The sequence below is a fragment of the Mustela lutreola genome, chromosome 17 (genome assembly GCF_030435805.1).
Source record: "Mustela lutreola isolate mMusLut2 chromosome 17, mMusLut2.pri, whole genome shotgun sequence".
Classification (NCBI taxonomy): domain Eukaryota; kingdom Metazoa; phylum Chordata; class Mammalia; order Carnivora; family Mustelidae; genus Mustela; species Mustela lutreola.
The window spans coordinates 33,530,639-33,674,817 of record NC_081306.1 but is presented as its reverse complement, the minus strand read 5'-3'; the positions used below and the strand labels follow the sequence as shown (position 1 = coordinate 33,674,817).

Genomic DNA, 144,179 nt, shown 5'->3' with positions numbered 1-144,179 from the left:
GGCAACCATCACTTTGTTGTCTGTCGTGAAAAGTCTGGAAAAAAGACCTGAGACTGAGGCAGAAATCCATCAAAATCCTAGAGAAGTACACAGGCAGCAATCCCTTTGACTTCATCCACAGAAACTCCTTATTACACACACCTACAAAGGCAAGGGAAACAAAAGCGAAAATGAACTTTTGGGACTTCATCAAAATCAAAAGCTTCTGCGCAGCAAAGGAAAACCATCAACAATCAAAGAGGCAACCCACAGAATGGGAAAAGGTATATGCAAATGACACTACAGACAAAGGTCTGTTATCCAAGATCTATAAAGAACTTCTCAAACTCAACACCCAAAAGACAAATAGTCGAGTCACAAAATGGGCCAAAGATGTGACGATACAGTTCTGCAAAGAAGACATACAAATGGCTAACAGATGCATGAAAAACTGTTCATCATCATTAGCCATCAGGGAGATTCAAATCAAAACCACACAGATACCACCTTCCACCACGTAGAATGGCAAAAACTGACCAGGCAAGAAACAGCAAGTGTTGAAGAAGTTGGGAGAAAGGAGAACCCTCTCAACTGTTGGTGGGAATGGAAGTTGGTACAGCCCATTTGGAGGTTCCTCAAAAAATGAAAAATAGAGGATATGATATTTCACACCAGGGCTGAACCTGTTCGAAAAATTGTATGTGGCCAAGTGATTCATGTTGGCTGGCTCACTTGTTCTCAGGATACCTCATTTTTCTCTCCCTCCCCTTCATCCTCTTTAGCAGTAATAAGATAATGAGATAATAATAAGATAATGGAGCAACTGCATTCGAATATTTCAAATTTAAAAAGACATTCTAGCCGGGAAGAATGTAGAGTGAGTTCAATGAGTTTCAGGCTGAAGGAAAAAGATGTGACCATGAGGTGGCACTAACATGCAACCCCCTTTCCGGGGGGACTGACAGGATTGCAAGAGTAATAATCCTTCCAATACTGGGGATATTGAACAGGATACACATGTGCCTAAGTAATGCCTTTCTGCAGCCTGGCTGGGGGAGCGGGGTCTCTGCATCAGGGATTTAGAAAGCCAACAGTTGTTCAGGGTCTTTTAGAGCTGAAGGACTAATCTGGATTGCTTCATTGGCTCACTGACTTTATTTATGATAAGAAAATATTGGTCACAGTTTCACGACATAAAGAATTGAGGGAGGCAGTCAATAACTAAACATCTGATCTCCAGGGTTATGTTTTTAAAAGTCTGCATGTGTAGAAAACAAATCTGACTTAGACACCAACCACAGGTCTTTAGCTCATGGGTTGCAGCTGCCAATACACAGGGGCCATCTCTGGATCACTGATATCACAGAACAGAAACAGAATCTGTTACAATGATGATGTAATATTTCATCATGAAGGTTTTTTTCAGAACAAAGTTCACAAATTACTCAAACTCATAATTTATTCCATTATGCTTTGTAGCAAATGAAAAAAATATTTTTAAATGAAAGATTATTTTGGGAGTGATTTAGATGTTACGTTTTGTGCAATAAACAATTTACATCTTAGGGGATCACAAGAAAATATTGAAAACACAAACTCTGGAAGGATTCTAAATTTAGAGTATTATAGATTATTATAATGTCTATATGCCTAAACATATAGTGATAATAAGATCTAGTCTTATATGTATAAAAAATTCAAAAAATTTGTAATGCTATTACAACATTATGTTAGACCTGAACCACTATTGAGAATATTCAAAGAAAAATGCTATCCCCTGGTTATTGATGGGAAAAAAGATAAAGCCCATCAGTGAGGAAAAGCTTCAGTTATAAAAGATGTCATATTAAGAATGTCATAAGGCGGCACCTGGGTGGCTCAGAGGGTTAAGCACCTGCCTTCTGCTCTGGTTATCTCTCAGGGTCCTGGGATCTAGCCATGTAGCAGGCTCCCTGCTCAGCAGAGTCTGCTTCTCCCTCTGCCTAACCCCCTCCATGCATTCTCTCTATTTCTCTATATGTCAGATTAATAAAATCCTAAAAACAAAGATTTGGGTCATAAAAACAAATGATACCTTTGCTGATTTTCTTAGCATGGAGAAGAAAAAAGGGTATATTAATTTATGAAATCAAAAAATGGTTAAAAAAAGGATACCATCATAAGATTGCTTATATCCATACACTGCATGTTAACTAAGTAGAACTTAAATAAAAATTTGAAAAGAAAAAGTAATTGCCCATATCCAGACATAAGTTAATGGAGCAACTGCATCATGTTTGGAAAAGAATGGAAGACATTTTTTTCTTCTCCCACAATGATTACGTCCACTTGCACCTTGCTCAGCAAATAACCTTAACTTAAGAGGGACGTCATCTCCATTTGGAGATACAAACATTCATCTTTCATATTTCATATTCCAATATGCAAACTTTCAAAATTTAATACTTAGGAGATATGATTTTTCCAAATTCAATGAACTTGAGAGATATTCTCAGGCCTTAGTCATGAACAGAGAATCTCGAATAAAGAAATACACTATAATTAAATGAAATCATATGATGCATATAGATTACACTTCTTTTGTGAGATGTCAAGGTGGCATGATAATTTCAAATGGGTTGGAAACGTTAACAGAGATGTAAACAACAAATCCTGAAGGGACACAAAGCTGCATGCTCAACAGAAGGTCTGCTTTCTTTACAAGTCACAAAGGAACCTTGAAAGTATGTGTGAGGCATGGAAAACTCAGGAAGGGCTATGAATATGATATCTGAATTAGAAATAAGCAACAAAGGAAAAGAAAAAAGTGGGAAGTGCATGAATCAGTGGAGCTAAGCAACTATTTTAATATCTTCAACAAACAGGAGCAGCTTTTCTGTAATCACTGATTCACAAATTTTGCTTAGTACAATCTTCCGCATAATGAGAAGTAGTCTTGACACTTGTGAGCGAAGAGGGAAGTGGGGGGAGGGGAGGGAGAGAGAGAATCCCAGATAGGCTCCACACTCAGCACCGAGCCCAACTTGGGGCTCAATCTCAAAAGCTCGAGATCATGACCTGAGCAGGAATCAAGATTCTGCTGCTTAACCCACTGAGTCACCCAGGAGCCCTTGTAGGTTCTTTATGTACTTCAACTCCTATTGCTCTAGTGACCTCAGAATCCAATATGCTCTCTCTATGACAGATTAAAATAAAAGCTGAGGCCCTGAGAAGGCCCCACTGATAGCTGGTATTTGGACTGAGAAATCTGGAATGCAGGCAAATCTGGACACTGAGACTGAAGTCCCAGAGAAGTGCACAGCTATAGGCAGGGTGGTGACGCAGATGCGGAGGCCTGGTGACAGGGCTCCAGCTAGGGCTGCTCCTGGCCAACCCTGACTCTCCCACTAACAGTCTGACTCGGGCTGAGGCCAGGGCGGCCACCCTTCATTGGTTCTTCATCTTGTCTTCATGTTTTCTCACTGGGGGACTTAAAATCCTGTTAGAAATATTACCCCTCCCAGGGAAGCCCTCTTGAGCTATACACAGTGACCAGGAAACCCATTCTACTATGCAGGCTCTCCGCCAATTTGCGATGTTTCACTAGTTTTACAATTTCCTTGTACATTACTGTCCTCTATCTTCAAAGTTAGTCTCACACAGTGACCACGTATTGTGGGGACTCATTTGGAAAAATCTACATAGACTTTTCAGCTCCCTGGGTCAAAGGGATTGCTATCCTCCAAAATCTCAAGTCCACCCCTTTTTGGAAATCAGAGTCCCTAGTTGCAGATAGTCACTGGACACTGCGTTCGACCACTGCCTCTCTGGACCCACAGTGGGATGTATTTCAATAAAGCAAAGATTGAGTTGCCTCTATTCAACCTAACCACACTGCAGTAGATCAGACTTTTTCATAGTGCACTCCCAGGGGACACTTACGTTGACCGCCACACCTTGCAACCTGGAGATTCTGTTGGGAAGGATCTCCACAAAGATTCTCTCCAACATCCCCCGAGAAGTCTCTCTCCAATACTGCTAATAAAACCTTGCACTCCTAAACTCCAGGGAATGGACGCTTGGGTCCAGGGACACCTTTAAAGGAAGAACCAAAGCCTGATTTGACTTATACATCATCTGGTCACAAGAAGGTTAATACTGCACCAATTGAAATACAAATCATCTGGGGAGACAGACTTCCCCACATGTCTGGACCAGGCCTGCATTCCTCTCCTCACTATTGCTCCTTCTCCATATTCTGTGCAAAGAACACGTCATTTTCTGCATCTCTGAGTCTCTTGAAAAAGGAAGAAACTTCTTTGGATTATGGCCTTTCCAGATAAAGTTTTTTAGTTTACTAATCTTTAATTGTTGGAGGCTTGTTTTTCTTTTCTTTTTAATTCTTTACAAAACACCTGGATGATCATTCTTTAATATAAAATTTTTCTGTACCAATATCAGAAATGAAAAGAGAGTTATCACTACAGAGGCAACTGGGTGGCCCAGTGGGTTGAAGCCTCTGCCTTCGGCTCGGGTCATGATCCCAGGGTCCTGGGATTGAGCCCTGCATTGGACTCTCTGCTCAGCGGGGAGCCTGCTTTCTCCTCTCTCTCTCACCCTGCCTCTCTGCCTACTTGTGATCTCTGCCTGTCAAATAAATAAATAAAATTTTTTAAAAAAGAGTTATCACTACATATCTTACACTTAAAAAAGTTAGGGGTGCCTGGGTGGCTCAGTTGATTAAGTGTTTGCCTCAGCAGTTTTGGCTTAGGTCATGGTCTCAGGGTCATGGAATAGGGCCCCAAGTTGGGCTCTGTGCTCAGGAAGGAACCTGCTCAAGATTCTCTCTCTCCCTCTACGCCTGTACCAATTTCTCACAATTTCTCTCTAACATACATAAATCAATCTTCTTAAAAAAAAAAAAGATAACAAGACAAAACTATGAGCAGTTTTATGTCAACAGATTCAACAATGTAGACGAAATGGAAAGATGCCTTGAAAAATATACCTTAGTGGTGCCCGCGTGGCCCAGTGGGTTAATCCTCTGCCTTCAGCTTTGGTCATGATTTCAGGGTCTTGGGATTGTGCCCAGATTGGGCTCCCTGCTTCCCCCTCCACTGCCTGCCTGTTGACTTGTGATCTCTCTCTCTCTGTGTATCAAATAAGTAAAATCTTTAAAAAAAATATATAACACCACAAAACAAAACAAAATCTGAATGATTCAATATCTATTTTAATAATTGCAATAATTATTAACAACTTTACCAAAAAGAAAGTCCTAGATCTAAGTAGTTTTACTGGCAAATCCTATCAAACATTTATAGAAGAAATAACACCAAAATTACAAAAACCCTTTCAGACAGTAAAGGAGCAAGTAACACTGGGTGTTATGAGGTTTTAAGCCTTTGCCAATGTGAAAAGTGTAATCACTTTAATCTTATTTGTCCTTTCATCACTAATAAGATTGGATATTTTCTTAAAGATTTTTGTTTGTTTTTTCAGAGAGAGACAGTGAGAGCGGGAACACAAGCAGGGGCAGTGGGAAAGGGAGAATCAGGCTTCCCACTGAGCAAGAAGCCTGATATGGGGTGTGATCTAGCCATGACCTGAGCCAAACGGAGATGCTTAACAACTGAACCACCCAGGGGCTCCAAAATGTTTCCTTTTTAAAAGGAAATGTATTTATTTGAGAGAGAGAGAGATACCACAAGTAGGCAGAGGGGCTGGCAGAGAGAGAGCAGGGGTAGCAGGCTCCCTGTTGAGCAAAGAGCCTGATGTGGGTCTCCATCCCAGGACTCTGAGATCATGACCCAAGCTGAAGGCAGAGGCTTAACCCACTGAGCCACCCATGTGCCCCAGATTGAAGTTTTTTTGTATATTTGCTGTCCTTTTCCCATTTTAAAATCTTTGAGAGAGGGAGAGAGAACTAGGGAGAGAGAACACGCGTTTGGAGGGGAAGGCAGAGGAAGAGAAAGAGTCAGAGAAGAGAGAATCTCAAGCAGGTTCCCCACTGCATGGGGAGCCTGGCACTGACATGGGGCTCAGTCTGACAACTTAAAGTTCATGACCTGAGCCAAAATCCATCAAGAGTTGGACCCCTAACTGAGTGCGAATGAGCAGAGGGTGGTGTACTCATTATGAAAGTAAAAGCCCTCAGTTCACAGTCCCTCTACCTCCACGCTATGGTCTAAAATACCTGCTTGTCATTAGAGCACTTTTGACCTAAGGTATCATTCAAAGACTGCAACTGTGGAGAGACGGATCATGAATTCAGTCACTCCTCATTTACTAGAATTTCAGTAGTGCACTAAGGCACAAGGAGACAAGGTAGTTTGGTTTTCATGGAGAAAGGAGACAGGTCGTGAAAAACCAGAATATAAAAACGATAAAAGACAGTCCTGAAGGAGGCCCCATGCAGCCTGATAAGTGGAGTTAAAGAAGCAAAACAAGCCCTCTGGCGAAATATTTCATTACGGACCAAGGCCTGTACCATATTTATCTGGGGGATAATCTGTTCAGGGAACCAGAAATGTAATAAGACAAAGAAAAGTGCAGGATTATAATTCTTCTTGGAGAGACTGAGAGTGTGTGGCTGGAAGTAATTTGGGATATTGTCTAAGAAACCCATAAAGGACACATGAGTCAAAGGAGGAAGTTGCTAACCACCTACCTGAGCAAAGTAGATCAGACCAGCTGCAGGGCTTTGCTTCTGACTGAGAAGGGCATGTGAGTTTAGGGCCAGAAGTGCTTTGCTTGGCACTCTAGGGATGAGACTGCATACTGTCGCCTCTATCTTTCTTTTTCATCCTTCCCCACACAGCAAACAGATTTTCCTCCAAACAGATGTTGAACAAGTGTCTAAAGGATGTTGGTTAAATTTTCGTTATGAAGAATATCAGGGTCCATGAAGGGTTGCCCATCTCAGTCTCACCCTGGCTGCAGGAAGGTGGAGAGAAGAGAAGTGGAGAGATGCTGCACTTTTCCTGGTACTCACATGAATCCTCAAGCTCTCCAGCTTGCTCCCTCCTCCATTCCTGACAAAACAAAGAGATAAAGAAGAAAAGGGTAAAAGTCAGAGGATGTATTTGGTTATAAAATACCAGAACTCCTTTCCCCTGCCTATAATGTAAGGGTGATAGAGCTCCGACATCTCCAATCCCCCATTCCAAAATTGGAGAAGCTCTGAAAAATAAAACTGCTTCTCATATCTCATTTGATGCAAAACCTGACCTATCAGGAAGAGAAACTCTCTGAGGTCTTTATCCTAGTCAATAGACATATTCATATATTTCAATGCAGAAATATTTACTGGTATGATTTCAAGATGTAGCTCCATGGTTTTATGTACCATATCACCTTTATAAAAGCTGAGAAACAATGAAATCTAAAACACGTTAGCCCTATGGTTTTCAGGTGAGAAATAATATTGAAAGATATTTCAGAAGCGATAAGTGAGAGAATGTTCACAAAGCACCCAGAACGTGCCTGACACCCAAGAAACAGGAATTTCATTTCCTTCTGCCCATGTTTGGCTTGTTTGGAGAAGGAGCCCTTCTTCAGAAATTAGCTCCAGGCTGGATAACGGCGATCAGATATTACCAATGAGGTACAGAGTGAAAATATTTGCAACTTCTACAACAGAGATCTAATATCTCTAACATATCCAGAACTCTTAAAGAAGAAAAAGATCAAACTTGGTAGGAAAATAGGAAAACTACACGAATAGATAATTTACAGGAAATGATAAGCAAATGTTCCTTAAACATTTAAAAAAAAAAACCACAGAGGGTTACAAAAGGGAAGGGATGGGGTGAAAGGGTAATTGGGTGATCGGTCCTGAGGAGGGCAGCTGTGGAGATAAACACTGGGTGTTAGATGCAACTAATGAATCTTTGAACACTACATCAGAAATTAATGATGTAGTATATGTTGGTTAATGGGACATAATAACAACAATGATGATAATAATAATAATAAATAAGCCACCCTTGGAAGACTTCTTGTTTTCTTCTCCCTTCAACCCAGGTCCCTGTTCCCTCTTCTGGGTGCTCTCTCCTTCCGTTTCAAACTCCTGTCTGAGAACCACGAGGTGAACGATGTAGAAAGCAAAGCAGGACCAAACTGCAACACAATCAAATACACAACCAGAGTAGGAGGTTCCAGCCCTCTGTCAGCAACTCAGCGCAGTCTACAGAGCATACATAAAATACAGATCTTGATGGCAAACCATCTGAATCCCACAGCTGTCTCCATACATCTGTCCACATCCACTGTGGAGGACACGTTGCTTTTAGGCACAGAAACCATTAGAAAAATGTTCCCTGAGACCTTTCTTGTTTCTTGAGAAAGGCTTGTACCGCTATATATTTTCCTCTCAGGACTGCCTTTGTTGTATCCCACAGATTTTGAACCGTTGTATTTTCATTATCATATGTTTCCATGATTTTTTTCAATTCTTCTTTAATTTCCCGGTTGGCCCATTCATTCGTTAGAAGGATGCTGTTTAGTCTCCATGTATTTGGGTTCTTTTCAAACTTCCTTTTGTGGTTGAGTTCTAGCTTTAGAGCATTGTGGTCTGAAAATATGCAGGGAATGATCCCAATCTTTTGATACCGGTTGAGTTCTGATTTAGGACAGAGGATGTGATCTATTCTGGAGAATGTTCCATGTGCACTAGAGAAGAATGTGTATTCTGTTGCTTTGGGATGAAATGTTCTGAATATATCTGTGATGTCCATCTGGTCCAGTGTGTCGTTTAAGGCCTTTATTTCCTTGCTGATCTTTTGCTTGGATGATCTGTCCATTTCAGTGAGGGGAGTGTTAAAGTCCCCTACTATTATTGTATTATTGTTGATGTGTTTCTTTGATTTTGTTATTAATTGGTTTATATAGTTGGCTGCTGCCACGTTGGGGGCATAGATATTTAAAATTGTTAGATCTTCTTGTTGGACAGACCCTTTGAGTTGATATAGTGTCCTTCCTCATCTCTTATTATGGTCTTTGGCTTAAAATCTAATTGATCTGATTTAAGGATTGCCACTCCTGCTTTCTTCTGATGTCCATTAGCATGGTAAATTCTTTTCCACCCCCTCACTTTAAATCTGGAGGTGTCTTCGGGCTTAAAATGAGTTTCTTGGAGGCAACATATAGACGGGTTTTGTTTTTTTATCCATTCTGATACCCTGTGTCTTTTGACAGGGGCATTTAGCCCATTAACATTCAGGGTAACTATTGAGAGATATGAATTTAGTGCCATTGTATTGCCTGTAAGTTGACTGTTACTGTATATGGTCTCTGTTCCTTTCTGATCTACCACTTGTAGGCTCTCTCTTTGCTTAAAGGACCCCTTTCAATATTTCCTGTAGAACTTGTTTGGTGTTTGCAAATTCTTTCAGTTTTTGTTTGTCCTGGAAGCTTTTAATCTCTCCTTCTATTTTCAATGATAGCCTAGCTGGATATAGTATTCTTGGCTGCATGTTTTTCTCATTTAGTGCTCTGAAAATATCATGCCAGCTCTTTCTGGCCTGCCAGGTCTCTGTGGATAAGTCAGCTGCCAATCTAATATTTTTACCATTGTATGTTACAGACTTCTTTTCCCGGGCTGCTTTCAGGATTTTGTCTTTGTCACTGAGACTTGTAAATTTTACTATTAGGTGACGGGGTGTGGGCCTATTCTTATTGATTTTGAGGGGCGTTCTCTGAACCTCCTGAATTTCGATGCTCGTTCCCTTTGCCATATTGGGGAAATTCTCCCCAGTAATTCTCTCCAGTATACCTTCTGCTCCCCTCTCTCTTTCTTCTTGTCTGGAATCCCAATTATTCTAATGTTGTTTCGTCTTATGGTGTCACTTATCTCTCAAATACTCCCCTCGTGGTCCAGTAGCTGTTTGTCCCTCTTTTGCTCAGCTTCTTTATTCTCTGTCATTTGGTCTTCTATATCACTAATTCTTTCTTCTGCCTCATTTATCCTAGCAGTGAGAGCCTCCATTTTTGATTGCACCTCATTAATAGCTTTTTTGATTTCAACTTGGTTAGATTTTAGTTCTTTTATTTCTCCAGAAATGGCTTTTATATCTCTCGAGAGGGTTTCTCTAGTATCTTCCATGCCTTTTTCGAGCCCGGCTAGAACCTTGAGAATTGTCATTCTGAACTCTAGATCTGACATATTACCAATGTCTGTATTGATTAGGTCCCTAGCCTTTGGTACTGCCTCTTGTTCTTTTTTTTGAGTTGAATTTTTCCGTCTTGTCATTTTGTCCAGATAAGAGTATATGAAGGAGCAAGTAAAATACTAAAAGGGTGGCAACAACCCCAGGAAAATATGCTTTAACCAAATTAGAAGAGATCCCAAATCGTGAGCGGGGAGAAAGGGGATAAAAAGAGGTTCAAAAAGGAAGAAAGAAGAAAAAAAAAAAGAAAAGTATTTAAAAAAGAAAATAAGAAAAATATAAAAAAAGAAAAAATATATATATATTAGATAAACTAGTTAAAAATGTTAATAAAGAAAAAAGTAAAAGTTAAAAGAAAATTAACCAGAAGGTGAGAAAAAAAACAAAAAATGAAAAGGAAAAAAATTAAATTAACTGCAAGACTAAAAAAAATCACAGGGAAAAAGCCATGAGTTCCGTGCTTTGCTTTCTCCTCTTCTGGAATTCTGCTGCTCTCCTTGGTATTAAAACGCAGTCCTTGGTAGGTGAACTTGGTCTCTGCTAGATTTCTTGTTGATCTTCTGGGGGAGGAGCCTGTTGTAGTGATTCTCAAGTGTCTTTGCCCCAGGCGGAATTGCACCGCCCTTAGCAGGGGCCGGGGTGAGTAATCCGCTCGGGTTTGCTTTCAGGAGCTTTTTTCCCTGAGCGCTTTCCGTAGAGTTCCGGAGGACGGGAACACAAATGGCGGCCTCCTGGTTCCGGCCTGGAGGAGCCGGGAGCCCAGGGCCCCCTCCTCAGTGCGCCCTCAGAGAACAGCGCCCAGTTACTCCCATCTGCCTGACCTCCAGCCGTGCTCCGAGCTCACCGAGCCTGCGACCAGTTCAAGGTAACCCCGAGCTGAGAGCTTACTGTCGGCTCTGCCTCTGTAGCCGGCTTTCCCGTTCCAATACCCGCAAGCTCTGTGACACTCAGACACCCCCGATCCTTCTGTGACCCTGCGGAACCAGAGGCCACGCTGACCCCACGTGGGCTTCGCCCCGGTTTAGCCTCTAGAGCGATGTCCCTCAGCGGAACAGACTTTTAAAAGTCCTGATTTTGTGCGCCGTTGCTCCGCCACTTGCCGGGAGCCGGCCCCTCCCCCCGGGGTCTGTCTTCCCGTCGCTTTGGATTCACTTCTCCGCCGGTCCAACCTTTCAGAAAGTGCTTGTTTTTCTGTTTCCAAAATTGCTGTTCTTCTTCTCTTCGATCTGCCGATGGATTTTCAGGTGTTTGCAATCTTTAGATAAGCTATCTAGTTGATCTCCGGCTAGCTGAAGCAGTCTCAGCCTGCTACTTCTCCGCCATCTTGACTCCTCCCCCTAGTGGGTGCTCTTTTATACTTGTCCCACGAAGACTGTTTTGACATGTGGCAGGTGCTAGAAACAGACTTCCCTAATAGAAGCCTCTAAATCACAGGGCTACAGGTTACTCACAGTAACATCTGGCCCTTCCTAACTGGCACGCATCCTCCAGTCTTCTCTCTGTGAGGCAGCACAGCCTTAAAGGCGAAGCATGAACTCTGTTGTCTGAGACACTGGGTTTGACCTCCACTTCTGCCCATGTCTTCACTCCAACCTCAGGCAATTTACTGTGAGTCTCTGAGCCTCCATTTCTACTCTAGAAGGTGGTTGGTTATACCATCTCAGGTTTGGAGGGATTAAGGAAATAATAATACATGTAAAGTTTGAGTCAGCAACTGGCACAGACAGCAAATGCTCAATAAATTGTTGCTGTATACCTTTATGTCTCGATTGTAAACCTTCTGAAAGCTCAGAAATGTATTGTGACAAAGGAAGGACTTGTTCAATTTTTGGCTTGTGCATCCTTTTGAACTATGTTTTTCAACAAACAGTGTAATATTTACATTCATTGACAGTATTTCTTCTTTTTAACAAGGTACTGTGCACTTTTAAAGTTCCAAATTGGGGCACCTGGGGGGCTCAGTGGGTTAAAGCCTCTGCCTTCGGCTTGGGTCATGATCCCAGGGTCCTGGGATCGAGCCCCATATCGGGCTCTCTGTTCAGCGGGGAGCCTGCTTCCCCCTCTCTCTCTGCCTGCCTCTCTTCTTACTTGTGATCTCTGTCAAATAAATAAAATCTTAAAAAAAAATAAAGTTCCAAATTATAGCTCTGCCTTGGCTTTTTTAATTATTTAATGTTAAATATTGCCAATAATTTAATCATTTTTCCATTGTGGGGCATTTTCATGGGCTGCACATGGCATCAAAAACAAATGAAGTAGATTAAAGTATATCATGTATTACAGGCTAGAATAAAATGTTTGCTCACTTTTGTTTTTCATGTATCTATATATGTCTACATATATGTATATATGTATACAATTTAAGATATACTCCCAGAGAATCTAAGATGGTGGAGAAATAGGAGACCTTCATTTCATCTGGTCACAGGAATTCAGTTAGACAGTTATCAAATCATTCTGAACGCCTGTGAACTCACCCAGAGATGTAAGAAAAGAGTAGCTGCAACTCTAGAAATATAAAACCGACCTCTTTCTACAAGGTAGGACCTGTGGAGAAGTGAATTCGCGTTGATATATGGGAAGATAAACTGCAGGGAGGTACCAGAAAATGATATAGTAGAGGACTGCAAAGTAAGGACTTTTAGAAGTTTGCTCTGATGAGGGCCATTCCTGCCTGAATGGTACCCAGGTGGTGAAGCAGGGCAGAATCCTAGGTGGGACAGTGTCATCACGATTTGCCCAAGGGCACAGAAATAACAGGGTTATTAGGGCCATGTAGTAGTTCCTTCTGTCAAGAAGGCCTTTCCAGAAAACAAGTTGTGTTTTCAGCTCCCTACTACATGCTGCTCCTGTTCCTCTTGAATCGGGATTTCTCCCAAGAAACAAGCCTGCTTCTGTAACAAACCAACCATGGCATCTCCGGTATGGCATCCCCGTGACCCCTCCATCCAGGGATCCTTGAGTAAAATAGGTCTTGTTCAAATATCCTCGAGGAAAATGAGGACCAAACCGTGGGAACAACACCAAAAATGTAACAATGAGGCGGCTTACCTACCAGCAGGTTTCGGGAAGCCGCCCAGTGCCCCCTCCTCAGCTCTCAGCCAAAAGGGCCGCTTCTGCATCGCACCACAGGAGGCACCAACCTGCTGCAAAGCCCCGAGGGTCTCTCCAGGGTAGCATCAGAACTGGCTGCAAATGCAGCCCTGGCCCTCTGAGGGGCCCTGGGCCCTCAGCTGGTGGCAGAAACCCTTCTGACTGTGAGGAACGCAGCGTCAGATGATGCCATGGCGAACCTTCTGCTCCCTAAGTCTGCCATGGTGCATGTGCAGATAGATAAAGCGCCTCTGCTGGCTTGAGGCGCTTGGGCGCCCTCTGCCCGCTTCCCTGGGAATCCCTGCAATGCTCTAAGCTGGGGCTGCTCAGTGGGAGGCACTGAGGCTACTCTGGTTCCAGGGAGCCTGTTCTCTACACCAGGGCAGGCCTCTGTGTCAGCGCCTCAGACACAAACAAATCACTTCCTTCTTTCTGTGTGAGTGAAGAATGAACCGAACTTGACAATGTCACTACATAATGTGTAGTGCTTGCACCACTCCGTTCAATAATAAAGACTACTGACATACAAAATGGAAAGTTACAGGGGCACCTGGTTGGCTCAGTGGGTGATGCCTCCACCTTTGGTTCAGGAAATGATTTCAGGGTCCTGGGAATGAGACCTGCATCAGGCTCTTGGCTCAACAGGGAACCTGCTTCCCCCTCTCTCTCTGCCTGCCCATGCCTACTTGGGCTCTCTGTCAAATATATAAATAATAAAATATTTTTTTTAAATGTAAAGATAGATGCGTTTGCCCACCAAAATTGTCATACTACACAATTACACTACTGTAATTTTTCTTTCCTTCTTTTTCCTCTTAGGAATAATTTCCAGTCAGGTCAGGATATATGAAAGTACACTGATACGAGACATCATCTAGCACCATGATCTTGATAGTTTATTTTGACCATGCCAATAAAGTGTTCAATGACACATAGGTGACAGGGTCAAAATGCAAACCTAGAGGGAGCTTCACATGTGTTATGAATTTACTGCATGTCTCTTTAGATCGTATTTTCAATGAAAGGTGCTTTAGATATGGTAGATGGATGAAATCATTTCCATCAGTCTGGTAAGGAACCAATTTTACCTTCGAGTACTAATTGCCATCTCTTCACAGGCAGAAGAAAGCTTGGTGAAGTATGACATTTCTGCTTGGTTGTAGGAGAAGGCTGCAGAGATTGAAGCCATCCACCTAACATCCTGTGTCAGGATGGGCAGTGAACTTGAGGATAGCAACCCCTCATCCTACTGCACATTGCTAGCTCCAGAGGGAGAAGATGGACCTTATTCTCAATACTCTGGGTTGAGATCAGCTGTGCCTCTGTGTCAGTTCCAGGCTGCAGGACCTGGGGCCTGGTTCTGGAACTTGAGATAGGCCCTGTTGGTGCAGGAGGAATTCAGCAGGGACAGGGGCAGGGAGAGAGATGGCTCAGGGCCACCTCCCCACAGGGCAAGCACTAGACACTACCTGCCAAAGAGCAGCATGCTCTCCCTCAAGCCACCTCTCTCCCTGACAGATCCTGAGGCTGGGTCCCACATTTCCAGGCCAAATGACGGGGACTCACCTTCCCAAGTGAAATGGCCGCTGGAGGGAGATTGGAGCCCTGGGCTCAGAGAACTCTGATGCTCGGGATTCCTGCATTTTCTTGCCCCAACACTGAAAGCCCCTCCTCCGTGGGCCATGGTTCCCCCTCCACACTCCTGGGCCACGTCCCACCTGTCTTCATGCAATTCCCCTTTGTCCCTTCCTCTCGCTATCCCTGTTACCTCTGACTCTTCCTCTCCTACTTTCAGACACCTTGCAGTGCTACACTGTCTGGGTGCTGTCCAGAAGTCCATTGACAGAAAAGCGTATGATGAACCTGTTGACTTAAATTAGTAAGTGTCATGGAGATCCCACACAGAGCAAGCATGAGAATCAGCTTGTCATTTTTCCATGTATGTACATAATGTAAGCTCCACACTGACACCTAGTGAGGTTACAGAGATAAGTGGCGTTTCTAGAGATGTTTTAGGTGTAATACCTTCTCTGTTAATATGGAATGATTTGAACACCATAAATCTTTCTATCCAAAGTTGAATTCCCAGGACTGAAGGAAGTCTATATTTTTAAAACATTTTTTTCCATTTATTTATTTTCAGCATAACAGTATCATTATTTTTTCACCACACCCAGTGCTCCATGCAATCCGTGCCCTCTAGAATACCCACCACCTGGTAGCTTGACCGCCCACCGCCCCGCCACTTCAAACCCCTCAGATTGTTTTTCAGAGTCCATAGTCTCTAATGATTCACCTCCCCTTCCAATTTACCCCAACCCACTTCTAACTCCCCATGTCCTCCATGCTTTTTATTATGCTCCACAAATAAGTGAAACCATATGATAATTGACTCTGTCTGCTTGACTTATTTCACTCAGCATAATCTCTTCCATGTTGCTACAAAAGTTGGGTATTCATCCTTTCTGATGGAGGCATAATACTCCATAGTGTATATGGACCACATCTTACTTATCCATTCATCTGTTGAAGGGCATCTTGGTTCTTTCCACAGTTTGGCGACCGTGGCCATTGCTGCTATAAACATTGGGGTACAAATGGCCATTCTTTTCACTACATCTGTATCTTTGGGGTAAATACCCAGGAGTGCAATGGCAGGGTCATAGGGAAGTTGTATTTTTAATTTCTTGAGGAATCTCCACACCGATCTCCAAAGAGGCTGCGCCAACTTGCATTCCCACCAACAGTGTAAGAGGGTTCCCCTTTCTCCTCATCCTCTCCAATACATGTTGTTTCCTGTCTTACTAATTTTGGCCATTCTAACTGGTGTAAGGCGATATCTCAATGTAGTTTTAATTGGAATCTCCCTGACGGCTAGTGATGATGAATATTTTTTCATGTGTCTGATAGTCATTTGTATGTCTTTATTGGAGAAGTGTATGTCCATATCTTCTGCCCATTTTTTGATATGATTGTCTGTTTTGTGTGTGTCGAGTTTGAGGAGTTCATTATAGATCCTGGATATCAACCTTATGTCTGTACTGTCATTTGCAAATATCTTCTCCCATTCCGTGGGTTGCCTCTTTGTTTTCCTGACTGTTTCCTTTGCTGTGCAGAAGCTTTTGATTTTGATGAAGTCCCAAAAGTTCATCTTTGCTTTTCTTTCCTTTGCCTTTGGAGACATATCTTGAAAGAAGTTCCTGTGGCTGATATCGAAGAGATTACTGCCTATGTTCTCCTCTAGGATTTGGATGGATTCCTGTCTCACATTTAGGTCTTTTATACATTTTGAGTTTATCTATGTGTACGGTATAAGAGAATGGTCAAGTTTCATTCTTCTACTTATAGCTGTCCAGTTTTCCCAGCACCATTTATTGAAGAGACTGTCTTTTTTCCACTGTATATTTTTTTCCTGTTTTGTCGAAGATTATTTGACCATAGAGTTGAGGGTCCATATGGCTCTCTACTCTGTTCTACTGGTCCATGTGTCTGTTTTTATGCCAGTACCATTCTGTCTTGGTGATCACAGCTTTGTAGTAAAGCTTGAAATCAGGTAACATGATGCTCCCCCATTTAATTTTTGTTTTTCAACATTTCCTTAGCAACTCGGGGTCTCTTCTGATTCCACACAAATTTAAGGATTATTTGCTCCAGCTTTTTGAAGAATACCGGTGGAATTTTGATCAGAATAGCAATAAAAGTATAGATTGCTCTAGGCAGTATAGACATTTTAACAATGTTTATTCTTCCGATCAAAGAGCATGAAATGGTCTTCCATCTTTTTGTGTCTTCTTCAATTTCTTTCATGAGTGTTCTGTAGTTCCTTGAGTACAGATCCAAAGAGGTAATTTGGTTAGGTTTATTTCCAGGTATCTTATGGTTCTTGGTGTTATTGTAGATAGAATCAGATCTCTAATTTCCCTTTCTGTATTTTCATTGTTAGTGTATAAGGAATCCACTGATTTCTGTACATTGACTTTGTATCCTGCCACATTGCTGAATGGCTGTATGAGTTCTAGTAGTTTGGGGGTGGGGTCTTTTGGGTTTTCCATATAAAGAATCATGTCATCTGCAAAGAGAGAGAGTTTGATTTCTTCATTACCAATTTGGATACCTTTTATTTCCCTTTGTTGTTTGATTGCTGTTGCTAGGACTTCTAATACTATGTTGAATAAGAGTGGTGAGAGTGGACATCCTTGTCGTGTTCCTGATCTCAACAGGAAGAACACAAGCTTTTTCCCATTGAAGATGATATTTGCTGTGGGTCTTTCATAGATAGATTTGATGAAGTTCAGGAATGTTCCCTCTATCCCTACACTTTGAAGCATTTTAATCAGGAACAGATGCTGACTTTGTCAAATGCTTTTTCTGCATCAATTGAGAGGACCATGTGGTTCATATCTCTTCTCTTATTAATTTGTTCTATCACATTGATTGATTTGCGAATGTTGAACCATCCTTGGAGCCCAGGGATGAATTCCCCCTGGTCATGGTGGATAATCTTGTTAATGTGCTGTTTGGTACTGTTTGCTAGGGTCTTGTTGAGAATCGTAGCATCCATATTCATCAGTGATATTGGTCTGAAATTCTCCTTTTTGGTAGGGTCTTTGCCTGGTTTGGAGATCAGGGTAATGCTGGCTTCAAAGAAAGAGTCTGGAAGTTTTCCTTCTGCTTCAATTTTTTGAAACAGCTTCTGGAGAATAAGTGTTATTTATTCTTTGAAAGTTTGGTAGAATTCTCTGGAGAATCCATCAGGTCCTGGGCTCTTTTTTTTTTCTGAGGGTTTTGAACACCACTTCAATCTCGTTACTAGATATTGGTCTATTCAGGTTGTCAATTTATTCCTGGTTCAATTTTTCTAGTTTATAGTTTTCCAGGAATGCATCCATTTCATCTAGGTTGCTAAGTTTATTGGCTATAACTGTTGATAAGAACTTCTGATTATTGTTTCAACTTCTTTGGTGTTTGTTGTGATCTCTCCCTTTTCATTCATAATATTATGTATTTGAGCTTTCTCTGTTTTCTTTTGGATTAGTGTCGCCAATGGTTTATCGATCTTATTGATTCTTTCAAAAAACCAGCTTCTAGTTTCATTGATACGTTCTACTGTATCTATGGTTTCTACCTCATCGATCTCAGCTCTAATCTTGATTATTTCCCTTCTTATGTGTAAAGTTGGTTTGATTTGTTGTTGATTCTCAAGTTCTTTAAGGTGTAATGAGAGCTGCTGTGTTCTGGATTTTTCAGTTTTTTTGAGGGAGGCTTGGATGGCTATGTATTTCCCCCTTCGGGCCGCCTTTGCTCTATCCCATAGGTTTTGGATGGTAGTATCTTCATTGTCATTGGTTTCCATGAATTGTTTTAGTTCTTCCTTGATCTCCTGGTTGATCCAAGCATTCTTAAGCAAGGTGGTCTCTAGCGTCCAGGTGTCTGAGTTCCTTCGGAACTTTTACTTGTGATTGAGCTCCAGTTTCAAAGCATTGTGATCTGAGAATGTGCAGGGAATCCTCTCAGTCTTTTGGTATAGGTTGAGTCCTGATTTGTGACCTAGTATGTGGTCTATTCTTGAGAAGGTTCCGTGTGCACTTGAGAAGAATGAGTATTCTGTTGTTTTAGGGTGGAATGTTCTGTATACATCTATGAGGTCCATCTGGTCCAATGTGTCATTCAATGCCCTTGTTTCTTTATTGATTTTCTGCTTGGATGATCTGTCTATTTCTGAGAGAGGTGGGTTAAGATCTCCAATGATTAGTGTATTCATATCAATATGACTCTTTATCTTGATTAACAGTTTTCTTATGTAATTGGCTGCTCCCATATTGGGGGCATAGATATTTACAATTCTTAGATCATCTTGGTGGATAGTCCATTTCAGAATGATGTAGTGTCCTTCTGGATCTCTGACTACAGTCTTTAGTGTTTAAAATCTAATTTGTCTGATATGAGAATTGCTACCCCAGCCTTTTTTTGAAGCCCATTGGCATGAAAGATGCTTCTCCATCCCCTCACTTTCAGTCTACGTGTATCTTTAGGTTCAAAATGGGTCTCTTGTTGACAACATATGGATGGGCCCTGTCGTTTTATCCAGTCTGCAACCCCGTTCCATTTTATGGGCGCATTTAGGCCATTCACATTGAGAGTGATTATTGATAGATACGTTTTTATTGACATCATGTTACCTTTGAAGTCTTTCTTTCTGTAGATCGTCTCTATATTTCTGTTCAATGCTATTCTTGGGCCTTTTCCTCCTTTAAAGAAACCCCCTTAATATTTCCTGTAGTATCGGCTTGGTGGTTGCGTAGTCTTTTAAGCCTTGCCGATCCTGGAAACTCTTTATCTCTCCATCCATTTTGAATGTCAGTCTTGCTGGATAAAGTATTCTTGGATGCATGTTCTTCTCATTTAGTGCCCTGAATATATCTTGCCAGCCCTTTCTGGCTTGCCAGGTCTCTGTGGACAGGTCTCATGTTATTCTGATGGGCTTTCCTCTGTACGTAAGGATCTTCTTTGTCCTAGTGCTTTCAAGAGGTTATGCCTACAATTATAATTCTTCATTCTTACTTTTAGGTGTCTCGAGGACTTTCAAGAATCTGTAATCTTGGGGGGAAACCTTTCGGCCTCTAGTACATAAACTCTGGTTCTATTCATGACATTTGGAAAATTTTCATGAAGAACTTGTTCCACTATATCTTCTAGACTTCTTTCTTTCTCCTCCCCTTCAGGGATTCCAATAATTCTGACGTTGGAATGTTTCATGGCATCATTTATTTCCCTGATTCTGTTTTCGTGGCTTCTAAGCTGTTTGTTCCAGGCTTCCTCCTGATCCTTTCTCTCTGTTTGTCCTCCAGATCACTAATTCTATCTTCTGTCTCAGTTACTCTAGCACTGAGAGAATTTAGATTACATTGGAACTCATTGAGACCATTGTGAAGCTCATCCCTGGTAGCTTTCAGCTCTTCCCTAATATTGAAATCATTGTCTCTGGTCCTTTTCCATTCGGCCCTAATCAATTCCGTTTGGTCACACATGGCTTTCTCCAACCTAGCTATTGCTTGGATAATTGTTAGCCTGAATTCTCTTTCCAACATATTGTTTATGTTGATAGCCGTTAGCTCTGTTGCAGAAGGTCCATCCTCTGTATTTTTCTTCTGTTAGGCATTCCTCCTCCTAGTCATTTTGGTGAGAGATGGCTGAACGGGTGTAGCTGGGTGTATTGACTGTGGTGCAGTCAAGGTGCACCCTGGAATGCTTCTGAGCAATCAGGGTTCCCCACCCAAATGAGAGGAAAAAGAAAAGGAAAAGAAAAAAAGAGAGAGGGAGAGAGACAGGAACGAAAAGTGAGATAAAAGAGAAGGTTTAGCCAAAATGGGTCCTAGGTAAGATTTATGAAGTATACAAACAGACACAGACAAACAAAAAGACTGATAAAAGTATATGACAAGAGAAAAAAAAAATATATATATATTTGCATATATATAAGCAAATAAAGGAAGAACCTCATCAAAAAGAACCCTATATATATACTATCAGGATAAACACAAAATTACAGAAACACTGGTGGAAGAAAAAGATGGGAGAGTGGTTGTAAATTCTCAGTGTGGGTGAGGAAGGTTGTTTTGATTCTTCCTGGATGTATCTTGATATCTTTGTTAAAGGACTCAACTTTCCTAAGATAAGGGGGGATTAGGAATTGGTTTACCTATAGGGGTGCAATTGATTGGGGAAAGGGGCTTACCTTGAAGTTTAACTCTATATGAATATTAGAAAATAAAAATTATAAAAAGGAATAAACTAAACTAAAAATTTTTAAAAAGAAATTTAAAAAATAGAAATGCAAAAGGAAAACACAGGTGTATGTATCAAAAAGTTCAGGTTAGAAGGTTATTATGGAATTTGATGTACTGCACATCTCACTGTGACAGTAAATAGGTTAAAAAATTATCTATATAATAATAATAAATTAACTATATAAAAAAATTAGCCAGAATAGTGGGATCAAATTAATAATAAAAATTGTCCTATGAAGTAGTGGTGGTTGTTCTCTTGTCATCTATTTTTTTTTCCCTTTATGGGTTGGTTTTCTGGGGGAGGGGCCTGCCACGTGGGTTTTCAGTCCCTGAAGTTCTCTCAGCTAAGTCTTCCCGCCCCCCTCAAGGGGGTGGGCTCTGAGGAAACTGTTTTTTTCAGGCTTTTGTTCTCTGGAGGTTTTTATATTTGTTCACTTTTGTTTTTCTCTCTTGCCTTGACTGCTTTTGATGGTTTTTGTAGGTTTAGAAGAAAGCAAACTGCACGCTGACCTCCCTCTCAGAAAGAAGCCTCAGTCTGGCTGCAGAGCCCATATGAATCCCCCCTTGGCCGCTGGCAAAGCAGGTTCCCCGTCGTGGTCCCTAGGGACTCAGGATTTTTCGCTGTTTGGGCAGCTCCAGACTGCCAGAGAAGTTCCAAGCAGTGATCACACACAGATTTTCCTGCTGGCCAGGGCTTGGAGTGCCTATTCTTTCCGGTCCTAGAGCACCTGGCTGGCGTTTGTGTGCACCTCTCTCAGGGGAGGGTGCGGGGCATGACTTGGACTCTGATGTCACAGCAGGGCACTTGCGTGGGGACTGAAAAAGACTGTGCTTCTGTTGGCTGGCGATCCTCCCAGCCCTTCACGGGAGCCGGGCGCACTCTCAGGCCCACTGGTGGTTCAGGGACCGAGACCTGGTTTCTCTGCTGCACTCTCTCTGGCTCTGTGCCAGGGGTAACTGTCCTGGGTCTGGGGACTTAAGCCCTGACCCTAACAACCCAATCCCAGCAATTCCCCCCCCCCCCCCGTGATCCTTTGCTCTTTTTGAGTGCTTTCTACCAGACTCTGGAGTTAATGCTGGTCCCCAGGTGCAGGGCACTCTCGTATTGGGATATTACTTTCCAATGGGTCGCTTCTGGTGGCTCCATTTGTTTATCTTCTGATATCTGTCTGACTTTCCCACTCCGCTTTACCTGCCCACTGGCGTCTTCTGCTCCAGGAGAGATCTAGACGTGTATAATTCTTATCTCAGGCTGATTTGGTGGGTGATTGGAGATCTTTGGAAGGTAATCAGCTCACTTTAGGGTGCAGGTTGAAAGGGCGCCTCCTCCTACTTCCCCGCCATCTTGTCTCCCCCCTGGAAGTCTATGTTAATACCACATATGCAGTATCATTTTCATTCATATCATACCGGTTATTCCTATGAGATTCCCTTTTGCAGTTTTATTCAAAAAGCTATTCAATTTCCAAATATATGGGGAAATCCTAGTTATCCTTTCTTGATTAATCCAGCACATTTGCAATCATGATCAAAGAACAACTCTTGTGGTTTTCATTCTTCTGAAATATATTGAGACTTCCTTTATTTCCAATGTATAATTATAGTTGAATTCAATTCCTTCTTTGAAATAGACTAATATCCAGGCAATCCTGGACTCCAGACTGGGGCCCATTCCCCCTTGGAGGGCCAGGATATAAGGAAAGGTAGAGCAAGATCTTCATTCATACTCACACCCCCTCCTACTAACTAGAGGGGATCAGGAGAGATGGTGGACCCAAGGAACTTCCAACACCTCAAGAGTAGGAGTCTGGAGCCAAGATGGATCTTGGGAAACCTTGGAGAGCAGAAAAGGAGGAAGGGACATGGAAAGTAGGAGCAGGGGATGTAGGGTTGGATGAAAGTGAGCCTAGGGCTGGATCCAAAGATAAGGACTGGACATGAGTTGAGGGTGAGTATATTACCAAGAAGTACCCTTATGGACAAAATGGAAGTCAAAGAAGAACCTTCAAGAGATAGGATGTTTGAACTCAGTAACAGTACCACTGATAATGATACTACAATGTATGTCTCCTTCCAGCCTGAGGATTCCACTTTGTGTGACAAGTTGAATAATCTCACTATTATCTAGGTCACTCTATTGCCTTGCATGCATGGATTTTCAGTTCTCCTACACAAGGGAAAAATGTAAGTTGGTTCTCATGACTGAGCTTTGAGATCTCCCAAGAATGTGTGTGTTTTAAAAGGTAGATCCTCTCCTGGGGCACAGAGAGACAACACCCACCATTGTTGGCAGCACCAGGAGTTATGAGAGTTTGGGTGCCTCAGAAAGTGACTCTAAGAAATTGATGTGAGTATAAGTAGTTTCTCTGGAAGGATCTTTGGTGGGAAGAAATGATGGGAGCTAAGATGTGAAGAAGGAGGGCAGCCAACACAGAAGACAGGGTGTTAGTTTAGAGGTCACTGCTTGGGCAACTCTGTCTCCATCCACTGGGAACGTTTTAAATACATGCAGAACAGCCCTGAGTCATCCCATCCAAGTGCAAAAAGACCTGCACGGGATGAGTGTTGCTCTTATGGACATTGGTTACCTGGCTCCCGAGCTCACTGCCATGGCCAAAGAAGACAAGGAAGCCAATGGACAACCTCGGGTAAAGAGCTGCAGGCAACTGCGGGAGGCAGCCACTGTGTATACAAGACAGGGCTTGTCAGTGAAGACACCAGAGGGCACCAACCCTCTCCTCTCCTCTCCTCTCCTCCCTATCATGACCCATGGGATCTGAAATATTGAGAAGTTAGTGTAGTGCTGCCCATCATACACCAAATGACTGCCAGGATGCCTTACTTTCCTGATCACTTACAGTCCCAACGCTGATACTTCTTAAATAACAAGTAATTTCTGTTCCATGACTCCTCCAACCCCACTCTTTCACTCCAGAAGTTTCAGTTCAAGCAACTCTTCTTGAAAGCACTCTTCAAATCTTGCCAGGAACAAAGACATGCACCTTTAGCAAGGGATGGAGGACTATCGACAGCGTATACCTTGTGCCAAGAATAATGAACACTTTTGTCCTCCAGGAAAAAATTCCTATTCCTTGCAGTCTCGGAAGTCATAGGATCTGAGGCTTAAGAGTGCTCACTATCCTTGAAATCAGTATTAGTAAGTGCAGCTTTATCAGCTGAACAGCAATTGACAGTAGATTGCAGTAGTGACAAAATAAAAAATCTAATTATGGTCCCTTCCTATAAACATTAACAATTAACTGTGTATCTTGAAATCAACCATTTATACATACATACATGCATATACATATACATATATTTTTTTTTGAGAATGAGAGAAAAAAGACTGAATTGGTGGGGTGGGCTAGAAGGCGATAGAGAATCTTTTTTTAACAAGGTTTTATTTATTTATTTGACAGACAAAGAGATCACAAATAGAGAGGCAGGTAGAGAGAAGAGAGAAGCAGGCTCCCCACCAAGCAGAGAACATGATGTGGGGCTCGATCCCAGGACCCTGAGATCAAGACCTGAACTGAGGGCAGAAGATTAACCCACCGAGCCACCCAGACACCCGAGAGGGAGAATCTAAACAGACTCCATGCTCAATGTGGAGCCTGATTTGGGATTAGTTTCATGACCCTGATATAATGACCTGAGGCAAAAATCATGACTCTGATGCTTAACCAATTGAGCCACCAAGGTGGTCCCCCCATATCAACTCTCTTTTAGCCCCTCCAGTAACCTCTAAATAGCCTTTGTTGGTATTAATCATTCTAGTATTACAGCCATGATTTTTCTCTCCATGAGTAATTAGCCCCTGGAATGGCAGGCACCAACTTCATAGAGCGCCATGTAAGGACACACCCATTCTAGATTAGAAAACTACATTATGATAGAATACAAAATGTTATATATGTTTTACCTTAACATAAAACATCTGTAATTGCTCTGTGATTTCTATATTGTGTATTACTCAATTTTGTTAACATAAATGCTATTATTTAAATAAAACAACAGGGGTGCCTGGGTGGCTCAGTGCGTTAAGTCTTTGCCTTTGGCTCGGGTCATGATCTTGGGGTCCTTGGATGGAGACCCACATCGGACTCTCTGCTCAGCGGGGACTTTCTCCCCCCCGCCACCCTGCCTATCTGCCTCCTTGGGATCTCTCTCTCTGTGTCTAATTAATAAATAAAATGTTTAAATAATATAAATGAATAGATAAATAAATAAATAAAACAATAGAAGAGAATAGGTGTCAATTACTAGTAAGTAGTGGTAGGAATAATTATGCTACATTATGCATTTAAACATTAAAAAAAAGATTACTAATAAACTTTTCACTTTGTAATAGGTTTAGACTTACCAACAAAACCAAATAGAAAAGACAGGACTAAACATTTCCATACACCTAACACAGTTTGCAAACTATTTTCCTTTTTTGTAATTCTTTAATTCCAATATGGTTCACATATATTAGTTTCTGGAATACAACAGAGGGATTCAAGACTTTCATGCATTCTCTAGGGTTCATCAGGACAAGCAGCTCCTTCATCCCTATCACCTACTTCACCCATGCTGCCAACCAACAGTTTGTTGTCTGTCGTGAAAAGTCTGGATAAAAGAGCTCAGACTGAGGCAGGAATCCACCAAAATCCTAGAGGAGAACACAGGCAGCAACATCTTTGACCTCAGCCACAGTAACTCCTTACTAGATTCACCTCCAAAGGCAAGGGAAACAAAAGTGAAAATGAACTTTTGGGATTTCATCAAGATCAAAAGCTTCTGCGCCACAAACGAAAACCATCAACAAAACAAAAAGGCAACCCACAAAATGAGAAAACTTATTTGCAAATGACACTACAAAGGGCTGATATCCAAGAACTATAAAGAACTTCTCAAACTCAACACCCAAAAAACAAATAATCGAGTCAATAAATGGGCAGAAGATGGGACCAGACACTTCTGCAAAGAAGACATACAAATGGCTAACAGATGCATGAAAAACTGTTCATCATCATTAGCCATCAGGGAGATTCAAATCAAAACCACACAGATACCACCTTCCACCAGGTAGAACCGCAAAAACTGACAAGGCAAGAAACAACCAGTGTTGGAGAAGTTGGGAGAAAGGAGAACCCTCTCATACTGCTGGTGGGAATGGAAGTTGGTACAGCCACTTTGGAAAATGGTGAAGAGGTTCCTCAAAAAATGAAAAATGAAGGATACGATATTTTACACCAGGGCTGAACCTGTTAAGAAGATTACATGTGGCCAAGTGATTCATGTTGGCTGGCTCAATTGTTCTCATGATACCTCATTTTTCTCTTCATCCCCTTCGTCCTCTTCAGCAGTAACTAGACAATCAAATATTTCATTTTATAAAGACATTCCAAGACTGGAAGGATGTAGATTGAGTTCAATGAGTTTCAGGCGGAAGGAAAAAGATGTGACAGTAACATGGAACCCCCATATCCTGGGGGACTGACAGGTTTGCAAGAGGGGTGGCCCATCACAGTATTAATCCTTCCAATACTGGGGATATTGAAGTGAGTACACATGAGCCTAAGTAATGCCTTTCTGCAGCCTGGATGGGGTGCGTGGTCTCTGCCTCAGGGATTTAGAAGGCCAACAGTTGTTCAGGGTCTTTTAGAACTGAAGGATTAATCTGGATTGCTTGATTGACTCACTGACTTTATTTATAAGAAAATGTTGGTCACAGTTTCACGACATACAGAATTGAGGCAGGCAGTCAATACCTAAACATCTGCTCTCCAGGGTTATGTTTTTAAAAGACTGGATGTGTAGAAAACAAATCTGACTTAGGCACCAGCCACAGGTCTTTAGCTCATGGGTTGCAGCCTGCCAATACACAGGGGCCATCTCTGGCTCACTGATATCACAAAACAGAAACAGAATCTGTTACAATGAAGATGTAATATTTCATCATGAAGGTTTTTTTTTTTTTCCAAGCAAAGGTCACAAATTACTCAAACTCATAATTTATTCTGTTGTGGTTTGTAGCAAATGAAAAAAAATATTTTAAAATGAAAGAATACTTTGGGAGTGATTTAGATGTTAAGTTTTGTGCAATAAACAATTTACATCTTAGGGGATCACAAGAAAATATTGAAAGCCCAAACTCTGGAAGGATTCTGAATTTGAGTATTATAGATTATTATAGTGTTTATATGCCTAATCATATAGTGATAGTAAGTTCTAGTCTTATATGTATAACAAAATTCAAAAATAATTTGTAATGCTACTACAACATTATATTAGACCTGAAACACTATTGAGGATATTCAAAGAAAAATGCTATCCCCTGGTTACTGACGGGAAACAGGTAAAGCCCATCAGTGAGGAAAAGCTTCAATTATAAGAGATGTCATATTAAGAATGTCATAAGGGGGGCGCCTGGGTGGCTCAGTTGTTATGCATCTGCCTTTGGCTCAGGTCATGATCCCAGAGTCCTGAAATCAAGCCCCACATTGGGCTCCCTGCTCTATGGGAAGCCTGCTTCTCCCTCTCCCACTCCCTCTGCCTGTGCTCTCTCTCTCTCTGTAAAACTAATAAATACAATTAAAAAAAAAAAAAGAATGTCATAAGGGGAGCACCTGGGTGGCCTTAGAGCCTCTGCCTTAGGCTCAGGTCATGGGTTAGAGCCTCTGCCTTAGGCTCAGGTCATGATCCCAGGGGTCTGGGATTGAGTCCTGCATCGATCTTTCTGTGGAGCAGGGAGCCTGCTTCCTCCTCTCTCTCTGCCTGCTTCTCTGCCTACTTGGGATCCCTCTCTGTCCAACTAATAAATGGAATCTTAAAAAAAAAAAGTCATAAGGGTGTGCCTGGGTGTTTCAGAGGATTAAGCACCTGCCTTCTGCTATGGGCATTTCTCAAGGTCCTGGGATCTAGTCATGCAGCAGGCTCCCTGCTCAGCAGAGTCTGCTTCTCCCTCTGCCTAACCCCCTCCATAAATGCTCTCTCTTTCTCTGTCTCTCAGATTAATAAATAAAATCCTAAAAACAAAGAATTGGGTCATAAAGATAGATGATACATTAGTTGATTTTCTTAGCATGGAGAAGAAATAAGGATATGTTAATTTATGAAATCAATAAATGGTTAAAAAAAGGATACCATCAAAAGATTGCTTATATCCATATACTGCATGTTAACTAAATAGAACTTAAATAAAAATTTGAAAAGAAAAAATAATTGCCCATATCCAGACATAAGATAATGGAGCAACTGCAGCAAGTTTGGAAAAGAATGGAAGACATTTTATCTTCCCTCACAATGATTACGTCCACTTGCACCTTGCTCAGAAACTAACCTTAAGAGGGACATCATCTCCATTTAGGAGATGCAAACATGAATCTTTCATATTCCATATTTCAATGTGCAAACTTTCAAATTTCATACTTAGGATATATGATTTTTCCAAATTCAATGGACTTGGGAGATATTCTCAGGCCTTAGTCATAAACAGAAAATCTCCAATAAATACACTATAATTAAATGAAATCATATAGATGCATATAGGTTACACTTCTTTTGTAATATATCAAGGTGGCATGATAGTTTTAAATGGGTGAGAAACGTTAATAGAGATGTAAACAACAAATCCTGAAGGGACATAAAGTTGCATGCTCACCAGAAGGTCTGTTTCCTTTACAAGTCACAAAGGAACCTAAAAGTACGTGTGAGGCATGGAAAACTCAGGAAGAGCTATGCATATGATATGTGAATTAGAAATAAGCAACAAAGGAAAAGAAAAAAGTGGGAAGTGCATGAATCGGTCGATCTAAGCATCTATTTTAATATCTTCTACAAATAGCAGCAGCTTTTTTTAAAATGCTGATTCACAGATTTTGCTTAGTACAATCTTTCGCATATTGAGAAGTGGTCTTGACACTTTGAACAGAAGAAATCTAAGTGGAATCCTGCGAAAGACCTCTTCCTGAACTCTTTAACCAATTTAAAACTGCTGGAGATTGTTACCGACTCATGACAAAATTAGAAAACATGGCAAATCTCAGTTGAAAAGAGATAAGCAGGGGCACCTGGGTGGATCAGGTCTTGATGTCAGGATCCTGGGATCGAGTCCCACGTTGGAGTCCCCACTCAGTGTTGAGTCACCTTCTCCCTCTGCCTCTGCCTCCCCCTCCTCACCACTGTACTTGCATAAAATCATTAAAAAAGAAAACAGAGAAAAAGAGATGAGGTAAAAGGCACGTTTTGAAGATATTATTGATGAGTTTCCTTCCAATGATCACGAGAAAGGATCAATAAAACAATTCCTGTTTTCCTTGTAAATTTAACCTTAAAAAAATGAAAGGTTTATGGAATCAGGGACCTGTCAAGTTTGCACTTGTTTTCCAACTACTGTAACATTGTTGGAAAAAAATAAACACTGAAAAGTAATAAAAGCATCAGTGCAGGACAGTCTGTGCTTTTACCTGGGGTACTGGGTCTAGCAGAACTCAGAGAGCGGGATCCCAGCTCCTCCTTCTAGAAGGCCCTGAAGGTCAATGGTTTTTGCATTCCTGGCCCAACCCAATGTAGCTCCAGTTTCTCTGAAGCTGAGTCACGATTTCTCCCCAGAAACAAGTCGGCATTGGTGAAAAACCAACCACAGTATTTCTGTTGCAGTGTCCCGTGACCTCCCAATCCAGAGACCCCTGAGTAAAATAGGGTCTTCAAATGTCCTCAGGGACAATGAGGACCAAACCCTGGGAAGAGCCCCAATATGTCATTGCCTGTACTTTCTCACCTACCAGCATGTTTTGGGGAAGCTCCCAGAGCCCCCTACTCAGCACTCAGCCAACAAGGCCGCTTCTCTGTCACACCTCAGGAGGCAGGAATTTACTGCAAAGGCCCCAGGGTCTCCCCAGGGCATTGGGTGAACCGGCTGGAAATACAGCTCTGGCTCTCTATCCTGGGGCAGTGAGAATGGAGCTGGATCCCATGACCTGGGAAGAAGGAGGGCTCTGCTGCAGAAGGGATTGGGAAAAAAGGGCCTAAAAGGGGACAGAAGCATACACACCCAAATCCTCCTGCTGCTGAAGAAGGGATGGGTCTCCTTTCGGGGACCTCTGCCCTGCCCATCCCTCAACAGGGAAACTGTGGGAGGACTGTGGGGCATCATGGGTCTTACCACAAACACTGCCACTATCAGCTCCACTCAAGGCCCCCCTGTGGTTGGGGGGCAGCTGGTTAGGTGAAAACCCTGCACAAAAGCTGGTTTAATGCAGGGCCTCCTCACCAGGCTCTCAGGGCCTCACAAGACACTTCATTCTCTGCTCACTGTCACAGTAGACCACTGCATAGGGACAGCCACCTGTCCTGCTGATCACTACCCCCCTAAACAAGCAGGTGCCATGTGCTCAAGAGGATCTGTCACCAGAGTTAATAAAAACACCATCAGATCTAAATTCAACCTGGGCCCCCTCCCCAGAAAGGTTCCTGGGGTCCCTTGCAGTAGAAGTACCACAAAGGGTAATCTTGCTCTATCCTCCATTCACCACTGCTGCCAGGGTGTTATCTGTCTGAAGGCTTCACCCTGTGCCCTCGAAGGAGAGGGACTGTAGGTCCCCCTGAAGGGAGATGCTGACACAGAGACAGAACCATGAACAGTTTATTGGGGAGATACCAGGAGAGACAAAGCACAGGGTACAGGATGGGCAGGGAAAGCATTCAGACCACCAGGCAGAAACATTCATATCTTGACTAGATATAAAAACTCATTGGAGCCTGGTTGTTGGAGGTCAAGGAAGTCTTCAGATTACAAAATGATTACCCTGTAAGGCAAGAGGATTTGGGTTAGTACAATGGGAACTTATGTTTTCCTAAATGCTCTCTGCCTTCCATACTGTATCTGAGGCCTTGGATGAACACTTGGGTGTGTGGCCACATCTGTGAGTCTGTATGTAATAGACAATAACTGTCTTCACATCTTACGTAGAAATATCTGATTTTACCTGTTCTCTTAAGTATATTTTACTACATTGTGGCTAGGACCTGACTTTTAATAGAAAAAATGGGGCTCTTTGCCTTGTCTTTGAAATGAGAATTGCCACTACCGGGGCTGAGGTATTACACTCTTAGTGTATTTTATGGACTTAAACAAACATTTTTTGATGCTCATTGGCATGGAGCTATTTTCATTTAAACAGTGAGAATGGTGAATGGTCAGAGCCCAGATTCTTTGCCAATTATTATTATTATTTTTTCTTTTTGAGACAGAGACAGAGAAAGCACAAACTTGTGAGCGAAGAGGGATGGGGGAGAAGTGAGGGAGAGAGAGAATCCCAGATAGGCTCCACACTCAGCACCGAGCCCGACTTGGGCCTCAATCTCTAAAGCTCGAGATCATGACCTGAGCAGGAATCAAGATTCTGCTGCTTAACCCACTGAGTCGCCCAGGGGCCCCAGCAGTTTATGTACTTCAACTCCTATTGTTCTAGTGACCTCAGAATCCAATATGTTCTCTATGACAGATTAAAATAAAAGCTGAGGCCCTGAGAAGGCCCCACTGATAGCTGGTATTTGGACTGAGAAATCTGGAATACAGGCAAATCTGGACACTGGGACTGAAGTCCCAGAGAAGTGCACAGCTATAGGCAGGGTGGTGACGCAGATGCGGAGGCCTGGTGACAGGGCTCCAGCTAGGGCTGCTCCTGGCCAAACCTGACTCTCCCACTAACAGTCTGACTCGGGCTGAGGCCAGGGCGGCCACCATTCACTGGTTCTCCGTCTTGTCTTCATGTTTTCTCGCTGCGGGAGTTAAAGTCAGCCAGACAAGAATCCCCAAAGGCCAAGTTAAATTTCCAAATCTCCACGATACTCTTTCACATGGTTCAGAATTTTCAGAAATTCAGGGAAACAATGCTCTTCACAGACTATGAGTGAAGGGATTCATGGCAAAAACGACATTCTGAGACAAATAACGGCGTGATCCACATTGTGTGAGTGAACACATGCTGCAGTCGGTGTGGACGGCATGGTGTCTTCACACTCACTCTCAAGCTGCTGGCCTGCCAGGAACGGCCTCACCCTCCCTGAGAGAAGCCCAGCCTCTCCCTGAGCACCTCAGGCCTTCTGGGCATCCACAAACTCCTGTTTCTGTGTGACTCAGGGCTCCCTCCCTTCTTTCTGGATACATCTCTAGTTCTTCCCTTATACAGAACACACGGTCTATGTCCTGTCATCAGTGTGTCCCTCCCTTCTCTCAGACACACACCTTCAATTCCTCACATTAAGGCCTCAGCCCTCCCGGAGCACAGAGCATCGTCTCCATACCATATGTGTGTGAAACCTGCTGTGCCCAGCATTCGGAGAAGGGCAGGTCTCTGCCACCACAAGGAACCTACAACCCTCTCAGTATGACTGGAAGACAAGGTCCATCAATTCTAAGTACAGAACAACCAGAAGAAAGTTACCATGTCTTTAGCAGTCTTCACTCCCTCATGCCACGAGAGGCCTGTGGGCAGCACCGCTGGTCCTTGTGGAGGACGCTCCAGCATCTGTATCTGACCCACACCATGGAAAAGACAGAAGCTTCTCCACCTGGAAGTGACTGAGCAACATTCCAGCAAACCCTCTACACCTGCCTCCGGCATCTGCCATTTTCTCTTTCATTCTAACCTCCCAGACCAGACAAGAGCTTTATCCACAAGTTTCTAAGCTACAGAGGACAAGGGCAGACCCCTACGCTAATGAACAATGAAGGGACCACTTCCCTGTGTCAGGCGTTTATACAACTAAGGAAATGACAGCTTAAACCCTACACACTGCAGATGAAGTGAGAGGTGTTTCATCCCTCCCAGAACAACGTATGTGGATGCTGGATGTGTACGACGGTAAGAGACAGATGTCTGCCATTGTGCAATGGAGACACTTCCTTCCCAACAATGGCAACTGCCCACTGCTTAGTGTGCGCAAATAGCCAGGCACAAGCACGTGTGTCCCGAAGAACTTCAGAATCATACAGCGTCCCCAGCCTGGTTTCCCCTTGAATGTCAAGCCCTGAACACAAACTCTGCCTTTGCTCCACTGACACAACCAGAAGGTGATGATCTGGAAATAGACGCCTGTAAGCTCTGCATGAAGACTTGCCACTTTGAACGGGAAACGACACCACACACAGACCCCAGGATATACCCAACACACAGAGGTCAGGACACTGTGCTGCCCAGAGAGGAACAGGACTCCAGAAATGGGTACAACTGAAAACGCTCCAGCATTTACTTGGTTCTTCTCTGGGAACTTCTCGGGCATGGTGCTGCTATTGTCCCCTTGAGCTCCACAGGCTTCTGATTGGGACCGAAGTCCGAGAAGGGACAGAGGTGGTTTCAGACTGACGATCACACAGGATTCAAGCCAACTCTCTACCCCTGCCCCAGCCTATTCCCCTCTCTCCTTCCGGAGGGTCCACTGTGTTTCTCACAGGACTCCCTGGACCCCTGTGGACGAAGGCGGGAACTGTCCATCACCCTCGCAGATACAACCACTCTTCGTGGGACATATGTTTCCAGAACTAATCTATAATGCTGGACAACTGGGGGTCTCCACATGTGAGACTGATGTGAAGGTTGTGCTTCGTCCAGCCCAGAGCCCAAAACATTGTGTCTGTGTAGTGCACCTGGGCAATGCTTCTATGTCTGTCCTCTGTGGAATGTCACTTTTCTGCTCCATAGTAGACGCCTGCTGCCCAGTTCTGTATGTTGAACCAGACAGTCCATGAGATGGACGTCAGACAAAGTGGAGGAATGTTACCATGTCCTCACTTGGGCTTATTGCTGCATTGCAAAGCCTTGTGGTACCACCTCTCCATCCTCTCAACCGACAGAAGTGGTTCAACTATGAATAAGCTCTATGACCCATGTCAATTCAGATCATCTCACCTTGTGGTGGAGGAACGAAGTGTGGCCAAGGCCCCCATGTCCACCACTGTGGAGGTGGATGAGGAGGAGGGAAGTCTGGTACATTCCACCCCATGTGGTAGGGCATACGGAGGAGCCCTGGGCAATGAGGGAACTCTCTCACACCTCTAGTGACCTGCAGAACAGACAAGAAAATATTTTAGCAAAACAGACAAAAGTTGCAACACCAAGAAAAGAAACCAAAAGAAAGAGCTCCCAGCATCCGGCTCCTTCTCCAATACCACCTTCCAGGAGAGCTGCATCATGCTAGAAAACTTACATGTCCCTCCCAGCTGGGGCCAGTACAATGAGGGGGGAGACAGCAATGGCTGTTACAGGAATAGCCTGTCACCACACATCACTGCCCATGTCGGCCCACATTATCCAGCAAGAAGTAGTGTCTTCAAGAGAAAAAGGATCATTGCAAACTAAAGCAGCACATTCCAGACACGGAGGCATCGACATTCTGAACAATACTTCCTCTATCCTCCTCAGCCACCAGAGAAGATTTTGCTTTGGGCAGAATAGAGAGAATGTGACGAAACTGAATGCCCTTTCTCCACAAAGTTTCTGAGGCACTTGAGGGTAATCATTGGCGTAGAAGTCCCTGACTCTCCCCACGCTGCCTCGCTCCTGACAAAGGGGTCCTCTACTCTCTACAGTTTCTGTCCATGGCTACAAAGACACTTGAGGAATTAGGGCCTTGTGGTCTGACAGGGGCACTGGAAAAGTGTCGTCTGAGGGACATGATATCAAAAACCTTTATTTACACTGAGCAGCTGTGCTTGCCTTTTTTTTTTTTAAAGATTTTATTTATTTGACAGACAGAGATCAGAAGCAGGCAGAGAGAGAGAGAGGAAGGGAAGCAGGCTCTCTGCTGAGCAGAGAGTCTGATGTGGGGCTTGATCCCAGGACATAGGATCATGACCTGAGCCTAAGGAGAGGCTTTAATGCATTGAGCCACACAGGCATCCCCTGTGTTTGTCTGAAAACACAGTCATTGGGAAATTTCAACCTACTGAGTTCCAGAGTAATTTTGTACAATGGGAAATGAAGATGGGAAGGCCATATAAGAGAATTCACAAAAGGGTATATGCTTCCCAGTGGAAAACTCCACACGTGTGATGAGAAAAGAAATAAACTCTCACAGTAATTTAGGACCAAAGGACCTGTTCCTGGAAACCCAGTTGAAGGGCTGGGAGGCAGTGATCATGCACGTAATCACTGATGTCCCCCTTCAGAACATGTGACCCAGTGTGCGATTATGACAGTGCACATAAGAGCTTTGACACTTCAAAATACTTGTAGAAAGGGTCTTAAGTGGGCTGGTTCTGCAAGGCACGTTTTCCAGCAGAAGTAAAATGGAGATGACTTGTGAAACATGCCCTGAGAACATTGCAGACTGCAAAGGAGACAGTATAAAATGCAGAGAGAGTTTTCCCCAGTCTCCATTTGTGAGGATTACCAGACCCATCTATCCCTAGCATGAGCACACCACCAGTGCACCTGAACGTAACCTAAAGGGAGTCGGGCTGGCCAGAGCACTTCACTGTGAGGGAGGGGCCCTCCTCCCCCAGTTACTTCCCCGGAGTGCACTGTGGGCAGGCAGGGGTACACATCCGCATACACATCTTCCCCACCACCATGTTCCAATACTATAGCATCTGTGCCAGAACACCTATCCGCCCCCTGTGTCTCACCTAGCACCTGGGGTGAAGACATGCCATGGGGAAAACTACTGTCACCACATGTTAATATAGATCTGCACACCTCGACAGAGACAAGAGTGTGACACCAAGGATAATCAACTAAGGAAAAAACTCCATTCACGACAGGCCAGTATCTACAGCTGGGACCACACCTCCCCCATCACATCAAACAGAGCAGCTCCTTCTATACATTGAGAACAAACACAATGATAGGCCCTGGAAAGCCTGTTGTCCACATGTGGAAGTGCATGTGCTTATGGGTCAACTGGAAGCCCACCAGCATCCCCCCTGAACAGCTCTGCTTCCCTCCCTGACAATGGGATCTCCTACACTCCACAAGGGCTGTCCATGGCCACAGACACCGCTGAGGAGATAGGAGTGTCCGGAGTCCTGCAGAGGACCTGGAAGAGTGCTTTCTGAGAGTAACAGGACCCCTTTGAGTGAGCGAGACCAGCTCTGTGGATCTACGTCCCCGACATTCGGACAGTCCTTAGCTCAGGCACAGAGCAAATGCCTAGTCTTTGGTGCTGAGACCCACTGATGGGCCGATTCGATACCCCCAAATGGGAACCAGTGTGTCTGGAGAGCAGAGGCAATGCTCCCAAGATGGGTATGGAGAGACCCTATGAGTTGGCACAGCCATCAGACCCCATCAGAACCCGCTCATGGAAGCACAAGTAAAACACGTGTGAGGTGTGGGCCTTGCAGAGAGTCACTGGGATTCCCTCTTCAGGGCTGCTGCTCCAGGGGGTGTTTTCTATGACACACCTGGCACCTGCCAGAGTTCATCATCATCTCAACCAGGGGCCAACTGGAGGGATTCCAGCTGTCGTCTTCATCCACTCAGATGGGACGCACGGGAGGTCACAGCTCACCTTCTCCACAAACACTCAAGCTGCCCAAAGCAGGTGGGGCAAGTGTGACGCGGTCCTGGCTTTTCCCATTTTCCATCTGAGGACCTCTGCAGATACCCTCCCAGGTTAGTCTCCTGACCCGAATACTAAAAATGCTCCAGCTCCCGCAGGAAAGCAAACCACAAGGAGTCAGCCGGACTAGATGACTTCACTGTGGGGTGAGATGTCACCCTCCTCGAGTTATGTACACACATACATACACGCACGTCCACACACACACACATACACACACAGATGCATGAGGTGAGCATCCTACCATCACGTATCTCAAAGCATCTACAGCTTTGGGAGGAAGCACAAAATTGAAGATCTCTAACGGAGCAGGCGGAGGCTCCTGGGTGAACAGCGTGCACTCTGAAAGGGATGATCGCAGGACACACACCAAGGCCACAGGCTAGGACAGGGACCTGTCCACACTGCAATCCATTTCAGAAACGGACACAACTAAAAATGCCCAAGCACTTACCGTATGCATCTCTGGGTCGCTTTGAGGGCTAGTGCTGCTGTTCATCCTGGGAACCACTCTAGATGCTAGATCAGACAAAGGTCAGAGGTTTATATTGGTTTCGTGCCCTCCATGCCTTCCTCTCCCCATCTTGCACTCTTTCCCACACTTGGGTCCCTTATCAGAGGGTTTCACCCGTGACTCAAGTGAGTCCTTTGCAACGAGAGACACCAGTCTCCTCTTGCCTGAGACACTCCAGGGCCCTGGTTCCAGTGTTTTTGTAAGTAACCCATCACGTGTAAACAGGTTGGGGTACAACTGGCTATCAACACTAAAATTGGGGTGCTCAACACACATCAGGAAAAAATCACTTTATCTTCATAGATTAAACACCTAAGTGAGAATAGCCTTGCGTGGGGACATCCACAAACCCTCAACATGAACAGCCCATGTTCTCTTCTCAGGCCACAGGTGAATGGTTCATTTGTCCATCCTGCATTTGGGACCTAGAATGCGTGACTGGCCAACAAATAAACATTTCAGGGAAGAAACAGACTTTGACATTTGTATAGTCACGAAAAAAGAAATCATAGACAGATTGAGCAATAAAGCAATGGCACTGCACCGATGACATGAGAGGAGTAAAATATATTTCATTGCTCAATATGGTCCTATAGATGACAAATAAAATAAAAATATAGAAGCCTCCATAATGAGTAAATAAATGCCCTTTTTCAAAAATAGTCTTTTATTTTTTTGTCAAAGTTTGACCACTGAGTCAAGGTGGAAAGGGCGCTCGTCTCGCACCTTCTCAGGCTCAGCTCTTCCGAAGGGGGTAGCAGGGGGAAGGTGTGGAGCGGCGTGAGCTCCACCTGTCACGGGGCAAGTGTCCTGCTGCCTGGGGACATATAAGAAAAGCACCCTCCTGTCACCCCTTCAGACAACCTGCAGGCTTGTGATTTTCTCCAGGACACACAGCAATCACCCACAGGAACAGGAAGGACACCGTGTGGTTTCACAACAGAAATCAGGCTGCTTCATTTCACTTCGTGCTCCCTACCTTGCCTCACAGGCTTCTGCGACTCAGGCCTTCTCTGCATCAGTTCCTGCCTCACGGATCCCACAGGCAGCATCTCCCTTTGCATCATGCGCAGTCTTGAACACAGAAAAAGAATGGACATCTCTAAGAATTACAACACCACGTCCTCTCCTAGGCAGTAAACAGCATAGCCGTCACCTCTCCAAACACCCGTAAAAACGCACATCAAAGTCTCACACCTGTATTTCAGGTAGGCGTTCTCCCTGCTCTGCTGCATCATCCTTGTTTCCCAATACCGAGCCTTCATCTGCGGCAGAAAAACACACCCACATTCAGTTGTGCCCAACTCTGCCTCAAACGAAGATGAGGAAAAGGAAAATACTTACCCAGTTAGCTAGAGCGTTCCTCTCTTGAACTGCGATCTGAAAAAGCCAACACACCAGAAACCCATGTTCAGGGCTCTAAGGGCCACGACCATCACCTGCAGGGGGCGCCAAGGGGTCAGTGTGTTGGACACAACTCCCATTACCTTGTGGTTGAAGGTGAGGTTAGACTCCTGCAGCTCTTCCCGCATTTCTTCCACTTCTTTTCTGTGAGGGGGACAATTGTTTTCATCAGACAAAACCCAACACTGGGTGTGATTTTCAATCATCTGCCAATGTGGCCATCCTCCTCTTATCTGTCCCCTCATACAATTGATCCTGACACAGGAAACACTATCACCTGACTATAATTGGACTGTGGGATCAAAGCTGTTCTTAACAGCCTTTCCTTCATCATTTTTCTTTGCCTGCGGGATCAAAACCGACAAAACTTCCTTACCCATTTTCAATCTTTCCCTCAGTTATCACATGACAAATGTCTTTTGTCATGAAGCTCTATTCTCCTTTAACTTCTATCCTCACTATGGTTCCCAGGTTTGCAAAGACCAGCACCATCAGATGCCACTACTGGGCTTATGGGAAAGACTCATCCTAGGACAAACTGTTTTCCTCCAAACACCACCTCAAGGACGCTGGTATGGAGCTAGTTTCCACAGTCAGGCCAACACTGGGGATCCCGATATGTTTAGTAACGTAATTGTGTTGTGCCTTATCTTTCTGTGTCAGTTAATTCGCTCTGGATACATCCTCTGAATTTTAGTGTATATTACTTAATTGAGTCCTCAAAATGTACAAAGATTAACAATCCAAAGGGAGGGAGGAGTCAATATGGTCGAGAAACAGCAAGGTGAGATGATATGAGGTAGCAGGAGACGAGCTAAATAGCTTATCAAAACATTCCAAACACCTACAAATCCAACAGATGATCGAAGAGAAAAAGAGCATCAATTTGAGAAACAGAAAATTGACTACTTTCTGAAAGGTAGGACCCACGGAGAAGTGAATCCAAAGCGACGGGAAGAGAGAGCCTGGGGGGAGGGTCCGGCTTCTGACAAGCAACAGAGCACAAAACCAGGACTTTTAAAAGCGATGCGCACTGAGGGACGTCGCTCCAGAGGCTAAAACAGGCTGAAGCCCGTGCAGGGACAGCATGCCCCCAGGTCCTGCAGGGTCACAGAAGGCCCGGGGGTGTCTGAGTGTCATAGAACACGCAGGTATTAGAGCAGGGAAGCCGGGAACAGAAAGAGAGCCAAGGAGTGACCTCTCAACTCAGAGTTACCTTGAACCGTAATCTATGGCACAGGATCTGGGGAAATCCCCCCAAAAGAGCTCAGCGATCTAAGGGTTTCGGAGACTCCAGGTGGAGCTGTGTGCCAGAGACAGAGACACTTGGTCACAGCCTGGGTGAGATCTGAGCGCAGCCGGAGGCCAGGGAGAGGGAAATGATGAGTGCTTTTCTCTGAGGGCGCACTGAGGAATGGGTCCCTGAGCTCACAGCTCCTCCAGGCCAGAGACTGGGAGGCCGCCACTTTCATTACTGATCTCTGGAACTCTACGGAAAGTGTTCAGGAAACAAATTCTCCTGAAAGCGACCCCAGCGGATTACTTAGCCTCGCCTCTGGAAAGGGTGGTACAATTCCGCCTGGGGCAAAGAGACCTGCGGATCACTACAACAGGCCCCTCCCTGAGAAGACCAACAAGAAATCCAGTCAAGAGCAAGTTCACTTACCAAGGAGAACAGCGGAATACCAGAGGAGGAGAAAGCAAACCATGAATTCACGGCTTTCTCCTCATGATACTTTAGTCTTGCAAAGTTAATTTTTTTAACTTTACTTTTTTATCTTCAGATAATTTTTTTTAACTTTTACCGTTTCTTCTTTTAACATTTTTTAAACTAGTTTATCTTAACAATACTTTTCATTAAAAAAATCTTTTTCGAACCTTCATTATTATTGTTGTATGTTATCCTTCATTGTATCTAACTTCAGTTTCTGTATACACGTAGGGTTTTTTCTTCTAAAAAATTTGGGGTACAACTTCTTCTAATAGATGAAACTACACCCTAAATCTACCACCGGGCTTGTTCTACTCTCCAGCCTGAGCAATTCTTCTCCATTTTCTTTTTCTTTATTCTCCCAACCAACTTACATATCAACTCTTTCTTTAGAAATTAAAAAAAAAATTCTTTTCATCTTAATAGTCATATTCTGTCCTTTCATTGTGTTTACTCTTATATATGTTTTCCATTCTTTAAAATTTTGGGAGGTAAATTCTTGTAAGAGACAAAAATACACCCCAAATTAAGTGAATGACCCTGTTCTAGTCACCAGTCTAATATGTATATATATTTTTCTTCTTATATTATTTCATTATTTGTATTCTTTTAAAATTTTTTTTCCCTGAACTTCCTTTTACCACCTTTCTCTCCCACCATGATTTGGGTCTCTTCTGATTTGGCTCAAGCACACTTTCCTGGGGTCTTTGCCACCCTTTTAGTATTTTATTTGCTCCTTCAAATATTCTTATCTGGACAAAGTGACAAGATGGAAAAACTCACCACAAAAAAAAAGAACAAGAGGCAGTACCGAAGGCTAGGGACCTAATCAATATGGACTTTGGTAATATGTCAGATCTAGAGTTCAAAATGACGATTCCCAAGGTTCTAGCCACGCTCTAAAAAGGCATGGAAGATATTAAAGAAACCCTATCTGGAGATATAAAAGCCCCTTCTGGATAAATAAAAGAACCACAGTTTAACCATGTTCAAATCAAAAAAGCTATTAAAGAGGTGCAATCAAAGATGGAGGCTCTTACTGCTAGGATAAATGAGGCAGAAAAAAGAATTAGTGATATAGAAGACCAACTAACAGAGAATAAAGAAGCTGAGCAAAAGAGAGACAAACAACTACAGGACCACTTGGGGAGTATTCCAGAGATAAGTGATACCATAAGACAAAACAACATTAGAATACCTGGGATTCCAGAAGGAGAAGAAGAGAGAGCAGAGCAGAAGGTCTATTGGAGAGAATTATTGGAGAGAATTTCCCTAATATGGCAAAGGGAGCAAGCATCAAAATCCAGGAGGTGTAGAGAACTCCCCTCGAAATCAATAAGAATAGGTCCACAACCCGTCATCTAATAGTAAAATTTACAAGTCTTAGCAACAAAGAGAAAATCCTGACAGCACCCCGGGACAAGAAGTCTTTAACATACAATGGTAAAAATATTAGATTGGCAGCAAACTTATCCAAAGTGAGCTGGCAGACCAGCAAGGACTGGCAAGATATATTCAGAGCAATAAACGAGAACAATATGCAGACAAGAATACTATATCCAGCTAGACTATCATTGAAAATAGAAGGAGAGGTAAAAATATTCCAGGACAAACAAAATCTGAAAGAATTTGCAAACACCAAACCAGCTCTACAAAAAATACTGAAAGTAGTCCTCTAAGCAAAGAGAGAGCCTAAAAATTGTAGATCAGAAAGGAACACAGACAACATACAGTAACAGTCATCTTACAGGCAATACAAGGGCACTAAATTTATATCTCTCAATAGTTCCCCTGAATGTAAATGGGTTAAATGCCCCAATCAAAAGACACAGGGTATCAGAATGGATAAAAAAACAATACCCAACCATATGCTGCCTACAAGAAACTCATTTTAGACCCTAAGACACATCCAGATTTAAAGTGAGGGTGTGGAAAACAATTTACCATGCTAATGAAAATCAGAAGAAAACTGGAGTGGCAATCCTTCTATCAGATCAATTAGATTTTATGCCAAAGAGTATAATAAAAGAGATGAGGAAGGACACTATATTATACTCAAAGGGTCTCTCCAACAAGAAGATCTAACAATTTTAAATATCTACGCCCCTGACATGGGAGCAGCCAACTATATAAACCAATTAATAACAAAATCAAAGAAAGACATCAACAATAATACAAGAAGAGTAGGGGACTTTAACACTCTCCTCACTGAAATGGACAGATCATGCAAGTGAAAGATGAACAAGGAAATAAAGGCCTTAAATGACACACTGGACCATCACAGATGTATTCAGAACATTCCATCCCAAAGCAACAATACGTATTCTTCTCTAATGCACATGGAACATTCTCCAAAATAGATCACATTCTGGGTCACAAATCAGGCCTCAACCGGTATCAAAAGATTGCGATCATCCCCTGCATATTTTCAGACCACAAAGCTCTGAAGCTAGAACTCAATCACAAGAGGAAAGTTGGAAGGAACTCAAATGACAGAGAAAGGAAGCTAAAGAGCATCCTAATAAAGAATGGATGGGTCAAGCAGGAAAATAAAGAAGAATTGAAAAAAAAATTCATGGAAACAAATGACAATGAAAACACAATGGTTCAAAATCTGTGGGACACAGCAAAGGCAGTGCTGAGAGTAAAATATATAGCGATACAAGCCTTTCTCAAGAAATAAGAAAGGTCTCAAATACACAACCTAACCCTACACCTAAAGGAGCTGGAGAAAGAACACCAAAGAAAACCTAAACTCAGCCGGAGAAGAGAAATCATAAAGATCAGAGCAGAAACCAATGAAATAGAAACAAATAGGGGCGCCTGGGTGGCTCAGTGGGTTGGGCCTCTGCCTTCGGCTCAGGTCATGATCCCAGGGTCCCAGGATCGAGCCCCGCATCGGGCTCTCTGCTCAGCGGGAAGCCTGCTTCCTCCTCCCTCTCTCTGCCTGCCTCTCTGCCTACTGCCTACTTGTGATCTCTCTCTCTGTCATATAAATACTTAAAATCTTTCAAAACAAACAAACAAACAAATAAACAAAACAATAGAACAAATCAATGAAACTAGGAGCTGGTTCTCTGAAAGAATTAATAAGATTGATAAACCCCTGGCCACACCTATCAAAGGAAAAGAAAAAGGACCCAAATTAATAAAATCACAAATGAAAGAGGAGAGATCAAACCAACACCAAAGAAATACAAACAATTATAAAAACATATTATGAGCAACTCTTCGCCAACAAATTTGACAATCTGGAAGAAGTGGGTGTACTAGTAGAGACAATATTATCTACCACAAGTGAGCCAGGAAGAAATAGAAAACCTTAACAGACCCATAAACAGTAGGGAGACTGAAATAGTCATCAAAAATATCCAAACAAATAAAAGCCCAGGGCCAGATTGCTTCCCAGGGGAATTCTATCAAACATTTAAAGAAGAATTAATTCCTATTGTCCCAAAACTGTTCCAAAAAACTGAAATGGTAGTAAAACTTCCAAACTCGTTTTATGAGGCCTGCATCACCTTGATCCCCAAACCAGACAAGGATCCCATCCAAAAAGAGAATTACAGATCAAGATCCTTGATGAACACAGACGCAAGAATTCTCACCAAAATACTAGCCAATAGGATCCAAGAGTACATTAAAACGATTATTCTCCACCACCAAGTGGGATTTATTCCAGGGCTGCAAGGTTGGTTCAACATCCGCAAATCAATTAATGTGATACAATACATTAAGAAAAGAACAAGAACCACATGATACTCTCAATAGATGCTGAAAAAGCACTGGACAAAGTATAGCATTCCTTCCTGATCAGAACACTTCAAAGTGTAGGGATAGAGAGCACATATCTCAATATTATCAAAGCCATCTATGGAAAACCCAATGCAAATATCATTCTCAATGGAGAAAAACTGAAAGCTTTTCCGCTAAGGTCAGGAACACGGCAGGGATGTCCATTATCACCACTGCTATTCAACATAGTACTAGAAGTCCACGCCTCAGCAATCAGACAACAAAGAGATATCAAAAACACCCAAATCGGCAAAAAAAAAAAAAAAAAGTCAAACTCACTCTTTGCAGATGATATGATACTATATGTGGAAACCCCAAAAGACTTCACTCCAAATCTGCTAGAACTTGTACAGGAATTCAGTAAAGTGTCAGCATATAAAACCGATGCACATAAATCAGTTGCATTGCTTTACACAACAACAAGACAAAAGGACGAAAATTAAGGAGTCAACCCCATTTACAACTGCACCAAAAACCACAAGATAATTAGGAATACAACTAAGCAAAGAGGCAAAGAATCTATACTAAGAAAACTCTAAAGTACTCATGAAAGAAATTGAGGAAGACACAAAGAAATGGAAAAAGGTTCCATGCACCTGGATTGGAAAAACCAATATTATGAAAATGTCTTTGCTACCTAAAGAAATTCACACATTTAATGCAATCCCTATCAAAATCCCACCCATTTTTTTTCAAAGAAATGGAACAAATAATCCTAAAATTTATATGGAACCAGAAAAAACCTCGAATAGCCAAAGCAATATTGAAAAAGAAAGCCAAAGTTGGTGGCATCACAATTCTGGAATTCAAGCTCTGCTACAAAGCTGTCATCATCAAGACAGAATGGTACTGGAACAAAAACTGACACATAGATCAATGGACCAGAAGAGAGAACCCAAAAATACACCCTCAACTCTATGGTCAACTAATCTTCAACAAAGCAGGAAAGAACGTCCAATGTCCAAATGACAGTCTCTTCAACAAATGGTGTTGGGAAAATTGGACAGCCACATGCATTAAAATGAAACTGGACCATTTCCTTACACTACACAGGAAAATAGACTCAAAATGGACGAAGGACGTCAATGTGAGAAAGGAATCCATCAAAATCCTTGAGGAGAATACAGGCAACAACATCTTCAACCTCAACCACAGCAAATTCTTCCTAGAATCATCATCAAAAGGGAGGAAATCAAAGGCAAAAACAAACTATTGGAACTTCATCAAGACCAAAAGCTTCTGCACAACAAAGGAAACAGTTAACAAAACCAAAAGACAACTGAAAGAATGGGAGAAGATATTTGCAAACAACATATCAGATAAAGGGGTAGGATCCAAAATCTATAAAGAGCTTCGGAAACTCAACACCCAAAGAACAAATAATCCAGTCAAGAAATGGCAGAGGACATGAACAGACATTTCTGCAAAGACATCCAGATGGCCAACAGACACATGAAAAATTGCTCCACATCACTCGGCATCAGGGAAATTCAAATCAAAACCACAATGAGATACCACCTCACACTAGTCAGAATGGCTAAGATTAACAAGTCAGGAAATGACAGATGCTGGCGAGGATGCATAGAAAAAGGAACACTCTTACAGTTTTGGTGGAAATGTAAGCTGGTGCAACCAACTCTGGAAAACAGCATGGTGGTTTGTCAAAAAGCTGAAAATAGAGCTACCCTATGACCCAGAAATTGCACTACTGGCTATTTACCCTAATGATACAAACGTAGTGATCTGAAGGGCCACGTGTACCTGAATGTTTATAGCAGCAATGTCCACAATAGCCAAACTACGGAAAGGACCTAGATGTCCATCAACAAATGAGTGGATAAAGAAGACGTGGTATATATATATACAGTGGAATACTATGAAGCCATCAAAAGAAATATCTTGCCATTTGCGACGACGTGCATGGAACTAGAGCGAATTATCCTTATTGAAAGAAGTCGACTGGACAAAGACAACTATCATAGGGTCTCCCTGATATGAGGAAGTGGAGATGCAACATGGGGGGTTGTGGGGTAGGAAAAGAATAAATGAAACAAGATGTCACAAAATAAACTGAGGGATGCTGGGGGGAAGGTTGTAGGGAGAGGATGGTGGGGTTATGGACACTGGGGAAGGTATGAGCTATGGTGAGTGCTGTGAAGTGTGTAAGCATGGTGAATAACAGACCTGTACCCCTGGGGCTAAGAATACATCATAGGTTTATAAGAAAATTAAAAAATTAAAAAAAATCCAAAGGGAACTTTTCAGGAGCCAATAGTATGTAGTGTCTGAACTTACCTGTACTTCTCCATTTCTTCTTCAGTTACTTTCAGATATGTATTGGCAGTTAACAGCTCATTCTTAGTTGCATTCAATTCATACAGTTTCTCTTCTAGCTTCCTAAGATGGGAGAGATATATACATTGTCCAGTAGCCACGGTCCTGAATTTTTGCCATTTATTCTTCTAGCACACTTGATGGCCTATGTTGGAATGTCCCCGCTAAAAGCACAGACTGACAACACAACAGGGAAATGAATGAAGGCCCCATTTAGGGTTGAAGAAACATCGAACTTTTGCTGCTGGCCAAGCTCCCTGCAACCATGGCTGTCTTTTTACTTGTCTACTTTAATTCATTCACCATGTCACCAAATAATATTGCACTCTGTGCCCTCTTGGAATGCGTCTTTGGTTTGAGATGGTGAAGGCTCATTTCAATTCAAAGTGAAAAGCCAAGCCTGACGAGCTACACTCATTTGGATGAATAGGGGCCCATCATTAGTCTCTGTGGGGAGCCCTGATCCTCAGACCAAGGCTGTGCCCCCACATTCAGCCCAAAGGAACTTCCAGAATATGGCTTCACTGGTATGGAAACTCACTCCCACACATCTCTAGGCTTTAGAAGTACAACCCCTGGCCCCTTGTGAAAGATCCTGATATAGGAAAAGGCCAATCTTAGTGCCGAAAATATGTCCTCATATAATCCATGTGAACTGTCACATACTCAGGGTGTTATCTCAGTGGAACATAGTTCAGATGTAAACCTGTCAACTCCAGTGACTCTAACTTTATTTTTTAAAAAAAGATTTTATTTATTTATTTGAGAGAGAGATATCTCAAGTATGCAGAGAGGTAGGCAGAGGGTGGGGGGGGAGCAGGCTGTCCACTGAGCAGAGAACCCAATGCTGGGCTCCATCCCAGGGGGACCATGAACTCAGCCGAAAGCAGAGGCTCTAACCTCCTGAACCACCCAGGCCCTCCAAGTCAACCTTCTTGACCAAAACCAGCTTCATGGATGGTGAAGGCAGCAAACGGTGATGCTTAGAAAGTTTGGTCTGCTGGGCTGCCCTCAACTCTTTTGTTCATGGTGTTCATTCACAAGGTTTCAACAGGACACTTGTCAAGAATCTCATGCAGAAAGACTTAGGGACAGACAAAAGCTCTAGAAAGAGAAGGACAGGAGCATCTTCTTCTGGTCTCTCAACCATCCTTCAGCAAATGTCTTCTGGAGCGGCAGTCAGTGTGTGGCTCAGGGATATGGTGTTGAAGAGAGAAAGGTGGTCAGGACATTGGGCCTGCCCCAAGAAGGTCCTGAAGTACGTAAATTAAAAGTAAGACTCCTTTCTTTGCCTGAATTGTTTTCTAACAGCAGAAATAAAAGTAATGAAATATTATTATTATTAAAATTAATATTATTTCAAAGATTGATTTGAGAGAAGGAAAGAGTGAGGGGAGTGGGTCTTTACCAATGAACAGAACCCAAGTGCCTGTGAGAGAGAGTGGCCCCCACCCCCAATGTGGGAAGGAATAACACAAAGCTGAGTCTCCAGGTTAGACAGGGAACAGTTTTGCTTTTCCACATGAATGAGGGACTCCAACGTCCTTATCTCTCCTGAGAAATAAAAGGACACACTGGACAAGAGAGAAAACTTGTGAGTGAATGCACACAATTTCTAAAGAGCACATGAAGAAACATGATAATCAGATGGAGAAGAAGGAAGCCTAGGAGAAAGCCAGCCTGGGAGCCAGTTTCCGGAGGACACATCAGTGAATTCTAGAACAGGCGAGTGAATACAAAGAAAATGAACAAGCAACCTTTGGGGGACAGGTTGGAATGCAACAAGTGAAGCTCTCATCCAGCCAGCAAAGATGAGACTTAGTGAAACTGCAGGCTTTGGTTGGGATCCAAGAGACATACACCTAGAAAATCGTGTGGAGGGGCACCAGGATGGCTCAGTAATTATCTGCTTAAAAGTATTTGGTACAGGTCATGATCCCAGGGTCCTGCAATAGAGCCCCACACTGGACTCCCTGTTCGGCAGGAAGCCTGCTTCTCCCTCTCGCACTCCCCCTGCTTGTGTTCTCTCTCTTGCGGTGTCTCTTTCTGTCAAATAGATAAATAAAATCTCTTAAAGAAAGAAAGAAAGAAAGAAAGAAAGAAAGAAAGAAAGAAAGAAAGAAAGAAAGGTAAAAGAAAATCAGGTGGTCAGGAAATACCCTGGCCTTCTAAGGTATTGGGCTGCAGCAAATGATCTCAGTTGTACACCAGATAAAGGGACCCAGTATTGCTGGAGCCCCAGCACACTTTCCACAAAGAAACTTTCCCTGTTTCTGCAGGAAGAGAATTCCATTTTTCTCTCCATGTTCTGGACCCAAGTCTCATACTGAACAAGAAATGGACCTAATGCAGGAGTGGTCAGAGCATGTGATGAGAGTTAAAATGAAAGGGAAATGTAGACTGATCCAGAGGGGATCCACGTATCAAAGTGATTAATGCTGGTACCTTCCCCCTTCTTCCCCAATGAATCACACAATAACATGTGGCAAGTCATTAGAACAGAAAGGAAAATTCAGGTTACACAAATCAAGACAGGAAGGGCAGGCACAATTCTACAGAATGCATTTGGCAAAAGTACACAAAGATCCAATTCCAGAAGATCCAAATACTGGCCGCCACGAAAATTCATACAACAATATCTATGACAACACAGCAATGGCTTACTCTTCTGCAGTCAGTTTTTGGTTTTCAGAGAACTCCACCACCATATCCAATTTTTTCTTTAGCAGGTTCAATTCTGCTTCTTTAGAACTCAGGGCATTACACTGGTCTTCCAGGAATGTTTTCCTTTCTGTAAAGGATGAGTTTAATTTTCTATGTTTGTGCCATGACCTGAGAACTTGGTTTCAATGGGGAAAGGAGAAGGGCAAGGCTGTGAAGGCAGAAAGGCATTCTCTCCCTGCCCGATGCAAACTCATTGCCACCATATGGAGATTTCATCCCCCAAAACAAGGTACCTTTCAGTTCTTGGTTTTTTGATGTCAAGGCTCTCAACTCTTGATCCACCAGTGCATCTTGGGCCTTTAAGACAGATTTGAGAAAAGACATATGAGGGCACCTAACAGGACAGGATCATGGAGGGCAACAAAGAAAGCCCTTGAGGCATAAATGGAATAAGGGGCAAGTAAAGAAACTAGTTCATGTCAAAAACCGCACAAATGGCTTTCTTAGAGGAACTGATATAAAATAATATTCTACTATACATATTGGGCTTGCTATCATCCTTCACTGCTCACATATTTTGTGGGATTTTCTATGTAACTTGGAGGGCAGCGCTGAATGATGTGATGATTACCCAGCTGTGAAATAAACCATACTTCCTAGGCCTTGAAATTGCAAATCTCATCGGGGTGGTCCTATGTGAAATCACAGTTCACGGTTCAGTAGAGGTTGCTGTTCCCAGATTCCCACGCTCTACTGCGCAAACAGCAGAGGAGTACACTGCACTCACCTCACCAAAATAAACCAAAAGCCTCCGAAGCCACATTATAGTACAACTAACACCTAACTTTTACCACATCCACATTTTTAATATTCTTTTCTCTCTGAGCTTGTAAGAGAGCCTGTTTACAATGAAGGGAGTCCTTCAAATTTTCATTAATCTCTTCCACCTTTTTGATGTTCTCCTTCAAGAAAACATATTGAATGAGTAACAGTGATTCATTCCTTGGGGCACCTGGGTTGCACCTGGGTGGCCCAGTCTGTGGAGTGTCTGACTCCTGCTTTCGTTTGCCTCAAGTCCTGATCTCAGGGTCATGGGATTGATCCCCGCATCAGGCGAAACACTCGGCACGGTGTCAGCTTGGCATTCTCTCTCTGTCTCCTTCAGACCCCCTCCCCTCACTCTTTCCTTCTCTCAAATCAATCTTTGAAATAATAATAATTTTAATAATAATAATAATATTTTATTACTTTTATTTATGCTGTTAGAACACAATTCAGACAAAGAAAGGAGTCTTACTTTTAATTTACGTACTCCAGCAAGGGAACGCTTATGTTCTCTCTTCGTTTCTGCTTGCTTCTTTGCTTCCCTGGCCTACAAAAAATATGAAAAAGAATCAGAAGTCCAAAATAGCATGTTAAAGAAACCTATATTTGTGCCTCTCCTTTTGTGACAAAGAAAGAGGCAGTACTCTACATTTGTGAAGCTTCTCTTACTCAAGGACCATTTCTGGGTTGCATGATATAGATCGATAGAATGAACTACCAGAGGGTAAGTAATCAATATGAAATCACAAAAAAATATTTGAAAGGGCACACATACCTTCTCCTCCCAACTCGCTATGTTTTTTTCAAGATCCCTGTTTTCGTTTTTAAGGTTATTAATCTTCATCTTGATTTGGTCTAAAGTAACTGAAAGGAGAAAAAAGAATTTTAAGATAATTAGCAAAAACAGCGACATTGAATAATTCAAATATATTAGCACCAGAGTCCATTCTCTGACATTTGGGTGTCACTAACTTGCTAGCATTCCCATTGTGCCTGAAGGAAGCATGTTATAGCAGCATTTGAAACCTAAGACATTCTATATCAGTGAGATTCCTACTTAAAATGTTTTTCAAACATAAAAAAAAAAAAACAATCAAAAGCTTTCTCATTTTTCTCCCACCTGTAAGCACCATTCTTGGAAAATTCAAACCTTGCATATGCTAATGTCATCGCCAGAGATGTGACCAAAAAATCAAGCATCCTAGCAACTAACATCTCTCTCCTCCAGTCATTCAGATACAAAAGCAGGTCCCTGCAAACAACACATAATGAGCAAAACTATACATTGTTCCTGCTCAGTGGATCGTCCACTTCCAGGTCCTACTTGGAATTCCACACAAGGAAAGCTCAAGATGTCAGGTGAGTGACAACTCACAGGCCTTCAGAAACTTTCTGCTGCTCCCAGATCGCCTTTCATGGACCCCAGGCTGGGGGCTCTGGAGGACCAGTTCTCTGCTATAAACACATTTGGGTACAATCTCCACGTTACAGAGAGTCTTCGGAGGCCCTGGATAATGCACAAGCCTGAGAAGACAAGATTTTTCATCACAACAGGAGAATGTTACCCTCCACCCTTAAAGGAAAACAACACTCATGAGGAGACTGATGGCAGCTGCATAACACTTGTAAGGTCTAGAACACAGACTCCTCTAAGAGCCACTTAATTTTCTCATCGTGGGGCACCTGGGTGGCTCAGTTGGTTAAGGGTCTGCCTTCTGCTGGGATCAGGATCCTGGGTCCTGGGATCACATCCCACATCCAACTCTCTGCTCAGCAAGGACCTGCTTCTCCCTCTCTGTCTGCCTCCCACTCTGCCAGCTTGTGCTCTCTCTATATATATATCTAGTGAATAAACAGAATCTCTTAAAAAATAATTCTCTCAGCTTTCCTCAAAGTGCAAATTTCTCTTCTCCTGACCCACTGTGTGTGCTCTCCTGCTCTGAGACCTCTCTTCTCACCAGAACCACTTCCACACTCACAACAACGAACAATGACATTCAATGGTCTCCTAAGTGCCAGGTGGCCACCCAGGCCATCAACAGCCAGCACTATGGAATCACCACAATCCATGATCCCCACACACTATCCATTATCCCCGCTGGCACAGGCTTTATTCCATTCATTCTCCCCTGGCAGGCAATGACCCCTCCACTTCAGACTTAAAACCACAGTTTACCTATCTCCTGTAACACACGCTCTGCATGGCAATATCTGCCTTCTTCCCTATGTGTAGCCATTTTGCTAGACTCAGAGAGTTTTCTCCTCTTGACATTTCACCAAGAGCCAGCTCATGGTCAAGTACTCACTCCAGACCTCACGCTGTCATCATCACTTGCCTCCTAAACATGTCTCTGCAAAATTACACCTTGTATTCTCCCTAGTCCCACTAGGAGTTCCTTCTCCTGGTCTCTTAAAGATGGCAACTCCCTCCACACTGTCACTTAGACTCCACATGGGGAAGAGAAGCATTTTCAAGACTTAAGTCAGTGAGACATCAGAAGTCACCATATTTATCCCTCATCAAATTAAACATACATCAAATACGGGTACTGAGAATTTTTGGCAAAGAAAACTGAATCCCCCAATCTTACCTTCGTATTGTCGAGGCTTTATCTAAGAGAGGAAGAAAAAAAGATAAGCTGGATGACAAAACATATTATGAGTAATAATCTATAGTACAGATAGTACCACAATTATAATCCAAAGATATGACAACAATCACTTTGCTTAGCAGCATGAATTCACAGGATTAAAAAGGAAGATAAAATTAGAATTTCTGATTAAGTCATCATGGTTTACAATCAATTTATGATAAAGAGCCCAAGTTGTGTTTAACTTATTTTTGCCCCCAAATCCTATTCACATAGTAGTCAATGAATGTTCAACCTCTTCAATTTTGACAAGGGATCATACAGACATTGAAAAGATATCCTTTATTTCATTATTTACCTAGCTATTTTTTATGTTAGTCACCACACAGTCTGTCATTAGTTTTTGTTTTCTTTTTTTTTTAATTTATTTTTTATTTATTTTCAGCCTAACAGTATTCTTTGTTTTTGTACCACACCCAGTGCTCCATGCAATCCATGCCCTCTCTAATACCCACCACCTGGTTTCCCCAACCTCCCTACCCCAAGACTTAAAACCCCTCAGATTGTTTTTCAGAGTCCATAATCTCTCATAGTTTACCTCCCCTTCCAATTTCCCCCAACTCCCTTCTCCTAACTCCCCATGTCCACCATGCTCCACCAATAAGGGAAACCATATGATAACTGACTCAGCATTATTTCACTCAGCATAATCTCCTCCAGTCCCATCCATGTTGCTAAAAAAGCTGGGTATTCGTCCGTTCTGATGGAGGCATAATACTCCATAGTGTATATGGACCACATCTTCCTTATCCATTCATCCGTTGAAGGGCATCTTGGTTCTTTCCACAGTTTGGCAACTGTGGCCATTGCTGCTATAAACACTGGGGTACAGATGGCCCTTCTTATCACTACATCTGTATCTTTGGGGTAAATATCCAGTAGTGCAATGGCAGGTCATAGAGAAGCTCTATTTTTAATTTCTTAAGGAATCTCCACACTGTTCTCTAATGAGGCTGCACCAACTTGCATTCCCACCAACAATGGAAGAGGGTTCCCCTTTCTCGACATGCCCTCCAACACATATTGTTTCCCGTTTGGTTAATTTTGGCCATATCTCAATGAAGTTTTAATTTGAATCTCCTTGAGGGCTAGTGATGATGAACATTTTTTCATGTGTCTGATAGCCATTTGCATGAATTCATTGGAGAAGTGTATGTTCATACCTTCTTCCCATTTTTTGATATGATTATCTATTTTGTGTGTGTTGAGTTTGAGGTGTTCTTTGTAGATCCTGGATATCAACCTTTTGTCTGTACTGTCATTTGCAAATATCTTCTCCCATTCCGTGTGTTGTCTCTGTGTTTTATTGACTGCTTCCTTTGCTCTGCAGAAGCTTTTGATTTTGCTGAAGTCCCAAGTTTATTTTGGCTTTTGTTTCCTTTGCCTTTGGGGACATATCTTGAAAGGAGTTGCTGTGGCTGATATCGAAGAGATTACTGCCTATGTTCTCTTCTAGGATTCGGATGGATTCCTGTCTCACGTTGAGGTCATTTATCCATTTTGAGTTTATATTTGTGTATGGTATAAGAGAATGGTCGAGTTTCATTCTTCTACATATAGCTGCCCAGTTTTCCCAGCACCATTTATTGAAGAGACTGTCTTTTTTCCACCGTATATTTTTTCCTGCTTTGTCAAAGATTATTTGCCCATAGAGTTGAGGGTCAATATCGGGGCTCTCTATTCTGTTCCACTGGTCTATGTGTCTGTTTGTATGACAGTACCATGCTGTCTTGGTGATCACAGCTTTGTAGTAAAGCTTGAAATCAGGTAACGTGATGCCCCGCATTTTATATTTGTTTTTCAACATTTCCTTAGCGATTCAGGGTCTCTTCTGATTCCATATAAATTTTTGGATAATTTGCTCCAGGTATTTGAAGAATACTGGTGAAATTTGGATTGGAATGGCATTAAAAGTATAGAATGCTCTAGGCAGTATAGACATTTTAACAATGTTTATTCTTCTGATCCAAGAGCATGGAATGGTCTTCCATCTTTGTGTGTCTTCTTCAATTTCTTTCATGAGTGTTCTGTAGTTCTCGAGTACAGATCCTTTACCTCTTTGATTAGGTTTATTCCCAGGTATCTTATGGTTCTTGGTGATATTGTAGATAGAATCAGTTCTCTAATTTCCCGTTCTGTATTTTCATTGATAGTGTATAAGAAATCCACTGATTTCTGTACATTGACTTTGTATCCTGCCACATTACTGAATGGCTGTAGGAGTTCTAGTAGTTTGGGGGTGGGGTCTTTTGGGTTTTCCATATAAAGAATCATGTCATCCGCAAAGAGAGAGAGTTTTACTTCTTCATTGCCTAATTGGATACCTTTTATTTCTCTTTGTTGTCTGATTACTGTTACTAGGACTTCTAATACTATGTTGAACAAGAGTGGTGAGAGTGGGCAAAATTGTCGTCTTCCTGATCTCAATGGGAAGGCTGCAAGCTTTCTCCCATTGAGGATGATATTTGCTGTGGGTCTTTCATAGATAGATTTGATGAAGTTCAGGAATGTTCCCTCTATCCCTATACTTTGAAGCGTTTTAATGCATCGGATGCTAGATTTTGTCAAATGCTTTTTCTGCATCAATTGAGAGGACCATGTGGTTCTTCTCTCTTCTCATACTAATTTGTTCTATCACATTGATTGATTTGCAAATGTTGAATAATCCTTGTAGCTAAGGGATGAATCCCACCTGGTCATAGTGGATAATCTTTTTAATAAGCTGTTGGATCCTGTTTGCTAAGATCTTGCTGAGAATCTTAGCATCCATATTCATCAGTGATATTGATCTGAAATTCTCCTTTTTGGTAGCGTCTTTGCCTGGTTTGGGAATCAGGGTAATGCTGGCTTCATGGAAAGAATCTCGAAGTTTTCCTTCTGCTTCAATTGTTTGAAACAGTTTCAGGAGAATAGGTGTTATTTCTTCCTTGAAAGTTTGGTAGAATTCCCTTGGGAATCCGTCAGGACCTGTACTCTTGTTTTTGGGAGATTTTTGATCTCTGCTCCAATCTCATTACTAGACATTGGTCTATTCCGGTTGTTGAATTCTTCCTGGTTCAATTTTGGGAGTTTATAGTTTTCCAGGAATGCATCCATTTCATCTAGGTTGCTAAGCTTATTGGCATATAAACTGTTGATAATAACTTCTGATGATTGTTTCTACTGCCTTGGTGTTTATTGTGATCTCTCCCTTTTCATTCATAATTTTATGAATTTCGGCTTTCTCTCTTTTCTTTTGGGTTAGTGTGACCAATGGTTTATCGATCTTATTGATTCTTCCAAAAACCAGCTTCTAGTTTCATTGATACGTTCTACTGTATCTCTGGTTTCTAGCTCATTGATCTCAGTTCTAATCTTGATGATTTCCGTTCTTATGTGTGGAGTTGGTTTGATTTGTTGTTGATTCTTCAGTTCTTTAAGGTGTAGAGACAGATGCTGTGTTCTGGAATTTTCAATTTTTTTGATGGAGACTTGGGTGGCTATGTATTTCCCCCTTAGGACCACCTTTGCTGTATCCCATAGGTTTTGGACCAATGTGTCTTCATTCTCATTCGTTTCCATGAATTGTTTCAGTTCTTCTTTGATCTCCTGGTTGATCCAAGCATTCTTAAGCAGGGTGGTCTTTAGCTTCCAGTTATTTGAGTTCCTTCGGAACTTTTCCTTGTGATTGAGCTCCAGTTTCAAAGCATTGTGATCTGAGAATATGCAGGGAATCATCTAAGTCTTTTGGTATCAGTTGAGTCCTGATTTGTGACCCAGTATGTGGTTTATTCTTGAGAAGGTTCCACGTGCACTTTAGGAAAATGAGTATTCTGTTGTTTTAGGGTGGAATGTTCTGTATATATCTATGAGGTCCATCTGGTCCAATTTGTCATTCAATGCTCTTGTTTCTTTATTGATTTTCTGTTTCGATGATCTGTCTATTCTGAGAGAGGCGGGTTAAGATCTCCTACTATTAATGTATTCATATCAATATGACTCTTTATCTTGATTAACAGTTTTCTTGTGTAATTGGCTGCTCCCATATTGGGGGCATAGATATTTACAATTGTTAGATCATCTTGGTGGTTAGTTCTTTTAAGGATTATGTAGTGTCCTTATGTATCTCTGATTACAGTCTTTAGTTTAAAATCTCATTTATCTGATATGAGAATTGCTACCCATCCTTCTTTTGAGGCCCATTGGCATGAAAGATGCTTCTCCATCCCTTCACTTTCAGACTGGGTGCATCTTTAGGTTCAAAATGGGTCTCTTGTAGACAACATATGGATGGGTCCTATTGTTTTATCTAATCTGCAACCCTTTGCCATTTTATGGGAGCATTTAGGCCATTTTCATTGCGAGTGATATTGATAGATATGTTTTTATTGACATCGTGCTACCTTTTAAGTCTTTCTTCCTGTAGATTGTCTCTATATTTCTGTTCAATACTATTCTTAGGAATTTTCCTCTTTTATAGAACTCCCCCCTTAAGATTTCCTGCAGCGTTGGCTTGGTGGTTGCATAATCTTTTAAGCCTTGCCGGTTTTGAAATCTCTTTATCTCTCCATCCATTTTGAATGTCAGTCTTGCTGGATAAAGTATTCTTGGCTGCATATTATTCTCATTTAGTGCCCTGAATATCTTGCCAGCCCTTTATGGCTTGCCAGGTCTCTGTGGACAGGTCTAATACTATTCTCATGGGCTTTCCTCTGTAAGTAAGGAGCCTCTTAGTGCTAGCGGCATTCAAGAGATTATACCTACAATTATGATTCCTCAATTTGACTATCAGGTGTCTTGATGTTTTTCTGGAATCTATAATCTTGGGTAGAGAACATTTGGCCTCTAGTACATGAATGCTGGTTCCATTCCCTAGATTGGGAAATTTTCATGAAGGACTTGTTCCACTATATCCTCTAGACTTCTTTCTTTCTCCTCCCCTTCAGGAATTCCAACAATTCTGACGTTGGAACTTTTCATGGCATCATTTATTTCCCTGATTCTGTTTTTGTGGTTTCTATTCTGTTTGTTCCAGGCTTCCTCTTGATATTTCTCTCTATCTGTTTGTTTTCCAGATCACTAATTCCATCTTCTGTCTCAGTTACCCTAGGTTTTAGAAAATTTAGATTAGATTGGAACTCACTGAGAGCATTGTGAACATCAGCCCTGGTAACTTTTAACTCTGCCCTAACATTGTGACCATCCTGTCTGGTCCCTTTCAGCACGGCCCTAATCAATTCCGTTTGGTCATCCATGGCTTTCTCCAACCTATCTATTGCCTGGATAAATGTTAACCTGAATTCTCTTTTCGACATATTGTCTATGTTGATAGCCCTTAGCTCTGTTGTGGAAGGTCCATCCTCTGTATTTTTCTCTGTTGGGATTCCTCTTCCTAGTAATTTTGGTGAGAGATGACTGAACAGATGTAGCTGGATATATCGACCGTGGTGCAGTCAGGGTGCACTCTGTAACACTTCTGAGCAATCAGGATTCCCCACCAAAATGAGAGAAAAAAGACAAGAAAAAGAAAAAAATAGGAGATAGAGAGAGACAGGAAAGAAAGGGAAGATGAAAGAGAAGGTTCAGCCCAAATGCGCCCCAAGGAAAGATTTATGAGGTATACAAACAAAAGACAAACAGAAAGACTGATAAAAGTATATAACAAGAGAAAAATATGTAAATATATGCAAATACAGGAATAACCTTGTTGAAAAGAACCCCAAGTGTAAGATTTATATACTATCAGGACAAACACAAAAACACAGAAACACTGGTGGAAGAAAAAGATGGGAGAGTGGTTATAAATTCTCTGTGTGGGCAAGGAAGGTTGTTTTGATCCTTGCTGGATGTAATTGATATCTTTGTTAAAGGACTCAACTTTCCTAGGATAAAGGGATTAAAAATGGTTTACCTCTAGGGGTAGTATTGATTGGGGAATGGGGATTTCTTTGAAGTTTAACTCTATATGAATATTAGAAAATAAAAATAAAAAAGGAATAAACTCAGCTAAACTAAAAATTTTAAAAATTCAAAAAATAGAAGTGCAAAAAGAAACAGGTGTATGCAACAAAAAGTTTAGGTTGGAAATTTATTATGGAATTTCATGTGCTGGACAGCTCTCTGTGATGGTAAATCGGTTAAACAATTATCTATATACAAAAAATGAGCCAGAATAGTGGGAACAAATTAAAAATAAAAGTTGTCCTATGAAGTAGTGGTGGTGGTTCTCTTGTAGTCTTTTTTTTTTTTTTTTTCTTTCCTGGTTGGTTTTCTTGGGGAGGTGCCTGCCACGTTGGTTTTCAGTCAGTAATATTCCCTGAGTTAAGTCCTCCAGTCCCTGTCTAGGGGGTGGGCTCTGAGGAAACCGTTTTTTTCAGGCTTTTGTTCTCTGGAGCTTTTTATGTTTCTTCACCTTTTACCCCCCTCTAGCCTTAACCTCTTTTGATGGTTTTTGTCCGTTTAGAGGAAAGCAAACTGTACCCTGACCTCCCTCTCAGAGAGAAGCCTCAGTCTGTTCTGTGGGTGTTGCAGAGCCCATATAAACTTCCCCTTGGCTGCTGGCAGAGTAGGTTCTGAGTCATGGTTCCTGGGGACGCAGGATCTTCTGCTTGTACCCAAAAGCATGGCAGCGGCGTCTGTCTGGGATCTCCAGACCGCCAGAGAGGTCCTAAGCATGGATCGCACACTGAGATTTTCCCGCTGGTCCAGGCTGGGAGTGCCTAGTCTTTCTAGGTCTAAGAACACCTGGCTTGCATGCACCTCTTTTGGGGGAGGCTGTGGGTCGCTTGCACGTCTCAGGCCCTGAGAATGGGTGCAGGTCCAAAAGCACCAGGCTGGGCCTTCGCACACCTCTCTCCTGGGAGAGTTTGGGGTGCCTTTGATAGGCTCTGAAACAATGGCGCATATCAAAGAGCGCTGGCTGGGCCTTTGTACCTCTCTCAGGGGAGGATAAGGGACATGCACATTAGAGGCTCTGTAGCAGGGCTCACACATTCTGCCATTCTGTGTGGCTCCCATCCCCTCACAGGAGCCAGAACCCACGCAATCTCGGGTTTGCTGGCGGCTCTGGGACCAAGATCTGGTTTCTTTGTCATACTCTCTCTGGCTCAGATGCAGGGGAGGCTGTCCTGGGACCAAGGACTTAAGCCCCTGTCCCTAGCTGCCCGGATTCCAACAATTTACCCCCCACGTTCCTTTGCTCTTTTGGAGTGCTTTCAACCAGTCTCCAAGTTAATGCTGGTCCCCAGACACTGGGCAGGCTCGCTCGTATTAGGGTATTACTTTCCAACTGGTCAGCTCTGGTGGCTCCCTCCCCCTTTTGTTTATCTTGCAATATCAGTCCGCCTTTCCCACTCCGCTTTACCTGCCCATTGGCGTCTTCTGCCCCTGTTGAGATCCAGATGTGTAAAATTCTGATCTCAGGCTGATTTCATAGGTGATCAGAGTTCTTTGGTAGGTAATCAGCTCGCTCTAGAGTACAGGTTGAAAAGGTGCCTCTTCCTACTTTCCCGCACCATCTTTTCCCTTCTGTCATTAGTTTTTGATGTAGTGTTCCAGGATATACTGTTTGTGTATAACACCCAGTGTTCCATGAAATAGGTACCCTCCTTATTACCCATCACCAGGCTCCTCATACCCCTCTCCTCTAAAACCCTCAGTTTGCTTCCTAGAGTCCATAGTCTCTCATGGTTCATCTCCCCCTCTGACTCTTCCCCCCCCCCCCCGATTCATTTTTCCCTTCCTTCTCCAAATATTCCCTATGCTATTCCTTATGTTCCACAAATAAGTGAAACCAAAGGATAATTGACTTTATCCACTGGACTTATTTCACTTAGTATATTTCCCTCACATTTTTGCAACCTAGTATCTGCACTGAAGTACAGAATTTGGGACTATTTTAAAATACTGAAAGAAAGAAAATGGAAGGAAGGAGGAAAGAATGCAGGCAGGCAGGCAAGGGAGCAAAGGCTGTGTCAAGGATATGCCACCTCTTTCCTTCTCTACAAAGCTATCTTGAAACCTTACAAAGAGTTGGCTGTTTGCTGAATTCACACACAGTTATGACATATCAGGTGCTATGCAGTTTCCCAGACTGTTTAAATGCAGTGTCATCAAAAGAAGTAAAAGCCATCAGATGAGATAAAGAGTGGCCCATTATGAGAAGAAGCATAAGCCATGACAGAAATGACAGCTGATGGTTCCAAAAAGGGAAGTGAGGCAATTCAGATTTGAGTCACCCTCATGTTATTATAGCTCAACAACACCTAGGCAAGACCTCACTTTGACACCATAAACATATTTCCTGTTTTAAAAGGTTTACAGGATGATGAGAGGCTGGGGCCAACCTGCAAATCTTGCCAGGATATTGGAATATCACCATGCTATCAATAAACCAGTCATAGTATGTTGTTGGGGAGAGTGCATCAGAGGAGGGAAATCAGAAAGCCATGGTTATTCCTTTGATTTCACATGTTGATTAGGAACCTCTGAGCTCCTGTGGCCTATGTCACCAGCCCCATGGGCAGGGGAAGTGGAAAGGTCAATGGCTACACCAAATATATAATATTTTTCTTTTCTCTTTGAAGGGAAGTTTTCTCCATTGTGAGGGAGAGGGGGAATAGTCCCACGGAGAAAGAAACTCAAAAGAGTTCTTTCTTCTTACAAAGGTCTGCCCTCAAATGAAACTATGTCTCCAGAGTCTAAATGGGGGTTTCCCAAAGACTCAGCCACAGAGGTGAGGGAAATCATCAACTCCAGTGCCATCTCCTCCCTGTCTCACCGGCGAGGACCTCAATCTAACTCCGAGCCAGAGAAGCAGAAAACCTCACCCTAACTCCCACTTACGTCCCTTCCTTCAGCAGGACACAGTATCTAGCTTTCAACACAACCCTACAAGGCATGCTGCAGGTAAAAACCATGACAGCAAGCACGAGAATCACACTTCCTGTGGCAGAAGTGATGGGGAGAGCAGGCTGGACTTTCAAGTCTCTTTGATGTAAGATACTGGGTCTGAGGGAAAAGTGCACAAGAGGAAGAAGAGATGGTAAATGTGGGCAGAGATAGGAAGCCCTAAGATTGTAACATGTTGTCTAGAAAGAAAACAACACCATTATAAAAATCAAGAGTGCTTGCTCTGGCTTCATGAAGAGACTCAAAATAAACCAGAGGAAAGAATCATTGACAGGAAAGAAACTTCCAAAAGAGAAACACAAAGACAAAAATTACACAGACAACACAGAAAACCCAAGACTGATAGGTCATTACAAAATGTGTAACACACACATAACAGGAATACCTATTCCTATAGGAGAGTGGACGGAGAGCTATTTGAAGGAATAATGACAGAGGATTGTCTGAAATTAATGGAGTTACCTAATCAAGATCCAGGAAAATCAAAACATTGAAAGAAGGATAAATACCAAAACACACACACACACAAACAATAAACCAAAACCACCAATGTTTCCTAATCTAGAATATTCAGCTACAGATCATTAAAAACAAATAAATTGTTCTGGAAATCTGGAGCAGGGATTGGGAGTGGGTGGGGAAGGGGAGAGGTGAGCAGTAACACCTTACTCCAGAGAAAAGGATAAGAACGACATCACACTTCTTTTCAGAAACCATGCCATCAAGAAGGATGAAGTGTTTATACTGTTTAAAGGAACATCAAGCTAGAAATCTTTGGCCAGTGAAATGGTCCTTCAACACACACCACACAGTAAGGAAACCCGTCAGGAATAATGGCGGACATTATTTCAATGATGAAGGGGTCAATTCTCCAAAAAGACACAACAATTTCTAATGCGCATGCATCAACAACAGAGTGTCAGAGCACATGAAGCATAAACTGAAAATACTGCTGGTGGGAACAGATGAATCCATTCCTACAGCTGGAGAATTCAAAATCCTCTTATCCCTCATTGACAGACCCAGAGATGCAGAAGATCCATGAGAACACAGGTGAACTGACCAGCATCACCCATCCACCCTATCCACTATCATCGGCAGAATACTTCATTCAACAATGAGGTATAGACATTCTGCTCGGGCTGACATGAAACAGTCACTAAGAGAGCCAAAATTCGGGGCCATACAACACATGTGAACCACCAAAGGAATTGAAATCACTGGAACTATGCTCTCAGACCCCAGTTGACTTAAACTAGAGATCGAGAACAGAAAGATAGCTGGAGAAATGACCAGAGAGAGAGAGATTCAACAGCCCACTTCTAAAGAAGACATGGGTGGAAGGGCAGGTGGGTGGAGGGATGGGTGAAGGAGGTGAAGGGAAAGAAGAGCGCACTTCTTCTGCTGAGCACTGATAAATGTACAGAATTGCGGAGTCATGTTGTACACCTGAAAGTCACATTACACTGTTTGCCAATTATGCTTGAACTTAAAAAAAGAACATATGGATCAAGAAGGCACTTCAATAGAAATTTAAAACTACATCAATCTAGGTGATAATCAAAATTGACATATTAGAGGGAAATCTGTAGTACTGAATGGACATAAAAATGTCCAGGGACTCTAACATTTTTTGCTTATTTATGAGTGAAAGTACAGCACGTACATTAATATACTTACAGCGAGGATGGTTCTCCAGAGGTATATGAGAAAGGCACAAGTTCCCAAGAAGGCAGTTAAAATGAGAAGCTTCCACAGAACTTCAATCCCATGAGGGCCAAGACAGAAAGGATCAGGCAAGGAAAGGACCAGCTGAAATACCATTTGAGACAATGAGGAATCTCAAAGACTTTTACTGTGTATCTGTCACAAAAAATCAACTTTACAAACCCTCAGTCAGCCTCCAGGAGGTGAGCATACCTCTTAACTAGCTCCTCCTGGAGGAGAAGGAGCACAGAGGCATTTCCAAGGAGCTGGGGCAAACTTTTGGCAGTGATGAGTGTGTTTACCAACTTACCATGATGATGGCTTCCTTGTTGCTTCCCTATGTCTAATATCAACAAAAAGTATTCTTTGAAAAGATGTTGTGATCATATATACATTATGACACACTAAAGCTGCAGGCAAAATCTAATAGACAAATCTTAAGAGATTTTATTTTATCTACAAGCACATTGCAACTGTTTTTTCTATAGCTAACAGAACCTGAGAATTTATAAGCCAACATAAAATAAACAAGGTAAGTCAATGTAAACTTAGAATAGGTAAGGAGTCAGTGACTTCTATTGTATATCCATGGAGGACCTGGAAAAACTCCTTTGGACCATTTCCAAAACTACACCCAAAATTTAAGGACGAATGAGGGAAAGCATGAATAGAATTTGTACTAGAGGTACAAATGAGCACATTATATGGACACATGTTTATAGATCAGGACATAAGTGAGAGAGACAGGAGGCTGCTCGTTAATACGACATGTGATTATTGCCCAATAAAAATAAATCAAAGTTACTGATTAGTTTCTGAAAACATTGATGTTTTCTTTCAATGCTCACTCTGATTCTGAATCGCAAACCCAGATGTCAGATTTCTGAAGTACATAATCAGGTGATCATGTATGTTCTAAGCATATCTGTGAGGGTTAGTATCTCCAAAAAGCCAATGGAAGCAATTCATGTTCCTATTTCTTGGTACTGTAAGTAAATCATGCAAGAGCAACTTAAAATTTAACTTTCTAAACAGGGAAAATATTAACAAATGTATTTATTTATTTGAAAGAGAGATGGGAAAAGGCAGAGGGAGACTGAGTAGCTGAGTGGCAGCTGAGCAGGGAGCCCAACCAATCCCAGCACCCTGGGATCATGACCCAAGCCTAAGGCAGACACTTAACTGCCTGAACCACCCCAGGTGCCTGTGAATTATAATACAAAATTCCTGGATACAAACACATCATTTTACAAAAACTACACTTAGAAGTATTTCAGGAGAAAAGACACTAACAATGCAATTCATACTAATTCACACCAAGCTTGAATTTTGTGCAAACACACCTCTCTAGAAAGGAGCTCCTGAAATCTAAAACATTTTCCTCTTCAGCCCTCACAGCTGAGGTCAGGAAAATGTGTGCTGGTGGGAAACGTACACTGCCTTTAATAGCCACTGTCTGGAAGAGAGCAGTAGCTGTCAGCACAATGGTTGGTCATGGGGATCAAATGCACAAAAGACAGAGGCTGTCTTGTCAGGAATGTAAAACACGCCCAGCTGTGGGCACTCAGTACATCTGGCAGCTGTCTGGATGCTGATATCAGTAGCTGAGTCTTAACTAGAGGACAGCCAGTGGGGCCAAAAACTCTAGGTTCTCCGACAGTGGCCATGAGCAGGTGGAGGTGGGAAATGCAACACCAGTTCATTTAGGCAAGAGTTCAGAGATGAGGAAGGGTGAGAAAGGTGAACTGATCCATGAGATGCAGCCCAGGTAGAGGGGAATGATTCCAATCCAGACGACCAAGAAATTCCCTCTTCTGAAGACTCAAATGAAACAGAATGGGGTCTACTTTGACTAGAGGTCTTCATGTGGGATGGGTCTGCCTCAATACAAGCATCCTTCTTGACTACTGACACTTCCAGATCCCTCTTTCATAATCTGGTGCAAGCGGATCTAAAGTAGTCTACTTATTTCCAGGGGTGTTCCCTAACTGTTGGCTGACTCTCTCTCTTTCTCCTGGGGGTACAGGGTTTACTTTTTCATGACAGAGTGAAATATTCATGCTGGGAACCACGTATTTCTTTATATTTGGACAATCCTAAGGACATCCAGAACTTTCTTATTTTGGGAAAATCAACACACTGCACATACTTGGTCAAAGAAAGGACAACAACTCATTCACTTCCTAATCACATCACTCCTAGTGATTTTCCTGTGACATATATCCCAGCAGGTTGTGGTCTATTAGTGTCTTCTGGGATTCTCAGGTCTCCATGGACCTGGTGGGACACACAGTCCCTGGGGACAGCCTCCAACCAAGAAGCAGAGCAAAAAGGATATTTCACTTCTTAACACTCTAGTCCCAACACCAATGCTTAAGATACCCAGGGATGTCAAACTTTACAAATATAAACAATGCGCTGACACAAAAACAAACTAAACAGAAGCTGGACCCTGAATTTACCAGGCTTGCAGTAGGATCTTCACCAGGATCCCAGGCTACAATCTAACACCCCTAGCTCCTACTAAATTAGAGTTCCTGACATTTTTGAAGAGAATTTTAAAGAGATATAATGTACATATCACACAAGCCCCCTATTTAGGACAAAGAGCTCAATGGCTTTTCCTATCTTCACAAATCCTTCCTCCTGACACTATAAACCTGGTGCCTTCAGGTTTCCATCCTACCAAAGCTGTGCTTCTTGGACCCAGCAGCACAGACAGGACCCGAAATACGAGGGAAATGGCTGTGGCCTCAACACCTTCAGGTTGACCCTGAAACCTGCCCTGTGGTGCCCAGTCATCAGGAAGAACTCTCGTTCTTCTGAAGTTACCTTCAAGAACCCCATGAAAAAGCTGTGATTAAATAACCCAGTTGGAAGGAAGAAACCACTAGCAGCTTATGGACACCCAAGTGGCTCAGTCAGATACGTGACCAAGTCTTGGTTTGGATCAAGTCATGATCTCATGGTCCTGAGGTTGAGGCCCACTTTGGGCTCTGTGCTCACTGCACAGCTGGTTTGGGATTTTCTCTTTCCCACCCTCTCTGCCCCCTACAAATGAGCCCTTTTTCTCTATTCCTCAAATAAATCATATCAGAAGAAGAAGAAGAAGAAGAAGAAGAAGAAGAAGAAGAAGAAGAAGAAGAAGAAGGAGAAGGAGAAGGAGAAGGAGAAGGAGAAGAAGAAAGAAGAAGAAGAAGAAGAAGAAGAAGAAGAAGAAGAAGAAGAAGAAGAAGAAGAAGAAGAAGAAGAAGAAGAAGAAGAAGGAAGACATGAGTGAAGTGTCACATTTACTCACATTTGGGTTGGGGGAACAGGGACACTGGAGCAAGACAAGCCAGAAGAGTAGCTTTTGCACCATCATGTCCTGGTCCTTTTAAGGGGCACTGTGGGCCCAGGGAGGAAGTGGAGATGGTTGGGGGGCAGGGGAGGGTGGGGTGGGGGTGTTTGGAAGGGGTGGGGAGGGGCAGGGTGGTAATTAGGGAGGGGAATAGGGAAGAAATAGAGGGTAGGATGGGGAAGGTGTTGGTCAGGAGGAGGGGTCAGGGACAGTGTCAGGCGGTGTCAGGGTCAGATTAAGTACTCAAGGGGAAGTAGCACGGTTCAGAAAAGTTAGGAGGTCAGCAGGTTAGTAAAGGACAAGGTCAGCAGGACACATTAGCAGGTCAAGTGAACTCTCAGGAGCAGTTGGTGTGGAGAATCCATCCTCCATCAAGCCTTCCCGTGTTTGAACGTTTCCTTAGCAACCTAGAAACATTCTAATCTCTCCACCAATCCCCTGCCTTTGCCCCTAGTAGCTCAACATGGATGCCACAGGTACAAAGCCCCTTCCCACCTGATACCCCAACACATGCCATCACAACGACAGATCCTCTCTGGATCTTTAGCCATCCTTCTTGTTTACTTCCTCCAACCCAGGTCCCTGTTCCCTCTTCTGGGCACTCTCTCCTTCCCTTCCAAACTCCCGTCTGAGAGCCACTGGCTGAACAATGTAGAAAGCAAAGGAGAACCAAACTGCAACAACAAGCAAGTACACAACCAGAGTAGGAGGTTAGAGCCTCTCTCAGCAACTCAACCCAGACAGAACATCCACAAGATGTAAATCTTAATGGCAAACCATCTGAATCCCATAGCTGTCTCCATACATCTGTCCACATCCACATCCACTGATTTTAGGCACATAGGAGACCATTACAAAAATACGCCCGATTTACTTTAGCCATAAGGGAAATTTCAATTTTGTTTCAGATGCATCAATTCAGGCAACTACAGAGCATCTTGTGGTAATATAATGTGCTAGAAATCACTGATAAAAAGTGAACTAGAAATTCCCATATGTTTAGAAATTGAGAAGTACCTCTATCATGGGAACAGGAGTAAAGAAATAGAAAAAACAGGGGCTCCTGGTGGCTCAGGTCATGATCAGGTCCTATAATCAAGCCCCACATCGGGCTCTGTGCTCAGGAGGGAGCCTGCTTTCCCCTCACTCTCTGCCTGCCTCTCTGCCAACTTGTGATCTCTGTGTGTGTGTCAAATAAGTAAATAAAATCTTAAATAAAAAAGAAATAGAAAAGGAAAAGAGCAACACTGGAACTGAATGATACGACGATGATACAATTGAAATCAAATATGTCTTCTGGGCTGGAATATCCTCCGGTATTAGTCTGAGAAGACTTCATGGTCTCAAAATCATCCCCAATTGGCTGAGACATTGGAACACCTCCGACAGAGTAGATCTGTCACTTCTCTTTGTGACCCTCCTACGCACTAGCTTTGGCTTTACATGAGGAAACTTTACAGGGAAACAGTCCAATCAGACTCTCATGTCATCTTCTGGGACCTCCAGGAATGAGAGCATTTTAAGAGAAGACTTTCACCAGCTTCTCCCCTGGCAGATCTAGGATAACACCCAGAGATCTGGCAGCTCCATCTGTGCTGGGTAGGGACAGCCAAGCATGTGGGCAGGGCCAGGGACCCAGGAGACTAGACAAACCCCTTGTTATCCTCTCTCCTGGGGCCTGTCCTGAGCTGAACTTCCTAAACTGTGTCTCTCTAGGACTCTCAAATGCTTCCTCAACTCCTTCTGGCCCAAGACAGCTGATTTTCAGTGCTCTACAAACCACCACTTTATTATTGTGTAAATTTCTTGTAAACAGGAACCACTCTAGTACTGCTTAAATAGAACAACAGCTTGTTTTTTCTAATTAACGTATAATGTAGTTTTTGTTTCAGGGGTAGTCTGTGATTCATCAGTCGCACACAGTTCAAGCACTCACCAAAGCACATACCCTCTCCAATGCCCATTCCCCAGCCACCCCATCCTTCCCACCCACTTCCACTCCTGCCACCCTCAGTTACAACAATATCCTAAACATACACATACAGAAACCATAAAAAATAAGCCAACAACAAAATAAGGATAACAAAACAAAGTATTAAATTCTGCCTAGATGCCGCTGTCCACCTCAAGAACCCCAGAGTTGGGCTGCTCTGGTTGTAGAAGGAGACCAGCTATGGAAGGGGTGGAGTCAGACTATCCCAAAAGGGAACAGGAGAGAGGCCCAACCTGTAAGGGGGCCAGGGACTTCCATGGAAGATGGCCAGAGTCACCTTGATTAGAACTGGAATTGGGAGCAGGGAAAGAAGCAGGGAATAGAGTTTGGGGGCCTCAAATAGGTGAGATCAGTCATGGAGTTGATGAGGGGTCCCCAAAGCCAGTGTCAGTCTCCCATCTATGAAACACTTTGTGGCCCCTGGAGACAAGCCAGAGGCTAGAGTTTGAGATCCAGCTGTCCTGCTTACCTGCTGTTTGGCCTGGTGCTCATTTCCTTCACTGAACCGGGAGTGTCCATGCCCATGTCCATAACTGTGTGGAGGACAAGAAGTCACATGTTGAGAACACGCAGACATTGACGTCATCACCGCCAGGGGCTCAGTGTCTCTGGAGATCCAGTGGCTCATGTCTCACCCCTTTTAATGGCAGCCCAGGTGACAACCACCGGTCCCTCCTGTTTCAGGCCTGTGCTATGCCCTGCCCTTTGCCAACATCAGCATTCCGGCACCAGATGGCAGGAAGACCCCATGAACTGTGGGGTGAGCTCTGGGCCCCTGGCAAGACTGAGAGATTCCTGGACTGTGGGAAAGGTGATCAAGTGAGGGATTATACAGGACTGGGCAACTGAGCTCCGGGGCACCCTGAAAGGAATGGGGGTTTGGGCACCTGTGGAAAGGGCTGGAGGCATCTTACAAGATTCCTGGGTCCCCACAAGGCAAATCCCTCCTACACTCCTGCTGGTGCTGGCAGGGATCTGGAAGCACCAGCAGCACCAGCAGCAGAAGTCGCAGCAGATCAATGGGATGCTGGATGGACCTGGGAAGAATGGTCTGGCAGGTAAGTAAAATCACCAGGCTGGGATGCCCTTGGCCTCCTCCTCCTTCCCCAGCCACCTCTCAACCTCTGACTCTGACTTCACCTTCCAAAAAGGCATGGGAAAGCCAAGCAGAGGTGGACACCCGCGGCCAAGGAAGGGTCCCTCCCCAGAGCTCTGTGTCCTTGTTTCTGAACAGACAGAAGGAGTCACCCGGGGACCCTGGAACAGGGAGGGAGAATCTGGCCCCAGAGCCCTCTCTGATGGGGCCTGGGGAGAATCCTGGAGGGACAGAATGTAGCACTGGTTCGTAGTCTAAAAAGTCTATGTTTATTAAGGAAATGGAAAAAACAAGTTGCCAGTTGAGCCTCTGGAAGAGAACAGGACCAGTTTCCATTCTTCCAATTTCTACTCTTTGCCTGGATAATTACTTCACCTCTCCAAACTTCTGTGTCCTTCTCTGTGATGTGGGGACAGCATGGATTCATTCCTCAGGGCATGGATGCAAAGATTCATCGAGATCCGTCATACAAAGCTAGTTTAAACTGATATTTATACCTATCACTATCATCATTTTTTCTTAAAGATTGAACTTGTTTTTCTCAACATTATGCTAAATAAACTTTTATATTTACTTTCTTCAAAAGATTTTATTATTTGAGAGACAGTGAGCACAAGTCGTGGGCAGACGCAGAGGGAGAGGGAGAGGCAGCCTCCTCTCTGAGCAGGGCTCAGTCTCAGGACAATGAGATCAGGATGCCAGGTAAATGCAGATGCTTAACTGACTGAGCCACCCAGTCACGGAGGGCTCCTGAGAAAGAGCCCCCAGGGCTGCAGCAGTGGGAACAGCCCCAATCCCGATCCCTAGTGGGAGAGATACATCCCCAGTGCCAGGATATCCTCCAGCCCCGGGAACTCCATCTTAGCAATGCCTGCCTCCCCCCACCCCGGGTGGCCCCAGCGTCCAGCCTGTTCCAGTCCCTGCCTGCCCCCAGCCCTTCCTCCCATTCCACCCCCTCCGCTCCATGCAGGTACCTAGTCAGGCTCTTCTTGTGGCCCATGGTCAAGGATGGGCTGTACCCCCGCCCACCCGCTAAAAGCCGAAACCAGCACTGCTTGGAGGAGTAACGCCATAGGTGGAGTCCTCGTGGTCCGCCCCTCTTCCTTCACAGCCCCGGACCTCAGCCCTACCTAGGCCACTGGGCCTTGAGCACCCTTCACCGACGCTACCGCCTCTGCTGCCGCCCCTTGAGCCTCCACAGCTGCTAGTCTCCTGAGACCAGCTCCCACCTGCGCTGCCTCCACTGAGTGCATGTCAGGGAGTGTGTGCTCCTTGGGCGCATGCGGGCCTCTTGGTGACCTAGTGGCCCAGCGAGGTGGAGCGTGTGATTCCGGCAAGTGGCGATGGGCTCCAGGCCCTGCAAGTCTGCCTTAAGGGGCTGTAGTGGGGACCCAGTCCCGAAGCCGTTGCCAGGGATGCAGTTCCCCACACTGAGGCTTGCAACTGCCAGTGCTGCTTGCTATGCCTCCAGGCTTGGAGTGCCCTGGGAGCCAGCGGGCCTCTTTCTTTTGGCCCCAGTTCCCCTGCTCCCTTCTGCTCTTCTGCCACCAGGAGCTTTGGAGCAGCCTCTCCTAAAGTCCTGGCCTCTTGCCCATACCCCAGGCGGAAGCCCCTTCCCAGGCTCCTGAGGCAGGTAGAAGTGTGCTGACAAAATAAAGACAGCAATGCATACCCTGGAAAGCGAAATCCACACGTGACAACACAGAGACCAAAGGTTAATTACACGTGCTCCATCAGACCCTGTCCAGACACCACTGCCCTGTGTGGGGGGCAGTCATTCACAATCTCTCTCCTGCCTGGGACTACTGATTTTAATGATGGCATGGCATGTTATTTTGAGGAATTGTGTAATTTTCTGAATGAGTCAAGTGACAAACAGTACAGTCAGCAGTGTTATACTACATATTCTCAGCCCATTTTCAGGGCTCAGAGGGTTAAGCGTCCCCCTCCCGACTCTGGCTCACTTCATGATCTCAGGGTCCTGGGATGGAGCCTTCAGTCTGGCTCCTGGCTCAGTGCAGAGTGTACCTGACATTCTTACTCTCTTCCTCTACCCTCCCCATGCCCCGGATGGAGACTCTCAAATAAATAAATATCCTTAAAAGGATAAATAAACCTTTAAAAGAAACAAAAAAACAAAAACAAAAACAAGAAAAAAACCCTCCTTACCTAAAAAGGAAGGAGGGAACCATGGGGGCGAAGATGCCACCCACAAAAAGGCCCTCCTGAAAGAGCCAAAGAGAAAGTGAGAGCCAAAGGACTGCAGCACACGTCATTTAGGTGTCGGAGGCAGGCCCCTGACCAGGGCGGCCTCCGCCATTAAAAGATGGCGCCTGGCTAGTTGCCAGGTTAGGATTGCCTCATGAGACTAAGCAGAATGCCCAAAGAGGAAGTAAACAGCATTGGTTGCTAGCAAAGTTGTTCGTTTAGGTGTGCAGCCTGATTCACTCCCTCCTGTACCCTGCTCGCTGACTGCTCAGGTAAGCGTATATAAGTGTGTAGACTTGCGGAAATAAAGAGAGAGAAGATACATCTGAACTGGGGCTTCTTGTCGTCCTTGCGGGTCGAGGGCGATAAATGGCGCCGGCACCCGGGAACTAAATAAAGGAATCTTGCAAGGTAATTCGCAGGAAAGCGGGGAGTAAAGTTCCGCAGGTCAGCGGGGACATTAGCCACGTTCAAAAGTGGGAATTCCGCGGTAAAGCAGGGAGTAAAGGCCACGTTCAAAAGTGGGAATTCCACGGTAAAGCGGGAAGTAAATGTCGACTGAAGCATATGCGTGTAAACAGTTGATGTGTTAGTTACTGTCTTTAACGTCCGCGTCTGTTGTCTGTGTGTTCATAATGGGATCTGAAGTATGTAAAGTGCGGTTGGAAGAGTCTTTAAAAGACCTGCTGAAAGCCAATGGAACTTCACTAAAAGCAAAAACTGCTCGGGCCTTTTTGAATACAGTGGAAAAGGCGGCTCCATGGTTCCTAGATGAAGGCTTGCTAAACATACCTCAATGGGACCACTTAGGGGAGGATTTGAAGAAACAGGACAATAAAATGCCTTTGCCACCCGGGTCCCTGGCAATATGGACCTTAGTCCGGGGATGACTGGTGGGGCCTAAACCCAAATATTAATCAGCTCTACAAGAGGGAGCATTGGCATTGGAGGAAGTGAAAGAGGAGCGGTCTTCTCGTGCCTCAGATGGGGGTAGTTCTAGTGAAGAGGAAGAAGAAATGTCAGGGGAGGAGTTAGGCCATAAAATGCATTGCAACTTTGAACAGTTGAAACTATCGACTCCAGCGACGCCTAGTGCCCATCCGCCGTATAATCCTATGGCGTGCCAAGGAGCTTGTAGCTGCTGCACCACATGTGGTAGTGGCAGGGTTTCGAGCTGGAGAGATCATGACCTGGCCTCTGCCTTTCCAGTTTTAGAGGACCAAAACAACCAGCGGTATCATCAGCCTCTTGATTTTAAACTGGTTAAGCAATTAAAGGAAGCAGTCATGCAGTATGGCCCTCAGGCAGCCTTTACGGTATCTTTGTTGGAGACCATAGCAGGAATGAACTTAGTCCCTGAAGACTGGGGTAACCTAGCCTGCGCAACCTTGTCGGGAGGGCAATATCTAGTATGGAAAACAGCTTGGCAAGAATACTCAGAGGACACTGCCCGCCGTAATGCAGCGGCTGGAAATCCTCAGTGGGACCTAGAAATGTTAATGGGAATAGGACCGTACATGGGAAAGCAGGCCCAAATACAATACAACCCTGCGGTGTATCTGTAAATAGCCGCGGCGGCCACTAAAGCATGGAAGACAATTCAAGGCAGTGGGGATTTACAGGGTCAGCTGTCTAAGGTAATACAAGGACCAAATGAAGCATATGCTGATTTGGTAGCGAGGCTGATGCAAACAGCTGGTCGAATATTTGGGGAGGTAGAGGCAGCCATGCCATTGATAAAACAGCTGGCTTATGAGCAAGCTAATAAATGGTGTAAAAAAGCCATCAGACCTTGGAAAAGCAAAGACTTGAGTACATATATTAAAGTTTGCAGGGATATCAACGACAGTGTTATTCAAGGGCAGGTTATGGCTGCAGCTATCACTCAAGGTTTATAAGGATTTCAGGGAGCTCAACAATATAAACATAGGGGTACTCCTGGAGTTTGCTATTACTGCAAGGAGCCAGGACACCTTAAGCGTGAGTGCCCAGAGAGAAAGGTGTCCTATCAAGAGCCTAAAAAACCAGGTATCTGCCCAAGATGTGGGAAGGGTGCCCACTGGGCATATGAATGTCGCTCAATAAGGGATATACAAGGAAACTCTCTGCCTCCAAGAGGGTCAAAAAATGGGAAGGGGGGCCCCACACCCCAGGGCCCTCAAATGTATGCGGTGCTCCAACAGGTGGCTCGCTCGCATTATCCGCCGACGAGCCAAGGCGAGCCACAACAGGGAGTGCAGGATTGGACATCCGTGCCACCACCAGACTCATACTGACTCCAGAGATGGGGACCCAGGTAGTCGAATCAGATTTTAAGGGTCCATTACCTGAGGACACCGTGGGCCTCTTGCTAGGACGGAGCTCCATGGCGTTATCAGGACTCCTTGTTCACCCCGAGTTATAGATGCTGATTATAAAGGAACGGTGAAAATCCTGGTATCCTCCCCACGTGGAATTACAGCTGATAAGGTGATAAGATAGCTCAATTCCTGGTATTGCCTTGTTGTCACAAGCTTTTTGGAAGCCATGAGGTTACGCGGGGACAGAAGGGGTTCTGTTCATCTGGAGTTCCTCTAGCATGCGTCATGCTAGGCATGGAAAATAGACCCTTTTACTCTTTATGGATAAGAGACAAGAAATTCATGGGCTTATTGAACACTGGAGAAGATCGCAGTATCATCAATGAAGCTGATTGGTCTAAGGATTGGCCTGTGCAAAAGGCTGATCAAACACTTCGAGGATTAGGGATTGCTCATAGACCCATGTGCAGTGCAGCTACACTGCCATGGAAGGATGATGAAGGCCACCATGGACTTGTGCAGCCATGTGTCCTTAAGATTCCCATTTCATTGTGGGGATGGGATGTCTTGGCCCAAATGAACCTGAAGTTGACTACAGAATTATTCTATATTGAGGAAGCTCAAGCCTTAATGACTAAGTCTGGTTATCCTGGAACGGGAGGCCTAGGAAAACAGCTGCAGGGCACCCCTGAACCTATTCCCTTGACTAATTACTTCTCTCAAAGAATAGGTGGGCCGGGGCTGGGTTTTTCTTAGGGGCCACTGAACCTCTAAAAATTCAATGGAAAAACAGTAAACCCGTGTGGGTTCCTCAGTGGCCCCTGCCTAAAGAAAAATGTGAAGCTGCCCACACGTTAGTAAAAGAGCAACTTGCCGCCAGCATATTCGGCCCTCCACATCACCATGGAATATGCCTATTTTTGTGATTAAGAAGAAGTCGGGGAAATAGCGATTGTTACATGACTTACGAGCGGTTAATGAAAAGATGGTGGCCATGGGAGCAGTACAGCTGGGGGCTGCCTTTAGTCTCAGCCCTGCTCTCTGGTTGGCCCTCTGTGGTAATCGATATTAAAGACTGTTTCTTTTCCATCCCATTGCACGCCGAGGACACCCAATGTTTCGCTTTCACAGTACCTACCATTAATCATTCTTGTCTGGATCAACACTATGAGTGGGTAGTATTGCCTCAGGGCATGGCCAACAGCCCTACAATGTGCCAATTATATGTGGACCAAGCCCTGAAGGAGGTTAGAACACAATTTCCCCCGCTCATTGTGTATCATTATATGGATGATATTTTGCTGTGCCATAAAAAAGAACAATATATTGAGAAGGCCCTTTCCTTTCTTTTCAAACATTTTGAGAAATTCGGATTACACATAGCACCAGAAGAGGTCCAAATGACGCCCATTAAAGAGTATTTGGGAACTAGGTTAGAGAATACTAAAGTCAGAGCTTTAAAGATAACCCTGCGGACGGATCACCTAAACACGTTAAATGATTTTCAAAAATTGTTAAGAGATATCAATTGGATGAGGCCCTATCTAAAACTCACTGATCAGGAATTGTCACCCTTATTTGAGACACTTAAAGGAGACCCTAACCTCACCTCTCCTCGTCAGTTGACTGAGGGGGCAAAAGAAGCCATCAGTCTGATCCATAAAAGGCTAGAAGCTGCTCAGATAGACAGAAATGACTACTCCAAACCTTTTCCTCGTAACAAATGCTAGCGAGCTGAATGATACGTTAATTGCACTAAGAATTGCCATCGTTCCCAGGGCTGGAATGTAACGGCCTTCAAGCTGGCTGTGATTATACGTATCCCTACCCATGTTCCTATCCCAGTTTCCATTCCAGAGGACAAGTTACTGGTGGTGCTATCCAGAAAGAAGAGAGATTTTGGTATCACAGCCGCCGTTGTGACAGCACTGGCTATATCTACAGCAGCTGCCACGGCAGCAGCAGTCTCACTTGCTACAACTATACCCACTGCAGAAGTTGTGAACACCCCTGCAGAGGAACGGCGGCTGTCCTTCAAACAGTCTCAGATCAATGCACATCTGCAAGCAGGAATCCCGATAGTCAACCAGAGACTGGATTTGGTTCAAGAACAAGTGGACATATTGGGGGCCCTATTGGGACTGGGATGTATAGCACCCTTCCCGGCAATTTGTGTAACTCCCATAGCCTATACTAATATGAGTGACTTACAGAATGTCTCCTGACAGCTCTCCCAATACTTGCGGGGGAATTAGTCCGCAGAATTCCAAAACTACACTCAGCACCTGCTACTAGGCATAACAAGGATAAAGAACACCAGAGATGAGCTGGCAACCCTCCCAGAGATAATCAAAACATTGCAAGATGTGTTACCCTTTATGAAACAAGCGGCTAGCGTAATTTGTCTGATGATAATCCTCGTAGTGGGCTTGATTCTGCTAGTAAGGAAACTGCAAATTTGGAGGCGACAGCAACATAGGCAATGGCAAGCCATGGTGCAGGACTTGTTAGCCATCGAGGCTGGAACATCCCACCAAGTGTGGCTAAGTATGCTGGATCGGTAGTCAACAACGGGTAAGATTGGTGGGGGAAATATACCAACCTAAGACAGGACACAGATCATTGATATCTGCCGTCTGATGATGGGTAAGGGTATTCCCCGCCACTGACAACCTAAGAGAGGCACAATCCCTGCCATAATAGAAAAAAGGGGAGATGTCGGAGGCAGGCCCCTGGCCAGGGCGGCCTCCGCCATTAAAAGATGGCGCCTGGCTAGTTGCCAGGTTAGGATTGCCTCATGAGACTAAGCAGAATGCCCAAAGAGGAAGTAAACAGCATTGGTTGCTAGCAAAGTTGTTCGTTTAGGTGTGCAGCCTGATTCACTCCCTCCTGTACCCTGCTCGCTGACTGCTCAGGTAAGCGTATATAAGTGTGTAGACTTGCGGAAATAAAGAGAGAGAAGATACATCTGAACTGGGGCTTCTTGTCGTCCTTGCGGGTTGAGGGCGATATTTAGGGATCCACTATTACCTGAAGTTCTACTGAACTGAGTTAGTGCTGACAACTTCCTCAAGTAGCTGCCGTTTACCAAAAGAGCTTTTAATAATCTTGGAATTTCTTCAGCATTGACAGAAGCACAGGAGAAACCTATGCCACATGAGGAATGCACTCCAACCTCCCATCCCAGTAACTGACAGGATACACTGACAAGTTAGCTGGCCTGGTCTCAGGATGTGGCAGGCAACTAAGGAAAGGTTGATTAGCCTGTCCACGAAGGTTCCACCTTTAATTCTCCCCAACCCCAGGAGCTAAATGGCAGAGTCTTCAGAAATAACCTAGAGAAGTAACTACCCCTTGCCCCCAAATGAAAGGAGCGTGCACGCTGCACAAAAAGGCAAAGGTGTACCTTAACACTGTCTAGAACGAGTTTCTCATCACTGTGTAGTTTCACATTCTGCTCTGATTTCTCAAAACACTTGCCACTGGCCACAATTATTTCACTTTTCTGTTTACTTGCTGAATTTCTCTTCTTCTCCACAGTATTCCAAACGCAATGAGAACAAGGACATTGTCTGTTTTTCCACCACTAGACACCAGAGCCCATTTCGTGGTATGCTCCAGAAAAACCTGTCAAATAAGAACAACTACCCAGGTAATTTACTGGAAGGTTACCAAGTAGACAAGATCAAGTCAGTATCAATAAATCACTAAGTCCAATGTAATAGCAAATACAAACAAAATTAGCACCGTTTTGGGATAAGGGCGATCTTAGAAGCCAAAAGGTTGGGTAAATTAGATGGCTCAGAAGACATGTAGTTTTTCCACGTATTTCATGGAGAAGGTTTATTAAAGACAAACACTACAGTAAAACCCATGTGCTCTAAGGAGCAAAATCACTGTGGTGGATGACCCCAAACCACAGGGAAGAAGCCTTGCTCTACTCCAGGTTAGCTACACCCCAGCCCTGTTTTCTGGGAGTTGTTCTTTTTTTTTTTTTTCAATCTGAAACTCATTACCTCAGGGAGATGCACTTTTGAGGCAAGATTCGAACTTTCATGTCTCGCTAAGGATGAATGTTTACCTTGAAAACTTCTAAAGTACTTCATGACTATCCAAGGGCTATTGAGTTGTTAGGCTACCTGAATTTGAGGAGAGAAATGTCCAAACTTACAACTTCAAAAAGTGAGGGAGCTCCAGAAGAAAGGAAAAGTTTTACAAACAAAACAGTGTACCAACTTTTCATTCAATATGCTGAGTACCAACTTTTTTTCCTTTTAAGACATAATTTTATGACACATCTAAAGTAAATTCCTCACATCTCCCTGCAAAAGCTCTACAAACTTCTCAAGGAGATGGTGTGCAAATAAACTCGAGTTGACCCTAGTATCCCAATAAAATTGGGCACTGAAAAATATAAAAGTTCTAAATCCATGGGAATTACCCTACACCAAATTTTACCAACTTTCTAGTGAGTGTCACATAAGCGGTAGGTGAGGGTTCAAATGCGGCACTATGATCAAAGAGGCACTAATCATCTCCTGCTGCAGCAGTAGCTTGGCCATCTCTACTTCCAAAAAAGACATGATTGGATTCAGAGAAGCAGCAAGACTGAAGCAAAGAACATCGAATCTAAAACCGAGTCAAAGAAGTTACTCTGCTCAACACTCAAGAATGTCCACTTCACAAAAGGGTTAAGTAAAGTTGTTCATTTGCAGGGGTAGCTCATCCTAAAAGCCGATGGCATCATCCTTCATGACACTGGCAAACCCTACTTTATCCGTCTCCTCTTATCACAGAGGAAAGGGACAGAGTTTCCTCCCCACACACAGCCACCTTCAATATACACCACTTTATTTCCTATGTTGAAAGGCTTAGGGTAGAGTTCTCTCAGCATGGTGAGGAGGCAACCTTCCTGGCCAGGAGCACGTGACCCCTCCAGGCTCTTAAGTTGTATCACAGAACAAACAGGAGCCAACCACAGGATAGGATGGAAATCTTCCCAAACTGGTTTGTGGTGATGCTTGCACAAGTCTTTAAAACAACTGAAATTCAATGAATTGTGCACTTAGCATGAGTGACTTCGACAAGATGGGAATCATACCTCCATGAAACTACACAATAATCACCAGCCAGGGTCAGACTGCGATGACACAGTTAGAAAAAGGAGTGTATCCAAGACCCACAGAGACCCTCCATATGACTGACACACCCAATATACATCTCTGTTGCTCCCTGAACCTCCGAGGATCCTGTTCAGTATTTCCTCCTGCTTCCCTTCACATGTTCCTCTGGCACATCTGACCTCCTTCCCATTCTGCTCCAGAGCAGACCTTATGAATCCCTTCCACGAATCCACCTGGAGTATTCAACACATAAAGCACACCTGGCAATAACAATGAAAAGTTGGCAGGGGATCTTGTAGAAATCGATTCCTTTTTTCAGAAGAAATGGGAAGGAAAAGGAGGCATTCGAATTGACTCCCCTAGCCAGACTGCTCTAATCCCCCAGACAGCACCTTATTTATACCTGTCTCCGAGGCTGTAAAACTTGATTCTTCTCATCCTAGTGCCTTTCCAATCAACTCCTTCCCCACCCCTCGCCAATATCTTGACCAGTACCTTTCCCCTCCTAGGAATTTCATAAATGCTCTTTGGGGAAGTTATTATTCTCCTCACCCAATTAAGTGATACCTGTTCTATCCTCAAAGGGTAAATACAGTTCTGTGTCCTACTGGACCTACCACTCATCAAACTCTGACTTCCTTCCTAGACTTGGTCGATTATGGCAATAAAGACCAAAATGATGAACAAACTCCAGAATGACCACGGGTTAGACCACCGGAGAGGCTGATGTCATCATACGAATATGAAATAAGCTCAGAGCTATAAAACCTAACTTCTACACGAGCCAACAGGTTAACGAATCCCTTTTAAGATTTTTTTAAAGATTATTTATTTATTAATTTGACACAGAGAGAGCTCACAAGTAGGCAGAGAGGCAGGCAGAGAGAGAGGAAGGGAAGTAGGCCCCCTGCTGAGCAGAGAGCCCCATGTGGGACTCGATCCCAGGACCCTGAGATTGTGACCTGAGCCGAAGGCAGTGGCTTAACCCACTGAGCCACCCAGGCGCACCCCTTTTAAGATATTTAAAGGTTGTTCTAAAATCCCAAATTCTTACCTCCTCCTCAGCATCCAAACCCAACAAGTTTTCTACTGTCATCAATACCAATATGCAAGACAGAAAGTATGAAATCTTTGCAGTACCAAAAAAGAATTATAAGAAAAAGACCCAGGAAGATCACAGAGCAGTAACTAGGATGGCAGGGAAATTAACCAACTGTTTCTATACCTCATGACACCTGGATGAAGACCTGTTGAAAGTCCCCTTCCCACAGGAATCCCATTTCTAGCCTAAGAAAGCCCAAATGGGGTCTGCTTTCCAATTAAAGATGGCTTCAAGAATGTTTCTCCAACACCTAAACACTGACAATAACCACGGGGTGAAAAAATAATGAATACTGTTATGCTGAAAATAAAGAAATTAATTTAAAAAAAGATGAAACAAAAAGGCCACAGAAAGTTGGTGCCACTTTTCAGAGTGTTAAGTCCTCTGATCTTGGAAATCTGAGTTCAAATCCCACTCAAGCAGAGACCTCAAAAAATTACACAAAAACCCTTAAAGAGAAGAGAGAAGTACCCTTTCCTAAAACAGTCTGACTTCAGTAATCTCCTAGATTCATTAAAAATCAGAATGTCACTCTCAACATCTATAACTCTGGAACAAACTTCGAACATTTCTATGGCTTTTAAAATCTAAACCTCGGGGCACCTGGGTGGCTCAGTGGGTTATAGCCTCTGCCTTTGGCTCAGGTCATGATCCCAGGGTTCTGGGATCGAGCCCTGCATAGGGCTCTCTGCTCAGTGGGGAGCCGGCCTCATCCTCTCTGCCTACTTGTGATCTCTGTCTGTCCTATAAATAAAATCCTTAAAAAGAGAGAGAGAGAGAAATCAGCATCTTCTATTAAAATAAATAAATAAATAAATAAATAAATAAATAAAATCAAAACCTCTCATGTACTTCCAAAATTTGGTAAATCAGAATTTTTGTAAGGAACATGTAGAAACTGAAATGCATATCATAGGAAGATAATTATGCCCTGCAATAAATACATCAGTATAAACTTGAATTTGGTTTTGGTCTTCTCTGGTAAATTTCTCAAGTTCTTAGGAGTTTCCTAAGCCATTTACTTGAACATCATCTAAGGGAACACTCAAAGCAGTACCACAATAAAGAGGTTTGGCCTCTGCGGGATTCTACATGTAAAAAAACAAAAACAAAAAACAACAGGACACATAAATTAAACACAATCACACTGCTTTATATAACATTTCTAAACTTTCATGCCATTTGATGAAACTCCCTGTTGCGGAGAGCGAAACAAAATCTATTCAGCTCCCATTAAGTGCTTTTTCTTTTCTTTTCCTTTTTAAATAGATTTTATTTATCTGACAGACAGAGATCACAAGTAGGCAGAGAGGCAGGCAGAGAAAGAGGAGGAAGCTGGCTCCCTGCTAAGCAGAGCCCAATGCAGGGATGGATCCCAGGACCCCAGGACCATGACCCCAGCTGTGCAAGGCAGCATGGTCCAGGCCCAGATGTTGCGGGGTGCCAGTGGGAGCGCCCTGTCCACTCCCCAATCCCTGTTTCGGTCCCTGGAAAGTGTGGGTGGGTGGTGGCCCAAGCCATGGTTCCAGCCCAGGATTCCTAGGAAATTGCTATGGCTCACCAGCGCCTGTGTTTTGCTGTTTCTCCCCACTTTTCCCCTTTTCCAGTTCCCCACTCCTCACTCCTCCTAAAGCCAAAAGGATCAGCAAAACTGCCACAGACAAAGGCTTTTGGGATTGGAGCGTCTCCACCTTCAGAAGCTGCGCTGAAGCCTTAAAATGCAGTATCTGCACTGTGAGGGAAGCCACCTCCACCAGATACTTGAAGATCTGGGTTAGCTTTGGCAGAAGGACTTTTGTTGCTTAAGGTGTGGGAGAGGGTGGAGCGCTATCCTTGAGGCCCTCTTTCCAACTTGTTGATGATGGCTTTTTTGCATTTGGGGGTGGTTGATGTGTGGTTTTGGTTGTGTCTATTTTGTGTGTATTTCCCCACCACAGCCTCTCCCTGTCCCTGGCCCACAGCAAGCCCCCAGCCCTCCCTCCCTTCCACCCCCTGAGCTCTGAGCAGGTACCTGGTCAGTGATATGCTGTACCCCCACACACCCACCCCCGCCCCAAGCGGGAAGTGGAACTGCTGGGAGGAAAAACGCAGTCCCCCTCCCTTCCCCGAGCACTTCAATGGCCCAACCTCAGCTGGACCTCAGCCCCTGGGACTCAAGCTCCCAGGCCACCTCCGCTTGCACCACTGCAGCTGCCAGTCTCCCTGCCAGTCTCCCTCCAACCTGCACCGCCTTCTCCAAGTGACTGATGAGGGGCAGGGCCAGGCGCTGCACTGAGGCGTGCAGTGGCGTGGCATGGCACGGCGTGGTGTGCTGTGACATGTGCCAAGCTGTCGGTGCGCCTGCCTGGGTGGGTGTGCTAGCTCGGGGCGCGCGGGACTGCTGGTGACCTGGGGGCCCGGCGAGGTGGAGCCTAGGAGCCCCACAAGCAGTGATGGACTCTGGACCCCTCGTGTGCCCCTTACGGGGCTGCATTTTCAATTCCTGAGTTTTGTGATCATGGGTTTTTTTTTTTTTTTCCCTATGCAATTCTTTTTTATTTTATTTTATTTTATTTTATTTTTTATAAACATATATTTTTATCCCCAGGGGTACAGGTCTGTGAATCACCAGGTTTACACACTTCACAGCACTCACCAAATCACATACCCTCCCCAATGTCCATAATCCCACCCCCTTCTCCCAAACCCCCTCCCCCCGGCAACCCTCAGTTTGTTTCATGAGATTAAGAGTCACTTATGGTTTGTCTCCCTCCCCATCCCATCTTGTTTCATTTATTATTCTTCTACCCACTTAAGCCTCCATGTTGTATCACCACTTCCTCATATCAGGGAGATCATATGATAGTTGTCTTTCTCTGCTTGACTTATTTCGCTAAGCATGATACGCTCTAGTTCCATCCATGTTGTTGCAAATGGCAAGATTTCATTTCTTTTGATGGCTGCATAGTATTCCATTGTGTATATATACCACATCTTCTTGATCCATTCATCTGTTGATGGACATCTAGGTTCTTTCCATAGTTTGGCTATTGTGGACATTGCTGCTATAAACATTCGGGTGCATGTGCCCCTTTGGATCACTACATTTGTATCTTTAGGGTAAATACCCAATAGTGCAATTGCTGGGTCATAGGGCAGTTCTATTTTCAACATTTTGAGGAACCTCCATGCTGTTTTCCAGAGTGGCTGCACCAGCTTGCATTCCCACCAACAGTGTAGGAGGGTTCCCCTTTCTCCGCATCCTCGCCAGCATCTGTCATTTCCTGATTTGTTGATTTTAGCCATTCTGACTGGTGTGAGGTGATATCTCATTGTGGTTTTGATTTGTATTTCCCTGATGCCGAGTGATATGGAGCACTTTTTCATGTGTCTGTTGGCCATCTGGATGTCTTCTTTGCAGAAATGTCTGTTCATGTCCTCTGCCCATTTCTTGATTGGATTATTTGTTCTTTGGGTGTTGAGTTTGCTAAGTTCTTTATAGATTCTGGACACTAGTCCTTTATCTGATATGTCGTTTGCAAATATCTTCTCCCATTCTGTCAGTTGTCTTTTGATTTTGTTAACTGTTTCCTTTGCTGTGCAAAAGCTTTTGATCTTGATGAAATCCCAGTAGTTCATTTTTTCCCTTGCTTCCCTTGCCTTTTGCGTTGTTCCTAGGAAGATGTTGCTGCGGCAGAGGTCGAAGAGGTTGCTGCCCGTGTTCTCCTCTAGGATTTTGATGGATTCCTTTCGTACATTGAGATCCTTCATCCATTTTGAGTCTATTTTTGTGTGTGGTGTAAGGAAATGGTCCAATTTCATTTTTCTGCATGTGGCTGTCCAATTTTCCCAGCACCATTTATTGAAAAGGCTGTCTTTTTTCCATTGGACATTCTTTCCTGCTTTGTCGAAGATTAGTTGACCATAGATTTGAGGGTCTATTTCTGGGCTCTCTATTCTGTTCCATTGATCTATGTGTCTGTTTTTGTGCCAGTACCATGCTGTCTTGATGATGACAGCTTTGTAATAGAGCTTGAAGTCCGGAATTGTGATGCCACCAACGTTGGCTTTCTTTTTCAATATCCCTTTGGCTATTCGAGGTCTTTTCTGGTTCCATATAAATTTTAGCATTATTTGTTCCATTTCTTTGAAAAAGATGGATGGTACTTTGATAGGAATTGCATTAAATGTGTAGATTGCTTTAGGTAGCATAGACATTTTCACAATATTTATTCTTCCAATCCAGGAGCATGGAACATTTTTCCATTTCTTTGTGTCTTCCTCAATTTCTTTCATGAGTACTTTATAGTTTTCTGAGTATAGATTCTGTGTCTCTTTGGTTAGGTTTATTCCTAGGTATCTTATGGTTTTGGATGCAATTGTAAATGGGATTGACTCCTTAATATCTCTTTCTTCTGTCTTGCTGTTGGTGTAGAGAAATGCAACTGATTTCTGTGCATTGATTTTATATCCTGACACTTTACTGAATTCCTGTATAAGTTCTAGCAGTTTTGGAGTGGAGTCTTTTGGGTTTTCCACATATAGTATCATATCATCTGCGAAGAGTGATAATTTGACTTCTTCTTTGCCGATTTGGATGCCTTTAATTTCCTTTTGTTGTCTGATTGCTGAGGCGAGGACCTCTAGTATGATGTTGAATAGCAGTGGTGATAATGGACATCCCTGCCGTGTTCCTGACCTTAGCGGAAAAGCTTTCAATTTTTCTCCATTGAGAATGATATTTGCGGTGGGTTTTTCATAGATGGCTTTGATGATATTGAGGTATGTGCCCTCTATCCCTACACTTTGAAGAGTTTTGATCAGGAAGGGATGTTGTACTTTGTCAAATGCTTTTTCAGCATCTATTGAGAGTATCATATGGTTCTTGTTCTTTCTTTTATTGATGTGTTGTATCACATTGACTGATTTGCGGATGTTGAACCAACCTTGCAGCCCTGGAATAAATCCCACTTGGTCGTGGTGAATAATCTTTTTAATGTACTGTTGAATCCTATTGGCTAGTATTTTGTTGAGTATTTTCGCATCTGTGTTCATCAAGGATATCGGTCTATAGCTCTCTTTTTTGGTGGGATCCTTGTCTGGTTTTGGGATCAAGGTGATGCTGGCCTCATAAAATGAGTTTGGAAGTTTTCCTTCCATTTCTATTTTTTGGAACAGTTTCAGGAGAATAGGAATTAGTTCTTCTTTAAATGTTTGGTAGAATTCCCCCGGGAAGCTGTCTGGCCCTGGGCTTTTGTTTGTTTGGAGATTTTTAATGACTGTTTCAATCTCCTTACTGGTTATGGGTCTGTTCAGGCTTTCTATTTCTTCCTGGCTCAGTTGTGGTAGTTTATATGTTTCTAGGAATGCATCCATTTCTTCCAGATTGTCAAATTTATTGCCGTAGAGTTGCTCATAGTATGTTCTTATAATAGTTTGTATTTCTTTGGTGTTAGTTGTGATCTCTCCTCTTTCATTCATGATTTTATTTATTTGGGTCCTTTCTCTTTTCTTTTTGATAAGTCGGGCCAGGGGTTTATCAATTTTATTAATTCTTTCAAAGAACCAGCTCCTAGTTTCGTTGATTTGTTCTATTGTTTTTTTGGTTTCTATTTCATTGATTTCTGCTCTGATCTTTATGATTTCTCTTCTCCTGCTGGGCTTAGGGTTTCTTTCTTGTTCTTTCTCCAGCTCCTTTAGGTGTAGGGTTAGGTTGTGTACCTGAGACCTTTCTTGTTTCTTGAGAAAGGCTTGTACCGCTATATATTTTCCTCTCAGGACTGCCTTTGTTGTGTCCCACAGATTTTGAACCGTTGTATTTTCATTATCATTTGTTTCCATGATTTTTTTCAATTCTTCTTTAATTTCCCGGTTGACCCATTCATTCTTTAGAAGGATACTGTTTAGTCTCCATGTATTTGGGTTCTTTCCAAACTTCCTTTTGTGGTTGAGTTCTAGCTTTAGAGCATTGTGGTCTGAAAATATGCAGGGAATGATCCCAATCTTTTGATACCGGTTGAGTCCTGATTTAGGACCGAGGATGTGATCTATTCTGGAGAATGTTCCATGTGCACTAGAGAAGAATGTGTATTCTGTTGCTTTGGGATGAAATATTCTGAATATATCTGTGATGTCCATCTGGTCCAGTGTGTCATTTAAGGCCTTTATTTCCTTGCTGATCTTTTGCTTGGATGACCTGTCCATTTCAGTGAGGGGAGTGTTAAAGTCCCCTACTATTATTGTATTATTGTTGATGTGTTTCTTTGATTTTGTTATTAATTGGTTTATATAGTTGGCTGCTCCCACATTGGGGGCATAGATATTTAAAATTGTTAAATCTTCTTGTTGGACAGACCCTTTGAGTATGATATAGTGTCCTTCCTCATCTCTTATTATGGTCTTTGGCTTAAAATCTAATTGATCTGATATAAGGATTGCCACTCCTGCTTTCTTCTGATGTCCATTAGCATGGTAAATTCTTTTCCACCCCCTCACTTTAAATCTGGAGGTGTCTTTGGGCTTAAAATGTGTTTCTTGGAGGCAACATATAGATGGGTTTTGTTTTTTTATCCATTCTGATACCCTGTGTCTTTTGACAGGGGCATTTAGCCCATTCACATTCAGGGTAACTATTGAGAGATATGAATTTAGTGCCATTGTATTGCCTGTAAGGTGACTGTTACTGTATAGGTCTCTGTTCCTTTCTGATCTACCACTTGTAGGCTCTCTCTTTGCTTAGAGGACCCCTTTCAATATTTCCTGTAGAGCTGGTTTGGTATTTGCAAATTCTTTCAGTTGTTGTTTGTCCTGGAAGCTTTTAATCTCTCCTTCTATTTTCAATGATAGCCTAGCTGGATATAGTATTCTTGGCTGCATGTTTTTCTCGTTTAGTGCTCTGAAAATATCATGCCAGCTCTTTCTGGCCTGCCAGGTCTCTGTGGATAAGTCAGCTGCCAATCTAATATTTTTACCATTGTATGTTACAGACTTCTTTTCCCGGGCTGCTTTCAGGATTTTCTCTTTGTCATTGAGACTTGTAAATTTTACTATTAGGTGACGGGGTGTGGGCCTATTCTTATTGATTTTGAGGGGCATTCTCTGAACCTCCTGAATTTTGATGCTCGTTCCCTTTGCCATATTGGGGAAATTCTCCCCAATAATTCTCTCCAGTATACCTTCTGCTCCCCTCTCACTTTCTTCTTCTTCTGGAATCCCAATTATTCTAATGTTGTTTCGTCTTATGGTGTCACTTATCTCTCGAATTCTCCCCTCGTGGTCCAGTAGCTGTTTGTCCCTCTTTTGCTCAGCTTCTTTATTCTCTGTCATTTGGTCTTCTATATCACTAATTCTTTCTTCTGCCTCATTTCTCCTAGCAGTGAGAGCCTCCATTTTTGATTGCACCTCATTAATAGCTTTTTTGATTTCACCTTGGTTAGATTTTAGTTCTTTTATTTCTCCAGAAAGGGCTTTTATATCTCTCGAGAGGGTTTCTCTCATATCTTCCATGCCTTTTTCGAGCCCGGCTAGAACCTTGAGAATTGTCATTCTGAACTCTAGATCTGACATATTACCGATGTCTGTATTGATTATGTCCCTAGCCTTCGGTACTGCCTCTTGTTCTTTTTTTTTGTGTTGAATTTTTCCGTCTTGTCATTTTGTCCAGATAAGAGTAAATGAAGGGGCAAGTAAAATACTAAAAGGGTGGCAACAACCCCAGGAAAATATGCTTTAACCAAATTAGAAGAGATCCAAAATCGTGAGTGGGGAGAAAGGGGATAAAAAGAGGTTCAAAAAGGAAGAAAGAAAAAAGAAAAAAAAAAAAGAAAAGAAAAGAATATTTTTAAAGAAAGAAAACACCTAAGAAAAATGTAAAAAAATATATATATATATATATTAGATAAACTAGTAAAAAATCGTTAAAAAAGAAAAAGGTAACAGTTAAAAAAAAATTTTACCCGAGGGCGAGAAAAAAAAAAAATGAAAAAGAAAAAATTAAATTAACTGCAAGACTAAAAAAAATCACAGGAAAAAAGCCATGAGTTCCGTGCTTGGCTTTCTCCTCCTCTGGAATTCTGCTGCTCTCCTTGGTATTGAAACCGCACTCCTTGGTAGGTGAACTTGGTCTCGGCTGGATTTCTTGTTGATCTTCTGGGGGAGGGGCCTGTTGTAGTGATTCTCAAGTGTCTTTGCCCCAGGCGGAATTACACCGCCCTTACCCGGGGCCGGGGTGAGTAATCCGCTCGGGTTTGCTTTCAGGAGCTTTTGTTCCCTGAGCGCTTTCCGTAGAGTTCCAGAGGACGGGAATACAAATGGCGGCCTCCTGGTCTCCGGCCCGGAGGAGCCGAGAGCCCAGGGCCCCACTCCTCAGTGCGCCCTCAGAGAACAGCGCCCAGTTACTCCCGTCTGCCTGACCTCCGGCCGCGCTCCGAGCTCACCGAGCCTGCGACCGGTTCAAGGTAACACGGAGCTGCAAGCTTACTGTCGGCTCTGTCTCTGTAGCCGGCTTTCCCGTTCCAATACCCGCAAGCTCTGCGACACTCAGACACCCCCGATCCTTCTGTGACCCTGCGGGACCTGAGGCCACGCTGACCCCGCGTGGGCTTCGCCCCGGTTTAGCCTCTGGAGCGATGTCCCTCAGCGGAACAGACTTTTAAAAGTCCTGATTTTGTGCGCGGTTGCTCCGCCGCTTGCCGGGAGCCGGCCCCTCCCCCCGGGGTCTATCTTCCCGTCGCTTTGGATTCACTTCTCCGCCGGTCCTACCTTTCAGAAAGTGCTTGTTTTTCTGTTTCCAGAATTGCTGTTCTTCTTCTCTTCGATCTGCTGATGGATTTTCAGGTGTTTGCAATCTTTAGATAAGCTATCTAGCTGATCTCCGGCTAGCTGAAGCAGTCTCAGCTTGCTACTTCTCCGCCATCTTGACTCCTCCTGTCTGATCATGGGTCTTTTAAGTATGAGTTTGCCTGAGTATGTATGACTTTTGTGATTATGTCAAATTTATTCCTAAATCATTTAAGGTTTGATGTTTTTTGTAACTGGGATTGTTCTTAATCTCTTAATCTCATTTTAGCGCTGCTCAATTTTGGTGAATAAAACTACAACTTATCTTGAGTACTGATCCTGCATTGTGGAACTATGCTGGACATACTGAGGTCTAATGGCAATTTTGCAGATTAATTTTGTTCTACAGAAGAATTCTACAGAAGAATTTTTTTCTATAGTATCTTATGAAAACAAAAGACATTTTCACTTCTTCCACTCTTATTTATACTACTATTATTCCGTTTTCTTCCTAAATACCCAAGACAGAATTTCCAATAAAATGTTGAATAAAAGTGGCAATTGCAGGCTTTCTTTCTTGTTCCTGACCTTAGGGACGAATCATCTAGCCTTTTACTATTAAATATGTAAGTGTGGGTTTTCATATACAGCTTTTTATTACGTTAAGAAAATTTTATTTTATTCAGTTGACAGATTATTATCACCAAATGGTGTTGACATTTAACCACTTTTTTCTTCTATATTTATGGAGGTAATCATGTGGTTTACCCTTTATTAATTTAATATGGTATATTAATTACAGTGATGAAATATAATTTTATTTATTTATTTATTTAAAAGAGAGAGAGAGAGAGAGACAGACAGACAATGAGTGAGGGAACACAAGCAGGGGAAGTTGGAGAGGGAAAAACGGGCCCTCTGCTGAGCTGGGAGCCTTATGCAGGGCTTGATCCCAAGACCCTGGGATCATGACCTGAGCTGAAGGCAGATGCCCAATGACTGGGCAACCAAGGTGCCCCTAATTATCACATTTTGAGCAAACTTTGCATCCCTGAGATAAATCCTCTTTGGCCATAGCATTTTATGAGTTGCTGAATTCAGTTTACTAGCATTAGTATTGAAGACTTTTGTGTCTACAGTTCTAAGAGATATTGGTCTATAATTTCATTTTCTTGTGTTATCTTTACCTGGTTTTGGGATCTGGCTAATACGGACTCTCACAGAATGAATGCGAAGTGTTCTCTCCACTTCTACTGTTTGAATGATTTTTGAATCTTCCTTAAAAGTTTTCACAGAATTCACCAATGTGCCATATGGACCCAGATTTTTCTTTATGGAAAGTTTTTGGATTACCTGTTCGATTATTTTACTTGTTTAAGTTCCATTCAGATTGTCTACTTTGGGATTAAGATTGAGGAATTTGAGTCTTTCTAGGAACCTGCCAAATTTCTTTAGTTTTCTAATTTATTAGCATGCAATTGTTCCTCGTATTGCAATTTAATTCTTTTTATTTCTATAAGGCTAATAGGAATGCCTCTCTTTCATTCCAGATTTTTTCAAAATTTGGTATTTTTATCTTATTTTTGGTAAGAATAGCCAAAACATTGTCAATTGCTCATCTCTTTAAAGAATTAGCTTTTGGGGCACCTGGGTAGCTCAGTGGGTTATAGCCTCTGCCTTTGGCTCAGGTCATGATCTCAGGGCCCTGGGATCAAGCCCCTGATTAGACTCTCTGCTCAGCAAGGAGCCTGCTTCCCTTCCTCTCTCTCTGCCTGCCTCCTGCCTACTTGTGATCTGTCTCTGTCAAACAAATAATAAAATAAAATCTTTTTTTTAAAAAAAGAATTAGCTTGGGCGCCTGGGTGGCTCAGTGGGTTAAAGCCTCTGCCTTCAGCTCAGGTCATGATCCCAGGGTCCTGGGATCAAGCCCCGCATCGGGCTCTCCACTTCTTGGGAGAGCCTGCTTCCTCCTCTCTCTCTGCCTTCCTCTCTCTCTGCCTACTTGTGATCTCTGTCTGTGAAATAAAAAAAAAAAAAAGAATTAGCTTTTGTATATATTGATTTTCTCTGTTGTGTCTTACTTCATTTATATCTAATCTCATCTTTCAAAATTTCTTTCCTTTTGCTTGCCTTTTAACTCATTCTTCCTTTATTATGTTTTTATTTTTATTTCTTTATTTCAGAGACTGAAAGAGTGAGTGAGAAGGGAAGAGCAGAGGGACAAAAGCAGTCCTCAGTGAGTACAGAGCCCAACACGGGGCTTGACCCCACAACCCCGAGATCATGACCTGAGCCAAAACCAAGAATTGGTCACCTAACCAACTGAGCGACCTCTAAGCCCCTAATTTGTTTTGTCATTTCTTAAGATGATAGGTTATGAAAGTAACACTTTCTTCCTTTTTAAATATATGTTTACAATCCTAAGTTTCCCTAAAAAAGAAAAAAACTTAACTGTATCCCATAAGACTTTGTATTTTATATTTTCACTTTCAAGAGATGAGCAAGTGGCCGATTTTTGGCTTTCATTCATCTCAAGGTATTTTCTAACTTCTACCATGATTTCTTTTTTGACTCATGTCTTATTTAGGAGTGTGTTATTTATTTTCCACATACTTGTGAATTTTCTGTTTCCTTTTGTAAACCACTTTTATTTTATTGCATGGAGTTAGAGACCATACATTGAGTGACTTTAGTTCTTCAACATGTATACTACATTTATAGGTCTTTTGGTTTTTCAGACTGGATAATCTCAATTGATCTCTATTTATATTCCCTGATTATTTCATCTATTACTACCACTGAGCTCATCTGGAGAATATTTTGTTTCAGTTATAATGCAACTTTCATTTCATTCTAATTTTATTTTTATTATATTCTTGATTTGGTGTGGCACCATTCTTGTACTTCCTGTGTATTCTTTTTTTTTAAGAGTTTATTTATTTATTTGACAGACAGAGATTACAAGTAGGCAGAGAGGCAGGCAGAAAGAGAGAGAGGTGGAAGCAGGTTCCCTGCTGAGCAGAGAGCCCAGTGCTGGGCTAGATCCCAGGACCCTGGGATCATGACCTGAGCCAAAGGCAGAGGCTTTAACCCACTAAGCCACCCAGGCACCAGTGTATTCTTTAAACATGGTTTTTCTTCAGTTCTTTAACATATGGATACAGAAGAATGACAGTTTTTGTCCACATCTTTATCCATTCAACCTATATCTGGAGTTCTTGGGAAATGGCTTTAATTGAATGTATTTTGTTTTTTGTTTTCCTAGTGTATAGATAGCTATAATTCCCTTTTGCTGAAGTATTGTGCGATTTCTTGAGAAAATTAAGGTTTAAATTATATAATGTGGTAACTATAGAAAGTAGATCCTCCCCCTGGGTTTTGAAAGGTAGCCTAAACATCAAGGCCAGATCTCCTGAGACTACATTTCACTCTGTTTCCCCCCTACATACACATATTTGCACACTTCATCTGACTGTATTTTAATTATTAAACTGGGTAGTGGAAAGCATATGTCTATTTACTTATTTACTGCTGTTTAATTTTGATGTTATTTTCTAATTATACAATGATTCTCTTTTAGCTGCTACTCCATGGAGTGTGCATCAAGAATGCAACAAAATTCTATTGGCTTTCTTACCACAAATGTTGTTTTTCATTTCACAGATGAAATGTGAAATTTTCACAAATGTAGGCTTTCATTTGACTTGAGCTCCCCAATGCACTCAAATCAAGAAAGATTATTAAGTACATAGAAAAATGGGGATTCAAATTGTGTCATGCTTTCTGCCTACGCATAATAGACATGTGATGTAAAACGGATATCGAGACAAAAGATTTAGCTTGGTTTTTAATCGTTGCACCTAAACACTGTCAGACTGCAGACAAATCAATCATTATGTTCTTATTTGTAAACTGTGAATAATATCAGCTCTATTTAATACTTTAATATTTTTACATCAAATGTTACATATTTCTACATAAACGTTATAAAATGCATTTTATTGAGATAAAATGTGTATATTTTCTTGTGTACCTACGTAGTTACTATATAATAGATAGGGTTATAAATTACTTTCCCAAAGTTACACTCTCTTAAATTCTATATCTGAAAGTCAACCTTTTCTTTTTTTGTTTTTTCTTTCCATATGAAACTATGCAAATTTATTGCACAGATGTTCTTAGCTCTATTCACAATGCCACAAACTGGAAAACTACATATATACACAAGTATATGCATACATAAGCACATATGTATATATATACATGTATACACAATGGAATAATGTTTTTTTTAATTTATTTCTTATTTATTTTCAGCGTAACAATATTCATTATTTTTGCACCACACCCAGTGCTCCATGCAATCCAGCGCTCTCTAAAACCCACCACCTGGTTCCCCCAACCTCCCACCCTCCCCGCCCCTTCAAACCCCTCAGATTGTTTTTCAAAGTCTATAGGCTCTCATGGTTCAACTCCCTTCCAATTTCCCCCAACTCCTTTCTCCTCTCTATCTCTCCATGTCCTGCATGCTATTTGTTATGCTCCACAAATAAGTGAAACCATATGATAATTGACTCTCTCTGCTTGACTTATTTCACTCAGCATAATCTCTTCCAGTCCCTTCCATGTTGCTACAAAAGTTGGGTATTCGTCCTTTCTGAGGGAGGCATAATACTCCATAGTGTATATGGACCACATCTTACTTATCCATTCGCCCGTTGAAGGGCATCTTGGTTCTTTCCACAGTTTGGCGACCGTGGTCATTGCTGCTATAAACATTGGGGTACAGATGGCCCTTCTTTTCACTCCATCTGTACCTTTAGGGTAAATACCCAGGAGTGCAATGGCCGGGTCATAGGGAAGTTCTATTTTTAATGTCTTGAGGAATATCCACACTGTTGTCCAAAGAGGCTGCACCAACTTGCATTCCCACCAACAGTGGAAGAGGGTTCCCCTTTCTCCACATCTCCTCCAACACATGTTGTTTCCTGTCTTGCTAATTTTGGCCATTCTAACTGGTGTAAGGTGATATCTCAATGTGGTTTTAATTGGAATCTCCCTGAGGGGAGTGATGATGAACATTTTTTCATGTGTCTGATGGCCATTTATATGTCTTCATTGGACATGTGTCTGCTTTGCACCCAACAGGAAATACACACAACCAAAACCACACATCAACCACCCGAAAATGCAAAAAAGCCATCCTCAACAAGTTGGAAAGAGGACCTCAAGGATAGCCCTCCACCCTCTCCCACACCTTAAGCAACAAAAGTCCACCCACCAAAGCTAACCCAGATCTTGAGGTACCTGGTGGAGGTGCCTATCCCTCACATGGCAGAGGCTGCCTATCAAGGCTTCAGCACAGCTTCTGAAGGTGCAGATGCTCTAACCCCAAAAGCCTTTCTCTGCAGCAGGTTCCCTGGTCTTTCTGGCCTTCTGAGGAGTGAGGAGTGGGGGAAATGGGAGGGAAGAGACAGGGATCCAGTTAAAAAGGAGGAGAAACAGCAAAACACAGGCACTGGTGAGCCCTCGCAATTTCCCAGGCATCCAGTCCTTCAAACTTGGTTCAGATACCAACCACCCACCCACCCATTCCAGGGACTGAAACAGGGACCGGGAGTGCACGGGGTGCCCCCATGCGCACCTCACAACCTCTGGGCCCAGACCATGCTGCTTTCCACAGGCAGCGGAGATGGCAGCGGCCTGAGAGAGGCCAAGGCCGGCATAGGGAGCAGTGGACTTGTGGACTGCAGCATCGGATTGGGGGGGTGGTGCGGCAGGGGAGACACTGGCTGGATCTGGAGGGAGCATGTAGAGGCAGCCAGAGGCCTGTGGCGGGGAATGGGCCAGCTCCTTCCCTCTGCCCTCCCAGGCTGGTTCCCTCCCTTCCTCCCTACCTGGGTAAATCTCCCTTTGCCTGGGAGGAATGGCCATGGCAGTGGCAGCGGCCCAGGGCCACTGAGGAGGAGCTGCCAGGGCTGCTGCACTCAGAGCCGCCAGCCTCCAGCGGGAGCGATGGCGCCCACTGCTGCCTCAGCCTCCTCCAGCCCCAGGATCTCCATTTTAGCAGCGCGGGCCTCCCTCCGCCCTGGATAGCCACGGAAACTTGTCTTCGCCAGGTCCCTCTAGACCCCAGCCCTCCCTCCCCTTCCACCCTCTCAGCTTAGAGCAGGTACCTGGTCGGGCTCTCCTTATCGCACAAGGACAAGGGTGGGCTGTACCGCTGCCCGCCCCCCCCCCCCCCCAAAGCCCAAAGTGGCGCCACTGGAAGGAAAATGCCGTCCACGAAGTCCTCCCAAACCCGGCCCCCCTCCCTTCTCGGCGCCAGTCCTCAGCCCTACCTCTGCCCTTCCTCAGTTGCTGGCCCTCGAGCTCCCGCTGCGGCCGCTTGCACAGCCCCAGCCGCCGCTCCGCCGCTTCCATCTGCGTTGCTGCCATCTGCGCCACAGCCGCCACTTGAGTCGCCAACACTGCTTGTGCAGCCGACGCAGTCTGCGCTGATGCCGCTATGTGCTCCACCGCTGCTACCGCCGCCGCCGCTGCCGCTTGAGCCTTGGACGCCCAAGCGGTCGCCGCTGGTGCAGCCCAGCTGTCTGCGCCAGTGCTGCTTGCACCGCCAGCACCGTCGTCTGTGTCGCCGCCCCTTCGGCCGCCAACACTGCCTGCGCCGCCGCCGATGCCGCTTGTTCCGTCGAAGCCAGCACCGTCTGCACCGCCGCTTGCGCGGCCGAAGCCGCAGTCTGCAACGTCGCTGCTACCGCCGTTGCTGAAGCCGCTGCCGTCTGCCCCGTCGCCATAGTGCGCCGAGGCCGCTTGCACCCTTGACGCCGTCGTCGGAGGCGTTGCTGGTTCCACCGCTGAAATCGCCTGCGCCGCCACCGACGCCACTTGTGCCGCCGCTGAAGCCGCTGCCACTGCTATCCCCGCCGACGCCAACGCTTATGCCGCTGCCGCCACCGCTTGAGCCCCGGAGGCCTTCGGAGCCGAAGCCGCTTGTGCAGCGATGCCCCTTGGTGACCTCGAAGCCACTGTCTGCGGCGTCACTGCTTCCGCCTCCGAAGCCGCCTGCGCTTCTGACGCTGCCGTTTCCGCCGCCGCCGCTTCCGCCGCCGCCACCATCTGCGCCGCCAGCGGCGTCAGCCCCCATAGCGGCGATGCCGCAGTTGGGGCATCGGCGGCCTAAGCGGCGTCTGAGAAGGTGCAGACGGTGTTGGCCGGAGAAGAGGCGGCGGCGTCGCCAAACAGGCGGGGATGGAGTTGGCATCGGCGGCGCAAGCGGCCTGGGCTGTACAAGCGGCGTCGGGGTTCAAGTGGCGGCGGCGGTGTAGACGGCGGCGGCGAAGCGTCGGCGGTGGCGGCGCAGACGGTAGCGGCGGCGGCGGCAGAGTCGGCAGCAGAGTCGGTAACAGCGGCGGTGCAGACAGCGGCGTTGGCGGTGGGGCCAAGGGCGGTGGCTTGGTGGCGGTGGCGGCGGAAGCAGCGGCGGCGCAGACGACTGCGTCGGCGGTTCAGGCGGCCTCGGGGCAGACAGCGGCGGCGGTGCACAAGGCGGCGGCTTCGGCGGCGGCGGCAGAGTCGGTGGCGGCGGCGGTAGCAGCGGCGGTGCAGACAGCGGGGTCGACGGTGCAAGCGGGGCGGTGCAGAGGGCGGTGGCTTCCGCGGCACAGGCGGCATCGGCGGTGGCGCAGGCGGTGTCTGCGGCGGAAGCGGCGGAGGTGCAAGCGGCGTGGGCGCAGACAGCGTCCGCTACACAAGTGGCAACGGCTTAGGCGTCGAGGGCTCAAGAGGCGACGGCGGCGGCAGCATAAGCGGTGTTGGCGGCGGTAGCCATGGTGGTGCGGACAGCGGGGTTGGCAGCGCTTGTGGTGGCGGAGCAGATGGAGGTGGCTTCCGCGGCGGCGACACAAACGGCGGCGGCGGCGGCGCAGGCGGTGTTGGCTGCGGCACAGACGACGGTGTGGGCGGTGCAAGCGGTATTGGCGCAGACAGCTGGGCTGCACAGGCCGGCAACCGCTTGGGCGTTTTCAGCTCCAGCAGCGGCAGCGGCGGCGGCGGCGGCGGTAGCAGCGGTGGAGCAGACAGCGGCCTCGGTGCAGACTGCGTCGGCTGCACAAGCGGTGTTGGCGACTCAAGCGGCGGCTGCGGCGCAGATGGCAGCAACGCAGATGGCGGCGGCGGCGAAGCGGCGGCGGGGGCCACGCAAGCGGCAGCAGCAGCAGCTGGAGCGAGGGCCAGCAACTGAGGAACGGCAGAGGTAGGGTTGAGGACTGGCGCCGAGAAGGGAGGGGACAGGTTTGGGAGGAATTCCTGGATGGCATTTCTCCTTCCAGTGGTGCCACTTTGGGCTTTGGTGCGGGGGAGCGGGCGAGGGTAGAGCCCACACTTGTCCTTGCAAGATAAGGAGAGCCCGACCAGGTACCTGCTCTGAGCTGAGAGGGTGGAAGGGGAGGGAGGGCTGGGGGCGAGAGGGGGCTGGCGACGACCAGTCTCCGTGGCTACTCAGGGCCGAGGGAGGCGCGCGCTGCTAAAATGGAGATCCTCGGGGCTGGGGGAGGCTGTGGGGTCAGCGGGAGCGGTCGCTCCCGCGAGGGGCTGGCTGCTCTGGTGCAGCAGCCCTGGCGCCAGCTCCTCAGCGGCCCTCCGCCGCCGCCACCGCCATGTCCATTCCTCCCAGGCAAAGGGAGATTTACCCAGGTGACTTGGGAGGGAGGGAGGGCGCCAGCTTTGGAGGGGAGAGTGAAGGAGCCTGCCCACTCCCCGCCACTGGCCTCTGGCTGCCTCTGCGTGCCCTGTCCAGATCCAGCCAGAGTCTCCTCTGCTGCCCCCGCCCCCAGCCCCACGCTGCAGTCCACAAGTCAGCCCGCTCCCCGCGCCCACCACGGCCTCTCTTGGGCCGCTGCCATCTCCGAAGCCTATTCGAGGTAGCATGGTCTGGGCCCTGAGGTTGCGGGGTGCCCTTGGGGAAGCGCGGTGCACTCCCCGGTCCCTGCTTCGGTCCCTGAAAAGGGTGGGTGGGTGGTCTCCAAGCCAAGTTTGCAGCACTGGATGCCTGCGAAATTGTGAGGGCTCACCAGTGCCTGCGTTTTGCTGTTTCTCCTATTTAACTGGATCCCTGTCTCTTCCCTCCCCTTTCCCCCACTCCTCACTCCTCAGAAGGCCAGAAAGACCAGGGAACCTGCTGCAGAGAAAGGCTTTTGGGGTTAGAGCATCTGCACCTTCAGAAGCTGTGCTGAAGCCTTGATAGGCAGCCTCTGCCATGTGAGGGATAGGCACCTCTACCAGGTACCTCAAGATCTGGGTTAGCTTTGGTGGGTGGACTTTTGTTGCTTAAGGTGTGGGAGAGGGTGGAGGGCTATCCTTGAGGTCCTCTTTCCAACTTGTTGAGGATGGCTTTTTTGCATTTTCGGGTGGTTGATGTGTGGTTTTGGTTGTGTGTATTTCTTTTTTTTTTTTTTTTTTTTTTAACAATTCTAAGAAATTTTAATGATAGTTACTAACATTGCAATCTAGAAAATTTTTTTTTTTTAACTGATCTTTTTTTTTTTTTAATTTTTTATTTTTTATAAACATATATTTTTATCCCCAGGGGTACAGGTCTGTGAATCACCAGGTTTACACACTTGACAGCACTCACCAAATCACATACCCTCCCCAATGTCCATAATCCCATCCCCTTCTCCCAAACCCCCTCCCCCCGGCAACCCTCAGTTTGTTTCGTAAGATTAAGAGTCACTTATGGTTTGTCTCCCTCCCAATCCCATCTTGTTTCATTTATTCTTCATCTACCCACTTAAGCCTCCATGTTGCATCACCACTTCCTCATATCAGGGAGATCATATGATAGTTGTCTCTCTCTGCTTGACTTATTTCACTAAGCATGATACGCTCTAGTTCCATCCATGTTGTTGCAAATGGCAAGATTTCATTTCTTTTGATGGCTGCATAGTATTCCATTGTGTATATATACCACATCTTCTTGATCCATTCATCTGTTGATGGACATCTAGGTTCTTTCCATAGTTTGGCTATTGTGGACATTGCTGCTATAAACATTCGGGTGCATGTGCCCCTTTGGATCACTACATTTGTATCTTTAGGGTAAATACCCAATAGTGCAATTGCTGGGTCATAGGGCAGTTCTATTTTCAACATTTTGAGGAACCTCCATGCTGTTTTCCAGAGTGGCTGCACCAGCTTGCATTCCCACCAACAGTGTAGGAGGGTTCCCCTTTCTCCGCATCCTCGCCAGCATCTGTCATTTCCTGACTTGTTGATTTTAGCCATTCTGACTTGTGTGAGGTGATATCTCATTGTGGTTTTGATTTGTATTTCCCTGATGCCGAGTGATATGGAGCACTTTTTCATGTGTCTGTTGGCCATCTGGATGTCTTCTTTGCAGAAATGTCTGTTCATGTCCTCTGCCCATTTCTTGATTGGATTATTTGTTCTTTGGGTGTTGAGTTTGCTAAGTTCTTTATAGATTCTGGACACTAGTCCTTTATCTGATATGTCGTTTGCAAATATCTTCTCCCATTCTGTCAGTTGTCTTTTGATTTTGTTAACTGTTTCCTTTGCTGTGCAAAAGCTTTTGATCTTGATGAAATCCCAGTAGTTCATTTTTTCCCTTGCTTCCCTTGCCTTTTGCGTTGTTCCTAGGAAGATGTTGCTGCGGCAGAGGTCGAAGAGGTTGCTGCCCGTGTTCTCCTCTAGGATTGTGATGGATTCCTTTCGTACATTGAGATCCTTCATCCATTTTGAGTCTATTTTTGTGTGTGGTGTAAGGAAATGGTCCAATTTCATTTTTCTGCATGTGGCTGTCCAATTTTCCCAGCACCATTTATTGAAAAGGCTGTCTTTTTTCCATTGGACATTCTTTCCTGCTTTGTCGAAGATTAGTTGACCATAGATTTGAGGGTCTATTTCTGGGCTCTCTATTCTGTTCCATTGATCTATGTGTCTGTTTTTGTGCCAGTACCATGCTGTCTTGATGATGACAGCTTTGTAATAGAGCTTGAAGTCCGGAATTGTGATGCCACCAACGTTGGCTTTCTTTTTCAATATCCCTTTGGCTATTCGAGGTCTTTTCTGGTTCCATATAAATTTTAGAATTATTTGTTCCATTTCTTTGAAAAAGATGGATGGTACTTTGATAGGAATTGCATTAAATGTGTAGATTGCTTTAGGTAGCATAGACATTTTCACAATATTTATTCTTCCAATCCAGGAGCATGGAACATTTTTCCATTTCTTTGTGTCTTCCTCAATTTCTTTCATGAGTACTTTATAGTTTTCTGAGTATAGATTCTGTGTCTCTTTGGTTAGGTTTATTCCTAGGTATCTTATGGTTTTGGATGCAATTGTAAAAGGGATTGACTCCTTAATATCTCTTTCTTCTGTCTTGCTGTTGGTGTATAGAAATGCAACTGATTTCTGTGCATTGATTTTATATCCTGACACTTTACTGAATTCCTGTATAAGTTCTAGCAGTTTTGGAGTGGAGTCTTTTGGGTTTTCCACATATAGTATCGTATCATCTGCGAAGAGTGATAATTTGACTTCTTCTTTGCCGATTTGGATGCCTTTAATTTCCTTTTGTTGTCTGATTGCTGAGGCTAGGACCTCTAGTACGATGTTGAATAGCAGTGGTGATAATGGACATCCCTGCCGTGTTCCTGACCTTAGCGGAAAAGCTTTCAGTTTTTCTCCATTGAGAATGATATTTGCGGTGGGTTTTTCATAGATGGCTTTGATGATATTGAGGTATGTGCCCTCTATCCCTACACTTTGAAGTGTTTTGATCAGGAAGGGATGTTGTACTTTGTCAAATGCTTTTTCAGCATCTATTGAGAGTATCATATGGTTCTTGTTCTTTCTTTTATTGATGTGTTGTATCACATTGACTGATTTGCGGATGTTGAACCAACCTTGCAGCCCTGGAATAAATCCCACTTGGTCGTGGTGGATAATCTTTTTAATGTACTGTTGAATCCTATTGGCTAGTATTTTGTTGAGTATTTTCGCATCTGTGTTCATCAAGGATATCGGTCTATAGCTCTCTTTTTTGGTGGGATCCTTGTCTGGTTTTGGGATCAAGGTGATGCTGGCCTCATAAAATGAGTTTGGAAGTTTTCCTTCCATTTCTATTTTTTGGAACAGTTTCAAGAGAATAGGAATTAGTTCTTCTTTAAATGTTTGGTAGAATTCCCCCGGGAAGCCGTCTGGCCCTGGGCTTTTGTTTGTTTGGAGATTTTTAATGACTGTTTCAATCTCCTTACTGGTTATGGGTCTGTTCAGGCTTTCTATTTCTTCCTGGCTCAGTTGTGGTAGTTTATATGTTTCTAGGAATGCATCCATTTCTTCCAGATTGTCAAATTTATTGCCGTAGAGTTGCTCATAGTATGTTCTTATAATAGTTTGTATTTCTTTGGTGTTAGTTGTGATCTCTCCTCTTTCATTCATGATTTTATTTATTTGGGTCCTTTCTCTTTTCTTTTTGATAAGTCGGGCCAGGGGTTTATCAATTTTATTAATTCTTTCAAAGAACCAGCTCCTAGTTTCGTTGATTTGTTCTATTGTTTTTTTGGTTTCTATTTCATTGATTTCTGCTCTGATCTTTATGATTTCTCTTCTCCTGCTGGGCTTAGGGTTTCTTTCTTGTTCTTTCTCCAGCTCCTTTAGGTGTAGGGTTAGGTTGTGTACCTGAGACCTTTCTTGTTTCTTGAGAAAGGCTTGTACCGCTATATATTTTCCTCTCAGGACTGCCTTTGTTGTGTCCCACAGATTTTGAACCGTTGTATTTTCATTATCATTTGTTTCCATGATTTTTTTCAATTCTTCTTTAATTTCCCGGTTGACCCATTCATTCTTTAGAAGGATACTGTTTAGTCTCCATGTATTTGGGTTCTTTCCAAACTTCCTTTTGTGGTTGAGTTCTAGCTTTAGAGCATTGTGGTCTGAAAATATGCAGGGAATGATCCCAATCTTTTGATACCGGTTGAGTCCTGATTTAGGACCGAGGATGTGATCTATTCTGGAGAATGTTCCATGTGCACTAGAGAAGAATGTGTATTCTGTTGCTTTGGGATGAAATATTCTGAATATATCTGTGATGTCCATCTGGTCCAGTGTGTCATTTAAGGCCTTTATTTCCTTGCTGATCTTTTGCTTGGATGACCTGTCCATTTCAGTGAGGGGAGTGTTAAAGTCCCCTACTATTATTGTGTTGTTGTTGATGTGTTTCTTTGATTTTGTTATTAATTGGTTTATATAGTTGGCTGCTCCCACATTGGGGGCATAGATATTTAAAATTGTTAAATCTTCTTGTTGGACAGACCCTTTGAGTATGATATAGTGTCCTTCCTCATCTCTTATTATAGTCTTTGGCTTAAAACCTAATTGATCTGATATAAGGATTGCCACTCCTGCTTTCTTCTGATGTCCATTAGCATGGTAAATTCTTTTCCACCCCCTCACTTTAAATCTGGAGGTGTCTTCGGGCTTAAAATGTGTTTCTTGGAGGCAACATATAGATGGGTTTTGTTTTTTTATCCATTCTGATACCCTGTGTCTTTTGACAGGGGCATTTAGCCCATTCACATTCAGGGTAACTATTGAGAGATATGAATTTAGTGCCATTGTATTGCCTGTAAGGTGACTGTTACTGTATATGGTCTCTGTTCCTTTCTGATCTACCACTTGTAGGCTCTCTCTTTGCTTAGAGGACCCCTTTCAATATTTCCTGTAGAGCTGGTTTGGTATTTGCAAATTCTTTCAGTTTTTGTTTGTCCTGGAAGCTTTTAATCTCTCCTTCTATTTTCAATGATAGCCTAGCTGGATATAGTATTCTTGGCTGCATGTTTTTCTCGTTTAGTGCTCTGAAAATATCATGCCAGCTCTTTCTGGCCTGCCAGGTCTCTGTGGATAAGTCAGCTGCCAATCTAATATTTTTACCATTGTATGTTACAGACTTCTTTTCCCGGGCTGCTTTCAGGATTTTCTCTTTGTCATTGAGACTTGTAAATTTTACTATTAGGTGACGGGGTGTGGGCCTATTCTTATTGATTTTGAGGGGCATTCTCTGAACCTCCTGAATTTTGATGCTCGTTCCCTTTGCCATATTGGGGAAATTCTCCCCAATAATTCTCTCCAGTATACCTTCTGCTCCCCTCTCACTTTCTTCTTCTTCTGGAATCCCAATTATTCTAATGTTGTTTCGTCTTATGGTGTCACTTATCTCTCGAATTCTCCCCTCGTGGTCCAGTAGCTGTTTGTCCCTCTTTTGCTCAGCTTCTTTATTCTCTGTCATTTGGTCTTCTATATCACTAATTCTTTCTTCTGCCTCATTTATCCTAGCAGTGAGAGCCTCCATTTTTGATTGCACCTCATTAATAGCTTTTTTGATTTCACCTTGGTTAGATTTTAGTTCTTTTATTTCTCCAGAAAGGGCTTTTATATCTCTCGAGAGGGTTTCTCTCATATCTTCCATGCCTTTTTCGAGCCCGGCTAGAACCTTGAGAATTGTCATTCTGAACTCTAGATCTGACATATTACCGATGTCTGTATTGATTAGGTCCCTAGCCTTCGGTACTGCCTCTTGTTCTTTTTTTTGTGTTGAATTTTTCCGTCTTGTCATTTTGTCCAGATAAGAGTAAATGAAGGGGCAAGTAAAATACTAAAAGGGTGGCAACAACCCCAGGAAAATATGCTTTAACCAAATTAGAAGAGATCCAAAATCGTGAGTGGGGAGAAAGGGGATAAAAAGAGGTTCAAAAAGGAAGAAAGAAAAAAGAAAAAAAAAAAAAAAGAAAAGAAAAGAATATTTTTAAAGAAAGAAAACACCTAAGAAAAATGTAAAAAATATATATATATATATTAGATAAACTAGTAAAAAATCGTTAAAAAAGAAAAAGGTAACAGTTAAAAAAAAATTTTACCCGAAGGCGAGAGAAAAAAAAAAAAATGAAAAAGAAAAAATTAAATTAACTGCAAGACTAAAAAAAATCACAGGAAAAAAGCCATGAGTTCCGTGCTTGGCTTTCTCCTCCTCTGGAATTCTGCTGCTCTCCTTGGTATTGAAACCGCACTCCTTGGTAGGTGAACTTGGTCTCGGCTGGATTTCTTGTTGATCTTCTGGGGGAGGGGCCTGTTGTAGTGATTCTCAAGTGTCTTTGCCCCAGGCGGAATTACACCGCCCTTACCCGGGGCCGGGGTGAGTAATCCGCTCGGGTTTGCTTTCAGGAGCTTTTGTTCCCTGAGCGCTTTCCGTAGAGTTCCAGAGGACGGGAATACAAATGGCGGCCTCCTGGTCTCCGGCCCGGAGGAGCCGAGAGCCCAGGGCCCCACTCCTCAGTGCGCCCTCAGAGAACAGCGCCCAGTTACTCCCGTCTGCCTGACCTCCGGCCGCGCTCCGAGCTCACCGAGCCTGCAACCGGTTCAAGGTAACACGGAGCTGCGAGCTTACTGTCGGCTCTGTCTCTGTAGCCGGCTTTTCCGTTCCAATACCCGCAAGCTCTGCGACACTCAGACACCCCCGATCCTTCTGTGACCCTGCGGGACCTGAGGCCACGCTGACCCCGCGTGGGCTTGGCCCTGGTTTAGCCTCTGGAGCGATGTCCCTCAGCGGAACAGACTTTTAAAAGTCCTGATTTTGTGCGCGGTTGCTCCGCCGCTTGCCGGGAGCCGGCCCCTCCCCCCGGGGTCTATCTTCCCCTCGCTTTGGATTCACTTCTCCGCCGGTCCTACCTTTCAGAAAGTGGTTGTTTTTCTGTTTCCAGAATTGCTGTTCTTCTCTTCGATCTGCCGATGGATTTTCAGGTGTTTGCAATCTTTAGATAAGCTATCTAGCTGATCTCCGGCTAGCTGAAGCAGTCTCAGCTTGCTACTTCTCCGCCATCTTGACTCTGATTCTTTATTTTGAGGACTTTCTTGGGCAGTGCCGGTTGTGTGTATTTCTTGTTCAGTGCAAAGGGGTCCTATTCACAGCATGACTTGAGGGAGGACATTTGTCCAAGTTTTTGTCTCATTTCTAAGGGGCTGGATTGGTTTGACACTTGTGTCCATTGGGTTATTGGTATGGATGGGCTCAAAAAGAGAGGAAGCTGGGATTTTTCTATGGATTGGAGGAGTTTAGACGTTTTCTTTTGACCATGTGTAGAGTGGTTTTAATTTGCCTGTCCTGAATTACGTTTTCTTCTCCTGAGCGATTCGGTGGTGGAGGTACAGTTATGCTGGTTGTTGTGCTTTTCCTGTTTTGAGCGGCAAATGTGTGTTCCTTTCTTGTGTTTGAAGAAAAACGTTGGGGTTGGATAAAGAAAGTGTAATTTTTTGGAAAGCTGAACTGTCAGTTTGTGTTTGTTTGTTTTCTGATGATCACTGCAGTGGGGTGATGGGTGTCTTTCTAGACAGCGTTAAGGTACACATTTGTCTTTTTGGGCAGCACTCAATCTCCTCTCTCTTGGGGCAAGGGATAGTTAATTCTGTAGGTTATTACTGTAGGCTTTGCCATTTAGCTCATTGGGTTGGGGATAATGTAAAGTTGAGACCTTTGTGTAGAGGCTAGTCTGCTTTTCCTTAGTTGCCTGCCATTTTCTGAGGCCAGGCCAGCTAACTTGTCAGTGTATGCTGTCAGTTGCTGGGACGGGAGGTTTCAGTGACGTAGGTTCATCCTGTGCTTCAGTCAATGCTGAAGAAATTCCAAGATGAATAAAAACAATTTTGGTAGGGACGCCTGGGTGGCACAGTGGGTTAAGCCACTGCTTTCGGCTCAGGTCATGATCCTGGGGTCCTGGGATGGAGTGCCCCATCGGGCTCCTGGCTTGGCGGGGAGCCTGCCTCTCTCTCCACCTCTGCCTGCCTCTCTGCCTGCTTGTGTGCTTTTTCTCTCTCTTTTTGACCAAAAAAACCAAAACCAAAAACAAAAGCAAAACTATTTTGGTGAATGGCAGCTGGGTGAGGAAGTTGTCAACACTAACTCAGTTCGTTAGAACTTCAGGTAATAGTGGATCCCTGGATGTCTCCTCTGCAGTCTGAACTGAAACATGCTGTATTCTTTGGCTCTCAGTTTCTCTATGGCTCTGTCACCTGGGCCCCTTTGGTTGTGTTGTCTTCCTCCCCATGGGGAAGTTCTCTTCTTCTTTTTAAGGGAAGGGGTTTTTTGTTTGTTTGTTTTTAAGGCCTATTTATTATCTTAAATATGCTTATTTCCTTGAGAGAGTCTCTGTGGGGGCAAGGGAGGGCAGAGGGACAGAGAGAGAATGTCAAGTACACTCTGCACTGAGCCAGGAGCCAGACTGAGGGCTCCATCCCAGGACCCTGAGATCATGACTTGAGCGAGAGTCAGGAGTTGGATGCTTAGCCCATGGAGCCACCCAGGCACCCCTTTAAGTCAACTTTTTGAACCTCAGCATATATACAGAGAAGTGCACAGATCATAAGCCAAAAGCTTGAGGAACCTCCACAAGGGGAACATACCATGCGACTTTATACCCAGGATCCCAGAGTCTGTGATAACCCTCTTGAGGGTCACTTCTGCCACGGTTCTTGACTGCCGTTGCTGGGGAGCTGTTGTGCATGTTCCTGAATTTGGTGTACGTGGAGTCATCCAGTTGGATGCACTCCTGGGTTTGCCTTACGGAGAGTCATCCGTGTTTGAGTCTGTGGTGGTGAGTTGACCAGTGCTGCTGTTTCATCCTCAGACTATTTTAGAGCTCCACTCTGCGTGTAGACCCTTAGACATTCTAGAAATAGGATAGCTCCTTGGTGCCTTTTAATTACCTGCATTAAAACAGGTAATTTTTTAATGAACAAAAGGTGTTCATTTGAACACAGGTGTCTTCTTTCAGCTGTAGTGTAAGGATCAAGCCTGGTGTGTGGAACTTTTCTACAGCCCATAAACAGACAAAGCTTTTGCCTCCTCAGTTGTAGAGTTCTATCAGTCACTGCTCTTTCAAGTCATTGGTGAAGTGGATAGAAAATGCCTGCTTTCAGGGAACCGAACGGATGTTGAAAAGGTGAGACAAAAAAGGTCTTCAGTGGTGGGAGGCGCACCCTTGGAATAAGTGAGTCCATGGGAGACATAGTTGGTCTGTGTGGGTACTTGGGGAAAGGCCTTACTGAATCTGGGATTTATGATTCTTGGAGGTCATTTGTTGGGCAGGCCAATACACGTTAGTTTTTTGTTCCCTCCTCCATCCTTTTTCAGCTCTTCCTTCACTTCAGAGGTCATCCACTCCTTTCCACTTCTCCCCACAGGCTGGTAACTCCCATTCACTGTATAATAACCATCACCAGCCTTATGCGTCCGGGCCCGAGGCAGGCAAATCCAACTCTCTCTGCTTGGTCCACTGGCAGTTTTCATGCCTTTTCTTTTCTTTCTTTCTTCCGTTTTTTTTTTTTTCTTTTTAAAGATTTTATTCATTTATTTGACAGAGATCACATGTAGACAGAGAGGCACGCAGAGAGAGAGAGAGGAGGAAGCAGGCTCCCCGCTGAGCAGAGAGCCTGATGTGGGGCTAGATTCCAGGACCCTGGGATCATGCCCTGCACCCAAGGCAGAGGCTTTAACCCACTGAGCCACCCAGGTGCCCCTCTCGTTGCCTTTGAAATAAAGTCCAAATGCCAAGCATCACGAGGGGCTCCTGATTCAGTTCTTTTGTGTTCCTTTACGATTTCTGCAAGCAGACTGCCACCAATCCCCATATGCCCTCCACATATAGGGGTCTGTGTTTCCTGCCAACTGCTTTTGTCTTGGGCTTGGACCATGGGACCTCATTTCCATACCTTCACACCTTCTCTTCCTCTGGGTTTTCTCTGAAATGCTTTACCTTGCTTCTGTGTCCTGCCTCATTTGGACTCCTAGATGTCTCGGGAAGCCTTTTCATCAATCCAGTCAGGTGTAGCTCATCTTTGTAACACTCGAGTTTTATTTTTATTGGCTTACCTCACCCTCCAAATCATGTACAATTCGTTTAACACTTGAACAGAAGTTTTATTGGATCACCTATTACATTTTACCATTTTTGAGGGTAGGACCTTTTGAAAACAAAACAAAACAGAACAAAGAAACCTAATGATTTTGAGGGGGGTGGGGACAGAGGGAGAGAGAAAGTTTTAAGCAGTCTTCATGCAGACTCTGAGCCCCACATGGGGCTCCGTCTGATGACCCTGAGATCCTGAGCGTCTGACCCTTAACTGATTTGAGTCCTGTCAAAGAAGAATTGTCAGTAAAGACACTGCAAGAAACCTGCAGTGTTAGTCAGAAATCAGGAATAGTGGAAATCATAAGGTAAACAAGGGAAATTTTAATTTTTCAACAGGATTAGATAATGCTCTCTTTTCCCTCCCTTTCTCAGTTTAGAAAAACTATTTAAGTGATCCTTTGGTTGAGAAAAGAAACTGGTAGAAGGGATACGTTAAAAATAATCTTACTTAAAACTTCATATTAAGAGCATTCGCAATACATTTTAAGATGAAGTTACTTTTGCGGGGGACAGGAAATTAAAGGGGATGTAGGCTGCCAGTTATCAGCCTGTATTGGATCTTCAAATCTGTCGAGTACTTGGTGGTTAGTCAGGGAGAAAACAAAAGACAACCAAACATAAACCTGATGACTGCTTTCTGAGAAGAGATGAGATTTCCTATGTACGGTAGAAGGTTTATACACTGTTCATTCTTTTCTAGAAGTAAAAGTTGTCGAATATCATAAGTCTGCCAGAATATTCGAGGTTTCAAGAAACAAAAATTCAGCTTAAAACGACCTTCAGTCAAAACCAAACCGTTCTGTGGTCTTGGGGTGCCTGGGTGGCTCAGTTGGTTAAGCATCTGCCTTTGGCTCACGACAGGATCCTGAGGTCCTGGGATTGAGCCCCACGTCGGGCTCCCTGCTCAGAAGGTCTTACTTGGAGGGAAATGGGGCACTTACCCAGGTGGATAGGAGGTAGCTACCGTAGTAACACCTGCTTGTAACCAGGTTAATACCCATGTGTTCACTTCGAATTTCAAACTTTAATAAGCATGAAGGTTGGAACTCGGTTTATCTGGTACTACCAAAGCCTCTTTTGAATTTTTATCCCGCGAAGGAGAGAGATTATCAGCACATTGGTCAAATTTAAAAAATAAGTGATGTATTTGTAGGGTATGTTCCTGTATCATTCCATATATTCCTGATTCTCCTTTCTTTTGGTTGTGAAGGTGGTAATACATGCTTGGATGGAATTAGGGGACAAAACAACATGAAGGTCACTTTTATTCTGCCCATGCAGAATTACTTTTATTTGACCAATTTATTTGTTAATTCCCTGGACCACAAATATTTGCATAATTATAGTTTTCCTGGTGCTGTTTAATATGCTAGTTCATTGAATTTTGAATGTGCTATAGGTTGTAGTTCCATGTAGAAATGGGGGTATCAGGCAGTATATGATACAAAACTAATTGAGTCTCTGGTTTGAAAGACATCAGTTCTGACCTGTTGGTTCTCTGTGGTTCATTTTGGGTTTTTCTTCTCTAAGGAAATTTTTTTGTGATCACTTCATAGTTTTAGGGATTCCTTTTTGTAGGAAATAAAGCTAACATCCAGTTTCCAGTTTTCTTTTTGTTTTGTTTTCTTTTGTTTTGCTTTGGGGGAGAATGAAAATATGTCTCTGGATTCTTAGGATCTGTGGCATGATTAGCTTTGCTGAAGTCTTTCATGAAAAGAAAAAGTATGGAAGACAATCCAGATTTAATGTTTTTCTACTAAATTTGTTTAACATTGTGGAGCTCCAACGTTCCTATGTATCGGAATCCCCTGGAATGCTTGTTGAAACACATTGCTTGATTTCCGGCTCTACCCACCACCTTCTGGGTTTTTTTTATGAAGTAGGTCTGGGGTAGGGCCTGTGAATTTGCATTTATTTCTTAGAAGTTACTAGGTGATGTTAGTGCTGCTAGTGCTGGTCTAGAGAGCGCTATTGGGAACTATTGGTTAGATGACCTTAAATGCGAAAGAGAGGCCAGCCATGTTTCTTAATGAAACTGGAGATAGTTTTATTGTTACAGAAAATTGACATCTTGGTATTTCACAGGGAATTTAAGAGAAGTGATATGCATTCACGTTTTAGTTAATTAATTAATTAATTAAAATGATTTTATTTGTTGGGGGAGGTAGGGGAGAATGAGGAAGCACAAGCAAGGAGAGAGGCAGGCAGAGGCAGAATCAGGCTCCCTGCTAAGCGGGAAGCTCCATGCGGGACTATATCCCAGGACCCTGGGATCATGACGGGAGCTGAAGTCAGTTGCTTAAGTGCCTGAGCCACCAAGGCTTCATTGCATTCATTTTTTTTCACTTAGAGCTGGAATTAGATGCGGTTTCTTAATAAAGACATTGTGTGTAGTAGAAGAGCAGTTATCAATTGGGGATCCATATCCACTAAATTTTTATCGTCCACATTGAAAAGTCAGATATTGTCTTGGGCTATTAATATGTGTTGGATTTCAGATACATGTAATTTTAAAGGATGTTTCTTTTTAACATATGTTTGAGCCAAGTTTGTTAGTCAGTAAACTAAACTATCAATAGAATATTGGCCAAAGAATATGAATAGGTAGTTAAAGAATGACAAATTAAGTCCAGCAACATGAGAAATATATAACTTCTATTACTTCAATACAAAACAATCTTTTTGGGAAGTCAAATTTTAAAGACTACAAAATTGTTAGTGCATCTAGTAGTAAGAAGTGGACATTGTAACAGCCGTGGTGGCTACGATAAGCTGCTTTACATTTTCTGAAGGGCAGTTGGTAGCAATTCCTTTAAAAATATTTGTAGCTTGTGACCCATCATTTGCACTAGGAATTAGTGTTCTCTGCATATACATTTTCTGTGTAAATTTATTTGTTACATCGTTGTTACAACAAAAAATAGCTTCCTGGCCAATATACTCATTAAATGTTGGTAGTTTGCTTCATGAGGGGCAGGTCTTTTGCTAAGACAACAAGGGGCTGTGGCCCAAAAAGTAGAGTTTGATAGTAATTCTTGCTGCAAGTTAAAAACAACCAAACAAAACAGTCTACATAGAGGTCAGGGAATTGATACAAAACTGTGTAATAGTTACAAATATTTTGCAGGTCTTTAAAATGTCAGCTTTACTTTTTGTATGGTAAAACTGGAAATAACCCAAATGTCCTTCTGTAGACGAGTGGCACATCCATACCAGATGGAATACTTCTCAGCAATTAAGAAGGAACAAACTCTGGATGCATGCAACACCTAGTGTGGATTTCAAGGGCATGATGCTGAATGAAAAAAAGCCAGTCTGTACAGGTCACACACTGTAGGCAACCATTCACGTTTTTGTTATCACAAAGTTAGATTAGCAGTCACCAAAGGGTTAGGGCTGGTGAGGTTGGGGGTGGGGTGGGTGGTTGTGACTGGAAAGGGTTACCAAGAGGGAACGTTTTTGTGTTGATGAAATCTGATCTTGATTGTGGTGGTTGTTACCTGAATCTACACTTGTGATAAGGTGACCTAAAATGGTACACATGTGTTCCAATGTCAGTTTCCTGGTTTTCATGTACTGTAATCCAGAGGATGCAACCCTGTCTGGGAAATGGGGTGCAAATTATATGGGACTTGATACTGTTTTTGCAACACCCTGTGGTTCTGTAGTTATTTCAAATTAAAATGTGAAGTTTTATAAAGAATATATAATAAAAGGAAGTGTTCCTAGGGAAGTGGGCGGTAAGGATCCCATGTGTTGGAATGTCACATAGACCATGATGGGTTTCAATATTTACTCTTTCACGTCAGTGTCTTCTCCAAATGACATAAAGCTATGAAATTGGGTAATTTCCCCTTGCCAAACATTTCCCATGGGTTAAAAATTGCAGGGCAGCCACACAACTTTTAGAGTATAGGATGGCACAATATCCTAGTCCATTCACCGGGCACCCATCTGTAGCCTAGGATGCGATGGGGAAGAAGAGGGATGCTGGCACCCCTCCAGGGCCTTTTATGGCAGGAATGCATTCCCGAGAAGGTAGAATGGTGATCAATAGCGAGGTCTTGAGGGACACCTTCTTGAGGGTGGCTTTTGACATATGGGCAGCTCTGACATATCCTGTGTGGGACGCCACCCAGGCATCAGGGGGGATTTGGTAATGGACCTTCGTTCCTTCTCTGGGAGCATGGCCTTAGTAGGCTTCTTCAGTCCCAAGGACTCTACCATGGGATGCTTTTGAACGCACTGGAAAGAATTTGGATTGCAAAACTTAGGAGAGGACTGAGCTCCTGTAACACTGCATGGCCTCAGTGGGATCTATCAGTTAGATCTCCTGTGCAGGAAAAGGGGTGAATGAGCCTAGGGTGCCTTCATTGTTCATGCCTAGGCCATCATTGCTCTACACTAGGACCCCGACCTAAGGGCGTTTTGCAGAATGTGTTTGCCTGAACGAGTGAGCTACTCAACTCCCTCCTGACATATTGGGTGATAATTACGTCAATAAGCCTTCTAGTAAACCCAGGTTGCTAGGCCACCCCTAGGAAAGGGGACTCTGACTTTCCCTCTCTCTGTTTCTCCTCATAGATTGGGGGGGGGGGGCTTCTCCTTTACTCATTTCTGTGTTAATGGCTATAACTGGAGGCAACTGGGGTTAGTCTAACTCGAGATGGAGACTTTGAGGAATATTCCCAGGCAGCTGCCAAAACTCCCTTTGTTTCAGGGAAATTCCCTTTCTTCTTTGGCCTGACATGGACTGCTTAACCCCTCCTTCCTGGCGGGAAAACATGGCTTTTGCTCCTCTGTTCGAGCTGTCCTTTTAACCATTGCTGGTTCTCTAAGGTTTGCTCTTCCAGACTAAGGAAACTTTATTCTTAAGAGGTCTGTGATTTAGAGCTATGTAAAAATATTTATTTTTAAATAAAGCCTTCAACTTTTCTATCTGAACCCTCTAAAACTCAAAAGGTCTCAGGAAGTATTTTCCTCCATCGCAATCAGTCGTTTTAATAAGTTCAATAAGAATCTGTTCTCCTTGTAACAGAACACCATGGGAAACATGGGATATTTTGCCAAGGCTTTGACTGGAATGCCCTATTTGAGAAAGACAAAAAGAACAACCCAGATATGACCAGACAGCTTTAAGGAACTAAGGTTGCCTTTTTGAAACCTGGAACCATAAAGCCCCTTGAAACTGTTGGCCCAATACCTGGCTTACAGTGTTCCCAGCAGCCTCACCAGGTGAGTAAAGAATGTCACTTTCTGGCAGGTGCTGGAACCTCGGGATACCCTGGGGGACCTCAAGAAGAGGAATTCACCCAAATTGACAGGTATTGCAGGCATGTCTGATGGCAAGTACATGGCTTGGCTTCTGGCCTGGAGAGGCTATAAAAAGTTCAACCTAGAAATTCCTTACAAGAAGTTCCAGTAAAGCAGATTCTAAAAGATCTATATGATCGCTCACTGTTCTTGCTGAGCTTATGTAAATAATTAGGCCACATCTGTTAAAACTGGACTTGTATTTCAAATAAACTAGTCCTGATTTGCCTATCTCTGGAAATGAGGGTTATTTTAGAGAGAAATTTACGTTTTAATAACACACCTTTATGAAGGTTACATTCTAGATTGAATTGTCTTTAAATGTTTGTTTACCTAAGCTAGAGAATTTGAGGTGCACTTCAGAAAAGTTGCACAATAGCTCATTCCGAGGATCTCTTTGCATTTTTATTCTGTGGGGATAATAACAAGAGCCCATGGCACTTGGTTAAACCACTGAAAAATAAAATTGATTCCCAAACAGTTGTATAACTTAACTATCACCTTGACCATTGTACTTCTCTATAGAGCATAACTGTTCAGATGTTACTGATCTTGCTTACTGTATTTGGCCAGATTTAAGATGCCCCTGTTTAAAATACAAATGATAGTTGGTTTACTGATGCCATTAGTTTTCATGAAAATAGTAAGAAAATCTAGGTGTGCCATAGTGCCCATTAGCACTTTGTAATTGCCAAAGCCTTAAAAAGTTAAATATATCCTGCATTTAGCCTGGCATCCAAAATCTTCTGGAAAGGTAGAAAAAACTAATCCTACTTTACAATGTCATATTACTAAGCTTAGTCTATAAACCCAGGAAAATTGAATTACTCTCCTACCAATAGGACTTCTCACGATGAGAACTGCTCCAAAACAACCTGTAGGACTCAGCCCTTTTGACTTATTACATAATAATATTATATAATAATTATTATAATTATATAGGAATGAGTTATTATATATATACATATATAAAATATCTCTTTCCATAGATCTGTTATTAGATGAAGATTATAATGCCTTATTAAATACTCACTAGAGGCTGGTTTAACTTATAAGATACTCAATGAAGATACTAATCATATACTCCCCAAACCTGATTTAATTATAGCTGAAAACCCACCCCATGTAAATCTCAGAGACATGGTTTATTTAAAAAAAAAACTGGAAGACACATACAACAGAAAGCCTACATCCAAACTGGAAAGGTCCATATCGGGTCATACTATGTACCCCCACTGCAGGAAAGCTAGAAAGATACTCTTCATGGGTGCGTATATCTAGAGTAAAACCCTAACCTCCTTCACAGAAACCGAGTGAGCAAATGAATGGTCCTTCTTACTCCTCTGAGCCCATAGAAGACCTCAAACTTCTCTTCAAACCAAAATGAAGGTTGTAATTCTCTTTATCTTCCTTTCACCTATCTTAACTGACTGTTCCTTTCTACAGTGGGCACAGCAGTATACTGAACTACATAATCAGTTTGTTGGATATGTGGAATTTTGCCTATGTCAAGTACATCCAGTTTACCCTGGTGTGTTTTGCCTTTACAGGGCACTGATTGGCATTCTCTGCAGGATTATATTTCAGATATAATATATGGAGACAGTACGTACCAGGATAACTCTATCACTACTCCAGATGTTTCTTCCTGGCCCATCCTCAGTGAAACATAGAGTTCACCAGGACTCCATGACCAAACTTTTTCATACTCTCAAGCTATTAATGTCTTACCTGACCTTATAAGCCTACAAATTAATACCCAACAACTAGGGCCTAAGCCTAAGCAAAAACCCTCCTCATTGCTATACCAAGGATGGCATATATCAAATTTGGGATACATATTTGTGGGTCCTACCCACCATTGGACAGCTCAGTCAAAAGGCAGTTTTATGCCAGGAACAAAGAAATCATACATATGATACATGGGCAAAATGCACACGACATCTAGGACGGCTATCATTAGAAATATGTTCTGAAATAATAGTATTCCAGGCTACTGACTGGTTTGCTACTGATTGGGTAAGGTGTCCTGGCATTAGATGGACAGCTCCAGACGGAACCCACTGGATATGTGGAACTAACCTGTGGCCCTGGCTTCCTCCAGGGTGGATAGGTTGCTGCACCTTAGGATTTGCCTGGATTCATGGACGCGATACTAAAATCATCACTACTCCAGCTAGTCTCCCAGTTTAAAGCAAAGATGGACACGATCTGTTTTTAAGTGCTATGATCATTTCACATCCATTTTTGCTCCATCTGTGAGACTAGAGGATGTCATTTGGTATGTAGAAGCCCTTAATAAATATACTGCAAAGGCACTCAGTGATTCACTAAATAGCATCTCCTTACTTAATATTGAAGTCTCACAGATGCGCAAGGCAGTCCTACAAAATAAGATGGCCTTAGATGTCCTGACAGCAGCATAGGGTGACACATGTGCAATTATCAAAGAAGAATGTTGTGTGTACATCCCAGAATATCAGAAATGTCACAGGACTAGTAAAAGATAATATTACCCAGATTGAGAGTCTTCAGGATCTCTCTCTCTCTCTCTCTCTCTCTCTCTCTCTTTCTCTTTCAGTGATTGGTTAAGTTCCTGGTTTAAAGGAGGACTGTGGCCAACAATTAAATATCTCCTTTTTGGCGTTCTCATCCTTCTGGCCTTGATAATCTTAATGTGTTGCCTTGTTCAGTGTTTCTCTGCTTGGTGCCGAGCTCCATTGCTGCAATGACTTCATGACAACAGATGATACTTAACACACACAGAGACACTTCCTCACTGTCAGCGCTGGATTCAGCTGCCTCCCTCTTTTGTAACTTTCTTACACATTCCTCAACTGATCAATGTTGACCCGAGTAGGTAGGGACCACTCTACACCCCTATTCAGCAGGAAGAAGTTACAGAAGATGAGACCTTCCATCTTCAACTACCGTAAAGATTTAAGGGTCAACATAGTTCAGGGGGGAATGATGTGGGAAACAGAGGCAGAAGAAAAATTATTAAATTTTCTTACCTACTGACAAGCCCTTAGAACAGGCATAGTGACCCTCCTCTAGGGACTCAACTACCCCCACCTTCAGGCTTTGCTAAGGGCAAAGGGCAATCCTAGCCTGCCTGACCCCTACCCCCAACCAGGATCCTATAAGTCTACTTTAACAATTCCTTTGGAAACTTTATATCTAAACCTCCAAGATAGTGTTGATAAACATTCCCAAGCATATGGCCCACTGGTAGACATCGAAAGGGTCTCACATAAAGGTTTAATTACTGGTAATGAATAACCTTTTCCCCAAAACAATAGCTAGCCCCTCGAGGTCCTAGAAACTTGCTTCCATAATTCCTTAGAGACTGACACCATCCCTAACTTATTCCCTCCCCAACTTATAAGTACATAATAGACCACTCCTGAAAACCCCAGGGCCTCTCTTCTTGTCTACCAAGCCTGTAAATGTACAAAGAATGCCTTAGCATTCTTTATGAAGAACTCATTTCTGATTTTGGTGAATCTTAGCAGCATGAAATTCTGCAATTAGAGTGTTTTTTTTTTCTTTATTGAACATTTGTGAGGATTGTGGAATGTGGCTGTCCAGACTAAGTGAAATTCGATATAATGATGTTTCATAGATTTTTTGGTTTTTTTTTTCTCAGTACTTTAGGGTGTCTTAAAAGTTTCAGTATACACAGTGTCTGTTTATTGCCATTACTTTGTGGATAAAAGCTTTAAAAATATCACATTGAAGGATATTATGTATGTGTAGACACATGCAGGTTGGGATTTTAAACGCTGGGTTGCAGTTAATTGAAGTTCACTGAAATTCATGGAACTGGATGATTTCTTGGTTTTGCCAGTTATGCTGTGATTTATGTCAGTTTTGGCAGTTTCTAATGCAATAATGAAATATCTTGATGCCAAATTACTTGTCTAACGTTTATTGAAAATAATTTATTGGTAATGTCTCACTCCTCCACCCCCAGGATATGTCAGTAGCTATTTATACATTTCCAAATCTCTGAATAGGAAGGTTTTCTCTGTTAAAACTTGTTGGCAAGAGTATGTGTAGTTGGAGATGCTGGGTGGGTCAGTCGGTTAAGCGGATGCCTTTTGCTCAGGTCATGATCCCAGGGTGCTAGGATTAATTCCCTCATCGGGCTACTTTTTAGGCGGGGAGCCTTCTTCTCTCTCTCCCTTTGCCTGCCACCCTGCCTGCTTGTGCTCTCTCTCTCTCAAATAAATAAAATCTTTTTTAAAAAGTATGTACAGTGGAAATTTCCTTATTTAAGTTATAATTAAGCTTTATATTTTGAAATCCTTCACTAATAATCCTTCATTTATGGACTTAAATATATTTGCCCTTCTCTTTCCCAGTCTAAGAATTTAAACTCATCACAGACTGACCAGATGACTAGATACAGTAATCCTCCTATTTACAGATCTTTAAGAAAAGATTTTTCTGTCAAAACACCTGGTGTGGAAGGTGTATTCCCTACAGAATCGAGTACTACAGCCCGAGGGGTCGTCATAGTCTTTGCTGTTTAATTAAAAGAAAGACTCAGGGCTTCGCTTTTTCTTTATCGTTCGTTCTGTTTTTAATTTTGTTTTTGGAAAGTGTATTACTGAAATAGTTAATACTGTGTGATGCCCCAAGGTAACGTTTGGTTCTGTTAAACAGGTGTACATTTGTACTTTTTCATGCTTAGTGTTTATTGAATGGCCATTATTTTTTTAATGTTTTTATTTATTTATTTGACAGACAGAGATCACAAGTAGGCAGATAGGCAGGCAGAGAGAGAGAGAAGAGTTAGCAGGCTCCCCACAGAGCAGAGAGCTCCATGCGGGGCTCGATCCCAGGACCCTGGGATCACGACCTGAGCCAAAGGCAGAGGCTTTAACCCACTGAGCCACGCAGGCACCCTTTGAATGGCCATTATTGAGGGAGTAATCGGAACAACAGACGGAGAAGGAGCTTCACTGGGTATCAGGAAGAAGAGTGGGACACCTTATCAAGTCTTCATCTGTAACCTACACTCACCCTAATACGAATGCTGATAAGGGCCACCACTTAACCTGCATTTAATAAGTGGGCAGTATATTAAGCCTATTTCATGGATTGTCTCATTTAATCCTTTTAAGGGTATGATAATTCGCTCCATTTTGCAGATAACAAAATGAGCCTTAGAGTTTACATTTCCAGCTGGGTTTATATTGTCCTATTGCACTTGACTCAGATCTTTTCCTACTTCACGTTCATATTGTTTTTAATAATTTTTTTTCTGAAAACGGTATTGCCATCACTACAGCCACCAGTCTGTACGCATCATTAGACACCCACTGTAGTGGTCAGATGCCAAATTCTGTTGTTTTATTCTTCCTAAGGTCACTACCACCTTAATTTAAGTCCTCATTCTTTAATTTTTCAGTTCACTGTGAACTTCATTAATTGCAAATCTCTACAGTACAGACCTACACCTGGACTCTTGGAGTAGCTTTGCTCAGCCAGGTGTCCAGTGATCTCTCTAGGAAACATAGAGCTCATGTAGCTTGTCTGCCTAGAATTCTTGGTTACTGCTTGATGGCCGCCTGATTGCCTGAGGAGGTATTGCCTTTTTTCCTTGAATGACCTGTGAGGCCTGGTCACAGTCTGGCTCTGTCCTACCTACCAGCTCATCTTTGCCACTTCTTACCATGCACCTTTGGGTTAAACTTGTGTTCCTCAGCATGATCTCTCATGTCCCTGTGTTTCCTGAAGACTTTCCACCTCTTAGTTTTACTGGTAAAAGCCACTTTTAGATGTAAGACCAAGCTCATGTAAACACTTTGGGGAAACCTCTTGATTCCTTTTTTTCTGTGGTCATTGAAGAAGTATGTGTATTTCATTTTATGGTGGAATTTCCTTTTTACATTTTTGCCCCAGATTTAAATTGGAAGCCCACATGGCCAAGGATAGTGCCTCTGACACAGTTAAATCTTCAGAGGCAAGGTCCTAATGTGCTACAGTATTTGTACTCTTAGGTATAATTTTAAAGTGTAATCCATTCTCCCAATCTCTAGTTATAAAGTGTAATCCATTCTCCCAATCTCTAGTTTTAAAATGTTTCCTTTGAAAAATAATGTCCTATATTGGTCAGTTTTTTTCTGCAAATAGGGTATGTCTATTAAAATTTTTAAAAGGCACTGGGGGCGGGGCACCTGGCTGGGTCAGTGGGTTGAACCGCTGCCTTTGGTTCAGGTCATAGTCTCAGGGTCCTGGAATCGAGTCCCACATCGGGCTCTCTGCTCAGCAGGAAGCCTGCTTCCCTCTCTTTCTCTCTCTCTCTGCCTGCCTCTCTGCCTACTCTGTCTGTCAAATGAATGAATAAAATCTTAAAAAAAAAAAAACTTTAAAAAAAAAAAGCACTTGAGGGGTGCCTGGGTGGCTCAGTGCGTTGAGCCTCTGCCTTCAGCTCAGGTCATGATCTCAAGCTCCTGGGATCGAGTCCCCACAGCAGGCCCCTGCTCCGCGGGGAGCCTGCTTCCCCCTACCCCAGCCCTCTCTCTTTGCCTCTCTGCCTACTTGTGATCGTTGTCTATCAAATAAATAAATAAAATCTTTTTTAAAAAAGCACTTGGCAAATGACGTAGATACACTGCCAATATTCGTTTACTTCCTCTCTTTGGTTTTTAATTTTACTCTTTGTATAGCCCCTCTTTAAAATTTTGTTTTTATTTAATTTCTTTTCAGTGTAGCAGATTTCATTGTTTATGCACCACACCCAGTGCTCCATGCAATACCTGCCCTCCATAATACCCACCACCAGCCTCCCCCAACCTCCCACCGACCCACCCCTTCAAAACCCTCAGATTGTTTTTCAGAGTCCATAGTCTCTCACAGTTCATCTCCCCCTCCAATTTCCCTCAACTCCCTTCTCCTCTCCATCTCCCCATGTCCTCCATGTTACTTGTTATGCTCCACAAATAAGTGAATCCATATGATAATTGACTCTCTCTGCTTGAATTATTTCACTCAGCATAATCTCTTCGTGTTCATGTTGATACAAAAGTTGGGTATTCATCCTTTCTGATGGAGGTATAATACTCCGTAGTATGTATGGACCACATCTTCCTTATCCATTCATCCGTTGAAGGGCATCTTGGTTCTTTCCACAGTTTGGTGACCATGGCCATTGCTGCTATTAACATTGGGGTAGAGATGGCTCTTCTTTTCACGACATCTGTGTCTTTGAAGTAAATACCCAGTAGTGCAATTGCAGGGCCACAGGGAAGCTCTATTTTTAATTTCTTGAGGATTCTCCACACTGTTCTCCAAATTGGTTGCACCAACTTGCATTCTGTCCAACAGTGTAAGAGGGTTCCCCTTTCTCCACATCCTCTCCAACTCATATTGTTTCCTGACTTGCTAATTTTGGCCATTGTAACTGGTGTAAGGTAGTATCTCAGTGTGGTTTTAATTGGAATCTCCCTGATGATGAACATTTTTTCATGTGTCTGATAGCCATTTGTATGTCTTCATTGGAGAAGTGTCTTTTCATGTGTTCTGCCCATTTTTTTTGACATGATTACCTGTGTGTATTGAGTTTGAGAAGTTCTTTGTAGATCCTGGATATCAGCCTTTTGTCTGTATAGTCATTTGCAAATATCTTCTCCCATTCCGTGGGTTGCCTTTGTTTTGTGGACTGTTTCCTTTCTTGTGCAGAAGCTTTTGATATTTGACATGGATTTCTTACATGCAGATATGATTGTGTTTCTTTTTTGTAAATATTGTAGTCTTTGCCTTTTTAAAGAGACCGTTTGGGTTTTTATGATTATTGACATGATTTGTTTTAAACCTGTCCTGCTATTTGTTCTCTGTTTTTCCCACCCATCCTCTTTCCCCTTTTCTTCTACTGTCTTTGGCTTAGTTGAATTGGTTTTTATTTTAAATCCAGTTTATATCATTTCTTCTTAGCTATAACTCTCTGGTTTTAGTTGTTCGTTTAGTATACCTCTTTAGTATGTTATCTAAGGTTATCTTCCAGATTTTTTCCCTATCCAGGTGACCCCTGACCAGCTTGGGGATTAGGGATGCCAGCCCCATATAGAGTTGAAATCCCAATATAACTTATGAGTCCCCCAGAACTTACATACTTCCAGCCTACTGTTTACAGGAACACTTACCAATAACATAAGCAGTCAGTTAACGTATTATGTATGCTATCTATGGTTTACAGTGTATAATGTGGTGAATTAAGTTAGAGAAAAGAAAATACTAAGAAAATCATAAGGAAGAGAAATACTGTGTGATAAATACAGTATTTTTCATACCATGTATTTTTTGAAAAAAAAAATCCACTTGTAATTGAACCCACGTAGTTCAAACCATGTTGTTCAAGGTTCATCTGTAGTTGAAGAGTACAGGTGTGTGGCCACTTTCCTGTAACTAGCCTTTCTGCGATAGTGTTGTTGTAATCCTCCGTAAAAGAATTTTTATATAGTCACTTATCTTTTAAAGAGATTGCGAAATATAAAAGAAGAAATCTTTCCTATTTTTCCACATATGTACCAGTTCTGGTGCTCTCCATTCCTTTGTGTAGAGCCAGATTTCCATGGGGAATGTTTTCATTCTGCCTGAAGGACCTCCTGTAGCATTTTTTTAAGGTTTTATTTATTTATTTGACACAGAGAGAGTTCACAAGTTGGCAGAGAGGCAGGCAGAGAGAGAGGGGGAGGAGGCAGGCTCCCTGCTGAGCAGAAAGCCTGAAGCAGGACTCAATCCCAGGACCCTGAGATCATGCCCTGAGCCGAAGTCAGGGGTTAACCCTCTGAGCCACCCAGGTGCCCCTTCCTGTAACATTCTTATAGTTTGCGTCTGCCAGTGATTCATTCTTCTGTTTATTTCTCAGTTTTTATTTTGCTTTTCTTCTGATAACAGCTTTTTGAGCTATAATGCATATATAGTATGGTTCATGTAGTTAAAGTGTGCGGTTCATTGGTCTTGAGTGTATTGGCAGAATTATGAACTGTGGCCTCATTTCATCACCCCCAAAAGGAATCCCCTGGTTTTTCCTTGTCACTGTTCAGGGTGCCCCCAGTCCCAGTGCACACAGCCATCCCCAGTGCTAGAGAACCCCTGATAAACCCTCTCTCTAAAGATTCAGGGTTCTGGGTATTCCGTATAAATGGAATCAGATGACATGTGGTCTCTTGTGACTGGGTCCTTTCACTATCATCATGTTTCTAAGGCTCACCTTGGAAACATGCATGTTGTAGCATGTATCAGTACCTACAACTGTTAATAGCCAGATGATATTCTGTTGTATAGGTAAACCACCTTTTGGCTATAAATGAATAATGCTGCCATGAACGTGAGTGTACACGTTTTTGTATGGATCCATGTTTTCATTTCTCTGGGATTTAGGCTTAGACTCGGAATCACTGGGACAAATGGTAACTCGTTAACCTTTTGAAGTATAGGCTGTTTTCCAATGTGGCTGCACCATTTCATATTGCCAACGGTGTATGAGGCTTCCAGTTTCTGTCCTTGTTTTGAAAGACGTTTTCAGTGGGTATAGAATTCTGGGTTCAGTTTATTTCTTTCAGTACCTTAAAGGTGGTGTTCCATTGTTTTCTGGGTTTCATGATTTCAGGTGAGTAATCTGCTGCCATCTCCCCCCCCTCATTTTTCCTTGTCTACAAGGTGTGTCTTAGTTGCTTCTAAGATTTCTCTTTATCCCTGGCTTTTAGCAGTTTATGATGGTCCTTGGTGTTGTTTTCTACATGTTTCTTGTGCTTAGGGTTTGTTGAGCAGCACTGAGCTTTCTACTTAAAGCCTGTAGTCTGTTGGGAAATAAATAAGGAACATTTTTATAAAATGAACTAATGTTCAATCTACATTCCTAATGACTATAGTTGCAGCTGGCCCAGAAGAGCTAGAATTCCTTGAATTGCCCCGGGTACTGTTTTTCCTCCATGGAAAAATTGCTTTAGAATGGACCTTAGAGATCATTTTATCCAGTCATTACATCCAGGAATCCAGTGAGCTTAAGTGACTGGCCCCAAGTCATGAAACAGGTTAGTAGTAATAGAACCTGGACTAGACTTCTCGACTAGTTTTGTCCTCTTCTGCGAAGTTGTATCACCTTTCTGACAGACCAAGCATTAGGAAGATGATAAGAGGCATTCCTCTGTACTCTGCAGTATGAGTGCTATTATGCCTTAGATTTTATGGTTTCTTTACATTGAAGATTCAGAACTGTGGTAGACACGTGTGTATTTCATAATGAAATAAGAATTATTTCTTCTCAATTCCAGCTCTCATTTTTTCTGTAGAAAGCACTTCCGTGAAATACTCCCCGTTTCAGTCTGAACTATCTTAGACTTCTAATACTTGGGTGTTGTCATAGGAAGCCCTGTGATTTGGTTTGCACAACAGGGATTTTTGATACAAAGGGATTCAGGGTGTGAATTATCTTTCTCTTGATTTGTCTGTGGACCTAATGTCTCCCAGTGGGAGAGATGTATGAATGTGCATGGTGATTTGTAGTTGTTGCCATCACATGCATAAAACTCCCTAAGATTTCCTTTGTTTTTCGACTCCTTTCCTTTGATGATTCTTCTCGGATGATTTTCTTCATAGATGATTGTGGAGCTCCTGTAGTACTTTGGCAGAGGCAGAATGCTTTACATGCTTTTATCCTTTTTGAAGTTTATGAGATTAGCTCTACAAAACATGCATTGGAAATACTGGATTGTCTCGTCATATGGAACATCTGGTTGTCTTGGAGTTGAAGTTTGATCAGTATGGTTATATGAGGCTTTCAGAAGTACATTTAGAAGTACATGATGAGAGTATTTGTTAGAGAAGTTTGAATGGAGTTTGGAAAACTGAAATGTTAAAATATTTTAAAGAATATACTTAAGAAAAGGATGTTTTTTTAAAGGTTAGATATACATATACAGAATAGTCAGATTAATCTTTCTTGGTGTACAGGTCTGTGAATGTTCATGAACTTATTAACCCTGTAATTACAAGCAGTAATAATATTTGCATCATCCCCAAGAGAACCATTTTGTTTTTCATCATCAACAGTGTAGAATTTGTTTGTGCATCCTCAGTATTTGACATTGCTGGTTCTTTGTCCTTTTGTAATACCAATATAATAGATTTAATGGTCTATCTTTGTAGTCTTAATTTGCATTGCCTTAATGACTAATGATAAGTGTCTTTTAATGCGTGTTTTTTTTTTTAAGATTCAATTTATTTAACAGAGATCACAAGTAGCCAGAGAGGCAGGCAGAGACATAGAGGGGGAAACAGTCTCCCCACTGAGTGGAGATCCCTAGGTGGGGCTCAATCCCAGAACCCTAGGATCATGACCTGAGCCGAAGGCAGAGGCTTTAACCCACTGAGCCACCCAGGCACCCCATCCTTTCATGTGTTTCTATGCAAGTCACCCATCTATCTCTGGGGAAATGCCTTCAGATATATTTTTTTGCCCATTGCATTTATTACTCAGCTTTCATACAGGTTTTCATATATTCCAAATAACAGTTTATTAGATACATATGTTGCATATTTTCTCTCCTAGTCATTGGCTTTTCATTTCCTTCGTGGTGTCTTTCAGTGGGAGAGGGAATTTGAGGAAGGTGGTCAAAAGTCACAAATGCCAAGTTAGAAATAAGTACTAAGGATGAAATGTACAGCATCATGACCATGAGTCTGTTGTATTATGTATAGGAAAGTTGTTAAAGGAGTACATTCTGAGAGTTCTTACCCAAGGAGAACTTTTTTCCTTTTTATTGTATTTAGAGAAGATGATGGCTGTTCCAAACTTGTGGTAATCATTTTATGACATATGTAAATCAAATCTTCATGCTGTTCACCTTAAACTTTTATAGTGGTATGTGTCAATTATTTCTCAAACCTGGGGAAATGCCCTCTTTCAGAAAATGGAGATTTTTAATTTTTTGAAACTCAATATATGTATTTTTTTCTTTTGCAGGTTATGCTTTTTATGTATTGTTTTTTTTTTTTTAAGATTTTGCTTATTTGACAGAGATCACAAGCAGGCTGGGAGGCAGGCAGAAGGAGGGGGGTGTGGGGAAGCAGGCTCCCTGCTAAGCAGAGAGCTCGATGTGGGGCTCCATCCCAGGACCCTGTGATGAGGACCTGAGCGGAGGGCAGAGGCTTTAGCTCACTGAACCACCCAGGGGCCCCTGCTTTTTATGTTTTATCCAAGGAATCTTTGCATAGACATGGTCCTAAAGGTTTTCCTTTATTTTTTCTCAGAATTTTATAATAACTTTAGTTTTATAATTAGGTATTTAATTCATTCTTATATATGGATAAGAATATGGATTGAGGTTCTTAATTTTTATTTGTGGACATCCCTCCTTTATCTGTACCAGTTATTGAAGACTCTCTTTTCTCTAATGAGTTAAATTGGTATCTTTGTTCAAAATCAAATGATTTTATGTATGCGTGTATATGTATCTGAACTTTGTGTTTTTGCCAATACCACACCATCTTTAATTACTATTAGCAGTCATCATAAATCATGAAATCCAGTAACATCAGTCCCTCAGCTGGGTACTACTTTTTCAGAATTTAAAAAAAAAAATTACTTTCTTACTCATTTAGAGTCTATGAGGTCCTCTCTTCTCATCCTCATTTCTGTGAAATTCGGTGAGATTGTGACTGGATTGCATTGACTCTGTAGCTAGCAATGTCCAGTAGCAATAAGAATTCTTGTAATGAGGGGGATGTTTCCCATCTACACTGTCCAGTATGGCAGTGATGGACAACATGTGACTTGAGCTCTTGAAAAGTGATTAGTGAAATTGAGGAAACGAATTCTAAATTTTATGTGATTTTAATTAAGTGCAAATGTAAATAGCCATGTAACTAGCGACTGCTGTGTTGTGTATCATAATTACAGGTCATTTTGAGGAAAATTGATTTTAACATTAATAAGTTTTCTCACCTAAAACCTGGTATAGCTCTTACTCAGTTAAGTCTCTGATTCTCTCATCAGTGTTTCGTATATTGTAGCGTACAGGTCTCCTACATATCTTTTTACATTTATCCCTGAATAGTTAATGTGTTTTTTATGCTATTAAGTTGTACTTTATGTTTTATTTCCAGTTGTTGGTAATATGTCAATAATATTGTATTTATTTTAGTATTTTCATGTTTCAGGTATGAAAGAACTTTGCACTCCTGGTATAAACTCAATTCTTTATTACGTTTTACCCTTTTTATGTATTGCTGGATTCAATTTTCTAATTTCTTAAGGAGTTTTGGTTCTATATTCTTGAGAGAGCTGGATAGTTCTCTTGTGTTGTCTTTCTTTTTGGTGTTCTGATAATGCTGACTTCATAACACTGAGTTGAAAAGGGTGTTCTTTTGGGAAGGAAGAATTGGTGAAGAATTCTTTCTTAATTTTTTGGTAGAAATTTCACCAATGAAGTTGTCTTGGTGGGGGTATTCTTTTGGTTTTGTTGTTTTAATTGTTGAAGTCTTTAAGTACAGATCAGTTATTTTAAATATATATATAGGTCTTGTACTTCACCTATTCTTATGTAACCTTTGATAATTGGAGAAATTCTTTGAGACATCTCATCTAAGCTGTCACATACACAAATTGTAAGTTTCCCTTATCCTTTTAATATCTATAAGACTTGTAATGATGTCTTTTTCTTGATTCTTGGTAGAATTTGCCTCTTCTTTTTTCCTTTGACTTAATGTAGTTTTCCGTTTTGAAACCTTTGGAAAGACAATCTTTTAAACTAATAGAAAAAGACGAAGTAATACGCATTCCCTAAATTTAAGAAATGTTAATAACTCTTTTTGTGCATTTGATTTGGATAGTTTTTTTTTTAAATTAAGATTTTATTTATTTATTTGCCAGAGTGAGAGAGAGAGAGAGAGCGAGCACAGGCAGGCAGAGTGGCAGCAGAGACAGAGGGAGAAGCAGGCTCCCCACCGAGCAAGGAGCCTGAAGTGGGACTCGATCCCAGGACACTGGGATCATGACCTGAGCCAAAGGCAGCCGCTTAACCAACTTAGCCACCCAGGCATCCCTGGTTTGTATCGTTTTGATTAAAATATTCAAACACTGGGACACCTGGGTGGCTCAGTGGGTTGGGCAGCTGCCTTCGGCTCAGGTCATGATCCCAGTGTCCTGGGATCGAGTCCCACATCAGGCTCCTTGCTCAGCAGGGAGCCTGCTTCTCCGTCTGCCTCTGCCTGCCATTCTGTCTGCCTGTGCTTGCTCTCTCTCTCTCTCTCCCTCTGATAAATAAATAAAATCTTTAAAAAAAATAAAAATAAAATATTCAAACACTGAACAATTTGCAGGAATTGAAACTGAGCACATCTTCTTTTTCTCCCTCAGTGCCTTTCCGAACCACCGTTACTGAAGGAGATCTATATCATTCCTTTGCATATTTCTGTATTTTTTGGTACATATTTGAATGAATTCATCATCTGCATAAACCTTTTTTCTAGTTGGAAAATCTGTCTAAATGGTGTACTTTACGTATCTTTTTGCATCTTGGGTTTTTTGTTTTTGTTGTTGTTGTTTGACTTAGCTTTGTGTGACATACAACCATGTTGATACTGGATCTAGCATGCATAAACAGAATTCCAATTTTCTTGTAGAATACCAACAGTTTGGGGTTATCAGGTTTCAGGTCTAGAAAAGAGAGTGGAAAATGGGAGGGTGGTAAATGGTATTCGAATCTTTTACTGTACATTTACCTTATCCAGAAGTATAAACTTCTTTTCGTATGTTTGTTAGCTGTTTGAAATTCTTCTGTTTGTTAACTGTGTTGGAATGTTAAGAAAGTATAATCTTCTGGACATTGTTCCCAGAGTTATAATTTGAACTTTGGTGTTCCTTTCATTTAGTGCCTTTATACACTTTTCTTATGTTTTCTGTCCTTTGTCTTGTTACCTGTAATTTCAGGGTGCAAAAGGACCAGAGTATGTGCCCGTCTTGATTTTCTTTCTTTTATAAGTTTCAGGTAATGTAAGGATGTTACAGTTTTCAGATGGCTCCTTTACTGTTGCTTGTTACTTTGAAATGGGAAGGAAAGCTTCTCCACCTTTACTCTCTGCCTTTCTTTTTCTGGCAGCATCCATTGCCTGTGAAGTCTTGCTGGGTGCCATCAGTAGGTCACCAGGTGGAAAGGGGATAGCTTTGCATGCTTTATGTGGCGTTAAGAGACAAATCAGGCTCCCAAAAGATTTCCACTAACCAGATATCCTATCAGATGCGAGTTGAAGGTATCAAGGTGCTAAGAACCTAGGTTGGTGATTTGAACTGACTTGGTAAACTTGGAATTAATAATAAAGTGTATGCCTTTGTGTGTGTCCTACAATCTCGAAGGCATGGCTGCATCTGTACCATACCTTTCTGATTGAAGAGATTGTTCCAGGGTTTTTGGTTAAAAATTTAAATCCACCTCTAGAGATTGTTTTTTGCAGCTCAATGTAGAAGATTTCAGTGCTGAATTTCTTTCTTATGTTTGTTCTCTGGTGTTTAAGAATCAATAGCTAATGGTTGTTTGAAATCACTTTTCTTTGGTCTGCTGTGTGTAGGGTTTATACCCCATAAAGAAGATTCATATATTGCAAGACTTCAAAAGTGATGCAGCCTCAGAATATGTGAGCTACCGGTATTCTGTAGAGGTAGCAGTGCAAATATGCTATGTGGAAATTTTTTTAACTTTAAAAAAATTTTATCTTGAAATACTTGTAGATTTATATGCAGTTATAAGAAATACTAGAGACATCTCACATCTCCTATAACCTTTATCCTGTTTTTCCCAGTGATAATGTCTTGAATGACTGTAGGAAACAGTAACACATCCAGAAACTTGACACCGGCACAATCCAGACTTTATTTAAATTCCCAAGTTTTACTTAGACCTATCTGTGACATTGCCGAATAGAGGAAATGAGAAAGAAAGAGAGTGTATGCATAATTAGTTGTAGGTAATGTCACCATACATGTAGTTTGTAATTCCACCATCACAGTGAAGATACAGAGGAAGTCTGTCACAAGAATCCCTACAGTCCAGTCCTCTGCTCCCAGCCTCTTCGGCAACCACTCATCTGGACTCTCTCTAGTGATGTTGTCATTTCAAGAAAGTTTTGTAGATGGAATCCTATATAGGATTTCACTTAATCATAATTTATTTAAGGTGAATTCAAATTGTGTGTTTTACTAGTTATCCCTTTGTACTCTTCAGTTGGTATTCCATGCTGTGGACATACTGAGGCTATAATATCCACCCATTGTATGGTATTTGAGTTGTTTTCAGTTTTGGGCTATGATCAGATAAAGCTGCTAGAAACACTTACATAAAGGTTTTGGTGTGAAAATGGGTTTTTCTTTCTTTAAAATAAATGCCCAAGAATATACTTACTGAGCAATGTATTGACTGTGTTTTGGCTTTTTTTTTTTTTTTTTGACCATGTAGATGAGAATGAAATACCTGCTGTTAGACATTGCTAAACAATACACCTTAAATGGAAAACTGTCATCTTAAGTTCCTTTTAATTCTATTACACTTTGTGTTTGAAAACACAATCTTTTGCCTTTGGTAACTGTGAGAATTTGTTGAAAACTAAATTAGCTTCTACTAAAACTTTTGGAGGGTTGGGTTTTCACTTATAACAGCATTTTTTAATATTATTATACACAATTCACCTGTCAAACAATTTAGTGAGTTTATACATGTGTCCATTAAACAGATATTTGTGGAGAGAGGGAGAGAGAATCCTGAAGCAGACTCCCCACTCACGATGAAGTCCAACGCCGGTCTGGATGCCAGGACCCTGAGATCGGGACCTGAGCTGAAACCAAGAGCTGACCGTGCATACCATTTGGTTTAAATGGTAAAGATGTTTCTTAATTCCCAAGATACCCATTGAAGGGCAAAGGTCAAAATGGCTTCAGATTGCCTTAGAGATCCAGGCTCTCTCTGCTACTTCTTGTTTCCCTAAGGCTGGTTCCTCACAGTTAGCAGAAGACCTTCACTGGTAATTTGGGCTTCAGCTCCTGGTTTAGAACACTAAAACCTTGGTTCCTTGTAGCATACACCAGGGAGAGTTTAGGCTACCATAGCATTTTCCAGGTTGTGTAGATCAGAGTTCAGGCTACTGTACCATTTTCTAGGTTGTAGCTATTATGTTTTTTGGTTCCTGGTTTTCCCACTGGGACATGCCTAAGGGATGTGAAGGAGTGGTACCTATTACAGAGCTGGGGAAAGGCTTAGGAAGTCATTCAAGTGAGTTTTAGGAAACAATCTTGGAGCTCTTTTCCCATAGACATAGAACTTGGGGTCGAGCAGAGTTGTCTGACTGGCTCTTGCCAGTGAGTTTGCTGAGAGAATAAATGGTGGCAGTTCTTCTAGGTGAGGTATGAGGTGAGATGCTGTGCTCCGTAGGGTCCTGGGAAGGGAGTTACGCACCTGAGCAAATAAAGAGAAGAAACGGCTGCTGGCTTGGGGTGGAATGGTGAGGGGCTGTGTACGTGAGCACCAAGACAGATGGCTGAGTCTGCTGAGGTTTGTAATGGTGCATGAAATGTGCCTCTGATGACCTTTGGAGGTAGCTGATTGTCCTCCTTGACCTGCTTCCTGAGAACTGGGCCCGAACCTATTGACCTCCCCTCACCTGCCTCGTTTCTTCCCCTCTAGGTCTGCAGTAAGCGTCAGCTACTGGCATGATCCTTCCATCCAGCATTTTATAAGACTGTCTAAGGAGAAGAAGGCCTCCAGAATTAACAAAGGCAAGTGACTCCCTCCAGTGTCCCCTCATCAGCCCAGAGGCCTGAGGTTTTAGGGGTTCATTCTTCAAAAGAGAGAGTTCCAGTGTTCACTCTCTCCGGTGGCATATGAAAGTGCTCGTTTCCCAACATCCTCACCAGCACAGGGAACTTTTCATTGTGGTTCATCTGTTATGCAAAAAATGTGATCTTACATATATTTATGTTACTGTATTCCTATTATTTGGGGGCTGAAATTAAGGATCATTTTATATGCTTAAGAACCATTTCTAGTATCTTTTACAGTGAACTGTCCAAGTAAGGAATCACCTTTTTGGCCATATTAAAGTGATAATAACAATATTAGGCTCTGCAGGTCCTTTCTATCAAGGAAGGCAATGAAAAGAGTTGAGATGGGAGGGTGACTCATTCTCGATCACATGGAGAAATTAGCCAAATGACCCCAAGTCCTTGGGCATGCAGGGAATCCTGGCCAAAAAGATAGAGCCTCTGGGTAGATTTTGTAAGAAATGCAAAGAAAGTTTAAAGTTACAATAAGGACAAGGACCTTCCTTGGAGCTGAGGGTGAACCCAGGCTGTAGGAAGATGGGACCAGGCCTGCCTAAGAGGCCTGAAGCCTCCATTCGGGGCTCCTGAGGCAGCTTTCGTAACCAGAGGCGTGGCCCCCCCTAGGAGCCCTGGGGACCTGGGTTCCCTGAGGCAGCGAGTCAGCAGCCTGCCTGCCTTCCTTCTCTGCATGGGCTGGCATGTCCAGAGTGCTTCCCAAGTAGGGTGTGGTGAGCATCATTTCAGTTTCTGTTTCAACATCCAGTCTGTTGTGGATGATACTGTATAACATACAACAAAAAAGATTTCCTAGAAATAAAATGCAAGATAACCTGTAAACTACAAGCTCAAATGATTTATTAGGAGAATCAATAGACACAGAACTCCTGTAACACATTGCAGTACATTTCTACATGCTGCTCAGGTTTTGTTCTTAAGATAGTTACACTTTAAGCAACAGGGCTATAGAACACAGATTTTATCTTCCTTTCCCCCTTTTATTCGCCAACTCCTTTACCCACGCTCCTCACCCTGGAGCTGAATAAATCCATTTTGGGGGCAATGTTTGCTCGTGCCTTCCTCTCCTGCAGTCAGTCTGTGAGGTCAGTTTATAAGCATAGAGAGTTTTACCCCCACAAGTTGGAGATGAAGGGAACATGGTAAGAAATACGTCTTTATTTTATTTCATTTTGCTTGGACATTTATCTGCCCCATATTCTGACCGCAAAATATTATATTGTCTTGATCTTGCATGTTGATGTTTAGCTGAGTCCTCAGTAGTTTGCACCTGGGCACGAAAAGCATATTTCGAAGAGGAACATTAAGTTCTGATGTTTTGATGTAAAACACTTGTCTTTCCTGTGTACAATCATGGGACATTTTATGGTAATCTTAAAGATTTCCTTTATTTATTTATTGGAGAGGGTGAGCATGAGTGGGAGAGCCAGAGGGAGAGGGGAAAAACAGGCTGTCATCAGAGCAGGGAGCAGATCCTGACCTGAGCCAAAGGCAGATGCTTTACTGACTGAGCCACCCAGGTGGCCCAAGGGATATTTTTATTTCGAAGATCTTTATTTCCACCATTAAATCATTAAATAGATTGTAGTTACTTTGGTTCCAGCAGGTTTAAGTTAAAAAGAACAGAATGTGACAGTCTTGATTTCTCCCATGAGTCCGCAGGAAAATCACTGACCCCAAAGAAGAGCAGCCGAATCCTCATTGGCTCTTCTCCTAGGGCGGGCTCTGCAGGGATGCTTTCTGATCTCACTGAGCGATAACTTGTCTCTGTGTCTCTGTCTCAGGATATTTTGCTTTAGTCTATGGCGTCAGTCAGCTGATAAGGGCATTTCTGCAGAAGACAGAATGTCATTGTCAAATTCTAAATCTTGGGACTGGGATGGAGACCACCTTCTGGACCCTCTTCTTTCCCGAATTGTCTCATTTGTGAAGGTGACCGCCTGGTTCAAAATGTTAAAAATATATTAATAGGTGACTGCCTCTCTCCCACGCCTGTCCCCAGCTACTTGCGCCTGCTGCCACCGTCAGCCACGTACTTGATATCACCAGATCCCTGGTGAAGAATGGGTGCCTGGCTTCTCATCCTTTGCTGTTATCAACAGGGCTCCTGATAAAAACCCTTATCGACGTGTCCTCTGCATGAGTGGAAGACCCTGCCAGTGGGACTGTGAGTGCTAGACCCCTGTGTCTTCTGTATTCACAATCACGAAGATTTTATTGTCAGCGTGACAGTGTCTTAAGTACAGTTTAGAGATGTGCAAGGCTGGTGATAGTGATATGTACAAAGGCCTTTCATAGCTGCTCCCTGATTTCATCACTCACCTGCTCGGTTAACGATCAAGAACAGTTTTATCTTCTCTCTCAGGAAATGAGACGGGTCCGGTTAGTGGCAGAACCAGGACCGATTAGACTGCAGGTCCCACAAGTCCAGGTTGCTTCCGTGTTTCTCTGTACAGAGCCTTGTCCTTGCTCAGTGAGGTATTTGTGGTCCATCAGTCAGTGGTGCCTGTACCTCAGTGGCCATCGTGTGGTGGAAGGAGCTGGATCAGAATGCAGGGGCAGATCGTGTGCAGTAGGAACAGATGCGACTGGAGAAATGCCTCCTCTCAGCCCCACGTCCTTTCAAATTGGTCCCGAGGTTTGTTTTCTCCTTTGTGTCATATAGTTCGTTTGATCAGGAATACATCTGACATTTTCATTTCTGGTCCAGGTACACTGAGTCTTAGGTACCCCTTCCAAGGATAAGGTTATCTGCCAGTAGTAAGGACGGCAAATAGCACAGGGTAGAACAGATTTAGTGGAGGTGTTTTGGATCGGTCCAAAGGGTTTTTTAAAAAACTCAAGTCCCCTTGAAACAAAAGAATGCCTGTTCCAACCATCTTCATGTTCATTCCCTGCTAGAGGGTAAAACTACTTGACACTTGCCACTTGACAATGGCAAGGTCTCCAGTATCTTGTAGGTCTTCCTTAGCATAGGAAAGTTCTTTTGAAACCCTTCCCTCTCCTTACCTCCCCCACCTTTCAGGGGTGTATCAGTTCCCCCCACAACACTGATGCCACTCTTTCTGTGCACGGATCCTGTCCCCGTGCTTTAATAAAACCACTGTTTTGCACCAAAGAGGTCTCAAGAACTCTTTCTCGACATCGTCTCTGGACCTCACCCCACCAAACATCACCTACATTCCAAACCTCTATGACTGCTCCCCTGTCTACCTGCCATTTGGCATTATTTCTATCTTTTCCTACAAATGACTGCAAAGGAGGCACTGCTAGGCTTTAGGGGACAGGCATCAACTCTGGAACAGGATCAGTGCACACGAAGATCATGGAGTGGAGTAGCAACCAAATTAAACACAAAACAAAGCCACTAAGCGAAAAGTTATGGGGCAGGGACCCGCAAACCCTCAATTGCAAGTTTAGAAAATGAGAGGGGAAGGAAAAGCATTTTGGTACACACACACCAGAAGAACTGTCACATGTGCTTTGGCCAAACCTCACTCCCCATTTGATCCAGTCGTTGGGGGAAAAAACAAAAAAGCAATAGCTGTGGAAGACTCACACTTGGGTATCTCATCCAGAATAAGCAGTCAGTAGGTCCAGTACAGCCAGCAGCCCTAAGGACCTTGAAAGCTGTGCCCCAGATAACTGGGCATATGACCATCACCTCCAGGAGCTCTCAAAACCACCAGTGAGTGATTCCTATTCCAACAGCCAGATGGTCTACAAACCCTGGTGTCTGCTGTCATTTCATAGTAGATATTGATTCCCATCAGGCATTAAAGCAGAAACCAAAGAAACTTTGAGAGGAACTGCATCCATACCCAGAGGGAGAAAGGATTTTTTAAAAGCTCTTTAAAAAAATAAAAAGAAAAATAAACCTAAAAGTCGGCGCAAAGTGTTTCCACAGTTCTATCCTCCCAGAGGCCTGGGTTTGGAGGCAGCAGCACCTCTACGGTCCCTCCATGGATAACAGGAACTCCGGAGGCAGATCCTATGGGCCCGGACCTCCAATTACTTCTTTCTTGCAACTAGGCACTTGGAGGCTGACGATCTGCAGAAGTAGGGTGCCCCCGAAAGGCAGAGAACGCCTCCCCCAGAGCACAGCGTCCATGGGGCCTCAGGCACATCAGTGCCCAGAGTTTTCGCCCAGGGCAAACCCTGGTGTGGGGGGCAGGGGAAGGCTCAGGTGCAGTCCCCCCAGGGCGATGCTGGGCATGGCCAGGACAGAGGGCGGTGGATACCCGATGCAGGGGTCGTCTTGGAAAGGCCAATCCACCAAGTAGCTCTTCCCAGAGTGTGGCACCGGCCCAAGGTGGCCTCCAGTCTGTGGCTTGGCGCAGACCCAGACCAGGACCCCTTTTGCCTGGTGCGTGGTGGTGGCAGGGGACGGGAGCTTGCCACCAGGAGAGCCGCCAGCCCTCCCATTCTGGCTCCTGACCTCACCTGGCACAATCCCAGCCCGAACGGGCGTATTTACAGGCCAGGGTCTGGTTGGCCAGCTGCTTCACGCAGCAGAATTGCTTCTTCATCGTGGCGATGGGGAGGGCAGCGGGGCTCCCGCGGGGCAGCTGCCAGCGCGGTTCCTAACCCTATCCCCTGGACTAGCATCAGTCAGGACTGGCAAGGGGGGTGGAATCAGGCCTCTGCTGCTGCACACCTGCCACTCTGTGCAGGCGGAGGACCCGCGGACCAGGTGTATCCACCATTCTGCCCTACCGCCTGCCTGGTCTAGGTGCACAGCTGCGGGAGGTGATAGAGGCGCAGCGTGGGCAGTGGCCAGTGAACCGCCAGAGCAAATCATGACCAAGCTGTCCCTGAAGAACTGATGGGGCAAGGATGGACAGAGCACTCTGGAGCCACTGGAGGCTGGAAATACACAAAGTCTCCATGAGGGCCATCCTCTGTGCGGATATAGACCTCTGGAAGTGCTCTGAGGATCCTCTCTCCTAGCTGGATGGATGTGTGTGACCCTGTAATTTACACCAGAATGAAAAATGTACCATTGGGTGGAAGGACCATACCACAGGACTTTGTGTATTGTGATCCCACTTAGGGGAAGTAGAGGGCCATGTGCATTTTCTGGGGGCAGGCACCTGGGTACAGTCAGGCGCGATCATGCACTAGGGGCACACCCTGGACAGGTACCAAGGAGGACAATGGGCCCAGGCCTGGGTGGGAAGTTGTGGTGATGAGCTGTGGGGACAGGGACCCGGACCAGTGGCCAGAGGGCCTTGGCTGTTCGGAGCTACCTGACCAGCAGAGGCGTGTGGGAGTGAGAGGCAGGAGGTGGGGTGGGGGGGTGGGGGGGTAGGGAAAGGGCATGCAGCCATTGCCTGGAAAGGTCTGTATGCTTAGGCACAAGGAAGCTCTGGAGAGGGGGGTGGGGGAGGGGCATGCAGGCATTGCCTGGTAACTTCTGTATGCTTAGGTACACCTGAGCTCACAGAAGGGGGCGGGGGAGGGGCATGCCGGGGTTGCCTGGAAATGTCTGGAGTCTTTTGATTCTTAGCCTTGCGCAGCTTGGGTTTCTGGGACACTTGGCGGGGTAGTCCGACTGGGCTGGACGCTTTTGTACCGCGGACCAGGACAGTTGTATGACCGTCAGATGTTCTCATGGGCTGGTAGGCTGGGCTCTGGCCTAGGCCATTCCCTAGGGGCCGTGGACAGCAGCCAAACCTCTTTGACCAGGGACATCGATATTAAGAGACATGTGCTGGGGAAAGGGACTTTCCCTGGGGATGCCAGGATTTGGCTGATGTCATCTTAACCCAGACACAGATCAGTAGACTCCTCCATGAGATTGAAACATTGGAGGCTGAAGTGACTCATTGGAAGTTGTGCCAGTGTTCCACCCAGGGACCAAATACCATCAACACAGAAATACTGTGGAAACTGAAGAGCCACATCAGGGACCTAGAGCAGCGGCGGCAGCGGGAGCTGGACATACATCAGCTGGAGGTGGCGGGGTTGCAAAACACCCACGGGCAGAAGCTAGCAGACCTCACTGAACGGCACTGCCAACAACTTAGAGACTATCAACGGATGGATTGGCTCTCCAAAGAGAAGATTGGGAAACTCACTCAAATTATCCAGCAAAAGGATTTGAAAATTCAGGATCTTTCTAGGAAAATCTCTGTGGCTTCTCACTGCCAGAATGGGCACGTGGAACAACTTCAGCGCCAATTGCAAGAGTGTACTTTGAAAAGCGAACAGGTCTTGGTGGTCCTAAATGAGAAGACGAGGGAGAATAGCAATCTGAAAAGGAACTATCACAGAATGACCAATCGACTTGATGCCAAAGAAGAGGAACTCCAGATGAAGATACAAGAGGAAAATCAAAAACTGTCCACTAGAATAGAAAGCAGTGACATAGAGGTGTTTAGAGAAATGATTTGGAATTTGTCACACATTATTCGAGAAAAAGACCTGGAAGTGGATGCGTTAAGTCAAAAATGCCAGACTTTAATGACAATCCTGTAGACACCCAGCACTGGTAATACGGTTGGAGGAGTTTCTATTGATCAGTTCCAGCAGCTTCCACAGGAACGGGACACATTAAGACAGCGGGTGACGATCATGGAGGAGTAGAAAGAGCAGGTGCTGACCATGGTCCAAAATATGAGGCGCGAGTCATCCCAGCTTCAGAGAGATCTGCGACAACTCCAGGCATGGGCTTGCACCAACAGCGAGGTTTTGAAACTGCAGACGACCTCTCTTGACCAGATCCACACTTACCAAGGACATGAAATAAACTTACAAGAGCTAGAGAAGGAACTAGCACAACTTCAGCTCCGCATCAGGGAGCTCTGCAATGCCATGGACCTCCTTTTAGGGAACCTTGACGCGATTTTCCTCTGGCCCTCCAGCGACTCTGCAGAGGCAGCCGACTCTCTGAAGGCTGTGAAATCTGACCGAGTGAGTGAGTCTTCTCAGGTGCTCCGAGAGGAGGTAGAAAAGCTCAGAAAATCAGGGCAAGGAAAAGATAAAAAGATTGAAACCCTCCAGGAAGATCAGCAGAGACGGATTGCTTCAGGGGCTGCTCCGGGGGAAGGAGAAGGCAAGCCACAGGAACACAGCGATTCCGATTCCCACATGGAGCAGCAGAAGGAGAAACAGGCTGTTCTACAAGATTTCCCGCAGTCTCAGGACCTCCGAATCCCAGCCAAAAGTGAGGAACTGCTTTCTTTACAGGAGAAGCTCAGGGGCCAACTGAGTGAGAATGAGCTGCTGAGGCAGGCAGTCACCAGCCTGAAGGAGAGGATAGCAGATTTTGAAATGGATGTGTGTCTGCTGAAAGAGGAAAATGGAAAGATGGTGGAAACATGTAGAGAAAAGGACATGGAAAAACAGGCCTTGCAAGAGACAAATCGGCTGCTTTCAAAGATGCAGAGGGAGGAGGAATCCCAGCCTGCCGTGATGAAAGAGAGGGCACTTTCTCTGGAGCAACTGCTGCGAGAGAAAGAACACGGTGAGAGCGGGGAATTGAACCGGCATATGGACGTCATTCAGTCAAAGCAGGAAAAGGCAGTTGTGGGTCAACAGGAGAGAGATGATGTCGTGTTGGCACAGAAACAGAAAGAAACGGAAACCTGTGCCCACCAGAAGGAGGGTCACCAGTTACATGAGAGAGAATTGCGCCTAACCCAGGAGCTGGAGAGAGGATGGCACCTCGCTGCAGAAGCCCAAGATTCTCGTTGCCCGGAATGTTTGGCTTCAGAAGACCAAGTGGCTCAGATAAGAGAGGAAGTGACCATCCTGCAGGGAAAACTCGTTTTGTCTTCCGCTGCCATGGAAAAGGACAACCATAGAGCCAGTCTGCAGGTGGAGTTGCTGCGGGAGCAATTGCACACGGTCACCCTGGGTTCTGCCTCCTGTATTCAGATTTCTCTCTTCCACTCCTCCTATGCTTGGGTCTGTTTCTTCCTGGAAGAAGAAACCCCTGTGGGGTGGGGGAATGTCTCATTACCCTGCTGCTCTTTCCCGGTTTTTTTTTTCCAGAGTGTCCCAAATCAGCATCATCAGCCTTGGAGCTTCTGTTGTGGCAATGGTTGTATGGTTTCAAGTCTCCTGGTGTAAGTCAAGTGGGAATTGATCCCCTAACTGTACCACAGGGGTCCCCTGTATGTTTCCCCCATAATCCTGAGGATCAGGATCCTGTGCCAAACAGATTAGGCAATGGGGTGGTCAGTGGAAAGGCACAAGACCCACAGCCTAGTCGTTGATGAAGTAAAACCATATTCTGCTACAGCCCTACCTTCTCTCATTATAGACTGTTTCCCTTCCCCCCTTCTGCCTTTGGCTCAGGTCATGATCTCAGAGTCCTGGGATGGAGCCCCACATTGGGCTCTCCCCTCAGCAGGGAGCCAGCTTCCTCCTCTCTATCTGCCTGCCTCTCTGCCTACTTGTAATCTCTGTCAGGTAAATAAATAAAATCTTCAAAAAATATATTTTTAAAAAATAACAGAGCAGATCAAAGAACCCAGGAATAGTCCCCACAAATAAGCCCAACTGTGTTTTGAAAAGGGCACTAAAGCAACTCCAATGGGAGAAAGCTGGGTTTGTACTCTCTACAGCCTTTTAAAGCTTGTGGAAGTCAGAGAGGCCAAACTCAGAAATAGCAGCAGCAGAGAAGAATGATGGTGGTGTGACCCAGGCCCTACCAGGTGGGAATGGGGAAGAAGAGAGATTGGGTGACCTGGCTTGTGTGGGCGGGGTCGAAAGAGCTTTCCAGTGATGCTTTCCAAAGGCCTTAGGGAGCTGGGAAACTGTCTAATCAGCATGTGGGCACAGGGGCCAATGAGGGGGAGGATTGTTAGGATAGCTGACAGGGGGTGGGTCAACAACATGCCTCTTCTGAGTGCGGGGCGACCAGCTCCCATTTTCCAGCCTTCTGTGAGGCTTGCTTCTTGCGTGGCATCTCCGGATCCCGCTTCCTTGCCCCAGTGGGTGCAGAACCTCCAGATCATGGCCACTGGCCTGAGGACGCTCTTTTTCACCTCCTGTACTTCCTCTTCAAGTTCGACGCAGAGGATGACATATTGAGCGGCCCCTGGGAAGATGCTTCTCTGTGCAGAGGTACCTTGGGGGGCTGGGGCCTTGCTGGGAGGCAACCTGTGTCTCAGGAATACACTGGATTGACAAAAGGTATCTGTCAGCTCCTGTGTCCCTCGTTTCCCATCTGTGAGGAGCCCAGAGCAGGGCTTCATTTATGGAGCTGCTAATTATCTCAAGTGTGTTGTGAGAAAGGAGGAGTGGGAATGCGGCCTGAACCAGGCACATGGACATTCGGCCTTCTTGGGGCTAAAGTCCTTGTAAAAACCCGACGTGAAGCGAGTAAGTTGTAGTTTTGATGAGGGAGACGTTTCGGTTCTCCCTCTTGAATAGTTGCATTCCACTAGGGGTTGTCAGTATCTCCACTGTGCACCTGAGATAGGGCCAAATAGGGGTGTGTGTGAGTGTGTGTGTGTGTGTGTAGGGGGAATGGCCTTTTGGATGGGTGGTGGGCCTTCAGTGACTGGAAAGCATGATCAGTAGGACTGACAGGATGTGTGAGGGACTCACCAACTGGTTGGAAAAGACAGGAAGGAAATAATGATCCGTGAAATTCATCATTACTATTTTGCATTGAGTGCTGAAAATACAGCGTGCGTTAGAGTTTATCCTTTACTGAGTAGTGTTGAAGCTGAGACCAGAAGGCTAAGAAATAAAAGGCGGATGTGGGAAGGTGTTCAGTGAGAGCAGGGAAGGATGTGTACTGTTACAGGAACTGAGAGAATGTCCTTGAGTCTCGGGCCACGTGGGGACTGTAAGGTGGGGAAAACCAAGGTTTGGGGTGAGGACTTGGACTTTTTGTAGGTTCTTGGAGACTAATCATAGTGATTTAAAACATGATGCCCAAGCCCAAGCTGATCCTAGCTCTGCCTCTTAGGAGCCGTGTTATTCTACCATTGTAGGTCTCAGTTTCCTGAAGGAAGAAATGGGGGTGATAATAATCCAACTTCATAGATGATTGTAAAGATGAAATGATATTTAACATTAATAAAACACTCAGAGCCATGTCTGACATGTAATAGGTGTCGGTGGTTGATTCAAGAAATAAATAGGGGCACCTGGGGACTCAGTGGGTTATAGCTCTGCCTTTGTCTCAGGTCATGATCCCAGGGTCCTGGGATCCAGCTTCACATTGGGCTCTCTGACAACAAGAGTTGGATCCCAGGACCCTGAGATCAGGACCTGAGCTGAAACCAAGAGTCGGATGCGTTGCCAAACTGAGCCACCCAGGCACCCTTACAGGGCCTGTTGCCTTAGGAAAATAAATTGCAAGGGTAAAGAAAGTGAGGCCTGTAATTAAGAGAGGCTTGAGAGACTTGTTAACCAATTGCAAGGTATGGATCTTATCCTCACTCAGGATTTAACAAATACAGAGAGTCAAAATATTTATGACATAATCAGCTAAATTTCTTATTTTCCCCAAGATTTTACTTATTTAGACAGAGATCACAAGTAGGCAGGGGCAAGGCAGAGAGAGAGGAGGAAGCAGGTGCCCTGCTGTGCAGGGAGCCCGATGTGGGGCTCGATCCCAGGACCCTGGGATCATGACATGAGCCGAAGGCACAGGCTTTAACCCACTGAGCCACCCAGGCGCCCCAATCTGCTAAATTTGAACTGTGACTTGACATGTCATGATATTGCGAAATTATTTGGAAATGTTTAAAGAGTGAGTATAGTTTTGCGGGCATATATATGTGTGTGTCCATTTAGGGCAGTTTTGCTCCCTAGATGTTTTGCAAAGTCTAGGTCATATTCGGTGGTCATAAGCACAAGTGAGGATGAGGCTCTCTGCACCTCATGTATGGAGACCAGGGGTGCTGCTAAGCTTCGAAGTATACTCAGGACAGCGCCCTCAGCAAAGAATGATGGGGCTCAAGATGTGGGTCATGCCAAGGTTGTGTAAGCCTGTTCTGGAGACAGGTGTTGACGTAGCCATGGGTTCAATGATAGGATGAAGATAGTTGTTTTAAAATGTTATGGGGCTGTTGGGATGGGCTGTGAGCTGAGAATTATTTAAGATAGTGATGGGAGTTCCTTATACCATTCTCTCTATTTGGGTGTGTGTATATGTATCTATCTGTATGTTTATATCATGTATGTGTGCAGTATGTGTTTATATTATATGCAATTGTATATTTCCATAACAAAAGCTCCCAAGCTTGCTAGGGGTGATGTAGAGTCTGTGTTCACGTGGCATCTGGTGCCAGCACGTGGGGAGGGTGGACAAGCTGAGATGGGGGTTCGCAGGAGCGGCAGCAGTGGCGTCCTTAGCAGGCTTGGTCTGCAGTGGAATGTTGGTGGTGTCTGGCTGTCGAGCTTCCCTTTATCCCTGTTGTTTTTTTCATTTATTTGTCTTGTTCTTTGGCCTTCCTAATAGCCTTCCAGTAAATTCTTTTTCTGTTAAATTTAGTCAGAACCAGTTTCTGTGAAGCAAGAATTCTGACTTACACAAAAAAAGGGTGAAGCTGATGTATAGAGAAAAGGTGATCTGACAGACTGTGGGAGGAGAGAGAGGAATTAGGAGAAACAGATATATAAAAATATATGTCATTTATATATCTAACAACTAAAATTTACAGAGTATATATAGATAGATATATGTAGATAGATAGATTTATCTATATGCACATACATATGTATATAATATTTGAGAGAAAGAGAATCTCATGGTTTCTGTTTTTCTTGTTCTTAACTTCTATCCCTCTCAAGACCACAGTTTAATTCTTGTCCAGGGATATTATGAGATAGCCCCATTTTTTTAATATAAGAAACTCTCCTTTCTACTTCAATAAATGCAAGTGATCTTCTGTCACCTACAACCCACAGAAGCTCAGCATAGTTTAGATGGTGATGTGCTCACCTAACCACCTTGTTGCTATACTTGCTTTTGCTCACTGCTGTGCAGAGGTTCCAGAAATGTCTGTTTCATGGGCACACGATTGTCATTTGGCTCCAGACAAGGAATGAATGTGCTGTTCATGGCAGCAGAGGCACTCTGGTCTTCTTGGCCTTTCCAATAATCATTGTAAGTGGACACACTTATTGAGACTTCATTCTGTCAATTGTGCTTGTCTTTCATAAGTTTTGCCAGTAAGCATCAGTCTCTTTGAACACCCCTGACTGTAGGGTCCTCAATCCTTGGGTTTGTGAGGCACAAGGAATGAATGAATCCAGCGGGGTCCCTTGAGAGACAGCCTGCCGGTCTCTCCTGGTGGGTCCTATACCGACAGACAAAGGCCATTGCAACTTCATTGAGGAAGGTGGCATATAATGTGAAAGAGTGTACAGGCAGGATATCCTGGGTTTTCTGAGAACAGGCTTTGAGTCAAATAGCCTTAGACTATCACCCTATTTCTACCCTGTGCTCCTGTGCTTCCTTAGGCATGTTTTTTGACCTCTCTATCCTCGGTTTTCTCGTCTGTAAAATGGACTGTTTGATGGATTAAATGAAAAAAAAAGTATACATATGTAAATTCACAGAGAAGATGGCCTATGGGGAGCCGTGTAGAAATGGTATTTTTATTATTACTCAACATTGTGGTTAATATTATAGGAAAGTTCTTCCGGTATAAAGAGCATGAAGGACGAGATGCTCCATTTGGCCCCTTCCAGGCCCTGTGGTTTCCATGATGCCATTTACTCATCAGCTTAGTGATCTCATGCGTTGGTGACCCCTTCTGGGCCAGCACATTAATTATGCAGCCTTGGTAGCTCCCAGGGGCCAGGTCTTGTGGGGAGGGTTTTTGTGTTGGAGCTGTTGGGTTCTGGCTACCTGGATTCCATCACCTTCTACCTGTGTGACACTCGGGACCTAATCACCCTGTGATAGGAAAGCAATTCGGGCTGTTCCTTAGGGTTGTTGATGATGATTAGATGGAATGATACATATAAAATGCCTGGAACATGTCAAGAAAGGTTTGACCTCATTCCATTTTCTTACTCTTTTTTACTAGCTCCCAGAACAACCCACTTCTACCCATTTCTGTTTCAGAGAGGTGAGGTGATTCTGCGAAGGCCATAGTGTTAGGCG

The 144,179-nt window shown here is 43.5% G+C and overlaps 3 protein-coding genes across 3 annotated transcripts; 1 reads left to right on the top strand and 2 right to left on the bottom strand.

Moving 5' to 3' along the window:
- Window positions 1-30,622: 30,622 nt before the first annotated feature.
- LOC131819912 (transport and Golgi organization protein 1 homolog) lies at window positions 30,623-38,777 on the bottom strand. The gene is made up of 7 exons (XM_059155328.1): window positions 38,561-38,777; window positions 38,418-38,453; window positions 38,271-38,338; window positions 38,053-38,147; window positions 37,014-37,078; window positions 33,907-34,060; window positions 30,623-30,801 (listed from the first exon to the last, which is right to left on the bottom strand). The coding sequence occupies exons 1-7, from the start codon at window positions 38,720-38,722 to the stop codon at window positions 30,797-30,799; spliced, it is 585 nt and encodes a 194-aa protein (XP_059011311.1). The 5' UTR covers window positions 38,723-38,777; the 3' UTR covers window positions 30,623-30,796.
- Window positions 38,778-48,471: 9,694 nt separating this feature from the next.
- Window positions 48,472-96,119, bottom strand: LOC131820056 (keratin, type I cytoskeletal 9-like). The gene is made up of 8 exons (XM_059155539.1): window positions 95,775-96,119; window positions 95,314-95,726; window positions 68,856-68,919; window positions 52,398-52,419; window positions 50,582-50,670; window positions 50,279-50,353; window positions 49,275-49,338; window positions 48,472-49,108 (listed from the first exon to the last, which is right to left on the bottom strand). Exons 1-8 carry the CDS (start codon window positions 96,117-96,119, stop codon window positions 48,978-48,980), a joined length of 1,203 nt encoding a protein of 400 aa, XP_059011522.1. The 3' UTR covers window positions 48,472-48,977.
- Window positions 96,120-96,223: 104 nt separating this feature from the next.
- Window positions 96,224-98,203, top strand: LOC131820055 (uncharacterized). The gene is made up of 3 exons (XM_059155538.1): window positions 96,224-96,520; window positions 96,567-97,226; window positions 98,126-98,203. The coding sequence occupies exons 1-2, from the start codon at window positions 96,224-96,226 to the stop codon at window positions 97,212-97,214; spliced, it is 945 nt and encodes a 314-aa protein (XP_059011521.1). The 3' UTR covers window positions 97,215-97,226; window positions 98,126-98,203.
- The last annotated feature ends 45,976 nt before the right edge of the window (window positions 98,204-144,179 follow it).

Excerpts from the sequence above, each read along its gene's own strand:
- LOC131819912 (XM_059155328.1), bottom strand. The coding sequence starts at position 38,722 with ATGAGGGGACAGATAAGAGGAGGATGGCCACATTGGCAGATGATTGAA. Across the intron at positions 38,454-38,560 it reads ACCTCACCTTCAACCACAAG|ATCGCAGTTCAAGAGAGGAA; the intron begins GTAATGGGAGTT and ends TGGCTTTTTCAG. Across the intron at positions 34,061-37,013 it reads GCGACCCAGAGATGCATACG|GTCACTAGAGGTGTGAGAGA; the intron begins GTAAGTGCTTGG and ends TCTGTTCTGCAG.
- LOC131820056 (XM_059155539.1), bottom strand. The coding sequence starts at position 96,119 with ATGGGGGCTGACGCCGCTGGCGGCGCAGATGGTGGCGGCGGCGGAAGC. Across the intron at positions 52,420-68,855 it reads AGCACCAGGCCAAACAGCAG|ATAAAGCCTCGACAATACGA; the intron begins GTAAGCAGGACA and ends TTCCTCTCTTAG. Across the intron at positions 50,354-50,581 it reads TAGCGAGTTGGGAGGAGAAG|GCCAGGGAAGCAAAGAAGCA; the intron begins GTATGTGTGCCC and ends TATTTTTTGTAG.
- LOC131820055 (XM_059155538.1), top strand. The coding sequence starts at position 96,224 with ATGGAGTTGGCATCGGCGGCGCAAGCGGCCTGGGCTGTACAAGCGGCG. Across the intron at positions 96,521-96,566 it reads CAGCGGCGGCGGTGCACAAG|CAGCGGCGGTGCAGACAGCG; the intron begins GCGGCGGCTTCG and ends CGGCGGCGGTAG.